Raw genomic sequence first — 144179 nt, 5'->3', positions numbered from 1 at the left:
TTACAGGGGGCTGCGACGCATTTGCTGCAACTGAATACAAGGAACGGCATGACGCAGTGGGAAAAATCCTTCATCAGGAGATAGCTATCAAGCTGGGACTTCTCCAAACGGACCATCTCCCGTATTATCAATACGTTCCTGAGAGTATGCTTAAGGATGGCAACTACAAGCTATACTGGGACCGCACTGTGTTCACAGACCAAACAGTGGCACATAATAGATCAGATCTCGTACTAGTTAATAAATTAACAAAACAAACAACACTAATTGATGTGGCGATACCTAACAACAATAATCTACGTAGTAAATGTACTGAAAAGATCACCAAGTACAGAGATCTGGAAATTCAAATACGAAGGCAATGGAGAATGCAAAGTACCCAGACCATACCGATTATCATGTCTACTACTGGAGTCATTCCGAAGACCTTCATCGAAAGCATAAAAAAGCTGGGTCTGAATGAACATCTTTATAAGACCATGCAGAAAGCTGTACTACTCGCGACGGCCAGAAGTGTACAAAAATTTTTGGGAGATACACCTGCATTCCAAGTCACCTAGGGCTCGATAACACGGAAAGAGTCCCACCAGAGCTCAATCCTTTTGATACCGTAGGTATCTGGAATGAGTCAATTTTCCCCTTAGAGGGAGTGTGAGCCGTATGGCTAAATCTGGATAATTTGTTAGAAATAATATTTCTAACATTACAAGTAAATGAAAATACTATAACAAAGATTTGTTGTAAATTCGCGTCTAAATTCGTATTATTAGACAAAATATAACGCCCGACCGATTACGTGACAGAATAGAGCGCGACTGTTCCCGGGTTAATACTTTTGAAAGACAGATACTAAGGAGGATACTGGAACCCATTTGCGACAATGGTATATGGAGAATAAGGTTCAAACACGAGTTATACCAATATTACAGAGAACCCTCTATAGCAAATTATGCAAAAATACAAAGATTGCGCTTGGCAGGTCACCTTATAAGAATGGATACCAACAGTACACCTAGTAGAACGCTTATTGGAACTATGGTGGGACGCCGGCCAGTTGGAAGACCATTTTAGAGGTGGATAGACGAATTGAGAACCGATGCTAAAGAGATAATGGGGATGGGCAACTGTAGGAGAGCAGCCAGAGACAGAGATACTTGGAGGCGGATGCTGGGGAAGGGCAGGGCCCGCCATAGGAGAAAGAGAGATATAAAAATTGTGAATATAATCGAGAATTTTTCAAAAACATATATAAGCTTAACCTATACTCAAATTACAGCTACGAGTCTGAACGCCCAAAGTCGTTTGTAGTGTGATGCGGTGCTTACAGTAAAAAAATATTGATCATTTATTAAAACTACATAAGTATGCAGGTAAGAAGGTGCACTTCAGGTGAACTGAACTCAGAGTAATCGTAGATGCTTGCACTGGAAGCTATTCAATCAATACACTGGTAACCAACATGTTAGCATTGAGATGAAGTCAAGAATTTATAAATCAAGTGTAAGACCACTAATGAATAGTGCCACAATACAAAGACTACTGGAAATGGCACAGATGAAAAAAATTGCAGGAAATACGTTAAGAGATCGTGGGGAGCGAGGACGTTAGAAGAAAATGTAACGCGCAATGTATCAACAAAGGATTAGAGACCAAATACAAAAAAGAATGGAAGAACTACATAAGTAGAATAGGGAGACCCTTTTGGTCAAAGAAGCAAGCAAGAGATAAATCACCAGCCGGTAGAAAAAGTATCGGACGTCGGACCACCGCGCAAATGATGGAGTGACAGTTATTCCATACAGGTATCAATCTCATGAACCCAAGGCCCATGAACAATCAGAATTGCTTATAAAGAGGAAAAAGATGGAGACAAATAATAATCTACATATAGGACATCGAAACCGCCAATTTAACCCTACGAGTATACCCTACTCAGAAAGCAGAATTGAGAAGATCTCTTGACAAAATTATCCATGTATCACCATGTACCTATCAGTGTAAGCAAATCAATTTCTACTATTCATAGGATTTTATTCTGACTATAATATGTCAATGATTGCTAAAAATTGTTAAACACGCTATACATAAGAAATTAGAATAAAAGTAAGAATGGAAAGAAAAATAATTACCCGACGATTTGGTTCGATTTAATCTCCAATTAACGTGGTATATAAAGACGAGATCAAAAGAGATATTATGCCCCACATATTTCAATATAAAAAATATTAAAGAAATAGACTTACCAAAAATATTTCCTCAAGAATCTACCACTAAAAACGTAAACTATCTACCGATTATTATCTAGTCTGTTAATTTGCCGGTACCACGGTACACTTCTGGTGTCACTGCAATTACTGTACTTTAAAATTTGAATTTAAAAATATATTTCTACACTATTCTACAATAAAAAACAAATAATCATTCTGTCACATGTTAATACAGTCTACAGTCATTATTTAAGAAAAATAGCCTAGTAAAATAGATTCTCAACACGTTGGAAATATGCTTTTCTCGTTGATTGTGTTTGATAAAGTTGCTCGCTATAAAGTTAATTAGTTTAAGTTACTATTAAATGCTTTTAAGAAAAAGCAAAAGCGTTAGTAATAGCTCAGAGAAATAAACTTTTTCCAAGCTCTCACCTTACGCGAGCAGCGGCTCACCCCCAAAAAGATGCATAAAAAACCAAATAGCCCCCCGATGAAGAACTACTGATACGAACTAAGTGTAATCAATTTTTTATATCATTTGAAACAAAAAAACCTTAATGTTGTTCTGAAGCTATTTTCTTGTGACATTTTGTAATTAACTATTTTTAATGGGAAATAAGCCACAATTTTACCAATAAAATGATTTTATTAACGTTTCGACGTCCAAATCGGATGCCGTTGTCAAGATACAAAAAATATTAATAAAGTAAACAAAAATGTTGTTGCTTATTAAAAAATTCTTCTAATAATTTATTAAGGGCCGGTTGTTCGAACGCTAATCAAGAAGATAAATAAAAACGACGAAAATGAGAAGGAAGAATTTTACAAGCGACTACAAACAACGTTTAATAGGATTAATAATAAATATAGAAGAGATATAAAAATAGTAATCGGAGACATGATAATACAGGAACATGAACATGTGATGGAAAAGGAGGGAATCGGAGAGAGAAACGACAATGGAAATCGATAAATCGAATTTTGTGAGAAAAATAGGAGGAAAAAACTTTTAATAGGAGGAAGTATCTTTAAACATAAGCGGATACATAAAAAAACATGGAAATCACCAGGAAGGAGATACAATAACCAAATAGACCACATAATAATTGAATATAAATGGAGAAGCTGGCTGCAAGAACTCAGGAGCTTAAAAGGTGCTGATGTAGGGTCAGACCACGTGCTAATCAAAGCGAGACTAAAAATAAAATTAGCCAGAGATAAAAACCAAAAAATCAGCAGAAGGAACAAGTACAACGTTGATGCCCTAAAACAAGAATGTATAAGAAATAAATTCAGTGAGAAACTGGCTATTAACCGAACAGTATCACAACAAACTGGAGAGTCAGTCGTGCTTTAAGTTAAGTACATGCAAAAGAGTGTGTATATTTCAAAAAAGTGTAAATTCATTTGCAAAAAAGTGTATATTTCAAAAATCTGACGATTTGGGCGGTGCGTAAGGAAACGGGTGAGTCACAAAGTTTCACAAGAAAAAAGCGAATATTTTGCGAAATAAACGATAGATCTAAAAACTAAAAAATACGTGCTCAATATTTGTCAAAAATCTATCGAATGATATCAAACGCGACTGCCCACGGAGAGGGGTGGGGCATAAATTTAAAATTTTAAATATGAATCCCGTGATATTTCGCGAAATGAACATCATATCGAAAAACTGAAAAATACACTTATTCGATATGTTTGAAAATCTATCGAATGGAACCAAACACGAGCCCCACGGATGTGGGGTGGGGGGTTACTTTTAAATTTTAAATAGGAGTCACCATTTTTTATTGCAAATTCGAATTCTTTACGTAAAAATAAGTAACTTTTATTTGAAACGTTTTTTTCGAATTATGGATAGATAGAGCTATAATCGGAAAAAACGATTGTTTGAAATGGAAAATTAAATTAAAAATGGAAAGTCCCCACTAAAATGGAAAACTTTACTTAACTTTTTTTGGTTTTAAAACTTACTCTTCACAACTCTATAGGTCCCCAAAGCGCTCGAGTGACTGCACATTTAGCATACTACACAAAACATTAAAAAGAACCAAAGTGATAACAAATAAACGGAATAGAATTAACACTAGCAGAAGAACAACAAGATTTTAGATCGGGAAGATCATGCACCCACGTTATAAATATAATGAGGCAAGTACAGGGGAAATCACCAGAATATAACAAAAGGCCATATTTCGTGGACTTAAAAGCCTTTGACAGGGTCGAATGAAAAACGTTATCCACTTATTGTGCATAAGAGAGATACCTCTAGGAATAATCAAAACCATTGAAAATATATACTAGAACAACACAATAAAAGTAAAGTAGAAGAAGAACTAACCGATCCGATGGATTAAATAATAAAAACGTAAGAACAAAAAAAAATTCCCAAATGGGAGTAACATAACACATAACTAATACAATCTACTACGCAGATGGCACGATACTAACCTCTCAAAGTGAAGATAATTTACAACTAGTCCAGGGTAATAAGGATTTTCTCGGGACACTCAAAGATCCAGGTAGCTGATTACTTTCTTAGTTATTGTAGACCTACAGGAAGAAAACCTACCTGTTTCCTGCCTAGAGTTCGCGTCCGTTTTTTAATTATTAACAATTTAGTGCAAAAATTGCGATTTTTTTTCGATTTTTTGCACTCCATTCAGAAACTAAATAGTTGACATTAAATTACAAAATTACGTGTTTTAGAACATTGAAAAACCTTCAAAATGCCGATTTTTGAAAGTTAAAAAGTTAATTTGTTGCTACGCAAACTGCAAAATAAGTGAAAATCGTTGAAATTTGTTAATAACTTTTACTAAAACTACCTTAGAACTTTAGTGTTTCACCATAAGTTGGACATTAAGGTACTTAACAAACCCTAAAAATTTGAGACCGATCCATTAATTAGATTAAGTGTTATTCTATTTGTTTATCCCAGAGACCTTTAGTTTGCAATAAGATAAGACAGAAAATAATGAAGATAGTGCAATTCTGAGTATGCCAAATAAAAGTAGAAGAGTAATAGTATCGAAATGTATTAAATAAAGATAATAAAATAATTAACATATTCAAAAATCCCAATGCCAAATTTTTAAAATGTTATAGTTTATAAACATTTAGAATAACTTTAAAAATGTTGTCCGTAGAAACAATCTTTTTATATATTCGAAAAGATAGTATTTTAACACGAATTTTCAAATAAAAAAATTTAGCCTGGGCTCATTTGGGACAAAGTTAGCCATATGTTTTTTTTTATTTCACAGCTAATTTAATGTAGTGGAAACTATTACTAGGGGGAATCTACAAATCCAGCGAGTTAAAATACCGAAAAAGCAATTTCAAACGAATATAATTTGCTGTATCTCCGGATTAACTCAATGGATTTTGATCTTTATTTTTTTAATTGGTATGTAATTTTTACGTAAATTACACATATGCAATTTGTTTATAAATTTATTAATTAATAAACTGTCTAATTTGTTTAAATAATTCTTGAAAAAATATTTTTTTACAAAAATCTATTTTTTTAATCATAGTATCATTAATGATCACAGAAAAAGTTAAAGTACACTTTAATAAATAAATGATTTTTATTAGATAATTATTTATTGAAGATAATGTATTTATTAAAGTATACCTTAACTTTTTCTATGATTAATAGGGATAGTATGATTAAAATCATGGATTTTTGGGAAAAAATTATTTTTTTAAAAATTGTTTAAACAAATTAGAGTGTTTATTAATTAATAAATGTCTAGACAAATTGCATATTTATAATGTACAGAAATATTACATACAAATTAAAAAAAGAACGATAAAAATATATTCAGTAGATCACGAGATATAGAAAATGATAGTAGTTTTAAGTTGCTTTTTATAGTTTTTGAACTCGTGCAATTGTCGGCTCCCAGATCTCCCTTCACTTACCACGACTAGTCACCAATTAAACTACATTTTTAAAAATTCGTGTAAAATACCAGCTTTTCTAATATGTAAAATGACTTTTTCTACAGACAATATTTTTAAAGTTATTCTAAATGTTTTTAAACTACAAAATTTCACAAATTTGGCATTAGGATTTTTGACTATATTAGATAATCTTTTTATCGTTTTTTAGTACATTTTGATAGTATCAGTTTTCTACTTTCATTTGGCATACTCAGAATTGCTCCATGTTGTTTTCTGTCTTATGTTATTGCAAAATAAAGGTCTCTGGGATAAACAATTAGAATACCTCTTAAACTAATTAATGGATCGGTCTCAAATTTTGAGGGTTTGTTAAGTACCCCAAATACCTACCCAACTTTGAATGAAACACTAAAGTTCTAAGGGAGTTTTAGTAAAAGTTATTAACAAATAACGATTTTCACTTATTTTGCAGTTTGCGTAACAACAAATTAACTTTTTAACTTTCAAAAATCGGCATTTTGAAGGTTTTTTAATGTTTTAAAAAATTAAATTTTGTAATTTTATGTCAACTATTTAGCTTTTGAAAGGGGTGCAAAAATCTAAAAAATCGCGATTTTTGCACTAAATTGTTAATAATTAAAAAACGGACGCGAACTCTAGGCAGGAAACAGGTAGGTTTTCATCCTATAGGTATACAATAACTAAAAAAGTAGTCAGCTACCTGGATCTTTGAGTGTCCCGAATATGGTCTATTTTTAGCTTAGTACCCTGGTCTAAACGTAAGTTTCACCAATTTAATATAACCACCAGAAAAGTTCACATTTACTAAATATGAAAAACTGGAGCTGGAAGAACAGGGGACGGAGTTTAAATATCTTTTTATGTTTTTGTTTTACAGAAATAGTAGCATCAACTTCTAAGGTAAGTAGCGACATGTGGGTAGGTACAATACATACATCAAATAACTTACGTAATATATTAGTATGTAATACTTGGATACTAAATATTAAATTCTATTAAGTATATTGATGTCTTTAAGGACTTTTACCTCAATTTTACAATCTTCTCCAAAGATTTCACTTGTTGATCCGATGATGTGGTTGGTCTGTCTCTGTAACTGGTACCTTGGACTCTCTACAAGTACATGCCTAACACTGAGTGGAATATCGAGTGGAACAGTCGTCACATAAACTGGGACTAGTGTAACTAATTATATGTCTGTGGATAAGTCGAGTACGTCCTAGACGAAGTCGAGTAACAACGACTTGATGAACTCTGTTGGGAATTTGATATTTCCACGGTTTTACAAATGTTTTCACTTCGGGAAATTTTGAAGTTGAACTGTCCCACTGGTTTTGCCACAAATGTTCGACCTTCACTTTAATAAATGATTTTATATCAGTAATTACTACATTTCTCACGACAATCGCGGTTTCACTGTTTCTTGCTTGTTGGGCTATGGGATCTGCTTCTTCATTTCTTTGAAGGCCAATGTGTGAAAGAACCCATAGAAATTGTATGTTGTTGTTGTTTTGTGTGGTAACTAGTTCTCTTTTAATTAGGAGAGCAATTGGATGTGTTGTGTAAAGTTGGCTAATAGTATTGATGGAACTCAGGGAATAAATAATAATTATTGAGGGGATTAGATGCTAAGGGGTACAAGTGATAAAATAGTTTAGTTGAGAAAAACGAAGCCAAAGTTAAATTTACATAGTAAATTCTACAGCGAATTAATCACTTATGGACTTATTTTGAATTAATTTTATACATTTTATTTATCTAATTCTAAAAGCTTTTGCAAAGTTAGCATTTATTTTCATTCAAAATATTAGAAATTTTGAAAAAAACTTTCGCACTTGTGCCCCTTTGCTTCAAATTTTTCACTTGTTTCTCTTTGCTACTTAATAATTTGTCTCTTTTTAATATCCAATACCTTACAGACAAAGGGATATAAGTATAGTTATACCTGTTTGCCGCAAACTCTTTTTAAATATTGCGTAAGTAGTCAAACTAGAACCTGCGATATGTCGCCCAGGGCCGTAACTACCATTGGGGCAACCGGGGCAGTGCCCCGGGGCCCCCGACCAAGGGGGGCCCCGCAGGTGCCCATTTTTTGACCTAGAACATAAAGGGGCATCCTAGAACTGAACATAAAGTTTTAATTTTTCACTGGATAAATTAGTATTTTCGACTAAAATGCAATTGGAACAGAACCCTTATAGAAGGGGCCCTGAGGCCTGAGCTGGGTTGTGGCTCCCGAGACCTTAACATAAGAATTTAAATTAATACTTAGGAAATTAGTTATTTCGTCGTAATAAAACCTAAATTGTCATTGGAAGAGGGGCCCGGGCTAAGCTGGGGCCCCCGAGACCTTTCGTAAAGATATAAATTGTTACTGAGGAAATTAGTTATTTTGGTGAAATAAAAACTAAAATGCAACCGGAATAGCGACCCCCGGTCCCAGATACTTTGTCTTAACCAATTTACCCATACCACATCTTGGTACGTGAACGGAACCACATGGTAGCTATTGAAAAGAAAGGTGAGGATAAGATGGAATGAGCACATGGGAATCAGCCCTACCAGTAGCATAGCATAATAAATCTAACAGCAGTGACGGTATTCGTCTTCGAGGGTGTCACTGCTGAAGGTACCGGATATCGTTTTCTAACACTCTCGTCAAATAGGATTCTGGTCTCATTAGAGCTGTATACAATTACTTCCCGACGGTCTCCTCCTTTTTGACATTTTCCTATCTCCGTCAATTTTTCTTCCACTTTTTCCATATCTAATTTTACCGCATTCTTGAATTTTTCTTCCACCTTTTCAATTTTATGTATCTCCTCAGCAATCTGATTTATCTCTTCCTGCATTTTCTCTAAATAAACCTTCATATCTTCATATTTTTCCATTCGGTTTTGAAGTTTCAAAAAATTTTCTTTTTATTGTTTCATTATATTATCTCGTTTTGTTTTACTATCTGTTCATTTTGTTTTCTTTTAAATTTTTTAAAGCGAATAAAAAATAAGGTGATCTCAATTTTTTTGTGTTGGTCAATTAAAATAGCAATATGTAGGTTCAAGAAAGTTCAGTCATAGAATCCATTAAAATGCGTTTTCAAGGGGTTAAATATCAAACATCCCCCCAAACATCAAACAGACCCCCCGACGGGGGCCCCCAGATCGCCTTTGCCCCGGGGCCCCTAACATCGTAGTTACGGCCCTGATGTCGCCACCAGTAGTTTAATTCACCTGTATCTCTTTGCCACTAAGTTTTTAGTACTATCTAATATTATTTCGTGCACTTAACTCAGTTTACAATATTTTGTCACTTGTATCCCTTAGCATCTAATCCCCTCAATTATAACAGCATTGGATATATTACTGGTGTTAATATGAGCGAGAGCTTGATAGATGGCATATAGCTCGCCAATATGTATAGGACAGCTTAAGGATGGTAGTGTATACTCAAGTGTAATATTTGGAGTAATGACAGTTGACCCAACTCCAGTAGTTGTTTTAGAGACGTCTGTGTATACGTGATGGAAGTTAGAAAATTTTGTAAGTTTGTTGATTAACGTTTTTTTATTAAGGAATGAGGAGTATCTTTCTTTATAAAGATATTAAGGATGTGTCGGATTAAGGAATGCTTATTGATGAAGGAGGAGGAATTCCTATGAAGTAGAAATACCTATCTGACCATAACACAAAGGCGAACCTTTGGTACAACAAGACAACTTATTGATGTTGACATTAGGAGTGATGTAGCCTTTACACAAGAGGCTATATAAAAGGTATATCAGGGCCATCTAAAAGGTCCATCGGGTGTTGGTCGATTGCCGATAGCTAATATAGCGTATCTCTCAAAATTCAGAGGACTTGTATAATAGCTTATGGAAGATGTACCTACACTAAGCTAGTTGACTACAGTACGACCAGTGTAAAACTGCTGGCTTCCAGCGAAGAAAAAGAAAGAAAACAACATAAAAAAATGTCTATCATTATTAAGTAGGTATGTATGTTCAACATTCTATACGCAAAAATAGGGATGGCGGTTTTTGACAAAACACCGGTTTTCGGTTATACCGTTTTTTTTTTGCTTACGGTTTAACCTGGCGGTTATAACCGGCCAAAAAAAACCGGTTTTTCCAAAAACCGGTTTTCGGTTTTTTTAATCCAATAGATTACAATGTTAAATTTACAATGCATTTTAGTTTGCGATACTCCACTCGACTCGATACTCGATATCAACATGATCAAAATTAGTACTATCGAAAGAACATCAATATCAATATAAATAAAACACAATAATTTAATAAAACCATTTTATTCTATTAATTATTATATTCATTTATTATTTTATTATTATTATATATTAATTATTGATTATTATTAAATATCATATAGCGTAAGATTAATATATACATATTGCAATAATATACAATTTAACCCAACCATTTCAACTTATAAAAAATTTCCCAGACTCTTTCAAATGGGATTTAAAAAAAATAATATCAACATAAATATTTTACTTAAAAATAAATTGGATAATGCAATTTATCTTTTATTTTTACTACCATCAAAAAAATGTATCATGTATTTCTTTTTTAACACGTTTGTATATTTGTATAATAGGTACATTTTAACTCATTTAATACTTCCTGTAAGGGTGTATCGTTTTGAAAACGTAGGGAAATCCTTGGAGCTTCGTATTCGTAATCGGTAATTCGATATTCATAGTCAGAACATTATTTTTGGTAATCAGAAAAAGTCATTCACCCACTTTCAATGTCAAGAGTCAAGTGTGAAAAATGGATGATGTTTGCGTCTACTTCAACCAGATCACTTCTTATGTAAATATTATGATTACAAATACCTTTTCAACGAAATATTATAATAAAACTTAATTGTTTCTTGCTGATGTGAGTTTGCACTTTGAGTTTGCTTCTGTATTTATAAAATAAAATTTGAATTATGGTTTTGTTTAGAATAAATACTTGAGAATAATAATTATGTTTGGGATCGAAAATAATACCTAACCTAATCCTAATCACCGTAAAAACCTAATAACCGGTTTTTAATTTAAAAAGAAAAAACCGGTTATAACCGGGACAAAAAAACAACCGGTACAACCGGTTATTGCGAAGTAAAAAAACCGGTTTTAGGTTAAAACCGGTAGGTTTTTCCCATCCCTACGCAAAAATTCGTTACAAAGGTTTAATATGCAATCTTTTGGTACAAAAGATGAAAACGGTATAACAAGTGCAATACAGTGGAACCTCGATTATCCGTCTCTCCATTAACCGTCACCTCTGTTAACCTTCAGGGTCCGTATATAAGTAGTATTGAGTACATAAGAAAAAATTTGAGTCACCAATTAATTTTTTTAGCACTTCGATAAGTCAAGCGAAATTCGCTGAAATGTACAGTGCGGTAAAACTATAAAATGAAGTTATGGCTGAATTAACTGTTTGGTTTTCGTTGCCTAAAGATAACATAAACGAATGGTTAATTTGTGATGAGGACGCAAACGGCTGTCGATTGCTGACAGTTGATGAAATCGTTGAAATGGCAAAACAGAGGCTGACGAAACAGGTTCAGAAGCTGACAAAAACTTGGAATTTGACGGTGGCGATGTCGATGATGCTTTTGCAACTACTGACAAAGATTTGATTAAAGACGCTAGAGAAGCTGCATCGCACATGCAACCATTCATCGAGTGGTATTCTCGGCAAGAAGAATCCAATAAAGTAGATTGCATGATCTTACGCCGATTAAGAAATTCAGCCCTTGTAAAATGTGAATCATCAGTAAAGCAAACAAAGATTTCAGAATATTTTAAACCAAATTCAACAATATTAACACGAACACAAATTCCTCTTATATTATCAAACAAAACATACAAATTAAATTTGAGAGTTGTATTATCAATTTTTAACTTTTTTTTAATGTTCTGTTAACCGTCTTTTCGATTATCCGTCATACCCTTGGTCCGGTGCCCTGACGGATAATCGAGGTTCTACTGTATATAACGATTTATTCAGAAGATAAATCTCCAAATGGTAATACATTCAAATGTTACGAAAATTAATAATGATGACTATATTTACCAGGCTATAATACTGATGGGTAATATGAGACAATCGGCCAACGTTAAAATTTATACCGGGAATATGTCGTATGCCTATAATGATCCAGAAGAGGATAGAGCTATTCCACTCTATCTGGAATATGAACGGCATCTGGTGAAGATTCTAACATGTGTTTTAGTGTTTCGGAAAAAAATAATAAACCATGTTAGATTTCTCGGGAGGAAGAATGTATTTGTGCCGGGGAACTTTTTTTCCATAAACTGACTCATATGTGTGGATATATACTGACTGTTAGATTATATTTATTATAATACGTGTAACTAAAAGATAACAACATGTTTTAAAAGAAAATTATATTAAATTGACAAAAGGTAAATATACATAGGTATACTTTTTTGTATCATTAGACAGTGTTTGAAATTTAGATGTCCAAGGTATACAACAGTATACAGTGTGTCGCATGTTGCATTTAAAATGAAGACAGCCCTATATTTCGGTTATCAAACTAAATAAACACAGATTTTAAGTTTCACGCAGGCATACAGGATAAAGGTTCCCATTTTTGATACCTACTCAACTGAAATTTAAATTTTGAAGGCGGTTTACTGCGAATCCACAAAAAGGTAAATTTTCGATATTTTCAGAAATATCGGAAAAAGTTATTTGGAAAAGTTTTTCTACATATTAAGTATTCTACTCCTACATATCAAATTTCATGACACAATTCGCACTTTTAGGCACTAGTTTTTTCATTATTTTGGTCGATATTCGATAAACTAGTGTAGCATGGAAAGGAAAATCTATAATATACAGGGCGTAACAAAAATACAGGTCATAAATTAAATCACATATTCTGGGATCAAAAATAGGTCGATTGAACCTAAGGATGCGTTCACTACGGTGACCAAAGGATGGTATCCTAGCCTAGAGCATGGTATCGTACTCTTCATATTCGTGAATTCTCGCATTTAAAATAATGCATTTATTTTACATAGCGATCGATAAATAAATACATTACTTTAAATGCGAGAATTCACGAATATGAAGAGTACGATATCATACTCTAGGCTAGGATACCATCCTTTGGTCTCCGTAGTGAACGCACCCTAACTTACCTCAGTACAAAAATTCACATAAAAAAGTTACAGCTCTTCGAAATTACAAAATGAAAATCGATTTTTTCCAATATATCGAAAACTATTAGAGATTTTTTATTGAAAATGGGAATGTGGCATTATTATGGTAGAAAGATTTAAAAAAAATTATAGTGATACACTAAGCATCAAAATTAACGCACCACCTTAAAAATGGGACATTTTTGATGTCTCGTATTTCCTATACCTGTTGTCCGATTTGAGTGATTTTTTTAGTATTTTATAGCTTTATTCTAAACAGGTAAGTGTCATTGTATACCGGGTGTAACAATGATAGTGTGTTTTTTCCTCAAAGTTTGGAACACCCTGTGGAATATTCTGGCGTATATGAAATATTGTAATTAAAATTTAACTGTAGCCTTAGGCTTTCTTAACATTTTGCTTTTTGATTCATTCGCTTATATTGGATAATAAGAAAATTAGGTACTTTAACAACTAGCCATGTTCTGCATCAATACAGGGTGTTTCTAAATAACTACGACAAATTTTAAGGGGCAATTCTGCATGAAAAAGTAATGCCCGTTTGCTTCATAAACATATGTCCGCAAATTCGTCGTTTACGAGATACGGGATGTTGAAATTTTTCTTACAAACTGACGATTTAAGTATTGCTGAAACTGGTTGAGATATGCAAATAAAATTTGGTAGGTTTTAAGATGTAGTTATTGTGTATTTTTGGACATACAATTAAGAATTTTATATTCACCATTGGCGTGCGTAAGGGATGTATCTAAAATGTTTATACCCGTATGCACGCCAATGGTGAATATAAAATTCTTAATAATTATATGTCAAACAATGCGCAATAACTACGTCTTAAAACCTACCAAATTTTATTTGCATATCTCAACCAGTTTCAGAGCAATACATAAATCGTCAGTTTGTAAGAAAAATTTCAACATCCCGTATCTCTTAAACGAAGAATTTGCGGACGTATGTTTATGAAGCAAACTGGCATTATTCTTTCATGCAGAATTGCCCCTTAAAGTTTGTCGCAGTTATTTAGAAACACCCTGTATTGATGAAGAACATGGCTAGTTGTTAAAGTACCTAATTTTTTTATTATCCAACATAAGCGAATTAATCAAAAACCTAATAAGAAAGCCTAATAATAATAGGCTCATTAATAATAATAAGAAAGCCTAAGACTACAGTTGAGTAAAAAACACACTATCATTGTTACACCCGGCATACAATTATACTTATGTAACTGTTTAGCAACAAAATTATTACATCGACATTCTTGAAGAATAAAGCTATAATATACTAAAAAAATCACTCAAATCGGACAACAGGTTTAGGAAATACGAGGTTAGTGTATTTTTGTACTCCATAAAAATTTTATGGGGGTTTTGTTCCCTTAAACCCCCTAAACTTTTGTGTACGTTCCAATTAAATTATTATTGTGACACCATTAGTTAAACACAATGTTTTTAAAACTTTTTTGCCTCTTAGTACTTTTTCGAAAAGCCAGTTTTTATCGAGATATTTTGAATATTTGTCAAATCCACCAGCCACCACATATTTGTATATGCGCTTATAGGTCTGGATCCCGCGTATGAAAAAAAAGTTGATTAATAGCAAGCTGAAAATTTGTTAATAGCTTAAGGGTGTCTAGTAGGATAAACTTTGATATATGGGAACACTGTAACAGGGGCAGTTTTAATTGTGGAACAGGTTAAAAATTTGGAACGGTCAGACCACGAAAACGGCACATTTATTTTGTCCGACAGAACAGACTTAAACTCTCCGAACAGAGATTAAACTCTCATGCAAAAATCAGACTGCTATTTATCACCTGTCATAATTCCTGTCATTTGACATATTCTACATATTCTACTCATTAAAACGCCCATTTGGTGATAAATAGCGGTCTGATTTTTTCATGAGAGTTTAATCTCTGTTCGGAGAGTTTAAGTCTGTTCTGTCGGACAAAATACATGTGCCGTTTTCGTGGTCTGACCGTTCCAAATTTGTATCCTGTTCCACAATTAAAACTTCCCCTGTCCCAGTGTTCCCATATATCAAAGTTTGTCCGACTAGACACCCTTAAGCTATTAACAAATTTTCAACTTGCTATTAATCAACTTTTTTTTCATACGCGGGATCCAGACCTATTAAGTACGATTATAGATAATCGTACTGGTAATAATATGAAAATTTATTTATAATTTACATATTTAGGTATATTTTGAACCATATTAAAAAAAAAGGCACATCCCGATAAAAGGTGCCTTAGCCAAAAAATACTAAAAGGCAAAAAAGTTTTAAAGACACTGTGTTTAATTAATGGTACCTAATCGTAATAAGTTTAATTGGAAGGTACACATACATTTGCGGATTTAAAGGAACAAAACCCCCATAAAATTTTTATATTAAACATATTAACATATTAAAATAGAAGCCGCAACTCGATAAAAACTTCCTTATCGAAAAAATACTAAGAGGCAAAAAAGTTTTAAAAACGTTGTGTTTAACTAATGGTATCACAATATTAATTTAATTCTAACGTACACAAAAGTTGGGGGGGAGGTTAAGGGAACAAAACCCCCATAAAACTTTTATGAGGTGCACAAATTTCACTATAATTTTTTTAATAAGATGATCCTGCCGTAAGGAAAGAATGCCACATGTCCATTTTAAATAAAAATCTCTAATAATTTGCGACATATGGAAAAAAATCGATTTTCATTTTGTAACTTCGAAGGGCTGTAACTTTTTTTGTGTGCACATTTGTATTTAAGGTAATTTGGTCCTGGAATATGTGATTTAATTTATGACCTGCATTTTTGTTACACCCTGTACAATATGGTCAATTTAACACACTCCTGGTAAAAAAAAATCAGTACACTTGCATTTTGTATGTTGTTTTTAATAATTTATGTCAGTGTATTCGCTCGGAGCTTCGCTGGTATCGCTAACTAGCTCATTACTTATGCAACTTTCCCCGGATATTTTTAAATTTATTATTTAATTTTTATCGCGTAATATTTACAACGCAAAAAAGTACCGAATTAAATTGTAATCGATTTTTTTAAGATTTTGCTTATCATTTTGACGTTCTATTGATGAAATATTAGGGCCGGTTGTTCGAACGCTAATCAACATTGATCACTATCAAATATTTAATTACTGTCACAACTGTCAATGTCAACTTTGGTTGGGTTGCTGAAAACATAGTTAATTATAATTATGAGATTAGTTAGTCAATTAACATAACAATTATTAACATAATTGTTTAACTAATTTCATAATTGTCATCAATAATTATGTTTTCGGCAACCCAACCAAAGTTGAGATTGACAGTTGTGACAGTAATTAAGTATTTGATAGTGATCAATGTTGATTAGCGTTCGAACAACCGGCCCTTAGTGTCTTACTTCGGATGCTTTCACAATTATCGTGTAGATGGCGCTTAGATTAATAAATTCATTTATAATTACATATTACGACATATTAAAAAAAACTTAAATTCAGTAGTACATTTAAGGTAAAATATTTGAAGTAAAAGTAAAAGTATATTTAAGGTAAAAATATATACCACAGCTTTGAGCAACTAATATTTTATCCTATTAATGTTTTTAATTTCAATGTTTTAAATTAATCACTTTGATATTGATGTCAAATTTCCAGAAAAAGTTCACTGACTTGTCACTACTGGCGCTCACGAACTTTTAAACATCCCCTCTACGTATGAGCTCACAGCGTATAGTGGCATTAATGGGAGGAAGTAAATATTATTAATAAATAACTTTAATTTATATCGGTTCTTTTAATGTTTGTTAAATGATCACGCCATCATAGAAACAAAATTTTGAATGTGGCAAAAAATGATAACTTATCTTGTTTACTAGCAACCGATTTTTTGTATTTTCTATTGCATTTATGATAAGTTTCACGTTTATTCTGATATTGTATAGTCTAGTCGCAACATAGGGGTCCCGTGGGAAATTATACCTCACTGTGATTTGATGGTGGTATTAGGTATAGGTATTTTGGGTCGCTGAATCCAATGGAAGTGGTATATTAGGTATTTTTCAGGTATTATTAGAAGTCCTGTAAAGAAATTGAGAGTGTTAAGGTCTTTTCTGATGTATTTTTGGTCGCTGAATCGAATGCGATTATAGTTTATTTTTTAACCAGGAGGAGTAAACTAAAAAGACAAATTCACACCCAAGAAAGTCACTAGAATAATACCCAAATACATCTTCTTTTTTGGTTGATATAGTCGGTCCTCAACGGTAATCCATAAATATTATATTAAATGAATACGTCGCTAAAGAGTTCCAAAAACAACTGCTTTTTATATAAAAGTAGACCAACAATCTAAAAATTAAAGGAATAACACAGAAAATACAAAAATCGCCTATATAACTTAATTAACCTATGAAATATCACTAGTATCAAAATTTGATAAATGTCATTAGTGTCTAAATTTTATAATAGTGGAAGCAAATACTATTTACTGTAATACATACAACTCTTGACATTTCCCATTACATTTGAGGAAGCAAATAAATAGCGCCATCTAGCGGTCTTGCGGTGATAACCAGAGCAATCTAACCTTATATTTATAAAATTGCTTTATTATTGTTTTTGTATAAGTGTTTGAACTATGTTTATTTTAATTTAATTTAGCAAAATTAGCTCGTTATTCAAAAATTAATAAAATTAATTTGAATGTTTACTTAAAATTTTACGTTGTCAAAACGTAGTTTCACCGCAAACCGACAGTGGCGCTAGTGGCAACGTGCTTCGCGTGCTTCCAGATTTTTATGGGAGTTGGATGTATTACAGTCAATAGTATTTGGTGGAAGTAAACTTGCCTGCGGTTGGACCAATTACAAACAAGCAATACAGCGCGGTAAATTTGAATCACTCCTCTTGGTTAAAAATAAGCCATAGTCCCATATAGCACACAACGTCCGATGTACGTCCATATAACGTACATTTAAAGTCCAAACGTCCATGGACCAAAACTGGACGTACTATGTACGTACATTACGGGACGTCCATTGGACGTTTGATTTCAACGTACATTGGACATCCATTTGTGGTCCATGGATATTTTACACAAAACGCGACTATTATATTAAGTCCCAATACAAACTAAATGAGAATCTTCTTGACAACGTTGTCGCTCTTTGCGCTATCGGTCGTGAAAGGTAGTATTAGGCAGGTACTTTTAGGGGATTATCGCTGTTAATTGTTGTGGAATACTGAAGGAGGGTTTATTTATGATAATTCACAGAATGGCAAACCTGCTTGTAATATACAACAACGGTACTGACTCTAAAAATAGTTTGGAACAGAAACAGAACAGAGATTAAACCTCTTTTAATGTGCATGCTTCCTAAGGCGTCATTATCTGAATCTCGTCTTTATGAAAATACATCCTGTGATATATTTGTGTTTTCTGTTTATCGTGCAAGTGCAGTCGTGCATTAATGAAGTTCCTAGTTCCTATAATAAAGTATATATTATAATGAAGTTATAGTAAAGAGAAATAAAAAAGGTCTTTTGTGTAATATCTTTAAGTATAAGTTTAGTATTATAAGGAACTATTTCCTATAAAGGCTTTTTGCTATGTATTCACAAAATTATGGATACTAGATTGCTTTCTGAAAAGTGCCCTACAAATGTCCATAAGACGTACATTGAATGTACATAAGGTGTACACTGAAAGCTCCAATACAACGTACAATGTACGTTTGTAGCGGACGTTCTATGGACGTCCAATTTTGTGAACTCTGGACATTCGTTGGACGTCCATCGGATGTCCATTGTACCTTAGCGGGACGTCCATTGGACGTTCCAATGTACACAGATGTACGTCCATTGGATGTCCATAAAACGTACTTGTGCTATCTGGGGTCGCGATTACTCAAAATATTACTAACAAAATAATTGTTTATTCGCCGAAAAGCTCGAAATAATGTTCTATCTACAGCAAGTTTGTAGTCTTTGTCATAGTATTTTTATACGCTAAATCGATTGCCACTAGTCGTGAAAGCTTAAACCATGTTCCGACTTTGTTAATAATAAATTATTTCAAAAATAATAGTTTATAGTACATTTATTACTTTTTGAGTTATTTGCGAAAAACCGTCTAAAAACGTGGGTTTTTTGTTGAAAAATGAACATATTTACTCGCAAATAACTCGAAAAGTATTGACTTATTGAAAAAACTGTATAGAACAAAAGTTGCTTAGAATTAATTAGTTTATCGACTTCCGGACTTATTTTAAAGGTTTCTTGTTTCACCCCCGAAAAAGGTAAAAGTCACACCCAGGGTAAAATCACACATCGGCACAATATCTCTTGTTTTGTTTGACATGTTAGCTACGTGTATGCCAAATTTAATGTCAATCCAAGTCGTTTTTTAAAATGTAGAGCAAAAACCGTGAGTAATACTATAAACCGTTATTTTTGCAGTAATTTATTAATATCAAGGTCGGAATAGTCCTGTCGCCAGGGGGGGTACAACGGCCTCCTTTATTCAGATGGACTTACCCAAGTTTTTTTCATGTATTTTGACCCGTAGAATACGAATTTTTTGGGTAACAGTTGATCCGGATGTCGATAAGATTGTTATTGACCAAGAACTTGAGGAATTACATAACAGAGGTTTCTCACAAAACAAAACATTTTTTTGTATTTCTTGGGTAATTCTAAGCAAAAACTGTTCTTACAAGTTTTTTCGTAGGTTGCATAGTTTTCGAGATAAACGCGGTGGAACTTTCAAAAAATCGAAAAACTGCAATTTTTAAACCCGAATAACTTTTGATTAAAAAATAAAATAGCAATTCTGCTTAGCGCCTTTGAAAGTTCAAGTCAAATTATATCGGTTTTGATTATTTGCATTGCTAAAATTTATTGTGTTATTGTTAAACAAAGCTACAAACACCTAGTGCGTGAGTGATGTTTTCTATGATTTCTCATTTAAAATCTAACGAGTAGGTAGAATAGGTACTAGTGCAATCGAGGCTATTTCTACGTAGCATGCGTTAAAATGCATGTAAAGGCACGGGAAACACTATGTGTTTATAGCTTTGTTAAACAATAAAAAAAATAAATTTTTAGCGATGCAAATAAATAAAACCGATATAATTTGACTTAAACTTTCAAATGCGGTAAGCAGACTGGCTATTTTATTTTTTAATCAAAAGTTATTCGGGTTCAAAAATTGCAATTTTTCGATTTTTTGAAAGTTCAACCGCGGTTATCTCGAAAACTAGCCATCCTACGAAAAAAATTGTAGAAACATGTTTTGCTTAGAATGACCCAAAAAATACCAAAAAATGTTTTGTTTTGCGAGAGATCGCGGTTATGTAATTCCTCAAGTTCTTGGTCAATAACAATCTTATCGACATCCGGATCAACTGTTACCCGAAAAATTCATATTCTACGGGTCAAAATACATGAAAAAAACTTGGGTAAGTCCATCTGAATAAAGGAGACCGTTGTACCCCCCCTGGCGACAGGACTAGAACGTGGCTTAAGCTATCACGACTAGTGTCAATCGATTTAGCGTATAAAAATACTATAAATAAGACTACAAACTTGCTGTAGATAGCGCATTATTTCGAGCTTTTCGGCGAATAAACAATTAGTTTGTTATTAACAAAATAAGAACATATTTTGAGTAATCGCGACTAGTCGCATTTGATTCAGCGACCAAAAATACACCAGAGAAGACCTTAACACTATCAATTTATTTACAAGGCTTCTAATAATTCCTGAAAAATACCTAATTTTACCATAATTTGTTAATAACAATTAAACGCACCATATTTGGGCCTCCAGACCACTTCCATTGGATTCAGCGACCCAAGAAACCTATAATACCACCATCAAATCACGGTGAGCTAGAATTTCACACACCTAAGGGAGGCTTACATCCGACGATGGATGGAATAGCTGTTGATGATGATGATGATATACCTTCAAGAATCTTCTTCTTCTTTTGCCCTTTAATTCGTCCAATTTTGAACATAGGCTTCCCCCAGTTTCCTCCATTCGCTTCTGTTTAGTGCTCTATCTTTTTAATGTCGTCTCCCCATCTCATCTGGGGTCGTCCTCTTGCTCTCTTTCCTGTCCATGGTCTCCATTGTTGTATCGTGCTATTCCACCTATTGTCCGTTTGTCTAGCGTTATGACCTGCGAAGCTCCATTTTAGCCTGGCTATATGTTGGCCTGCGTGTTTGACTTTTGTTCTATTTCTGACCCAGTTGTTTTGCTTTTTGTCTGTCAATTTTACTCCTAACATTGCTCTCTCCATGGCTCTTTGTGTCTTCATTATTTTATCCATGTTTGCCTTTGTCAAGGTCCATGTTTGGCATGCGTATGTGAGAATTGGGAGTATGCACTGGTCAAACACTCTTGTTTTTAAGTATTGTTTTATTTTTTTATTCTTTAGGATCCATTTTAATTTTCCAAATCCTGCCCAGGCCAATCTGACCCTTCTTTTTACCTCCGCTGTTTGGTTTTCCTTATTTATTTTTATCATCTGTCCCAAATATATATAATCATTAACCGCCTCTATTGTGGTGTCGTTTAGTATTACGTTTCTATTGTCTTGTGTGTTTGTCATTGTTTTTGTTTTGGCAAAATTCATTTTTAGACCTATTTGTTCGGATTCATTTGCTAGTTCGGTTAGCATGGTTTGTAGTTCTTCAAAACTTGATGCTATGACTACTACATCGTCTGCATATCTTAGGTGGTTTAGTTTCTTTCCATTTATGTTTATTCCCATGTTTGTCCATTCCATTGTTTTGAAAACATCTTCCAGTGCTAATGTAAATAGTTTAGGAGAAATAACATCTCCCTGTCGCACTCATCTGTTAATTGGTATGGGTTTTGTGGTTTCTTCCAATTGTACTGTCATTGTTGCTTTCTTATATATATTATGTATTAGCATTCTGTACCTGGAATCTATTCTACAGTTGTTTATAGCTTTTTCTATTGCCCACATTTCCACAGTGTCAAATGCTTTTTCGTAGTCAACGAACGCTAAGTGCAGATCTATATGGTATTCGTTAGCTTTTTATATTAGTGTCCTAATTGTTAGAAGATGGTCAGTGGTGCTATATCCCTTTCGGAATCCTGCCTGCTCTGCTGGTTGATACGAGTCCAATTTGTGTGTTAGCCTGTTGTTGATAATCCTGATGAATAGTTTATACGTTTGCGACAGCAGTGAGATGGGTCTGTAATTTTTTATGTCCTTTCTGTCGCCTTTCTTAAATAGCAGGATTGTAAGACTTTCGTTCCATTCGTCGGGTATTTCTCCTTTATGTAGACACTGATTAAACAGATTTCTTAATGTTTGTAAGATTTCTTCTTTCCCTTCTTTCAACATTTCAGCATGGATTCCATATGGTCCTGGTGCTTTGTTGTTCTTTAATTGTGATAGTGCTGCTTCTATTTCATAATTTTCTATTTTTGGTAATGTTTCTGAGTTTACATTCGAGATTGTTTTCTTGATATATTCCTGAGTGTTGAAGTTTGCGTCTTTCTTTGAGGTGTATAGTTCTTTATAAAACCTTTCTAATTCTTCTGATATCTTATCTTTTCTCCTCTCTTCCCGTCCTGTTTCATCCTTTATTGAAATGAGTAGTGGTTTCCCTAAATTTGGTCGTAAGCATTTTAGGCCCTTATTTCTCTCAATTACTTTCGCGATTTCATTTTCAGTGTGTTTTTTAGATCCTCTCTGGTTTTTCTCCTAATAAGTTTGTTCAGTTCTACGTATTCTACTGTGTTTCTTTTGTTTTCGCTTATTAGTTTTCGTCTACTTTCCATTAATTTAACTGTCCCGCTACTCTCTCAAGAATACTCTCTGAAATTTCAGAGTGATCGGAGCAAAATTACCGGAAACACAGCATGTTGAAAATCTCTACGTTCGATTCGCCTTGCAGCAGCTCTTGGGCGCAGTGGCGTAACCAGGGGGATTTAGGGGTTATAACCCCCTTCCTCATTGGGATGTACTTTGAGCATAAATTGGCAGTAACTCACAGAAACCCTCCAGTAGTTGTGACCCCCTCCCTTAAGATCATCCTAGTTACGTCGTTGCTTGAGCGCAGTGAGAAACGTTCAACAGCTAGTCACCTCTTTTATAAATTACTCCCCGATTCAAAAGCATATTCCTTTTTATTCCGGTGTGCATCACTTTATGATTTGACAGACAAAAAATAAATTAAAAATAAAATTTGTCAAAAGTTTAAACGCTTATTTCTCAAAACTGCTCTTTTCAAAGACATTGTAACTCAAAAACTAGTTTACCGATCCACCTGAAACTTCATAGATTTCACTGGTAAACACACAGTTGGCTGCCGGAAATTTTTTTACTATTTCTAGGTAATTTGGGTCTGCGGAATCCAAAAATGCCACCAGATTTTCTCCATCAGATCGTTTTCAGAAAATACGACAACAGATCACATTTCTAACATATAGGGTAATTTAACGCAGCACTACCTACATATATATAGTGCTGCTACCCATTAAATAAACCAAATACGAATAAAAAGTAAGATATTTATTGTACAATAAGTACTTACAAAAATCATCACACATATCTGCCAAAAAAACTTAACTTTTCATCTAACCTAACCGGCAGCATCGCAATAAAAAGGTGTTATTCGGCGTCACATAAAAATTTCCTTTTATATGATTTTCTTGCAAAGGCTTTAAAAGGACGGTCCCTTTGACGACTCCAGCAGTAATCCTCCATCATGAGATAGCCACATCTCCCTGATACCCACCCCTCTTCCATCGTTTTGATATCTTGGTGAAGATTTTCTGGGAAACGGTCTAAGTGGCTGTGGAGGTAATGAATTTTAATACTCATATGACAACCGTGTTTGTTGAAATTGTTGAGCGTTTATTCCACTGTAATGCCCAATTGGTATACTTCCATATTTGTTGCCATTATGTAGAAGGACACACTTTAAACTTCGTTTGGAACTGCCGATAAAAAGACGCCAGTGATCTGGTGTATACTTCGATACACCCATTTTTTCTAACAGTCCTTTCATATTGTTATAAAAAACCATACCATCTTGCTGAGAAAAAAGACAAAAGATCTTTTATCTCTATTACGGTAGTACGTAATTTTGGTGTCTGGGTGAAGCACATTCTTTTCTTTTAGTCTGGAGGTAAGCAACTCGGAATATTCCTTTGGAAGGTTCAAATTTCTGATAAGTTCGCTTAGCTTTTCCTGAGTAAAGCGCTCAGGACGTGTTGAATCCCCTTCAAAATCACTGTCGTCTTCCTCAAATCTATTAGTCTGCAGTTCGTCAAATACCGTTTCGGTATTATCCTCTGGTAACATAGGTAGACTGCTAAATATTGGAATGGGTATCTGCTCAAGTTGATGTGGAATTGGTCTTATTGCTGAATCCAGGTTAGGATATATTCGTACGTGGATTGTTACGATTAATGCCCTATATAATCACAAGACAGAAATAGCAATCGTCAAAATGATTTTTTGGTTTCCTCCATACCATTGGAAAACCACATTTAAACATGTTCGTTGTCCTTTCGTCCACTGTCGTAAGATTTCAATACAAGTTTTGCACAGTATATGTGGAGCTCAGGATTTATCTTGATCTCCTAAATGAACACCAAAATAGGTCCTTTTGTTCATTTGCCCATTTGTCTTAGATTTTGTTAAGTTTGTTTATTATTATACTGCAATTATAGTGGTGGAATATACAGAACTGTAAGACTATTTAAGTATTTGATAAGTATGTTATATCTCAAAAACTAGAGCTGATACAAAGAAAAGGTTTGTATTTTTGGAATCAGCACAGATGCATTAACTAAAATCAGTTGATTTTTTTTCGGCAGCAAGACAAAAAAATTTTTTTGTTGGGTTGTGTTTTCTTTAAATAATAATATGTCGTAAGGTAATTCTGTCGATATATTTTCTGACTTATGCTTATTTTTTGTTTGGCAATAATAAATATGTTAATTTTCACTCTATTTTTGCAATAAATTTCGTCATTTGACTTCTGAGTGATACCAAAAATTCAAAAATCGTTGTTAAAACTAAAAAAGTAGACATCGTTACCTCAAGAAACTCATAAGCTAATAAAACATTTTTGAATTTTTTGCCTCTCATCATCCAATCATGAGTTCTGATGTCCACCGCAAAATCTATTTCTTTGAAGGTGTCTGTAAAAATTTGCCACCGTTGGCTTTTTCTTCAATATTTTGAGTTGCAATTATTTTTCAACAGTACAATTCTTTGAATTGTACTGAACATGTCTGTTTAATTTAAAAATAAAATAATTCTACCATGGTTTAAAAAAAATTCACAAAAATTTGCTTGAAATGTGGATTTTAAACCCCCTGAACGTCCACGCTTCCATTTCGTACAAGAGTACAGGCAAACGTAACACTTTATCATCTTGTATCGGAGGTTGAAATCCAACTTGTGATCAGTCAAAAATTTACGTAGTCTCAAAAAAGCATTTCTGTCTTGTTCTACTCTGCTCCTTATTTCATTCTCAGGGTCCCAACCCTCGTTCAGCAAACAACTCAAGTATTTAAATTACCTGACTTATTCGATTTCTTCTCCAGAGACATATTTTCTTTGCGTTGAGATAATTATTTCTACTTATAATCATTGTTTTTGTCTTCGTGATATTAATTTTCAAACCCCGAGCTTCACTTGCAAAAGTTATTATTATTATTATCCCGGTTATTTATAGCTTTCTTCGCCTTCAGGTTCCCAGTTTCCACCTTCATCGGTTGTTCCATTCGTCAGGGTGAAGATTCCTTTCCGGCATTGCTTTCTGAATGCCGCCTAGCCAGGATTGTTTCGGCCTTCCTCTCTTCCTTCTTTCCATTGGCGTCCATTTTAGAATTTGTTTTGGCAGTCTGTCGTCGTCCATTCTTTCTACAAGGCCATACCAGATCAGTTGTCTCCTTTGAATTTCGTCTGACTTGACTCCCATTATATTTCTGATTTGGTCATTTTGTATTCTTTCAAGCCTTGATTTTCTAGCCGATCTTCTCCAGAATGCAAGTAAGCGTCGCTCCAGGGATTTAGTAAGTTGCCATGTTTCGCATCCAAAGAGCACTATACTCTTAAAGATGGGGTTAAAGATAAGATGTTTTCTTTGATTAGATAGTTCTTTTGACCATAGCATCGGGTTTAGGCATCCAATCACCCTTTTTGTATATATATTCTTTCAAATAGTTCTTAGATAGTACTGGGGAGAAGCAGCATCCTTGTCGTAATCCTTTTGTTACTGGAAATTCTTCTGATAAGGTGTTGTTTAGTTTGATTTTTGATGTGGCTTTATTGTATAGTTGTTTTACCGCGGCGATGATCGTGTTATTTAAGGAAGATCGTTCAAGAGACTGCCACAGCTTTCTCACAGGAATCGTGTCATATGCTTTTGTGAGATCCACAAATAAAAGATGTATTTCCTGACTTCTTGCAACTTTCTTTTCATTAAGTTTTGTTAGGGTAAATATGTGGTCTATGCAAGATCTTCCCGCTCTAAAACCTGCTTGCTGTTCAATTTCATGGGGTCCTATTCTTGCTTAATCATGGTTTTTAAGATTTAACCGCCTGCTAAAGGTACTAGTGACCGAGATACAATTGTAGTTTATGCAGATATCTTTTGGGCTTTTTTTGTGAATTGGAGTAATCCATAACTATTCGGGATTTCTTCCCCATTCAAGTATCTTGTGAATAGCACTTTAAGATACCTTATTAGTTTTGGTGTTCCGTGTTTTAGAAGTTCTGCTGGTATGTTCTCCGGCCCGGATGCTTTGTTGTTATTCACGGATTTAAGTGCTTGTTGTATTTGTTCTTCTTCCACGTTTACATATTCGCCGTGTACTCGTATACGTTGGGGTGAATCAGTGTTATAGATATCTCTGTCTTCATTTAGTTCCCTTGCGTAATGCTCCTTCCATGCATCTATCTGGATGGGCTGTATTTGACTTGTGTTTGATGTGTCGGTTTTCAAGGTTTTTATTAATTTTCAAGCCGCTGATGATCGCGCTCCTCCGATGTAACAGTCAACTTCTTTACATTTTGCATCCCCTGTTTCGTTTTTGTTGTTCCCTGTCATTTCTTTAAATATTCTTTGTTGATCTTTGTATATCACTTTATCTTCAGGGTTCCTAGTGTTCATCCATCTTTTGTGCGCTTCCTGTTTCTTATTTCTTTGCTCTTCCAACTGTGTATTCCAAGTGATTTTTCCCGCTGATCTGTGGACTGTACTGGTCTCTTCGCCTAGAGCTTCTTGGGTTGCGTTGTGAATACTTTCCATTATATGTTCGTATAATTGGTTGGTTTCAACAGTTAGGTATTCCTAGAGTAGTTTCTCGTTTAATCTGTTTTGGATAAGATTTTAGTGCTATATTCTTGAAGGCTTCTGACTTTATATCTCTTCAGATTTATATCCTTTTCTTTTGGAGTGTTGATGTTTTTAACATGCCGGTTAAATGGAATCAGAGTCTTAGCCGCAACCAAATAATGCCCAAATTCACATTTCTTACCCGTGTAAGCCCTAGTGTACTGGATGTTTAATTTAGTGTTTTGTTTTGTAATGACATAGTCGATAATAGATTTTATGTTTCTAGTGTCTTGGTGCCAAATGTATTTATGTATACCTCTATGTTTGAAATAACCGTTCCATATTCTTAACTGGTGTTGTTGGCATAATTTAAGTAGTCGCCTACCATTATCATTTTCAGTCTCTTCACCATATCTTCCGATTACAGGATCTTTTTCCCTTTTTCCTACTCTAGAGTTAAAGTCCCCCAGAAGTATTATTTCTCGTTGATTTCCCACTTTTATATGGGTATCGTTCAGTTGATCATAGAATTGATCTTTTTCTGCTATATATTCCTATAATTGTTAGTTTGTGTCCTTTTATCGTAATATTTACTGAGGCTAGTCTCTCAGTTATTGTTTCCCTGCTAATAAGTCCTTTCTGATATTTTTTATGTATCAATATTGATACATCTTTTGCAGCCCTGTTATTTTTGGGAACTCCACTGTGTAAATATTTTGATTGCTGATCAATCCCGTTTCCTTTCTTTTTGGTTTCTGTGAGCACCGCTACATCAATATTCATTTCTGCAAGGTATCTCATGACATCTTCACTTTTATTTTTCAATCCCTGGACATTCCATATTGCCCAAATCATTTTCGTAGCGGGTATCGTCTTCGTTTGAGTTTCCCTACTCACAAAAACTGTTTCTTCATTAATGTTTGTGAAGTTAAACGGCCCACCTCTTACTCGCTTTGAACCCTCGAAGTTTGGGAATTCGTGGCTGCTTCGGGGACGGCACTCAGCATTGGACACAAACAGCAAAGAAAGAGACAGAGAAGAGACTTACAACAAAAACTTCTTCAAGCTTTGGACAGTTTTATAAACTGTAAGTTATCAAATTTATTACTTTTTCTTGTAAAATCTAGCCATCTAAAAACTTACACTGATTACCTTACCTTCCATTTTTGCAACAAACTGTTATTTGGAAAATTATGCGATAAAACATATAAACTAGGATTTTGTGCGCTTTTTATAATATGCCCTTGAAATCTGTACAATATTGAATTTCTACAGTAGACTAATTACTTAGTAAATACAGTTTTTTCCAGTAAAAGCAGACATAACTTTTAAGAATCCACAAGTTTGATAGGACTAAAAAATTTCAAACTGTTTTAGACAAATAATCTTTGTATCAATGGGGTATATTATAATCTTATCAATGATGTAGTCAAGTAAGGATCGTTTTAGATTTTTTATAGTGTTAAGGACAAAGTATAAGCAAATTCCTGAATTTTTTCCTTGTTCTCAAATAAGTAGCTTTAAAACGTCGATTTTGAGGCTAAATTTAAAAAGTTTTCCCGGGAGCGGACCCCCGGAACATTGCGTACCGGAACCTATATGGTTACAAAAACAGCACTGCATGTACCTACAAACTGATGCAAGAATCTTGAAAATCGGAGTACAAATAATAAAGATATAAATTGTCAAATTTAATCAAAAATTTTGGGTGACCAAATTTTGTGCCGGTGAGTGTATTTGATTCCTTATAATGCCCTGATGTCCATCTAAAGGCGACCTCCATGTGTAAAGCCTCCTAGATGATAACTTATACCAAGTATTTCTTATGACTAGATCTTTGTCTTAGCAGTACTGTATCAGTCTGTCCCCTTTGTCGTTTCTCTGATCTCTAGTTCTTCTTCTGGCTTGTCTGCTGTAGGGGCGTAGGCTTATATAATATTTTAATGAACTTTTACAAGCAACTAAATAAGTATGACTCCTTCGGAGATCGGAACAATTTTTTTCACGAAGATGCGCAAATTTTCGTTTATCAGAACTCCCACCCCATGTCTGTGGTGATGATCTGTGCTATCACTGTATGAGTGGTAAAGAGTTTTTTACCACTGTGCATTTCCATGGCAATTCACTTATGCCGAGAATATCTATGTTTATCGTTTATTATGTCCATAATCTGAATTATATTTTGTAGCTTCTGACATTCCATGTAGCAATTTTGTTTACCTTATCAAGTTTATCCAGTTATTTATTTTCGAGGTGACTGTTTAACTTTTTGTTTCTTTTTTAATTTATTTATTAGCGTTCTAGATTTATCTTTATATTAGTAATAGTCGGTATGATGTTCAAGCTGTTTAATGTTTAGTCTTGAGTCCATCAATCTCCTCAATAGTGAAAAAAGATAAAACACTTCAATAAAATACCTTTATAAAATACGTCAACCGAAATAATAGCCATTTCCTAATAATTACATTGAAAGTACGTGCCGACGTACGTTTCATTTATGTTCTGATTTAACTTGTTTGCAAATAAATCATTATGTTTGTGCAAAGATCCGCTGGAATAACTTTACATAAGTTATTTGAAGAAAACAGGTAAACCTCGAAAATCGTTTACTTACGGTATTCGTAAACTTAGTCACAATCAACAACCGTCAGTCAAAATCTGACAAAAAATGTTGCGCACTGGGCGACCTCCCAATGACATTGGAGTGTTCAAAATATAAGGAAAAGTGAGACTGTCATCAGTTAAATATCCCAGAAAAAACTAAAAATACACTCAAATAAAAACATTAAAGGCGTGCTGTTTACCTTTTAGGGGTAAGTATTATAACTTTCATTAAGAAATTTATTTTTCTAAATTCTAACCTTAAAAATGAATTTTTAAATGTAAATGATAATTAAAACATTGAATACATAATCACTGTGATTGCATATTCAAATAGTCGTTGAATTCACGTGTTAACATAATCATTATTATAGATTTATTTTCTATCAATTTTTAGGTTAGAAATGGCATTAAGTTCAGTAGATGTGGAAACTACAGCTTTCGAGGGGCAAAAGCCCGGCACAAGCGGTTTAAGGAAGAAAGTCAAAGTGTTTATGGAAAAACATTATACTGAGAACTTTGTACAGTCTATAATTAATGCTTTGGGAGACAAGGCTAAAGGCTCTACACTTATTGTTGGTGGAGATGGAAGATACTTCTCTAAACAGGCCATCAACATTATTATCAGAATCGCTTCCGCTAATGGGGTAAGTTATTAGAACATATTTACTGACTGACTAATGGATGGTTTCACCGACTTCTTCTTTTGGCATCATAACCCTGGATGGGTCTTTGCCGATCTGGCTATGTCTTTTCATTCAGATCTCTCTTGTGTCCTTCTCCTCCATTGTCACCAACAACTAATAGTGGTATATTCGATGAATAAAGTTATTCAACCGATAAATCTGACAAATAATTGTTTTACTAACATCAAATAAGACTTATTTTATTTGTTTCATCATATATCATATAACTCCATAATGGGGCAAAGGGCACATCAGTGTTTCAATAGCAAAATAGTGAAAGCAAAAGGTTTGTAATTTTTTATTGATAAAATTGAAACCCAATATTCCTTTTCTACCAATAAAAATATAATTTCTCTGCAAATTTTGAAAAAAAGAGACATGTAACTTGAAATATATTGCTAATGATCCTCACAGGGTTTACCTGACTAAACATATATTTTTTTTATAAATATATGCTTCATCTTTATATCCTCTTCTTCTTTTGGCATCATAACGAGCCATCCACAATAGGGAACTTGCACATTTTTTTTTGTTACATAATAATGTTCAGTTTTGTTTAAAAATGAGATTTCCAAAATTTCACGCTTCAAAAACTCGCAATAACTTAGAAATACATATTTAAAGTCTTCTGCGGTATAAAATAGTTCATACGACCCGTGACGTCACATAGTTTTACATTAGTTGTTATTATGGTTATATTTCGCTGTGTCTAGGTACACGCTAACATGTACGCAAATAAAAAAGTTAGGTACACGCGAATTAAACTTGATCAAGCCAGTGACTTCATTATTTAACGTGCGCAGTGACTGTATATTTTGGTACATGCTATTTTGATATGTTTAGTGTTTGTTTGATAGAAAAATACTTGTTAAGGGAACGGAAGCAGAACTATTCAGATGTTTCAAACTTAATTGTAATAAATCAATGTATACCTGTATAAAAGTATATATTTAGGTTAGACAATAAATATATGTATTTAGTTGACATGACACGTACAAAATATTGCTAAAATAATTTTTATACGTAATTTAATTATTATAATCAACTATTCTAAATGGGAAATGAGCCACAATTTAACTTAAAAAATGATTTTATTAACGTTTCGACGTAAAATCGGATGTCATTGTCAAAATACAAAAATTAGTCAGATTAAATCAATTATTAGAAAAAATTTTTTACTAAGCAAGAACATTTTTGTTTAATTTAATAATATTTTGACAACGACGTCCGATTTAGACGTCGAAACGTTAATAAAATCATTTTTTTAGTTAAATTGTGGCTTAGTTCCCATTTAGAATAGTTGATTATAAAGATGCCACAAGAAAATAGCTTCAGAACAAGTTAATTATTATTGTGAAAGCTGTAGGTCTTCCTTTTATTTTAATTTTGGACAATAATACTATTTTACTTATAACTAAAAAAAATATATTAATTTATAGTCTCTTAACTTTTTCATACTGTTTTAAAATGTTGTTAAACTCATTAAAACAACTAAATAATTGTCCACACTGCATAGTTAATTTAAAAACAAACACTAAACAAATAAAAAATAAGAAATCTTAAAGTGTAAACACAACGCGATTAAACAAATTCCAACACTCTGACACTCTAATTTTTTTATTTGCCCACACGTTAGCGTGTACCTAGACATAGCGTTATATTTAGGTATATTCTTCTTCTCCTTCTTTATTTTATTGGCCTGAACCTACTTGGGTATTTAGCCAGCTCGTCGTCGGGAATAAATGAAAAATATTTATATTCTAATGACATTTATCGTGTGTCGTTGTAATAATAGAAACCAGTTTGTTGAGAGTGGGGTTTGATACAGTTTTTGAAGAAGAGGAAAGAAGGTTTACTATTGAAAATAAAACCATTTTGTAAAAGTACAAATTTTCTATGAATAGTTCATACGATCAAAAACCTTTTAACGTCACATAACTGTATTTTTTACTGACGTTTATAATGTCTAATTTAAAATTATATACAATGTTGTTTACTTTTTGGTGTAAAATGTAAATGCACAACCATATGATGTCACGACGCGTTTGAGCCACCTGTTTTAATTTGAATTTTTAATCGTCTTTAGAGGCCAAACGAAAGACAAACTAAACTTTTTTATCTTTGATACATGTTTTAAATTATGTTTTGTTGTGATTTATAACATTTTTTTCCAATTTAAAATTTTATGCAAGTTCCCTATTATTGGATCAAAGTAGCTGTGCAAAAAATTAACTATGTCTCGTTTTAATCTGAATTTATATTGGTTTATCAATTAATTTTGATTAACATTATAAAACATACAAAATTAGTCAATACTTTTAACACAGAACTTTTATCAAAAATAAAAAGAATTAACAAAATTAAACCTAACTAACAATAATAAATAAAATCAAACAAGATGCTGTATAATGTCCACCACCAACATCTCTTAACTTTTCTTGTTAAGTTGACGTACACTGCAAAGTTGATGTAAACTGGACAGTATATCTGAATTAAGAATAGACATGCACTGTATAGCTATCTCTGTCGTTCAGAGCCACCTATGGTGACAATAATTTTGAATCACATGTTATCCTAACCCTGGATGGGTCTTTGCCTATCTGGCTGTTTCCTTCCATTCAGATCTCTCATGTGCCTTCTTCTCCATTGTCTTATGTTCATGGTTTTCAGGTCGTCTTCCATGTCATGCAACCATCTCATTCTGGGCCTTTCTTTTTTTGACCTTCTTATTGGCTTCCATTGTAATATTTTCTTTATTGTTTTTACATCGTCTTGTCTCTGTACATGTCCCAGCCATGAGAGTGACTTATGACAAATCTTACAATATCACAGTGGCGGCTCTTGGCTTTAGGGACAGGGTCGGCAAGGTTTTGTCTCCAAAGGCTTCAATTTCATAGGAGATCTTTGGTTTTTGTTTTTTTTTATTTTTTTTTTGTTTTTTTTTGCTTTTTTCCTATAAATTTAGAAACTATACCTGTTTATAAATTAACTCTAGTCTATGTTGTTTCGAAGTAGCAAAATGGGTTATAATGTATGTAATTGTAAAATTTATTATCGTTTTGGAGGGATTTTAAAAGTTTTTTTCTATCGACATTTGAGACAAGTTTGACATTTTCTCCTGTTTCATGGTGTTTCGACAATACGTTTTGACTCTTTTGAGACAAGAGAAATCCCGTTCATTTGAGACAGAATTTGCCCACATTTGAGCACAATAATTTATTAATTTCGGGAACAGTTTGTTGTACCTAATGAATTGCAGTATATAAAATTATACATAGTCTGTAACTTATCCCACCTTCCGAAAATATTTGGATCAGAATATAAAACTGTTAATTCATTTTCTTATTTTCTTTGATTAAAAAATGATGGATAATTTTTAATGAACTTGTCTAATAGATATTTTGAAAATTATTTGGCGTAACTTTTAAATTTTGAATAGTCAAAGAGGTCAATGACTTATAACAGTGAGTAAATAATAGTTTTGCCTGGTGCAATTGTTTTAACTTTTGTCCGGAGACCATAGAATTCACTGGACATCAAGACAGCCCCGTCATAAAGGACATCGCACACATCTTATGGAAAATATAATGTCACTCAAATTCAATAAAATTTATACGAATAGATTCGCTTTAAATTAACGGTCAAATCTTATCATTGCGCCAACTCTATATTTTCAATAATAAGAGCAGAAATTGATATAAATAAATCTGAAATCAAATGGGTACGTACATAAGTTAGAGATAGAAAAAATATTTTAAAATACCCAAATTGTCGGTACTCCATAAATCTGCGGATTAGTTTCACTAATCCGCTTAGGCCCAGCGGGGTTTAAGCTCTTTTGAATAGCACCCAGAGCAGTAGTGATTGTAACTGACACTTTTACTGACTCCAAAAATGTGATTTCGATAAACTTTAATTGCAATTTGCTCCGTAATTAATCATAATTAAGAGTTGGCGCAATGATAAGATTTGACCGTTAATTTAAAACGAATATATTCGTATAAGTTTTATTGAATTTGAGTGACATTATATTTTCCATAAGATGTGTGCGATGTCCTTTGCCTTACCAATTTATTTTTGATATCAAAAAATTTAATCTATCCTTTAAATTAAAACACCAAAAATATATTCTGTCTTATGGCTTCTACTCACGTCTGAAAACCTAACAACCTCTCATAAATTTAGACGTAACGCGTATCGAAGAACAATTATTGATACTTGTGAATGACATGTTACCTCTATCAGTAGTTTCGTCTACTTCTACCGAAAAGGATCAAAATTTAACTACTAATTGATTCTTTCATTCTGTGCTGTTTTAGGTACGCCGGTATATTCTTCGAGTCAGAAAATAAATTAGAAAATTCCAGATCGTATTTGTTAAACAATTTTATTTGTTCTCTATAATTAACTTGATTTAACGAATGCTTTGATACATCCTGTCCCCTAAATGGTAATTCCTAACAACTTAAAAGAATTACAATATCAATAATAATATTAATAATTAAACGACATAAAACTACTTACCTATTTCATAATTATCCCGGGCGCGCCAGCAAGGCAATACGTGGCTACGTACGTGAGTTTCTGCAGTTTGCAGATCACCGCTCGGGCTTGGCAGAGGTACCCGCTGCCGTACTTTGCATTCAAATAAGTACGGAGAATGTATAATTGGTTGCCTATCGGCTAATATTCCATAGCTTCTTATTATATAGCAAATCCTCGATCTGGGGACGGCATGCCGTGCCGGGCTTTATAATAAGAATTCACGCAATCGGGTGCGGGTGCATGGCTATAGGATCATTAATTTGAAAAGTCTCTTACGCACAGCGCACAGGGATCACTTAACTAACGTATCGGGATCGAAGTCTTTTAAAAACAATTAATAAAATTTAGTCTGTATTATCTCACAGATATATTTTTTATTTCACAGAAACGAATATCATCAACTCCGATTAAATTAAATATTTAAAAAATCTATAATGTGTCCATAAATGTGTGGGTCGGCACTGCCGACCCTGACGAGCCGCCACTGCAATATCATAACTTTCAATTCATTAACCTGGTCTTTTCTCCTGATTCTCCATGTGCCGTCTTCCTCTTGCACCAGGCCATCTACTTTTCTCAGTATTTTTCTCACGAATATCCTGAGTTGGGCTTCATCTTTTTTCGTCATTACCCAGGTTTCACAACCATAGGTCACTACAGGTCTAATGAATGTTCTGTAGATAGTCATTTTGGTTCTTTTGTGTAATACCTAATTTTGATGTCATTAATCTTTTATTAGCATAGTATGTATGATTTCTGCTGGAAATACATGCATTAGTTTAGCTACGTACAGAATTCCTCTGATTGATATCTGTGCCTAGATATGTGAAGGCATCCACACATTCAATATTCAATAGTATAGTTGTCTATTGTGATATTATTATTTTCATTGTCAGGTGTTCTTTTGACAGACATATACAGTAAAACCTTGATAGAACGGACCTCTATTTAAAGAACTTCGGATATAACGGACAAAAAATTCAATTCAAAAAATATGAAAAGTCGAATTCTGGAGGAAAAATCAGCAAGGACAGGATCTCGGCACTGCTTTATGTTAATGCCGATGGATCACATGAATTGACTGCTATATTGTTGGCAAATCTCGTAAACCTAGAGTTGTCAAAGATATAACGCATCATCTGCTCGTTTCATATTATATATCCTGGTTCACCACAGATTGCACAGATATTGATATTTTCAAAAATTGGTCTTTTAAAGAATTTGTACATTTTAATTTGTAATTTGATTTTAGACAGCGCTTCTGCTTATTCCCCTGAAAATATTCGACATTCAGAAGATGACAACTTTAATAATTGTATGTTTTTGTCAAAAAATACATCGCTTATTCAACCCATGGATCAGTGAATAATTTTGACAACCAAACGAATATATTGCAGAAAGTTTTTAGATGAACTAGAAAAGTAAAAAAGTAGCAAACAAAACTTGATTCCTTTTTTAACTTACATATACTTATAGTATTTTTACTACAAAAGCGATATTACGTAGTTCAAAATTTTTGATGTAAGAGAACTGTCAAAACATTAGAATGTGACTTTTCGTTATTGCCATGTTTATAATAAACATGGCAATAATGAAAAGTCACATTCTAATGTTTTGATAGTTCTCTTCCGTCAAAAATTTTGACCTACGTAATATCGCTTTTGTAATAAAAATACTATATGTGTACAGTGTAGGTAACTAAATAAAGTACACATTTTAAAAAAAAATATTTATTTTAAACCTATTTTTATATAACGGACTTTCGGCTTTAACGGACATCCCGTCCCCCCAACTAGTCCGTTATATCGAGGTTTTACTGTACTTCGTTTTTGCTACATTTATTTTAAGCCCCCTTTTTCTTGCTTTAGGATCAATTTCTTTGACCTCTTCCATTAGTTTCTTGTTCCTACTAATGATAGCTACATCGTCTGCATATGCAGTAATAGGGAACTTGCATAAAATTTAAAATTGGAAAAAAATGTTTTAAATCAGAACATAACATAATTTAAAACATGTATCAATGATAAAAAAGTTTTGTTTGTCTTTCGTTTTTCCCCTAAAGACGATTAAAAATTCAAATTATTCCAGCCAGCAAAAAACGCGTCGTGACGTCATATGGTTTTGCATTTACATTTTACACCAAAAAGTAAACAAAATTAATTAGACATTATAAACGTCAGTAAAAAATACAGTTATGAGACGTTAAAAGTGTTTTTGTTCGTTTGAACTATTCATAGACAATTTTTACTTTTACAAAATGGTTTTATTTTCAATAGTAAACCTTCTTTTCTTTCCTTCAAAAACTGTATCAAACTCCAATCCCAACAAACTGGTATATATTATTACAACGACATACGATAAATGTCATTAGAATATAAATATTTTTCCTTTATTACCCTACGACGAGCTGGCCAAATACCCAAGTAGGTGGAGGCCAATAAACTAAAAAAGGAAAAGAAGAATAGACCTAAATATAACGCTGTGTCTAGGTACACGCTAACGTGTACGCAAATAAAAAAGTTAGTGTCAGAGTGTTGGAATTTGTTTAATTGCGTTGTGTTTATACGTTAATTTAAATGTTGATTAGTAAAGAGATTTCTTATTTTTTATTTGTTTAGTGTTTGTTTTTAAATTAACTATGCAATGTGGACAATTATTTAGTTGTTTTAATGAGTTTAACAACATTTTAAAACAGTATGAAAAAGTTAAGAGACTATAAATTAATATATATTTTTTTAGTTATAAGTGAAATACAGTATTTAGTATTACAATGTAGTACAATATGTTACAATTTAGTATATACAATATTTAGTATTACCGTCCAAAATTAAAATAAAAGCAAGACCTAAAGCTTTCACAATAATAATTAACTTGTTATGAAGCTATTTCCTTGTGGCATTTTTGTAATCAACTATTCTAAATGGGAACTAAGCCACAATTTAACTAAAAAATGATGTTATTAACGTTTCAACGTCTAAATCGGACGTCGTTGTCAAAATACAAAATATTATTAAATTAAACAAAAATGTTCTTGCTTAGTAAAAAATTTTTTCTAATATTTATTTAATCTGACTAATTTTTGTATTTTGACAATGACATCCGATTTGGACATCGAAACGTTAATAAAATATTTTTTTAGTTAAATTGTGGCTCATTTCTCATTTAGAATAGTTGATTATAATAATTAACTTACGTATAAAAATTATTTTAGCAATATTTTGTACGTGTCATGTCAACTAAATACATATATTTATTTTGCTAACCTAAATATATACTTTTATTATATCATCATCAGCCTCTCTCAATCCACTGCTGGACATAGGCCTCCCCTGTTTGTCTCCAAAGTATTCTATCTTGTGCTTGCTGTACCCAGTTTTTTGTTGTCATTGTGTTGGTGGTCTTCCTCTGCTACGTTTATCGGCTCTTGGTCTCCATTCAACTAGTTTACGAGTCCATCTTCCGTCCTTCATTCTGGCAACTTGTCCAGCCCATTTCCATTTGTTTGAATTTAGTTCCATTTTTATTATATACATTGATTTATTACAATTAAGATTGAAACATCTGAATAGTTCTGCTTCCCTTCCATTAACAAATATTTTTCTATCAAACAAACACTAAACATATCAAAATAGCATGTATTTACCAAAATATACAGTCACTGCGTACGTTAAATAATGACGTCACTGGCTTTATGAAGTTTAATTCACGTGTATGTACCTAACTTTTTTATTTGCGTACACGTTAGCGTTTACCTAGACACAGCGAAATATAACCATAATAATAACTAATGTAAAACTAGGTGACGTCACGGGCCGTTCGAACTACTTTAAAATACCGAAGACTTTAAATTTGTACTTCTAAGTTATTATGAGGTTTTGAAGCGTGAAATTTTGGAAATCTTATTTTTATACAAAACTGAACATTATTATGTAATAAAAAAAATGTGCAAGTTCCCTATTTGTACTGTTTTGGTGTTTATATGGCTGGTTACATTGGTTTTTCTGATGACTGCTTCAAGAACCAGGTTGAATAGTATATGCTTGATAGAAAATTACCTCTGTAATTCCCCTAAATTTAGTACAGTATGTTTACATCTTACAATTAGCATTTATTTGTACACACACCCAGCTCCAGGGGACATGAGATTCCCTGAATGAGTTAGGAAATTTTAAGGAGGACCCAACACTTGTTCAAAACAAAAGAGGTTATTGCAAATGTTGCAGAAAAAATATATATTTTTATAAATTCTGTAAGTCTTTACTGTGTATTGTAAATATAACAGCATGCTATAGAGAATGTGCTGACTGAATTTGATTACCAATATTTTCTCTATGAACTGTTTTTTAAAACATTGTTGTTTTCCAATTATCACAATATTGTCTTTACTTTAAAATGGAATGTTTATTTATATTATTTTTTCGCTTTAACAAAAAAAGCAAAATGTGAAAAGTTTTAAGAATCTTTATAGCTTGTTTATTACTAACAAATATTGAATATTGCAATCATATTGAATTAATTGAATCAGTAATCGCTAATATTATGTATAGAAATATGCAACGGATAAATAGCTTAAGACAATATTTAATTTTTTTTTTTCGACATTTTTCATTGTGGTCCTCACAGGCATCACCTGTGTGTTCATTTAATTTTATTTTGCATGTCTGCGGGGGGGTTAATGATATATACTTTTTGAAAAACTTAGGCACAAATGGCACATCTTTCTTAAAAAAGTAGTGAATATGATCACATCCACTTGTTTAGATCTTTTAGATGTTTAGGCCATTCATTTGAATGGCCCATTCTTTATAGTTTTGGATGTGTAGTAATCGCTTTTAAACATGTGTAATTGTCATCTGTAGTACTTTAATGGATTTCCAAAAGATTATCTAATCTTAATAGCTCATAAACGTGACTTAGGTAATCAATAGGTTTGTTCTAACAAACAGTCAAACTAGTCAGAAACCGTCAGCAAACAGTTGGTCAGTGAGAGAACATAATACAATCACCAGTGCTATCCCCTCTACTCGCGCTGGTCGACTATTCGCTGATGGTTTCAAACCGTTTGAAACGGATGCTAGAACAAACCTAATATTATACTATTGTATTTCTGATAATTTTGATTGTATTTGTTGCTAAACTTTAAAAGTGTTTTTGTTTTATGTCCCATTTCTGACATAAACAACCCAATGAAAGATATAGTTATTTTTTAGATTGTAGATTCATTATTGTTTCAATTTTAATTTCTTTTATGAATCATATGTTTATTGTTTATATGTAGAGTTACAAGGAAAAGTTAATGTGTGTTTAATGTGTGACACACTTATTTTCCAATTTTATTCTAGATATTTCATTATTTTTCTATTATTATGTAAGATAACATTTTTTAAGAAATAATTATTGATAATATGGAAATTTTAGAAGTAAGAAAAGGTAATATTAAAAGGATAGTGGGTAACTGACAGGACTAAATTTTATGTATTTAAGAAAATAACACTGCAAAGTTTGAAATGATTAATAGATATATTAAATTCAAGGTATTTAAACCATTAAATGCAGGGCTGCTTTATCCATTAGGCAATATAAGCAGTTGCATAGGGAGGTAAATTATGAGAGGGCGGCAAAATACTATACAATAAAAATGGTACATGTTTGAAGGGCGGCTACTAGGGTATTGCCTAGGTCGTCAATTGACCTAAATGCGGTCCTGGTTAGATGGGTTGGATGGCAGTAGTTTGGTAATTCCAATAATAGTTTAGTATTTTACTAGGTGTCCACAGAGGAAATTCCAACTGTATTTAAAATATTATTAATTGCAGATTTTCTGACTATTTGTGGTTTTACCAAATATTAGTTCAGTTTGTCATGCATAGCATTGAATTATAAAAATAGCCAAGAAATTAACACATAAATGGTAAATTCATTGATAGAGTGGATAAGTGAATTTTCAATGACATTTATAATATTTTTATGATACAGATATAAAAGTATAAAGAAGGCATAATATACATTTTATACATGAATGTGTCTATGAAAACTAAGTCGATGATAAAAATGAACTGTGATTAAAAAAAGGCTTTGGCAATAGAGAGGCAATATTTACTATACAAGCACTCATAGAACGGTGCCGAGATGTCACCTATGACGTATTCAAATGTCCAGTTAACTTTGATAAAGTCTTCAACAAAATACAACACAGGAAGCTTTCAAACATATTACGGAACACAGAAATAGATGATCAGGATGTGAGAATTATTACATAGCGATACCCCTCTACTTTTTAATATGTGCTCAGAAAAGTGCAGTCATTGAAGCGTAAAATAGGTTTTTACCTCCGAAATGTTTTACTACATACCGATTTACATGAGATTTTGGAATTAGGCTTATCTTACCCTGAACTTTAAAAGTGATATTGACCCGAACTTCGTTTTTTATTTTTAAGGGGTGAAAACAATCCCTTAATGGAAAAATTGACATTGAGCCATTTTATCGTCAGAAAACGTGTTTAATAATAAAGAGTGGCATTGTAAAGTGTTTTCTAACACAATAACCTCATGTTAAACTCATTTTCATCCCCTTGAAAACCGTACGACCCTTGTAAACAACCCCTAAATCAAAAAAATTTACAAAAAATTAATTTAGTATGACATAAAAAGATTTAAATATAGATAGAGTAAATGATGTTTTACGTTCTCTATCTTAATTATCATATTGTTAACTCCCTTTCAACCCTTAAAAACAACCCCTAAATAGAAAAAATTTACAAAAAATTTATTTGGTTTGACACGAAGACTTAAATATAGAGTAAATAATATTTAACGTTCTCTATCTTAATTATTGAATTGATAACCCCTTTCAACCCTTAAAATCAACCCCTCGATTTAAAATTGTATAAAAAATTTCTTTTCATAAACTAAAAAGGATTCACGTTCGAAAAAGCTATGCTGGAAAATCATATTTTCAAGTTCTTTAACCCTTAAAACTGCCCCTAAATTAAAACATTGAATATGTATGATTTAGTTTTTGGGCTATAACTACTTCATTTTGAAGCTATCACAAAAAAAAACCATTTTGAAGGTAATAGGGAACTTGCATAAAATTTTAAATTCGAAAAAAATGTTATAAATCACAACAGAACATAATTTAGAACCTGTATCAAAGATAAATAAGTTTTGTTTTTCTTTCGTTTGGCCCCTAAAGACGACTAAAAATTCAACTTATACCAGCAACCCCAAAACGCGTCGTGACGTTACAGGGTTGTATGTTTACATTCTACACCAATTGTATATATAATTTTAAATTAGACATTATAAACGTCAGTAAAAAATACAGTGTGACGTTATGTATGTGACGTTAAAAGTGTTTTTGATCGTTTGAACTATTCATAGAAAATTTGAACTTTTACAAAATGGTTTTATTTTCAATTGTAAACCTTCTTTCCTTTCCTTCAAAAACTGTATCAAACTCGAATCTCAACAAACTGGTATATATTATTACAACGACATACGATAAATGTCATTAGAATATAAATATTTTTCCTTTATTCTCCGACGACGAGCTGGCCAAATACCCAAGTAGGTGGAGGCCAATAAACTAAAGAAGGAGAAGAAGAATATACCTAAATTTAACGCTGTGTCTAGGTACACGCTTACGTGTACGGAAATTAAAAAATTAGAGTGTTGGAATTTGTTTAATCGCGTTGTGTTTACACTTTAATTTTAATATTGATTAGTAAAGAGATTTCTTATTTTTTATTTGTTTAGTGTTTGTTTTTAAATTAACTATGCAGTGTGTACAATTATTTAGTTGTTTTAATGAGTTTAACAACATTTTAAAACAGTTTGAAAAAGTTAAGAGACTATAAATTAATAAATATATTTTTTTAGTTATAAGTGAAATAGTATTACCGTCCAAAATTAAAATAAAAGGAAGACCTAAAGCTTTCACAATAATAATTAACTTGTTCTGAAGCTATTTCCTTGTGGCATTTTTGTAATCAACTATTCTAAATGGGAACTAAGCCACAATTTAACTAAAAAAATTATTTTATTAACGTTTCGACGTCTAAATCGGACGTCGTTGTCAAAATACAAAATATTATTAAATTAAACAAAAATGTTGTTGCTTAGTAAAAAAATTTTCTAATAATTTATTTAATCTGACTAATTTTTGTATTTTGACAATGACATCCGATTTGGACGTCGAAACGTTAATAAAATCAATTTTTTAGTTAAATTGTGGCTTATTTCCCATTTAGAATAGTTGATTATAATAATTAACTTAAGTATAAAAATTATTTTAACAATATTTTGTACGTGTTATGACAACTAAATACATATATTTATTTTGCTAACCTAAATATATACTTTTATATATACATTGATTTATTACAATTAAGTCTGAAACATCTGAATAGTTCTGCTTCCCTTCCCTTAACAAACAGTTTTCTATCAAACAAAGACTAAGCATATCAAAATAGCTTGTAGCAAAATATACAGTCACTGCGCACGCTAAATAATGACGTCACTGGCTTGATGAAGTTTAATTCGCGTGTACCTAACTTTTTTATTTGCGTACACGTTAGCGTGTACCTAGACACAGCGAAATATAACCATAATAATAACTAATGTAAAACTATGTGACTTCACGGGTCGTTTGAACTATTTTATACCGCAGAAGACTTTAAATATGTATTTCTAAGTTATTACGAGTTTTTGAAGCGTGAAATTTTGGAAATCTCATTTTTAAACAAAACTGAACATTATTATGTAATAAAAAAAATGTGCAAGTTCCCTATTAAAAGAGCTACAACTTTTTTCATTATAATGTAGAATTGTAAATAGTTTACCTTATATTTTAAATTCCCCTGTATATCATTTTTCTTAATTATTAGTACGAGAACGGGATAAGGGTCTCACACATATGGACGTTGGCCCAGATGAGCGGAACGAATTGGGATTACTACGGTAGCCGATGCGAAATACTTCTAACTTTGAATCTTTAATACATAATTAGTTTAAGACAAACATTAGCCTCCTTGACTAATTTTATTGGTTTTCGTTTATTGGAAAAAGTCGGTGTATACTTTGAACCAATTTTAACAGCTTGGTTCTCAAAGGGAAAACGGAAGAAGAAGATTAGCAGTAAGTAAGACAATTTGGGTTATGTGGGGATAAAGTCAGTCGATTCTGAGATTCGAACTTAAGAGGTTGTATTTGGGATAATCATAAGGACGTAATATTGACAAGCCGGTCATATATTAAGTAGATAAACGCGAATATTTCAAAGACATTTTCTTTTGTGAGAACTAGTAAAATTTTAGTCGCAATTACACAAACACTTTTACATTTCGTCAATTTAATAGTATCTATAATTTAGTTATCTATTTTATTAATTAAAACTGTTAAACATCAAACGGACTTTTATTACGATTGTCTTTAAGGAATCCCTACAATAATATGTAGTGAAAAATCTTTTATTTTGAAACGGTGAAGGGTCAAAGGGTTCGAGAGAGACTGTGGTTGCGCTACCGCGCGCTCTTTAATCATTCATATCTTCGTCAATTTTTGTATGATAGGAAAAACAAACAAACCAAAATTTTTGTCAAAAAAACCTATTTTTTTATTATTACACTTTTTTACGTATCTTTCATTATTTTTGAGATATTATGAAAATAAGGTGGTTTTTTTAAAAATTCGAAATTTTTTTTTCTTAATATCGTGATTTTTTCAAAAAATATGTGTTCTAAAGCAGCGAAACTGTTAGAATCCATTAAACTCTTTATACTTAAGTTGATTCTAGACGGAATACGAACAATTTTAATTTTGGTGGAAATGCCACTTATGAAATACATTGATTTAAAAAAAAATCCATTAGATGTTCCTCTTTTTTTCATTACAGCCCATTCATTTTACGTACAAAAGACTTTTAGCAGTGCTCATTTTAAAGTTTATTTTAAGCACTATAAAATCCTTTCTCATTAGCATGCATAAAATTTATTCGCTCCCCGCTAGATGGCATTAAATACATCGATTAAATTTCACACAAAATAAAAAAAACGGCTTTGATCTTCAATAGCTCGCTTAATATTGCAGATAGAACACTCTTTAAAAAACCAGTTTGTTCATTTTTTTACCTGCTACAATTTTGTTCAGTATAATATTTGCAAAAAACTGTTGAAAATCGAGAGAAAATTCCGAATTTGATAACTTGAAAAGTATTGGGTTTTTGAAAAAACTTTATACAACAATTTTTGCTCAAAATTAGGTCTTCTATCGATATCTGGGGTTATCTTGAAAAAAAAAAATCCACCACCGAAAAGGGGTGACAACCACCCCCATGGTAAAAACGGAGTTCGGGTCAAAATCACTTTTGAAGTTAAGGGTAGGATAAGCCTAATTCCAAAATTTCATGTAAATCGGTTCATAGTAAAAAATTTCTGAGCTAAAAAGCTTCAATGACTGAACTAGAAGAGATGTTGAAAGAGGCACTAGAAGAAATCAATGAAGGCATATTAATTAATGGAACATTAGTGAATAATCTGATATTCACTAATGTTCCATTAATTAAATGTGTAAACCAGAAACCTCTGGTTGAATGCACCATGCAGTATTGCGAGAGGTATGGAATGGCTCCGAATACAAAAAAAAATCAAAAATTATTATTGTCAGTAATAGGTCTGGATCCCGCGTATGAAAAAAAAGTTGATTAATAGCAAGCTGAAAATTTGTTATTAGCTTAAGGGTGTCTAGTCGGACAAACATTAATATATGGGAACACTGGAACAGGGGAAGTTTTAACTGTGGAACAGGTTAAAAATTTGGAACGGTCAGTCCACGAAAACGGCACATGTATTTTGTCCGACAGAACAGACTTAAACTCTCCGAACAGAGATTAAACTCTCATGCAAAAATCAGACTGCAATTTATCACCAAATTGGCGTTTTAATGAGTGGAACATGTAGAATATGTCAAATGACAGGAATTATGACAGGTGATAAATAGCAGTCTGATTTTTGCATGAGAGTTTAATCTCTGTTCGGAGAGTTTATGTCTGTTCTGTCGGACAAAATAAATGTGCCATTTTCGTATTCTGACCGTTCCAAATTTTTAACCTGTTCCACAATTAAAACTGCCCCTGTTACAGTGTTCCCATATATCAAAGTTTATCCGACTAGACACACTTAAGCTATTAACAAATTTTCAGCTTGCTATTAATCAACTTTTTTTTCATACGCGGGATCCAGACCTATAAGAACAAGGTTGAAGACGAAACAAAAAATTTATTATAATAATTACTTACTATAAAGGAAAGGCTTTACAGAAAGTAATGAGATACAATTACTTGTGAATGTGAGCTAAATGAACAATGGGACCGCAGCCTTAAAATAAAATTATGCATTGAGATTGCCAGAAGCGCTTTAAATAATATGAAAACAGTATCATGCAATGTAGACCAGGGCGCATCTGGAAAAATATTAGTATGTACATTTGGACGTTGAGAGGTGACTCAAATTTTTTTGCAGAAATTGTTTGAAAATAACTCCAAATAATAATATTTGAGTTATACTCCCACTCAAAATGGTCCGGAACATTGTTTAAATAATCAAAATGTCAAAATATGAAGGAAAAATTCAATTTTTTATTGGTTTTTTGATTATAACTTTAAAACTATTCATTTCTGAGAAAAGTTGTACTGACATAAAAGTTGCGTAATTAAATTTCCTACAATACAGATTTGGTTAAAAATTTAAAAAATGGTCACCTTTGTTGCAAATAGCAATAATTTCGAAAAAAAACCATACAAAAACAAGTATTCGTATTTTACGTTTTTCAACCATTTATGCTACACTTTGAACCTTCATATTTCACCCAGAAAAACTTTATGACACAGTAAAATAATACTGTAAATTTCATTAAGATCGGTTCAATAGATTTTGCAATCCAGCTTTCGCAAAAAAAATTCATTTTTTCAAAATGTTACAGGACTGAAAATAAAGCAGATAGCAAGTTGAATTTTTTTTGCGTATAGAAGTGTACTGTAACTTTCATTTGCAATTTGCAAAATTAAAATCGATTAATTACCACGCCGCGGCGTCAGTAATTTTTTCAAATAAACATTAATTATTGGTGCTAGCGCAGGACATTGGTGCGCAGGACAGCGGATAGTTTGCTCTGATTGGGCATTCCAATGACCTTTGATAATGATTGATACATTTTAATTTTTATTACATTTCGATATAAATAAATAAATTTGTTTATTGCAAAATAAAAACACATACTCAATCTTTTGAAATAACACTTTTTTTAGCAAAAACTTTCTTTGTTCATATATTTTAACTTAGAGAATAAAAGCTTATTATTTTTAAACATATGCAATTGTTTAAACAATATTTCACAAACAATAATAAAATTAGTTTGATTTTTGTGGAATTAAAATATTAAAATACAACAAAATATAGAGTAAGAAAATAATATATTAGATAAAGATTGGAAGAAATTTTGGTGGAAATCAACTTGTGTGAATCGAACACCGCTATCCTGCGCGTAGCACCAAAAATTAATGTTTATTTAAAAATTTCCTGACGCCGTGGTAATTAATCGATTTTAATTTTGCAAATTGCAAATGAAAGGTACAATACACTTCTATAAGCAAAAAAATTCAACTTGCTATCTGTTTTATTTTCAGTCCTGCAACATTAAAAAAAATTAATTTTTTTTGCGAAAGCTGGATTGCAAAATTTATTTTGCAAAATCTATTAAACCGATCTTAATGAAATTTACAGTGTTGTTTTACTATATCATAAAGTTGTTCTGGGTAAAATATGAAAGTCCTAAGTGTAGCGTAAATGGTTGAAAAACGTAAAATGCGAATACTTGTTTTTGTATGGTTTTTTCGCAATTATTGCTATTTTGCAACAAGGGTGACTATTTTTTTAAATTTTTAACCAATTCTGTATTGTAGGAAATTTAATTACGCAACTTTTATGTCAGTACAACTTTTCTCAGAAATGAATAGTTTTAAAGTTATAATCAAAAAACCAATAAAAAATCGAATTTTTCCTTCATATTTTGACATTTTGATTATTTAAACAATGTTCCGGACCATTTTGAGTGGTAGTATAACTCAAATATTATTATTTGAGTTATTTTCAAGCAATTTCTACAAAAAAATTTGAGTCACCTCTCAACGTCCATCTCAAAACAGATGCGCCCTGGACTAATGGGAATAGAAATTATAACTAGAGTATTGATTTGCTACATATTCTCTACCCTTTTATATGGAATTAAAGCCTGGACAATACAGAGGCAATTGAAAAAAAGACTTGCCAGCTTTGAGATGAATGTGGACAATATCATGGATACAACACGTAACAAACAAGGAAACAATAAGAAAGATAAAAAGGAAAAGAAACGGTATGAAGGAAAGAAAATGAGCAACTTTGGTCACATACTAAGAAATGACAAATATGAGTTGACGTGATTGGTTAAACAAGGAAGAGAAAGTGGAAGAAGGAAAAAACAACCAGAAAGACGATGCACATCCCGGTTTTGAAGCAGTGGAGTCGAAAAATAACAATAAATCTCTAGAACTTTTCCATCCAGAAATTATTGGTATTTTTCTTTCATCTGCATGGATTACTCTTCAGTCTCCTTCTTGGAAGAGTTGCAGGCATATGTTCCTTAGTGTCACCAGTCTGTGTAGGTCTCTTTCTATCCAAGTTCATAAAACTAGCATGATGTTAAGGATGTGCACCAGCTAGTTAAATCCGTACTCAGACTTCTTGTCGTTCTATAAACTCACGTCTAGTTATCCACCAGTGGAATCCACCATGTCTTGGAGGTTGCCCAGCGCTCCAGCCTGTTTTTTTTTTGTTTATCAAGAAGGACTATCACTGCTTTCTTGATCATTGTTAGAAAAGTTTTGTAACTTCTACCACCATAAGCCTTTGGGGAAGAGGTTGCTGGCTTGCTTTTTGTTGTCATTTTCTAGTTGGAAGTACTTCTGTTGTATAAAAAGTCAAAAATGACTTATTTGAAATGTCACATATAAGTATTTAAATTGTAGAAATTATTGTAAAAATGGATAAAAACATTCAAAAAGTAATGATAATTCTCTTAGAAAAGGAAATGCCACCAGAAGTGTCCCATAGGAAATGTTTTACCATACTTTCCTGAATTTTATGAGATATTTTCGTAGGTCCGATAAACAACATCTAAAAGTAACTAAATTAGTAAGAAGAAGAGCCCAAATTTGGAGACCAATGAACGAAAAAGACTATTTATTTGATTCCATTTTGTCAATTTTAAAATTAATTAGTGTTTAATACAATCAAAATTTAACTCTCACGCACAAGTTGTATCTACAACTTCAGTGAGAAACTGAGTTTATTTTGTTATGTACAATTTATTTGCTACGAATAAACTCCATCCAGTAAACTCAATTATTATTATAAACTCCATATATTATTATATTACTCCATAAACTCCATTATTATTATATTATTATATTATGGGGTCCATTTAGATTATAACTAAATTATTTCTAAAATGAATAACCATTTTCAATTTCGTTGCAAAACGAAAATACAGCCGAACCATATTCTAGTCCAATCAGAGAGTGCAGCAAGCACCTCTACCGGTTTTGAAACTTATTAGTCTCTCATCAGGAGGCACATATGCTGCTCTCTCTGATCCAACCAAAAAAACCCCAGCGTGCAGTCCCGGATTGCAACGAACGAAATGGCATAGATGCCCTAGCGGCAACTGCTAGCAAAAAGACTGTTTTCACTGTAATGGCATATAAAACAACATAATGCTATTCTACATCCCACCAGAATTAAAACAATGGGAACCTTCTCTGGTTATACCTCCGAGGCTTCTACAATTTGCAAGCCATACGGATGCTGATAAATGCAACGAGAATGGAACCATTCTCGTTGGAACTTTACCGCGCTGAGCAGATGGGACGTGAACTGTAAATTGTAGAATTCCCTCATCTTCCTTAGTCTCAGCACCCGTATGGCTTGCAAATTGTAGAGCCTCGGAGGTGCAACCAGAGAAGGTTCCCATTGTTTTCATTCTGGTGGGATGTAGAATAGCATTATGTTGTTTTATATGCCATTAGAGTGAAAACTTAGTCTTTTTGCTAGCAGTTGCCGCTAGGGCATCTATGCCATTTCGTTCGTTGCAATCCGGGACTGCACGCTGGGGTTTGTTTTGGTTGGATCAGAGAGAGTAGCATATGTGCCTCCTGATGAGAGACCAATAAGTTTCGAAACCGGTAGAGGTGCTTGCTGCACTCTCTGATTGGACTAGAATATGGTTCGGCTGTATTTTCGATTTGCAACGAAATTGAGAATGGTTATTCATTTTTGATTTACATTTACTCTGATTGGAGTACGAAGGGAACCATTCTCGTTGGAATTGTAAATTGTAGAATTCCCTCATCTTCCTTAGTCTCAGCATCCGTATGGCTTGCAAATTGTAGAAGCCTCGGAGGTGTAACCAGAGAATGTTCTCATTGTTTTCATTCTGGTGGGATGTAGAATAGCATTATGTTGTTTAATATGCCATTAGAGTGAAAACTTAGTCTTTTTTAAAATTATTTCTGTTTACTGTTTTCTTGTATGATCTTGTACTAATAGTATAGTATAGGTGATCCAAAAGATGGCATAACCCAGACATCCAAAGTGAAAGTTATCCTTCAACACCAAATTGTTCTATATGGTCCACACAATGTCCAGAAAAAAGTCACACCATTTTGAGCGTCGGGTTTGGGGGGAGAGGGGGGAGAAATCGGTAAATTCGTAGTTTTTTAAGTTTTTCGCCAATATTTCTAAAACTATGCGGTTTAGCATGAACAACCTTCTATACAAAATTGTTCTACATTAAATTTTAAATAAAAAAGGCCCTATGCATAATCTTTCTAAAATGAATGGTTCCAAAGTTACGGAGGTAGTATAGTATAACTGGTCCAAAAAAAGGCCTAACCCAAACATCCAAAGTAAAAGTTTTCCTCCAACACCAAAATGTTCTATATGGTCCACATATAGTTCAGTAAAAAGTTACACCATTTTGAGCGTCCGGTTTGGGAGGGAGATGGGAGAGAAGCCGGTAAATTAGTAGTTTTTTTACGTTTTTCGTTAATATTTCTAAAACTATGCTTTAGCGTAAACAATGTTATATATAAAAATGTTCTACATGAAATTTAAAACAAAAAATTTTCTATACATAACTGTTATAAAATCAACGGTTCCAGAGTTACGGAGGGTGAAATGTCGAGGTTTTCGATACTTTTTATATTTGTGGGCAATATTTATGATATAACTATACCAAAAACCCAGACATCCAAAGTGAAAGTTATCCTCCAACACCAAATTGTTCTATATGGTCCACATAATGTTCAGAAAAAAGTCACACCATTTTGAGCGTCGGGTTTGGTGGGGAGAGGGGGGATAAGTCGGTAAATATAAAAAGTATCGAAAACCTCCACGTTTCACCCTCCGTAATTCAGGAACCGTTGATTTTATAACAATTATGTATAGAACCTTTTTTGTTTTAAATTTTATGTAGAACATTTTTCTACTTCTTACGCTAAAGCATAGTTTTAGAAATATTGACGAAAAACTTAAAAAAACTACTAATTTACCGACTTCTCCCCCATCTCCCCCCCAAACCGGACGCTCAAAATGGTGTAACTTTTTACTGAACAATATGTGGACCATATAGAACAATTTGGTGTTGAAGGAAAACTTTTACTTTGGATGTCTGGGTTAAGCCTTTTTTTGGACCAATTATACTATACTACCTCCGTAACTTTGGAACCGTTCATTTTAGAAGGGTTATGCATAGGGCCTTTTTTATTTCAAATTTAATGTAGAACAATTTTGTGTAGAAGGTTGTTCATGCTAAACCGCTTAGTTTTAGAAATATTGACGGAAACCGTAAAAGACTACGAATTTGCAGATTTCTCCCCCTTCTTCCCCCCAAACCCGACGCTCAAAATGGTGTGACTTTTTTCTGAACATTATGTGGACCATATAGAACAATTTGGTGTTGGAGGATAACTTTCACTTTGGATGTCTGGGTTTGGGTCTAACTATACCATACTATAAGTTCGTTGTAGACATTTTCAGATTTTTCCAGTAAAAAATTTTCTTAATAGTTAATCGTGGCCTTAGAAGTTAATTGATTATGATTAAAGGATTTTTTAAGTGATACTCGAATTTTTATAGAACATAAGTAAATAAATAACTATAAAACATATTATCTTTAAGTAGCTAATAAAGTTTATCATTAATTCAATTACTATAATTCACTTACTTGTGTAAGTGACATCACTTAAGAGATTAAGCATTAGATGTTCAAGTAAGGTAGATAGTAACTACTTTTGTCAGTTTTGTCTTACTATGACAGGACAATATTTCAAGTATAAGAAATGATTTTTCCATATTTTGAAATGCTCCTTGAAAACTTATATACATAGATTATAAATCTGCAGTATATATTATGATTGGCAAAATTACAAAATTATATGGAATAAATTCATTTTTCAAAAATAGGTGGCTTTGGAAATAAATCCCGAAATAGGAAAATTTTTAAAGTACATATGATTTTTTTGGCATAATATATTATATCATACTAGTGACGTGATCCAAAGGTTGAAGTGAGAACTTGCAAAAGAGTGGCGTGGGACCGAATGTTGGAGGTATATGACAACGATGGTATCCTAGGCACGTGGTGCCCATAACAGGTACAGTTTTGTAGAAATTCTATATAAAATCTGTGCAGACTCGTTACTCGGAGGCTTTTGAGATGGTTGTCATGATCTCGGAGATACCTGGTGCCCAGGTGTCTCGCATCAATTGGTCCTGCTCATCAGGCCTCGGAGACCATCGCCGTCATGCTATTCTTGTTAAGCGATCCCAAAAACCCCCGTGTAACGAGTGAATGATTTTGTATCTAATTTTCACAAAACTCTTGAAGACGAGGTCCAGATCCCTTAGGGTATGAACATGCCGAAGATATGTGTAGGTCGAAGATACGTGTAGGTCGCGATCGCGGTCGGGGTTTACATCGATTACGGGCAGAACATAACGAAGATACCTTCCTTTCAGTGTTCTTTGCGGTTTCCATATAACCAAAACTTGTCGCAACCTAATTACAACAAGAAATGAATAAATACACCGTCCGTATTTCCGGCGAATGTCACGTGGTCTTAGGCACCAGGTGCTCCGTGGGTCGGATCTGATGGCGTATTCACGTTCAGCAGCCCCGTAATCAGTTTACATTAATTTAGTACCGAAAACTCTCGAATCTCCAAAGCATGGGTGTCTTAGGCACCAGGTACTCCAATATCTGTTCTGATGGGGTATTCGTGATCAGCAACTCCAAAAACCTATGAGTAATCCATTTGCATCAATGTAGTACCGAAGACCCTCGAAACTCCAGGAGCCCCTTTTACTGATCTTGGAAAGCAGGTGCTGCGGGAGTCGGTTCTGGTGGCATATTCTTGTTAGCGCCCTCAAAAACCCTCCAGTAATTTATTTGCATCAATTAAATGCCGAAAACCACCGAAACTCTAGAAGATGACATTCCTTGCAGTGGCCCTGGCCACCACGTCCTTCGGAGGTCAATTCTGATGGCATATTCGTGTTTAGCGATCCCATTAACCCATGAGTAATCTGTTTATATTAATTGAATGCCGAAAACCCTCGAAACTCTAGAAGATGACGTCCGTTTAAGGTCAAGGTCAAAGTAAAGTCACCATTGGATAGCCAGGAAAAAATCCTAGACCACTAGTACTTTTATTTAGTCCAAACTTCTACATGTTGCCAGATAACCAGTAACTCAGGGAATTGGAATACCCAGTAAATCCTATAATTTTCTGAGTTTGTGCCTCTATATCTTGAAAATCCTCCATGCGATCGAGTTGTGACCATGAGAACTTTTTATCAGGATGCTTCAAAGAGTATTTTCCCCAAAGTATAAACTAAATCCACTGGGACCTAATTTCCATAAGGTTTGTGCGGGGTACTTTGCGAAATAGGCGTTGCATTTAATTTTTAAAGGGGTCTTAAAGTTTCAATAAATTACCCTTTTTCGCAAAAAATTGACTTATAAAGAATTATAAATTTATATATATAAAAGACTTGTAAATTGACTGATAAGAAAAGAAAAATCTGTGCTATTATTGTATGCGGTCTCTCTGTCCAAATCTGTGGAGTCTCGCGATCGCAATCTGAAAATTCCTGAAGAATTTGCGAAATATAATAAAATGTAAGAAAACTCTTGTGGAAAAAATATTTATTCACAAGTAATACAAATTTAGCCTATAAATGGTTTGTTACCTTTCATTAATGTGTGCAATTCTATTGTATGTGTTTTATTTACTTTGTGAGAATCTTTTGCCGGCACTGTAATATAATACAGTAAATAAAATACAATACTGTAAATAAAAACTAAAGACGGGATTCAACGCAACGTGAATTAGCGAAATTTCTCTCAAAATTTGTTATTTATGATCATTAATCTAATACCGAACCCAAATTTACGGCATCTGTACTCTATTTTTATTGTCCTGTAGAGCGTCGCGCTTTATCTCGTGAATTGTCGGTAAAATGACACGGTTCAAAGAAATTTAACATACAAGTACTAAACTTTTTACTATACTTTCTTCGGAGATAGGGCGCTGATACGATCAGTGTCGTGGTAATTTTACTATGTAGTGGTCTGACGACGTTGTGTTAAGATTTTTTTCATTGTGTAAGCTAACCAACTTGATATAAAATTTTCCCCCACATTGGCGGTGTATCTTGATATTCTTGGGGACATGATGGTTCGACTAATTTTATCATGAAAGTAAATGTTTATTAATTTTACAGTACTGTGGGCTGCCAACTGTATACTCTTTCCTTTGCACTATTATATATTTTCTATCTCTCTTTGACGACGCCGACGTTTAAATTGGTAAACCAGTGAAGCGCGCTTCAGCGCGTCGTTTGTCCGAACCTTAATGGTGGACCTCACATGGTACCTACATTATATTCATGATTCATAATTATGGGATTGTGAAACATAAGGAGAGGGCGGGCTGTTTTCAGTACCTCGGGCGGATCTACGTGGGACGGGAGATAAGGGAAGTCCCCCCAAAAAATTAAAGGTTCAAAATTAAAGAGAAAATTGAATCATAAATAATTACACTTTTATAAAAAAGAACTTTTTATAATAAAAAGTTTTTTATCATTTATAGGACTCAATATAAAATTATTTTGTTGTTTCAATTTCAATGTCATAAAAGAATTTTGTAATCGACTTTAAACTCATATAAATCAAAGACAACACCGATCCACGACCTTATAAAATTAAAGCTCAGAGCACGCATATTTAACGTAAAAAAGGTCACAGCATAAAATCCACAGAATATAACACTGGGCTAATATCTAAAACTGCTAGAGCTAATTACATGAAAATCTTAGACGAAGTGTTACCCAATATCTATGAAAATTTAAGTATTGGGACCGTGCAAGTTCGGAAAAGCGACACCTGGTTTCACAGCTCAGCAACTTTTTTTGCACTTTTAATTGTATCGGCCAATTGCATTAGTCCTGGCCACAGCCCAAAAAAGTTATAAGAAGAAAAATTAAGACTGAGGTTATATTATTAAAGGGTAAACAATTGTATGTATCTAGTAAATAAAATTAATTATTAATGCAGTACTGCAAGCAAAATACAATTAATTAAATTTAATTTTATACATTTAATTGTATAATATTTGCATATCATATCAATATTGTGGAGCAACATATAATTTTTTTTCTTCAATGACAGTAGTTTAAAAATAAAAATGTATACCATTTTTATTCATTCAGTTGCGGTGCGAAACCAAAACTGTCTTAACTTTTACTCAGATCAAAGAGTGCAGCCAGCACTCTTATCGACGATTTCACCTCTTGTTAGAGGTTCATCAGAGACTGCATAGGCTGCTTTTCTCTGGCCCAGGTAAAAATCTTCGACATATCCAGCTCCCACCGCAACTGACGAGATGGTAGTAGGTGCCTAGCGGCATCTGCTAAATAAAAGACTAAGACAGTAGTTTATTTTACGAAGTCGGTCTTTTTTATGTATAGCAGCGCGCTTTTCTTCCGACATTTGATCCCGCTTTTCTTGACGCTTCTTTGCTTCCTTTTTTAATCGTCGATTTCGTTGTAGTGTCGTCTCTTTCGCCATTTTAATGCACACTTGCTGAAATTAAAGAAGAAATGCAATAAATTAAATATTATTGCAAATCAGTAAACGTATGTGTTGAAGAAATGTCAAGCTAAAAATACGAGCATCATCATAACGAAAACATCATAGACTCCCAAAAATTGCCCTAGAAAACAACCCGCCTGGTTCAAGTCCCCCCGGAAGACCACCTAAAAGATGGAGGGATAGTTGGCAATCTACCTCCCAGGAAATTAACCAGAGGCAGCTTCAGAATTAAAGAGTTCGAAAGATCTCCAAGACGTCAAAGAAGAAGAAGAAATTTGTAATTGGCGCGGCAACTGTTGCTCGACATAGTTATGTTAATATCTGTGTTTTGCAACAATCGCCTAAACCAAATGTTCAAACCACGACATATTGCATTTGAAATCTAAAATTGTTTCACTTATCATATATCTAACTATGAGTTAATTAATCACGGTTCCAAAATGTTAATAAAACAATTTTTTGCGCTTACAATGCTTTCCTGTCGCCATATTCAAATATTGTGAATATACAGGGTGTAACGAAAATACAGGTCATAAATTTAATCACATATTCTGGGACCAAAAATAGTTCGATTGAACCTAACTTACCTTAGTACAAATTGGCACAAAAAAAAGTTAGAGCCCTTTGAAGTTATAAAATGAAAATCGATTTTTTCGAATATATCGAAAAATATTAGAGATTTTTTATTGAAAATGGACATGTGGCATTTTTATGGAATTAGTATCTTAAAAAAAATTATAGTGAAATTTAGACACCCCATAAAAATTTTATGGGGGTTTTGTTCCTTTAAACTCCCCCAAACTTTTGTGTACGTTCCAATTTAATTATTATTGTAGTACCATTAGTTAAACACACTGTTTTAAAAACTTTTTTGCCTCTTAGTACTTTTTCGAAAAGCCAGTTTTTATCGAGATATTTTGAATATTTGTCAAATCCACCACATATTTGTATATGGGAAGTACGATTATGGAGACTTGATAATAATAGGAAAATTTATTTATGATTTATATTTTTAGGTATATTTTGAACCATATTAAAAAAGAAGCCACATCTCGATAAAAGGTGCCTTGTAGAAAAAATACAAAGAAGCAAAAAAGTTTTAAAAACACTGTGTTTAACTAGTGGTATCGCAGTAATAGTTTAATTGGAACGGACACAACCATTTGGGGGGTTTAAAGGAACAACGCCCCCATAAAATCTTTATGTAAACATATTAAAAAAGTAACCGCAACTCGATAAAAACTGTCTTATCGAAAAAATACCAAGAGCCAAAAAAGTTTTAAAAATATTGAATTTAACTAATGGTATCACAATAATAATTTAATTGGAACGTACACAAAAGTTTGGGGTGTTTAAGGGAACAAAACCCTCTTAAAATTTTTATGGGGTGCACAAATTTCACTATAATTTTTCTTTAAGATACTCCTGCCATAAGAATGCCGCATGTCTATTTTCAATAAAAAAATAAGAGTTTTTGATATATTCGAAAAAATCGATTTTTATTTTGTAACTTCAAAGGGCTGTAACTTTTTTTATATGCATATTTGTACTAAGGTAAGTTAGGTTCGTTCGAACTATTTTTGGTCCTAGAATATGTGGTTTAATTTATGACCTGTATTTTTGTTACACCCTGTATATTTAAAACAAAATATTTCATAAATTCACGTGCTGAACAATGGATGTCAATTATATTCCTTACCTTCTTTTTTCTGCTCCTAAACAATACAATTTCACTTAACAGTTTTGTAATATTTAAACTACACCTTCTAACACAAGAATTCTATAATTTTTAATCCTAAATTTATTTTTCAGAATTCTTGTTCTACTCTTAAACACTACGCCTTCATTTATCACTTTTATGATATTTAATAAACTGCACAAGAACTGCACCTCTTGTCACAAGATTTTTATAATTTTTAATAATTTCAATAAACTACCTATTTATTTTTCAGAATTTTTATGTAAGCAAACTGGACCTGATAGACATTTAAATATTCAATAGTTTTCACAAATAAAATATGAGATTAATATGACATATAAAGTAACGCCATCTATTAAAAGTAAACATCAACCGAGTAAACTAGTAGTGCCATCTTTTGTATTGGGACCGTGCAAGTTCGGCAAAGCGACCCCTATTTCTACGCTCTGTACTTTTATTCGCACTTTTAATTATATTGGCCAATTATATTAGTCCTGGTTACTGGATAATTGTCAAGGCCATAGGCTAAAAAAATAGTAAGAAGAAAAATAAGATTCAAGTTATGTTATGAAAACGTGTACAATTGTATGTAGTAAATAAAATTAGTTATTAAAATGCAGTACTGCACCCAAATGCAATTAATTAAATTTACCTTTATATAATAATTGCATATCATATCAATATTGTGGAGCAATATATAATTTTTCTGCTTCAATGACAGAATGTATGAAATATACGTCATTTTGACAATTTCAATTGACAATATGAATTATTTAAGATAGTTGCAATATTTATCCGCGACTCGCGCACGGTCGTTTCTCGTTTCCCTTCCAAGTACTTGCATGCACACTGCGAATAAAGCCACGGCGAAATAACAATATATAATACCACGGTTGTTTAAAATGTCATATATAATAATTAACTTATAAAGTATGAATTTTAAGTATATTAACTTTTAATTATGTATTAAAAAAATTAAAAAAAGGTAAGCGCCAGGTAGGTCTCGAACTCAGGAACTCTCGATCTCTTTCCTAAATTTCTACCACTGAGTTATCAGGTCTCGATGTCTTATCTTACGTTAAAATGGAATTTAAATGTCATAGCATTAGTCACATTTTTAAAATAGTGTGAAATTAAAAAAAAAAGTTCATTTATCCATACAATAGCAGGTAATGGTTTTTCAACCAATTATGGGATATATCAGATTTTTATTAACATCCTAAGTGCTCTTTAACTTTGTTGCAAACACACGCTAAACACAGTTACTCGAAGTAACATAGTGTAGTTTACCTCCGATGTCAAGATTATTTTCCAAAAATTACACTAGTATAAAAAAGTACTTTTTATAATACCACGGTTGTTTACAATGGCATATATAATAATTAATGTTGTTCTGAAGCTATTTCCTTGTGGCATTTTTATAATTACGTATTTTTTATGGGAAATAAGCCACAATTTTACTAAAAAATGAATTTATTAACGTTTCGAAGCCCAAATCGGGTTTCGTTGTCAAAATACAAAATACTATTAAAATAAAACAAACATGTTGTTGCTAAGTAAAAAAATTCTTCTAATAATTTATTTAATCTGACTCATTTATATTGGCAATTCAGACGTATATTATACATTTTAAAGTAGAAGACTTTAAAATGATATCGCCAATATTTATGAGTTGCATTCCTGGGACGACTTTACTAAAAGATAGTTCATTCGATTACATGAAATCAATCCCAACTCAAGAATATCCGTCGCAAAAAAATCATAGCATGTGATCTGTCTTTAAAAAGACAACCAAATGCAACGATGACAGTAAAATTCTCGCGTTAGAGATTCCATAGTAAATCACGAGGGAAAACCAGGAAAAAACCTCGTGATACTATCCCGACATCGTAAGTATTTGGTTTTACATTTAATCTACCTTCAACAAACTAATACCAAATTCTGACTTTAATATGTTTAAATTATAAATAATATTAATATTACATAGATATACAATAAGTAATACTAAAATATAAAATTTGTACTAACTCGATATGTTATTGACTTACTAATCGTGGTATTTTCTTTCTATTGACTTCCTCTTTCAGTATGGGTAACCACATCCTACTGCATTCTACCGAGGAATTTGCGACACAATTGGTTTCATTTAGCATAATTAGAGCCGCTTCTTTGATTTTTATCTTTTTACTATCTGATTCTTTCAGGACTATACTTGAATCTCTCCACTGAACTCTATGTTCATTATCCCATGCGTGTTGACATATCTGAGATTAGAAGACCATTAAACGTTAGAATAAGTGAACATCAGTCTTATATTAAAAACAGAGAATTTGATAGATCTCAGATATGTCAACACGCATGGGATAATGAACATAGAGTGTGGAGAGATTCAAGTATAGTCCTGAAAGAATCAGATAGTAAAAAGAGAAAAATCAAAGAAGCGGCTCTAATTATGCTAAATGAAACCAATTGTGTCGCAAATTCCTCGGTAGAATGCAGTAGGATGTGGTTACCCATACTGAAAGAGGAAGTCAATAACATATCGAGTTCGTACAAATTTTATATTTTAGTATTACTTATTGTATATCTATGTAATATTAATATTATTTATAATTTAAACATATTAAAGTCAGAATTTGGTATTAGTTTTTTGAAGGTAGATTAAATGTAAGACCAAATACTTACGATGTCGGGATAGTATCACGAGGTTTTTTCCTGGTTTTCCCTCGTGATTTACTATGGAATCTCTAACGCGAGAATTTTACTATCATCGTTGCATTTGGTTGTTTTTTTAAAGACAGATCACATGCTATGATTTTTTTGCGACGGATATTCTTGAGTTGGGATTGATTTCATGTAATCGAATGAACTATCTTTTAGTAAAGTCATCCCAGGAATGCAACTCATAAATATTGGCGATATCATTTTAAAGTCTTCTACTTTAAAATGTATAATATACGTCTGAATTGCCAATATAAATGAGTCAGGTTAAATAAATTATTAGAAGAATTTTTTTACTTAGCAACAACATGTTTGTTTTATTTTAATAGTATTTTGTATTTTGACAACGAAACCCGATTTGGGCTTCGAAACGTTAATAAATTCATTTTTTAGTAAAATTGTGGCTTATTTCCCATAAAAAATACGTAATTATAATAATTAACTTATAAAATATGAATTTTAAGTTTTAATTATGTACTAAAAAAATTAAAAAAAGGAAAGCGACACGCAGGATTTGAACTCGGGACAACTAGACCTCCGGTCTAACGAGACCTCCGGTCTAACGCTCTACCACTGAGCTATCGGCTCTCGATATCTTGACTTACGTTAAAATGGAATTCAAATGTCATAGTTAATATAAAATGTCATAAAAATCACATTTTTAAAATAGTTTGAAATTAAAAAAATCCATTTATCCATACAATAGCAGTTAAATATTGCTTTCTTAGTCAGCTCTCAGCTATTCTGAAAATTTCAAGTACCTAGTTAGCCTAGAACTATTTTTAAAATGGATTACAAAATTTGCGGAGTCCGTGACACCAACCAAGCCAAGTATAATATAAAAACGTTTTAAAATATATTAGCTGACATGAAACTGAAACCATGTTAGAAATTCAACCCAATAAACCTGCTGGTTAGGAAAATTAAAAGAACTGAATGCATCTAAGTTATATTATAATGTGTCTTCGTGTGTGTTGTAGTTTCATTAGAATTCCCCCCCCCCCCCCCGGCTAATTCCCTTCCCTAATACAAATGTCTATAAATCTTATAGATCCTCCACTGCCTCGGTTATATATGTTTCACATTACAATTGGTAGCATAAAATCCATTTGTTCTTTGTAAATAAAGTAAAGCTGTCTTGAACCTCTTATTATTACCCTCAATAATTGAACATTTCAGAAAGTGATAGAAAGTTCAAAATATTCTTTATATTTCTTCTTCTTCTTATACTTGTAGATCTGTCGATCTGTTAATTCCGACGTTGAAATATTTCTTGAGAGGTAGACTGTCAGCTATCTCTCCATCTTTTTGGTGGTCTCCCCGGTGGACGCTTGCCTGTTGGTTTTCCTTCTAGAGCAATTCTTGGTAGTATGTGCTCCTCCATTCTTTTTACGTGACTGAACCATTCTCTTCGTCTTTATATTTCGATAATTAAAATCCTTGATTATTTACCAGGTACACCATATTTTTTATACTAGTAACTAGTTTAATGTGATCAAATGCGTAAATAACGTTGAATTGTTAAGATCAGTATCTGATATTTAAAAATGTTTCACGACCTTATAGTAATCTATATATATATATATATATATATATATATATATATATATATATATATATATATATATATATATACATCCCGCTATTAAATTGGCATCTTTTCACGTTGCAGTCATTTGGCATCACCTAGAAATGCTATCATTTTCTAGGTATAATACGTGAATGTTCGCTTAGTACACTTCTTTAAGCTTGGCACCGTTGTCGGATTTTCAGTAATCCGATTTATTTATATATTTTATTCCTTACACTATAACGACAATTTGACCCCCGTAGGTCAAAAACATTGCTTAAACATCACTTTGGCAACAACAGGATGTTGCCAAGATATACATTTTTACGGAAAAGACAGTACCTAGTTAGATACATAATATCGATCGCTTCACGTTACAAGTCTTCCACTCGCACTCAGGTAAAAACCAGTTGTAGGCTCTTTTGTCTGAACGGGTCCCTGAATGAGTTTAATAATTCACTTTTATTGTGTATTTTGTTTCGTTTAGTTGAAATATCAGATTTTGTTTGTAACGAATTTCATAATAGATATTTAAATTATTTTTTTGTTAACAAAAACAAATTTTAAAGTTTGACATTTGAAAAATTAATTTTATATTGCCATTTTCATGACATGGTGAATGGTTAATTGCATTTATAATAATTTAATGGGTCATTGCGAAACAATATACAGTGCGTCCATAAAGTAACGCATAAATTCATTATTTCACAAACCGGACACTTTCAGGAAAAATACCGAAACAGGTCGATTTTTATTTTTAAATTACAATTTATTGGCATACATATCATACTAGTGACGTCATCCATCTGGGCGTGATGACGTAATCGTTGATTTTTTTAAATAAGAATAAAGGGCATGTAATAGCTCATTTGAAAGGGTATGTAATTCTCTATTCAATAATATAATTGTTAATATAATTATTTATACAGGGTGTCCAAAAAATGTTATTTAAATTAAATTAATTGGTATAAAAAGATGAATGTATGTAATTTGTTTAATTCTAAATATATTTTATTGGTGCCAGCAAACATAAAAATGTTTTATTTAAAACCTAAATATTGATTTTCGCTTAAGCGTAATCTTAAACTTCCAAGAGGCAGGTGGATGGCAGCTCTAACATTTAATTTTCTGACAAAAGTAAAACGAATTTTGAATTAAATAAGTTACATACATTTTTCTTTTTGTCTCAATTAATTTAATTAAAGAATTCTTTTTGGACACCCTGTATATATAATTATGTTATTGTTTGTATTAGTAAATAGAGAATTAAATACCCTTTCAAATGAGCTATCACATGACCCCTATTCTCATTTAAAAAATTCATCGATTACGTTATCAAGCCCAGATGGATGACATCACTAGTATGATATGTAATATGCCAAAAAATTGTAATTTAAAAATAAAAATCGACCTGTTTCGAAAATTTTCCTTAAAGTCGCCGGTTTACGAAATAATGAAATTATGCGTTACTTTATGGAAGCACTGTATGTTACAATGTGTAAATTTTTCAGGAAACGTAAAAATCTTTCCATTAGTAGTTAGAGATTCTGATAGTAATACTATATTTTATATAAGTATTATGGGTTATAAATGCATCTATTAGGTCTGGATCCCGCGTATGAAAAAAAAGTTGATTAATAGCAAGCTGAAAATTTGTTAATAGCTTAAGGGTGTTTAGTCGGATAAACTTTTATATATGGGAACACTGGAACAGGGGCAGTTTTAATTGTGAAACAGGTTGAAAATTTGGAACGGTCACACCACGAAAACGGCACATTTATTTTGTCCGACATAACAGACTTAAACTCTCCGAATAGAGATTAAACTCTCATGCAAAAATTAGACTGCTATTTATCACCTGTCATAATTCCTGTCATTTGACATATTCTACATGCTCTACTCATTAAAAGGCCCATTTGGTGATAAATAGCAGTCTAATTTTTGCATGAGAGTTTAATCTCTGTTCGAAGAGTTTAAGTCTGTTCTGTCGGACAAAATACATGTGCCGTTTTCGTGGTGTGACCGTTTCAAATTTTTAACCTGTTCCAAAATTAAAACTGCCCCTGTTCCAGTGTTCCCATATATCAAAGTTTATCCGACTAGACACCCTTAAGCTATTAACAAATTTTCAGCTTGCTATTAATCAACTTTTTTTTCATACGCGGGATCCAGACCTATATCTGAAAGACCAAAAAAGTTTAAATGTTGCTTATTTTTTTGATATTATGTTTTAAAGTTTGTGGACTTATGTTGTTTTCGAAATGAAACCATAATTGGTAAAGTTTTTTCTTTATTCTCAACAAGAAACAGTCATAATACGGACAACGCACACATCTTATGGAAAATATAATGTCACTCAAATTCAATAAAATTTATACGAATAGATCCGTTTTAATTTACCGATCAAATCTTATCATTGCGCCAACTCTTAATTATGATTAATTACGGCGCAAATTGCAATTAAAGTTTATCGAAATCACATTTTTGGAGTCCATAAAGTGTTAAAAGTGTTAAAGTTACAATCATTATTGCTCCGAGTGCTATTCATAAGAGCTTAAATCCCGCTGGGCCTAAGCGGATTAGTGAAACTAATCCGCTGATTTATGGAGTACCGAAAATCTGGGTAGTTTAAAATATTTTTTCTCTCTCTAACTTATGTACCTACCCATTTGATTTCAGATTTATTTGTATCAATTTCTGCTCTTATTTTTGAAAATAGAGAGTTGGCGCAATGATAAGATTTGATCGGTAAATTAAAACGGATCTATTCGTATAAATTTTATTGAATTTGAGTGACATTATATTTTCCATAAGATGTGTGCGTTGTTTTCGAAATGAAACCATAATTGGTGAAGTTTTTTCTTTATTCTCAACAAGAAACAGTCATAATACGTAGAAATTTATACTAAATTTAAAATCCAGATTCAGTAGAAATAAACAAACCAAGACACGTTAAATGCTACTAGGAGCACTCCCGAATCATAATTATTTACAATGTATTGTTATATTTCTATTTGATATGAAAATTAAATTTTGATGGTTGTAAACAGGATTCAATTTAATATAAAATATTTTCAATTTTCTCAACCACGGGCATATAAATTTAGAACACCCTGTATACAACAAATTGTTATATTTAATTTTAAGAAGTGATTAGACGGAACTCGGGACAGTGCGCTTAAAATAAACAAAGTGAATGACGCGTACCATTATCGTTCTTCTCGGAAGGTCGATCATTAGCCTATGCTAAATAAAACTCAGTGAAATAGATGATAGTTCATTATCGTTTTTCGCGGAAGGTTTCGATCATTAGCCTATGCTAAATAAGACTCATTTGAAAGAGAGAATAGGTCATGAAAATTTGTAAATAGTAGAAAGTGATTTTAGAATGGGAATTAAATATTTTCTTTTGAAATCCATTAAGCATATTTAGAAAGATTAAAAATTGGTTTTTGAGGAATACTGAGAATGAGAGTTGGTGGTGGAAGGTTGATTTGTGAATCTGGAAGGGATATTGAGAAAGTAGGTGAATGAATGACAAAGTGGGATCAGAATGTTTTGAGCTGTCGAGAAGTGAAGTCGAGTAGTAGACGGTAGTGTTCGAGGAGTGAGAAAGCCGGTAGTTCCGTGAGTGTGGAGTATCTATCGTGGAACGAGAAGTAGGCCAGGTCGAGAGTAAAAGAACCTCCTTGAGCCCAGATAGCAGTTTCGAAAAAGGTAGAACACAGCATCACGACAAAAGCAGGAACGAGAGCTATTCGAGCTAGTTTTTCAAAGGAGAACATCACTGGAAGCCAGGACGAGGTTTGATCGCAGCCAAGGATAGCAGGAAAGGGTTTTGTGTGAGGACATTTTCAGTTCACCAGGAAAAGGTCAGTCTCATTTGTTTGGACATGAATGTATGGGTTTTTCGTATTAAATTCCACATAAAAAATTGAATAACATAATCAATAATATCAGAAAAGCTTCATCAAACTTAAATAGAGTTGTCCCTAATAACTCCTAATAGTTAAATGTTAATAAAAACTTTCAATAGAAAACCAAAAGGAAATAAAATTCCCAGTTGTAAATGTTATGTTTAAGAATAATAAGAAATAGCAAATATTAAGCATTGATTGCCTTTTGAATAAAATAAAAAATATTTTGATTATAATTGTAACCCATATTTGTATTTTTTTTTACTCTTTTCTTTTCTATCCCGATTAGGAACCATTAAGAAATATTCAGAAGCCACGAAAGTAAGTAATTAATTTATAATTCGCCCTGAGATTGAAAACATATTGATATGTGATCTGGTTAATTAATTAGATTAGTATTAATACATTGATTAAATTAAGTGACATATAAGAATATTATCTCATATCAATAATCAAGATCACATCAGTATATACATTGTAAATTCCAAGTCATGATTTCCAAAGTTTACACATTGTAAATTATGATTCGGGAGTGCTCCTAGTATCATTTAACGTGTCTTGGTTTGTTTATTTCTACTGCATCTTTACTGTTTCTGTTAACTAATCTAAACGTAGAGATATTTTTTGAGATTCTTTAACTCTTTCAATGCTGGGGTTTGTCACATCCCACCTGTCTGTTAGTGGCAAAAAAGTTCACCTGTCGGATGCCGGGTTAAAACATGACAAATTAGATGTGGAATGAAAGCTTATAACCCAAAGATGGTACTAAAGGTGAGAAATTTGGCCTCCGACTTCAGGATAAAGAGTTGCAACCCGAAGTATTGTTCTAAATTCGCAGAAATAGTACAAACTATGTATTACTCGACGCGCCTTAGAAAGACGAGAACAAATATTTATGCCTGTCCGGTTTTATGCCTGTCTGTCCGTCCGTCTGTCAGATATAATCACAGAGGTTGAATGAAAGATTATAACCCATAGATGGTACTAGCGATTAGAAATTTGACGCGCATTAGAAAAATGAGAACAAAGAAATACTTTTTTTAGTTTTACACCACTTCCGGTTAAAATGGTGTACCCGGAAGTGACACACATAGTCACAGAAAAATATACTTGATCAATTTACGTGTATTAAGAGGTCGAAACCGAATTTTTTTAATTCTGGTTTTGATGTCATATGCGGTTAAAAAATTGTCTGGAAGTGGAAGAAACCAGTTTAATAGTTGTCCCCTTCGAGTAGCGAAAAATAAACAATACTTTGTAAAAACATTCAACATTGGTTGATATTCCGCTGTTTTCATATTATTTATTGACCTAAGTTTTTGTAAAATGCACTAGTCTTTTTTAAAGATATCATTGGACAATTTACTCACTGTTTTTGGATTTTACAAAATCGCTTGGATTGGCATGAAATTTGACATAAGCATAGCTAACATGTCAAAGAAAAAAGTGATATTGTGCCAGTGTGTGCTTTTTTCTGGGGATGAGTACCACCCCCTTCTCGAGTGTGAAAAAATATAGGTAAAAATATGTCCGTAAGTGGATAAACTAATTAAATTCCTTGTATTTTTTGTTTTTAGATGGTTTTTCGTAAATAAATCAAAAAGTAAGTATTTGATCGAAAAAACTATTCTTAGCAAATATAAAGCTTATAAAACAGTAAAAAAAATTATGTATGTATGAAGTCTGGACACACAATAAAAACAGAGTTGGAGCTGAACAACAGTTGGTTCTTATTCGTCGAATTCCAAATCGACTAGTTCAACGTAAAATATCCAAAAAATAACGCACTTTTCGGGGAAAACTCGCCACAAATTTTTTAAAGTGTTTAAAAAAGTTTTATTTTTGTTATTTAAAAAGTATCTATTCTATCACCATCAGCATCAAAAGTAAGTTACGCTTTAAATAAAATATGTCCCTTTTTTTGCTAAAAGAAATCGTGAAAATCACCACCTAATTAGCATTCCATATGAAATTAATAGTTACCGCCCTAGTTAATTTACTTATATTATACTGTTTATATGATCTATAAGATTTATTGGCAAGAAATGCTTATTAAAAAAAATTGGTTTTAAAATAAAAAAAATTTAATTTTGAAAAAAAATGCCTTGGTTTAAAATAACTTAAACATTAGTGATACTAAATATCTCAAAGAGTAAAAAATGTACATATCACATAAACAATACATAAGTAAATTAGGCGGTGATTTTTACATTTTTTTAACAAAAAAGAGACTTCATTTTGATGCTAACTAACTTTTGATGCTAGAAACGTTTATAAAAATACAAATAAAACTTTTTAGACATTTTATAACAGTTGTAAGTCATGAGTTTTTCCCGAAAAGTGCTTCGTTTTATGGTTATTTCATGTTAAAATATTCGATTTGTATTTTGACGAAGTAGAACCTGCTTTTCATTAAGGTGATACAGTAGCGATCAACAGGTAGCCAAAACGCGTTCCAAGATTGCGGCTGTAATTTTGAATATTTTTTCGAGATATTTGGCACACGTATTCGTAATATAATAAAGAATGGCGGTACAGAGCCGAATTTGAAAAATATATTAATATGTGGAAATTACTCTGTAATTAAATATAATATTAAAAAAACGAGCCTGTACCGCCATTAAGAAGAACAAAAAAATACACTTTCTTCAAATAAACTTTTTATCCGATGCCTAGATTTTGTGTCATTTTGGAACTACTAATGAAATACAAAATTTTAGTAGTTCCAAAATGACACAAAATCTAGGCATCGGATAAAAAAGTTCATTTGAAGAAAGTGTATTTTTTTGTTCTTCTTAATGGCGGTACAGGCTCGTTTTTTAAATATTGTATTTAATTACAGAGTAATTTCCACATATTCATATATTTTTCAAATTGGGCTCTGTACCGCCATTCTTTATTATATTACGAATACGTGTGCCAAATATCTCGAAAAAATATTCAAAATTACAGCCGCAATCTTGGAACGCGTTTTCGCTACCTGTTGATCGCTACTGTTTCCTCTTAACTACAACTCTACTTTTACAGGGTCTACAGACTTCATACATACACCATTGTTTTCACTTTTTTATACGCTATATTTTTGCTAAGAATATTTTTCGTTAAAATACTTTTTGAGTTTTTTTCTAAAACCGTCTAAAAACGTGACTTTTTTGTTGAAAAACGAACATAATATATTCACTTGCAAATAACTCAAACAGTATGTTAAGAAAAAATCTATAGAACAAAAACTAGCTTAGAATTACTCAGTTTATCCACTTTAGGACTTATTTTGAATGTATGTCTTTTCACATTATAAAAGTGGTTGTACTAACTCCCAAGGCAAAAGCACACGTCGGCACAATATCACTTTTTCTTTGACCTGTCAGCTATGTGCATACCCAATTTCATGTCAATCCAAGCGGTTGTTTAAAATTCGGAGGTTTTGCAATATTTACCGTGAGTGGATGGACTACAGATATATGTATATTAGATAAAAATTATAGTCTCAGCGAATCTTTGAAATATCTCCATTCCTTTGAAATGTTACATTTTTTAAGCCTTGAGGGAGTAGGCGCAAAATTATGACCAATGCTATTTAAATGCATTCAGTTTATTCGAATCCTGAGAAAACTAATAAGAATTTTGGAAAAATTTAAACGCAGAATGAAAGATTACATTATAACCGAGGGCGAAACTCTCTAAAAACTTTTATGTTTATATTGATAAGTGAAAGGGTGAAAAAAAAAAAGAAAATTTAGTGTGATTTTTTATTTCAAATATTTAATTCAAAAGAAATTTTTGTTTATTCTATTCTTTTTGACATGAGGCTGTATTTGATTTCTCTATGTCATTGTATGCTATTGGTTAGTTCCTATCATTTCAGCCGACGTACGTCACGATTGGATCAATAGGGCCGAACATACATAACTAAGGCCCTTTTGGCATGATGCTGTATTATTTTGAAGTCGATACAGCCTGAATATTTTTTTTTATTTTTTTACGTTCTATGTGATTAAAAAAATTAAGAATCACCGCAATTTTAGCCCACCACCCCCTTCCCCTTTCCCCACATCAAAAAATGTCAATTTTTCGATTTTATTTTTTTTTAAGTTGGTTTGCAATTAAATTATAAATTACAAAAAATTCACACGCACAGCTGAGGCTTTTACAAAACATATATTTTTATGGACCCGAAGGTCGAGTGTACATAACCTCAATGTTTTTTGTTTTTTTAATAGGTACGTATAACTTTTTTTGGCGATGGCTGCATGTCTAATTTTTTTGCGTTTTGTGAATTTTATCAAAATCTGTATTTCTGACTTTTTTCAGATTTATTCGTAAGGTGCGCCATCTTCAAAAATCCGGAAAACTGGTTTTTTCGGTAGTTTTTTGGGATTTTCTCCATTTTATATACTTCAAAATAGACTAACTCAAGGTTTTTTATAGGTTACGTATATATAATTTGAAATAACTGAGTTTTTAGGGATATTCAAAAATTGTGTAAAACACCTAAACCCCCCAAAAACTATGTTTTTTCAAATTCTTAAAAGTTTCTTAATTCTTTCGTACCCCATGAAGTTAAATTACAAAGCCATTAAAATATAACTAGAGGTGATTCATACCTACTTACCATCTCAATTGAATGCAATCATCGGCAAAGCCATCTTTTAGTGTCATTGTGTCATCCCCAAAAATCTACCTAGGTCTTAAAATGCAGGTATGCATACTTGTTCCGTTATAACTCTTATCTTTTAAAATTTTGTAGTAAAAGCATTTCTATAGCTATAGTGAGTTTATTGCCCTACCTCTTTATGTGGCTTAATGATTTGGATTGTAAACACAGATAAGAAAGGGTGTGATAGACCAGAGAAATTAGCAAATAAATGGCCTCTTTCGTGACATCCGTTGATACAGGTATCTAAGAACTGCTTATGGCATTAGGGTAAATTTAGTTACAACAGTATCCAATATAAAAATTATGCAAAAAATCAAACGTACTTTTTAACTTATAAACAATATATAAACAATTAAAGATCGCTATTTGATTGTAAATATTAAAGGTGGAGACCGGTATGCTGTATGGAAAGGTGATACAATTTTACTGAAGAGCATAGAAAATTCTTTAAAATGAATGTTTGGAAAGTTCTTTTTGTTAATTTGTTGCTTAGTTATTGGGAAAATAGCTTCAAAAGTCGATTTTTTGAAAATAATTAATAACTTTTCTAAAAATACACTAAAAGCTTTATTTTCGCGTAAGTAAAGGAACAATATTAGAAGTATTCAGCCGTTAAAATTTCAAGAAGTTTTACCTAATAGTTATTGCAAAATTGAAATTGTTTATCCCAAAAAGCTTCTATCTACAGCGTTATTATGCATAAACTATTAGGTCAACATAAATTCTAAAGACATCAAACCAAAGAGAAAGGTTCAATTTATCAAATTAGATCAAGTCTTGAATAAAAAGTTTATAATAAATATTATAAATAATTATAAAATAATTTTGAAAAAGTAGTGTTATTTTAAGCTTATTCGCGAACTCAAGCGAGGGTGCTGCCGCTTATTTTGAACTAGAGGAATTGGGATGAAGATTTAAACAAAACATCCGTTAACCTATATATCAATGTCGATTGAATGCTTGTCTGGTGTGTTCATTTAATGAATGATTTATTTATATTAATTAATTACATCAATAAAAATATTAGTTATATCAAAATGCATTATCCCAATTACATCGGCCATTTTCATGCAACTGCACTGCCACCTATAGTCGATTGAGTTCGCGAATAAACAATTAAAATAACAACCGCATTAACATGTGGGAATTAACTAATTTTGATGGGAAATAAGCCACAATTTTACTAAAAAAATGGTTTTATTTTGACAACGACACCCGATTTGAGCGTCGAAACGTTAATAAAATCAGTTTTTTTAGTAAAATTGTGGCTTATTTCCCATCAAAACTAGTTAATTCCAAAAATGCCACAAGAAAATAGCTTCAGAACAACAACACGTAGGAAGTTAATTTTTTTTATTCGACATGTTGGTATTCTTATAGAAACTGAAACAAAAATTTAATGCCCTACAACCCTTAAAACCCGAGTTAGCCACTTTTTTCAAAAATTCACCGGGGCTTTGTTTATAAATATTAGAAAATTTGAAAAGCAACATTTAAACGAATGAAAGAGCATGTTTATACAAAAAAAAATTAAAACGATTCTTTTAAAAACGAGCCGTCCATGATGCGCCAAAAGTGAAGAGTTTAAAAGTAAAGCGATTCTTACCCTCTTGATTTTATTATCAAAAACTTAATTCACAACTACACATTTATAAAAGGCGCAATACCTCCGGTAAGATTTAGGTACAAAATTAACAAAACCCAAAAAAAAATATATAATACAATATTCCAGTTACCCGTCGTTTGTCACCATTAATCCCTTTATCCTAAAGATAAATAACAGTTTGTCGACGAAAATTCCATTCGATCAAATGTTCGTCGATGAATTGTCCATTCGATGAATTGTGCATTCGACCAACTGTTTGTCGACCAACTGTTGTCGACCAATTTTCCGTCGACGAAGTGTTCTCGACCAGCTTTCCGACACCGGATTTGGGTGTCATTGTATTCTGTTGGTTAATTCTTACCATTTTAGCCACCGTACGTCATGATTGGAAAAATAGCAGCGAATATACGTAACTAAGGCCCTTTCAATATTTTACTGTAATTGATTTTTCTGTGTCATTGTATTCTGTTGACTGATTCCTATCATTTGAGCCGCCGTACGACACGCTTGGACCAATGGGAGTGAAGATACGTAACTAATACCTAACAAGAGGTTTACTCAAACTTCTTTTTTGTACTTATACCACTCGGTAAAAGTACAAAAAAAAGTTTGGGTAAACTTTTGCACAACTGTGTAAATACTAACGAAAAATCTAAAATATTAAAAAAAATTAGTGGAATCCGTTAATCTGTTCTCGAAAAAATTAGCTATGAAAATGAGCATAATTTTCTATATCCCTAACTTTTGACGAGCAGTTTAGCTTAAATGGGGAAAAGCGGTAAGCTTAGACCAAACACCAGTAGGAGGCATTCAATTAATTGAGGAAAAAAATTAAATGGATAACAATATTTATTTCAGTTACACAAAAGGCATTGTCCCGCTAGAATGTTTGAAATCACAATTAATAGTCCTACAAAAAAGACAGGCGTTTAAAAGTGATAAGACCATTGAACAATAAGCCTGTGAGCTACCTTTTAAACACATTCTTAAAAATAATCCATAACACAATTAAAAAAAGGTTTGTTAAGAAATTCTTTTATAGACTTCAGAAATTCAACAACTTCTCCTGATTATGTTTAAAAAACGTACGGAATGCACTAAATGAAAAAAAAAAAAAGAAAAAGATTTATCATACCGTTATACTATAATATATCCTTACGTTGAATATTTGATGCTTCCCTGTGGAGTATAAAACGGACAGTTGTGTTTTTCCCGTGATCTGCCTTGTTTAGTCTTCTTTGTCGTTTTATTCGTTAAATCCTATCCTCTTAAGTCACAGCGTCAGAAAGCAGTGGGTATATGCAGTGAACGTTGGGGCCCTTTCGCGTTTATCATATGTAGAGAAGTCACTTGTCAAAAACTGGACGTATGTAATCGTATTCTATTTGTTAAATACTCTCACATAATATGTCATACCATGTGCGTTAATCCATTTTATTTCTACAATTTTAAAGTGTTATTACATGCCGTCATTTTCATTTGTCTACACCATCGTATTCTGCCAGTTAAATCCCATCGTTTCAGGCGCTGTACGTCACGATTGAACCAATAGGACCGAAGATACATAACTAAGGCCCTTTTGACCTGCTGCTTGTTTGATTTTTCTGTGTCATTGTCTTCTATGATGCCTAAGGCATATTTATGACATGTCTTATTTTTAAAGAAAACAAGTAATTGGACTTCGTAAGTCCTAGGTTTTCACCCAAAGTAATCGAAAGTAGAATTGGAAGTCGATATTTGAATTCTTCGTGTAACTTTGCGTGGATTGATATACAAATTTACTAATTTTGAGTCATTTTTACTAAACTGTTTACACAGAAATAACTCTAAAGATTCAAACCTTTCAATACGCTTCGATTTATGTGTTCGTATACTATTTCTGAGTCTATTGGGACCGTGCAAGTTCGGCAAAACGACACCTGGTTTCTACGCTCTGCAACTTTATTCGCACTTTTAATTATATTGGCCAATTATATTAGTCCTGGTTACTGGATAATTGTCAAGGCCATAATCCAAAAAAATAATAAGAAGAAAAAATAAGATTCAGGTTATGTTATTAAAACGTAAACAATTGTATGTAGTAAATAAAATTAGTTATTAAAATGCAGTACTGCAAGCAAAATACAATTAATTTAATTTGCCTTCATATAATAATTGCATATAATATCAATATTGCAGAGCAACATATAATTTTTCTTCTTCAATGACAGTAGGTATGAAATGTACGTCAATTTGACAATTTCAATGGACAATATGAATTATTTAAGAAAGTTGCAATATTTCTCCGCTATTCGCGCACGATCGTTTCTCGTATCCGTTCCAAGTACTTGCACACCGCGAATAATGGCATTTCCGGTTATAACTTTTTAAGCGGAAATTACATAAAAACCAAAATTTTACATTTGTTCTCATCTTGCTAAGCCACGTTGAATAATATATCACTTATTCTCTTTCGGCAACTTTAAAATAGTAAATACTTACGGTTGCAACTCTAAAACCGGAACTCCGACGTCAAATTTCTCATCTTTAATAATACCATCCTTAAGTTAAAAGCTTTCATTCGACACCCGATTTGTCATTCTATCTGTATTAATAACGGAGGAGTTGTATTCGCGGATGGACAGACATACGGACAGACAGCCTAGGTAAAGTTTTTCATCTTTAATACCATGCTTGAACTATAAGCTATCATTTGGCACCTCATTTGCCATTATACCTGGTATAATGACGGAGGATTTATACTCGCGGTCGGAGGGATCGACGGACAGACAGCCTAGGTCAAATTTTTCACCTTTAGTATCATCCTTGGATTATAAGCTTTCATTTGACGCCTCATTTGTCATTCTACCTGGTATATTGACGGAGGAGCTATATTCGCGGTCGGACGGACCGACGGTCAGACAGCGTAAGTCAAATTTCTCACCTTTAGTACCATCCTTGGATTATAAGCTTTCATTTGACACCTCTTTTGTCATTCTACCTGGTATAGTAGAGGAGTTATATTCGCGGTCGGACGGACCGACGGACAGACAGCCCAAGTCAAATTTCTCACCTTTAATACCATCCTTGGATTATAAGCTTTCATTTGACATCTCATTTGTCATTCTACCTGGTATAATGACGGAGGAGCTATATTCGCGGTCGGACGGACAAACGGACAGACAGCCTAAGTCAAATTTCTCACTTTTAGTACCATCCTTGGATTATAAGCTTTCTTTTGACACCTCATTTTTCATTCTACCTGGTATAATGACGGAGGAGTTATATTCGCGGTCGGACGGACCGACGTCTCACCTTTAGTACCATACTTCGATTATAAGCTTTCATTTGACATCTCATTTGTCATTCTACCTGGTATAATGACGGAGGAGCTATATTCGGGGTCGGACTGACCGACGCGACGGACAGACAGCCTAAGTCAAATTTCTCACCTTTAGTACCATCTTTGGATTATAAGCTTTCATTTGACACCTCATTTGTCATTCTACCTGGTATATTGACGGAGGAGCTATATTCGCGGTCGGACGGACCGACGGTCAGACAGCGTAAGTCAAATTTCTCACCTTTAGTACCATCCTTGGATTATAAGCTTTCATTTGACACCTCTTTTGTCATTCTACCTGGTATAGTAGAGGAGTTATATTCGCGGTCGGACGGACCGACGGACAGACAGCCCAAGTTAAATTTCTCACCTTTAATACCATCCTTGGATTATAAGCTTTCATTTGACATCTCATTTGTCATTCTACCTGGTATAATGACGGAGGAGCTATATTCGCGGTCGGACGGACAGACGGACAGACAGCCTAAGTCAAATTTCTCACTTTTAGTACCATCCTTGGATTATAAGCTTTCTTTTGACACCTCATTTTTCATTCTACCTGGTATAATGACGGAGGAGTTATATTCGCGGTCGGACGGACCGACGTCTCACCTTTAGTACCATACTTCGATTATAAGCTTTCATTTGACATCTCATTTGTCATTCTACCTGGTATAATGACGGAGGAGCTATATTCGGGGTCGGACTGACCGACGCGACGGACAGACAGCCTAAGTCAAATTTCTCACCTTTAGTACCATCTTTGGTTATAAGCTTTCATTTGACACCTCATTTGTCATTCTACCTGGTATAATGACGGAGGAGTTATATTCGCGGTCGGACGGACCGACAGCCTAAGTCAAATGTCTCACCTTTAGTACCATCCTTGGATTATAAGCTTCTATTTGACACCTCATTTGTCATTCTACCTGGTATAATGACGGAGGAGCTATATTCGCGGTCGGTCGGACCGACGGACAGACAGCCTAAGTCAAATTTCTCACCTTTAGTACCATCCTTGGATTATAAGCTTTCATTTGACACCTCATTTGTCATTCTACCTGGTATAATGACGGAGGAGTTATATTTGCGGTCGGACAGACCGAAGGACAGAAAGTTTAAGTCAAATATCTCACCTTTAGTACCATCCTTGGATTATACGCTTTCATTTGACACCTCATTTGTCATTCTACCTGGTATAATGACGTAAGAGTTATATTCGCGGTCGGACAGACCGACGGACAGATAGTTTAGGTCAAATTTCTCACCTTTAGTACCATCCTTGGATTATAAGCTTTCACATTTTTTCAAAATTGGGTGAAAACAACTTGATGCCAGAATGATTTGTTGATGAAAATAATATATACATTCTCAAATTGCCTATTTTTCGTTGTGGATAATATTGTATTCAACAGTGATGCCAAATTTCTGATGCCAAAATGATTGATAATGAAAGTGGGATATACGTTTTCATGTATATAGCGGCAGCGACAAAACGGTAAAACACTGAACTAAATGTATATAATATTTTCACTGTGCCATCATTTTGAACTCAAACATTTTATGGAATAAACTTATATAAGTCAGTAAGGAATAAACAAAGAAAGCTGATATATTAAAGTAACATCAAGGAATCAAATCTCTAACTACAGAGTTGATTAGACTTCTGCTAACAAGTACAGGAAAAAAGTTATTAAGGTAGTGTAAAGTGGCATCGATATACAGATGCCACTTTGCAAGACGATGCCAAATTGACGGTAAATGCATAATGTATCGATGCCAAATTGATAGTAGGATTTATATATATATATATATATATATATATATATATATATATATATATAAAAGAAGTACTTTGTTGACTTGTTTGGATAAAACAATTTTGATTTTCGGTGGGTTGGAGTCAATAAAAGGGCTACTAGAAGACTATTTTTTAATTACTCAAGCTTTCGAATGTGTTTACATTCATTTTCAAGAGCTAAAAAGTAACTGATAAAGTGGAACAAAGATCATGTAAAAATACAACTTACCAGATAAATCTAGATTGGTAATTAAACTTGCTTACATAAATAAATACAAATAAGAGAAAAAATGTTAATAATCATCAAATGAATTCTTCCCAGACTGAATATTACAAAATAACTGCCAAAAGATTTAAATTTTTTGAATTTTGAATTTGAAATATAGATATTAAAATGAATTTTCAAAATTTTTAAGTCAATGTCAGCGAAAAAGTATGTCAAACATCGACAAGTAGCTAAAATTGGGATATATTTAACTATATTACTGACATGATAATTTATTAAAAAAAAAGAAGATGTAAATAAGTAGAAAAAAAGAAAAAAAAATTAAAAATTATTTTCGTAGTTTACAGAAGCACAAACGAATGTAACAGGATACGAAAAAAAATTTTTACATGTTATGGTGCTATGAATAAATTATTATAAAGAAATTATGTAGTTATAAATTTTACTTAAATTCTGAATTTGATTGCAGAATAAAAAAACCGTCATGTGCTTTGGCAGAACATGTGATTGAAAAAGACCATGTAATGGACTTTGACAACATTCAAATTTTGTGCAATGAAGATAATAAATTCAAAAGGGCTTTCTTAGAAATGGTATCTATAAGCAGAAGTGATCATAGTTTAAATAAAAGATATCATATAATAGTACGAGTGGTCGTTAAACCAGTACCTGTGGATCTTTTGATCACTGAGTGTGTTTCAAAGATCTACATCTTTTGTTTTTTCATATATATATATATATATATATATATATATATATATATATATATATATATATATATAGCACATATCGAATAAATAAGTTAAATGTTTAGCTTTTACCACTGTATTAATAAATAATAAATTGCTTCAAAGAAGGTAAAAGGTTATCAGTAATTTTTTTATGTTTTAAACGTAAACATAGCCATGAGCCATGAGTGTTATATAAAAGTTATCTTTATTAATATTACGTATAAAAGTTTATTAAATCATATCAAAATATTTATATTAGTATTCTTAGTTTTAAGTATGTTTTGTTTTAATATTTTCTTTAGAATTAACTTAATTTTGTGCTGTCGTGTATGTTACATGCACTTAAATTACTGGCTCTCATTAGGACTGGAATAACATGCCAGTCAGTAATATAAACATTAATATAATTATTCATACAGGGTGTCCAAAAAAATTTTTTTTATTTAATTTTTTGACATTAAAAGAAGAATGTGTGTAATTTATTAATTCAAAATACATTTTACTTCTATCAGAATACAGGAAAAAATGTTTATTTGACAAATAAATATCGTTTTTTGCTTAAATTCAGCAGCCACCCACCTGCCTCTTGACAGTTTGAACATTTAATTTAAACGAAAAGCAATTATTATTTTTCAAATAAACATTTTTCTGTTTTCTAAGAGCAGTAAAATGTATTTTGAATTACAGTAGAACCCCGTAAATCCGAACTTTCGGCAAATCCGAACCAACGGAAAGTGAAAATTTTTTAAAAATTCAAGACAAAAACTTAAAAACATGTTTATTATACAGAGTAAAGCCAGAAAATTAGACAGTGTAGGATTACTATGACTTTGACATTTAAAATCTCTTAAAAATAAATATTATGCTTTAATATATAGGTTTATAAAGTGTTTATAAAAGTTAAACACAAACTTACTTTGGTTCTCTCGTAGTCAACTTGAGTCCAAAAATATTGTCCACACTCTTGCGAGAACGTTTGGCTACTCAAAATCACAATGAAAGCTTTGAACTACTAGTTAAGGCTAACTTTCGGATAATCCGAACTTTTCGGAATCCGAACAGGCTGTCCCCCCAATTAGTTCGGATTTGCGGGGTTCTACTGTATATAAATTACATACATTCTTTTTTTTATATATCAATAATTTTAATTCAAAAAACATTTTTTTGGACACCCTTCATAAATAATTAGGTATGGTATTGTTTAAATTGCTGAATATAGAATTAAATTACCTTTTAAATGAGCTATCAGACGACCCCTATTCTCATTAAAAAAAATCATTGATGACGTCATCACGCCCAGGTGGGTGACGTCACTAGTATGATATATATGCCAAAAAGTCGTAATTTAAAAATAAAAATTGACCTGTTTCGGAATTTCTTTTCCACAATCGTCCATTTTCGAGAAAATGAATTTATTCCAACCTTTACGTGTTCACTGTATAGGGTGAGACAAATAAACGGCCGATTAAAAATAACACGAGAACTAAAGGCAACAGAATCATGAAAATTGGAAGGAAGGGGTTTTGAAGAGTGATCTATTTAATGAAAATATTTTCATCTATTTGCTACTTCCGGTTATCCCGGAAGTTGCGTATAAATTCATTTTTTTAAATGTGAGACCCTGTATATTTTCACAGGGTATAGAGAAGAAGTTTCACAGAGAGAATAGGATAGAAGAAGAGAAAGTTATAAGTAATAGGAATTATGAGAATAATTGACTGTGAATGGGGACAAAATTGCGGTTGAGGGATGTTTGTCTATTCACACAGTTGGGACTTTTCTTCAGGTCCTTGACAATTTCCAAGGACCTGAAGAACTGTCACCGTGACAGTTTTAGTTGGCATACTTCTCTGATACGTCTAAAGGTGGGAAACAATCAATATGATGTAAATTTATTGGTAAATATCGCTAAATTTCCCAGCTCGACTAGTTTCATTTCTTTTTATCTCGCAACTTAATACGTTTTCCATTCTTTGCGCTATTTTGCCGGTTATTAACACGCTCATCACTGTATAAACTGGTATATATTATTACAATAACACACGATAAATGTCATTATAAAATATGATGTGACGTCACAAGTGTTCGCGCGCTTTTTGGGTCGTTTGAAATGGTTTAACTACACAGAAAATTTTAAATTTGCACTTCTAAGTTATTATGAGCTTTTGAGGCGTAAAATTTTGGAAATCTTATTTTTAAACAAAATTGAACATTATTATGTGTAATAAAAAATGTGCAAGTTCCCTATTTGATATACTCACAGGGAACTCTTTACTGTATTAATTTCCAACCAGGCACCACACGCTTTTTCAATATTAATCAATACGAATACCATATGACTGTTTATTTCTATTTTTTCATCAGCAGCCTTATAATCAAAATTTCATCTACTGCTGACCACGTATTCGTCTCAATTATTACTCTTTCCCACAGATGCTTTCTTCTTCTTTTGGTGCCGTATTTTATACACAGTGTAGATATTCATACTGTTTATCCAATGCCCATGGATCCCCTTTCCACTCTTCTGATTTGTGTTATCGGCTATGCCACACTAGTTTCTGCGTATCTGAACTACGAACTCTGCCTACCAGCTACATAGCTTTCTTTATTTTTTTGTAGTGGTTACTCTCATTGTTCACCATTCCTTTTATCGTCTTTATGTGCTTTTCACACTAGCATTGTGTACCCTAGCATTTGGTTTTTAACTGTATTACTGTTCTTAACTGAAATAGTTCTTGTATTAAAGTGTCTAATTAATTTGATTTAAGATTTGTTTTGTCCATATATTGAAAAATTATATCAATTACACGTTTATACTTTTGTTCTTTCATATTTGAATTTTTTTCATTTTTACTTTTCTTTCATACTTCTATTTTTCACAATTCTACTTTTTTTCTTTCATATTTATAGGTTTCAAAGTTGCTCATTGGTCAACTAGGAATACTCTCAACACCTGCTGTTTCCAGCCTTATAAGACACCATAAAGTATTAGGTAAGTGGTTATTTATCGTTAAGTTATAAGGTCTATTCGGTAAGCAAATTTCGATAAATATCAATAATATAAAACACGTGCTCCCCTTAAAGTTTTAGAAAGCAACTGTCGAGTTGCAGGTGCATAGGTGAGGCGTCGGGTGCCGTGTTGTACACAAACGAGTTTTAGCTAGGGTATGTACCGTTATAAATACAGCTATAACTTCGTTTCTATTTCAAGTTTCTTAATAAAAATTTAGGACAGTTTTTTCATGATACTAAAGAATGATTTTTAACAAATTAGAAATCGATTTTTTGAAAATTTAGAGGAAAGTAAAAGTCCCCTTAATTTAGTAATTATTACATTGTGGTATAACCAAACCTGCCATTGTAATTATTCTACCTTAGATAATATGGTTTAGTTATTCTACTAGCGAATAATATTTGTTAATGTTATCTTTCTAATTCAATAGCAAATTTATCAACTATCTATTGTGCTCAAAAACTAAATAAATTTAATACTATTTTAGCACTTCATGGAAATGTTACTATGTTTTAAGATAAGAAATGAGCAAAACTATTTAGAAATGTCTATCTTAATCTCTTTTTTGTCGATTTTTTTGTTTTATGTTATACTGATTGAAATGTAAACATGTGTAATGTCTGATAACACTTCAATAACATTTGAAAGATTTTATTACTGCCACAAAGATTGTGTTCACAAAAAGCCATACCTACGAATATGCTTCGAATTTTCCCTACCTAGGCTCAATAATAAAATGACAACAACTAATGCGGTAATGAGTGTTTTTATTCATAAAAAGCTTAGGTAATGAAAAGTAAGTTACTGAATCTTGAGTCTAAGGTTATGATCTACAAAACAGTAATTAGACCAGTGGTCACATATGAAGGGTCACATATGAAACTTGGACCCTCTCAACCACTGATGAAAATCAACTGAATATTTGAGTGCAAAATATTAAGGAAGATATTTGGACCAACACATTGCAGCGACGGTTCGTGGAAAATTAAAATAAACCACGAGATGGATGAACTAATGCAGAGCGCAGATATTGTCGAGATTTGTAAAGTCACAAAGACTAAACTGGCTTGGTCACTTAGAAAGAATGCCAGATAATCGAGCTGCGAAAGTAATCCAGGGATGGAAGCCCCAAGAAAATAGAAAAAAGAGGAAGGCCCCCTAATACTCCGGTCAACTTACGCATCCGAGGCTACAAAAATTACCATCAAGCTGAAAATTGGCAGGATTGTTCAAAATACCATCATAAATGAAATCTAAAACGTCCTCATAAATCCGACTCATGCTAAAAATTTTACGCGGGGTCAAAATTTTTTCCTGAGAGCCACCGTTTTTGAGATATACCGATTCAAAAAGTGGTAATCGTCATAATATGCGCACACGTTTCCACACCACCTTTGAGGTAGTGTACTTAGCGCGTTTTTTTAACGTGGTTTCCCCAGTAGGCCTATTCCACGGATCTGTTATGATTCTGTTTAATTTAAAGCTATTTAATAATTGATATTGGTAAGGGTTAAAAATGATAAAAGTTATAAAGCGGTATAAATTAAAAAAAAGGGAAATTTATCAAACTGGTTCATAATTTTCTAATACTACTGCTTCCCTTGTTCTTCTTCCTCGTCTTCATCTTCTAGTTATTTTTCTTCTTCTTCTTCTTGTGCTTCTTCTTCTTCTGCTTGTTCATCCTGGGTGCAAGTAAATTGTCCCAATAATGACACATCGCATGGCTCCTCGATATAATCAAATGAATCCTCAATTGTTGGTGATTCCAACATTGAAGCACGACCGGTTTTGACAATTAGTGCATGCTACCGACCAAAACAGTCCAACTTTTTTGCAACCACATTTAGCGCTACATCCCTTTTTACAGTTGCAAAAAATTGTGTTCAGGAGTTTTTCCGGTGCATGTGGGAATAAAGTTTGAATTGGTTCTAATGAACTGTCGACTAATTTCCATCCCCAGTCTTTTGGATCTAGCTGATAACCAAGTCACACTTGAACTTGGTAATATACCCGAAAAACATGTTGATGAGCAGCCGCTGAGGTTGGAGGAAGACTTCAACTGAGTTGAAGATAACTGTACTTGTTTTTGGTTTCGAGTATGTACTTTTAAAAAAACATGCATATCGAAATTTATCTAAGCACGTAGTTTTCATTTTTAGGCGCTCCATACATAGAGAGAAGAAAGCTATTTCCGTTGGAAATAACTTCTTGTGGAGTTGAATTAGTTTTTTTTTAAACTTCAGCACATTCAAGTAAATCTTGTTTTTCAAACATTTTAAAAACAGTCGTTTTACCCCTCCGGAAAAATGCAGATGTCGTATCACAGCCAGTTATTGCGTGTAAAAATAGTATATGATTTTGACATTTTGCAAAAGTAGATAAACTTTTCGATGAATCTATTTCCGATTGGTGTTGAGCTTTTCCAGGTTTAAAAAAAAAGATAGTTTTTTCGATTGGAGTTCTACCAGTGAGTAATATGAGCAAGTCTACATCTTCACCTACAACAATAGTTGTATTTGTTAAATTGAATTGCTCTATGGCTGTTTCAATTATCATTACGTCAGCATCATTATTAGCTTGTTTTACCGATATATTTTCAGCAATAAACTTATCTTTCAGCATTGAAATAAACCGAGATTTTTTGTGAGTATTTGCAAGAAATTTCTGTTGAGTGGTAGATACTGCCATAGATTGACATGATTAAACATTTTGCCTAGAAAGTTGTCTTTCATTATTATGTTCAAACCCTTCTGAGAAAAGAATAGATAGGGTGATTAGATTAGCCGACGAACGTGTTTATTCCGACAAAACCCATCTTTACAAATTGAACTAAGGCGCATAAATAAAAAGAATTATTATAAGTTAATACTTTGTCATATCAATTTACTATTTTTGTTGGGATTAAGCCGTAAAATTCAAATAATTCTTATTATTTTCGCGTTACATTCATTTTGTAAAGATTTTGTTTGTTGGCACTGTAATATAATACAGCTTATACATTGCATCCCTCGGTAGACCGCAAGCTGTATAGTAGAAACATTATCCTATTTATAATCTTACATTATTATGTGTAATATAAGTTAAGTTGACCGATAGAATATTATGTTTACTTGTATTACAGCTTCAGTGATGTATATACCTGGTGTACTAATACATATATTATGACGATTAGAAGTCTTTCAACTCTTTGAATCGTCATATCTCAAAAACAGTGGCTCTAAGGAAAAAACTATTAAGATATTTTTTCTAGATAATTATCTAATCTACATTTTTTGTAAGAGCTAATTTTACGATAAAACTTACCGTTTCGCTGAAAATCGCTAAAAACCATATTTGGTGACCTTTGACCCAGCGTAAAATTTTTAGCACTGGTCGGATTTATGAGGACTTTTTAAATTTCATTTATGATGGTATTTTGAACAATCCTGACAATTTTCAGCTTGATGGTAATTATTGTAGCCTCACTCCTATTTTTGAGTCTAACTAGACCGGTCTATAAAAGATGGATAGACGACATAGAGGGAGATCTTAAAACCATTAAAATCAGGCAGTGGCGAAGGAAAGTAATCGACAGGGCAGAATGGAAGAACATTGTTAAGTAGGCCAATACTCACAAAGGGTTGTAGCGCCATTAGAAGAAGAAGAAGACTTACCATAATTGATCCAAAAAGACAGATACTTTTTCGGCAATTTCATGGTTTTGTGAATTATTTTCAGAAAATCATTATTCCCATTATTTCATATATTTCTCTTTTATTTCAGGTGGTATTGTCCTGACAGCTTCTCACAATCCTGGTGGTATCCGTAACGACTTCGGCATCAAATACAACATCGAAAATGGTGGCCCTGCTCCTGATCAAGTCTCCGATGCTATTTATGAACACACTAAGAAAATAAAATCGTACAAATATACGCCTAAACTAGAAACTGATAGACTTATTGATATATTAGGAACTACCGCAGTCAAAGTAAGTACCATATTGATTTATACAGTGCGCTGGAATAAGTGTTAACCCCTCTTATTAACTTTTTATTTTTAGCACATAAGCAAAACGCTCGGACAGGTCAATTTTTAAAAAAATCAGTATATTATAGCATCAATGTTTCGAATTTTACGCGATCCCTCTTCAGATGACAAGCATAACACTGATTTTTTTAAATGGGAAAGTACATCATGTAAGTACACCTCATTTAAAAGCTTTTGAAATACTGATTACAAAAATGTATAATACTTTCATCCTTTTTGAGAGCGTAGGCGCAAAATTTCGGTCGAATTATTTTTAAATGTATACTTTCAGTCCTCGGTAATAATTTCACCTTTCATACTGCATTTAAAATTTTCAAAAATACTTATTAGTTTTCTCAGGATTCGGAAAAAATAAATGCGTTTAAAAAGAATTCTACCGAAATTTTGCGCGTACGCTTTTAAAAAGGATTAACGTATTATACATTTTTGTAATCAGTATGCCAAAAGCTTTTAAATGAGACGTCGCATGATGTACTTTCCCATTTAAAGAAATCAAAGTTGTGCCTGTCACCTGAAGAGGGATCGTGTAAAGTTCGAAACATTGATGCTGTAATATACTATGATTATTTTAAAAATCGACATTTGTAAAGGGAAAAGGTACAAGGGAACAAATCCTGAACCTGAGACAACTCATTGAAAAGTCTAGGCAATTTCAAGTACAGTGGAACCTCGATAACTCGGATTAATCGGGACCACGACCGATCCGGGTTATCGAAAATCCGAGATAGCCGGAGAATATGGTAAAAATTAATAAAATACGGTATACTTAGGATAAACCTCCGTTAGAATTGAAATAACATGAAATATTTTTATAAATATGCACAGTACATATTACCTACTCATTACAATTCTAAAAAAAACACCAAACCCAAACAATACAAGACACACAATACTAAAGACCATTGTTTATAAAAGAATTTTTTAAATAGTCTTTCCTAAACAATGCTGACAGTTTGAAATAAAAAGGAATAGATACTACAGACAGCTGGCTGTTGTTTCTGCGGCGTGTACTATGAGTAATTTTTAATCTCGTGTTCAAATTACACACATAAGTACACGACACAGAGAGTCTAGACACATTATCTCTCAAATATTATATTACATACACTTTTATTGTTGAAAGGATTGTCTGATAATTAACTATTTTGATTGGAAATAAGCCACAATTAAATTGAAAAATACAAAATATCGAAAATCAAAATGTTTATCTGATGAAAATCGGTCCGGGTTAGCCGGACTTCCGGGTTATCGGGGGCCGACTTATCGGGGTTCCACTGTACCTATGATTATATGCTTCGTTGACTACCAAAAGGCATTTGATTGAGTAAGCTGGATAAATCTGTGGTCAATTTTAATAGAAATGGGCACAACAATGCACCTGGTGACACTTATTAAAAATCTGTACCAGACCAATATAGCGACAGTACGACTAGATCATAAGTTCTCAAACCAATTCAAGACCGAGAGAGGTGTTAGACAAGGATGCGTGTTGACACCTGACTTATTTAACATTTATGGTGAACATATCATGAGGATGGTTTTAGAAGGATGGGCCGGTGGAGTAACAGTAGCTGGTAGGAAAATCTCCAATTTAAGATTTGCTGGTGACACTACACTTATAGCAGCAAATGAGCAAGACATGTTTAATCTCCTACGAAGAGTTGAGTACGAAAGCAATTAAGTTGGTCTGAAAATCAATAAAGCTAAGACAAAAATAATGGTAGTCGACAGATTCGACACTATTCAACTGACTAACATGTTACAGGAATACCAGATAATGAGGAATACCAGAATACCAGAGATTGTCTATCTCGGGTCTAGTATAACTAACGATCGTAACTGTGAAGCAGAAGTTCGGAGACGTATTGGTATGGCAAAAAATGCGATGAGTCGCCTAACTAAAGTTTGGAAAGACAGATCTATCTCTCAAAATATCAAGATGAGACTGGTGAATGCCCTTGTATTCTCAGTATTTCTATACGAAGCAGAGACTTGGACTCTTCGCGCATGCGAGCGCCAAAAAATTTATGCCTTTGAGATGTGGTGCTGAAGAAGAATGCTGCGCATACCTTGGACGGCTCATAGGACAAACGTTTCCATTCTAAACCAACTCAAGATTAAAAAAAGGCTGTCCACAATATGTCTGCAACGAATACTGCATTTCTTTGGTCACGTGGTTCGCAGAGGTGACGACAGTTTGGAGAGATTAATTGTTTCTGGAAACGTTCCGGGGAGAATATCAGGAGGACGATCACCAACTAAATGGTCCGACCAAATAAAGAATTCAGCTGGAAACTCATTCTGCGAAGCTCTTAGAGCAGCTGAAGATAGAGACCGATGGAGAAACATTGTTAGGAATATTGGAAGAAATCACGATCCTCAGTAATGGGGAAACGACAAGAGAGAGAGTTAAAAATAAAGAAGTTAATAAGGGGTGGGGGGTAACACTTATTCCAGCGCACTGTATAGTGATATTTTACCTAGAGTAACATATAAATTTTTATAGGCATTAAGTACGTCGTTTTAAGTCGATTTATTCTAAATTATTCGGTCTTTGCATACAGTTTGGTCTATCCTGCCAATCCCCTTCTATTTCTCTTCTTCGCATGGCATCCATTATACCTTTTTTTCCAAGATTTACGGGATCTGCCTCGTCTGCGTCTAGTTGTTGAAGTATAGTCTAAAATCTTTCTTGGCTATCGTTCATTGTTCATTCGTTTCAGTTGCCGGAATTGAATTCTGTTGTCAATGCTACTCAACCTTTGCTCGTTATTTAACTACTTTGTTTCTTATGTGGTCTAATCGAGAGATTCTGCACGATATTTGTAAAAAATCCATTTCTACTAAGCCCTGATTCTAAATCAAATTTCGACACTAAACAAGTCGCTTTCAATATGGCGACGTCGAAATGCGACTGGCGAGCCTTGTGGATTTTAGTTGAACTAACGAAATGACGTCACGAAATAGCGACTATCGAAATTAATAGCGACTCCAAAAAAGTGGTTGATATTATAATTTCGATGTCGAAATTATTTGACACGGAGATGAATGCATGGCCAAAAGCGAGGTTAGGTTTAGTTTAGATGTGTTTTGTTTGTTTCTTGCAAGGAAAACTAAAGCAAAAGGTATTAATATGGCTGGGTTTAATTGAAATTTGCTTGTTTTGAGGAATTAGATAGAATAGTATTAAATTAGAAATATAATAATTGAGAATGTCCACAACATGAATCATCAACTCAATGAAAGATGTAAGTTAATAATCTGGGAAAATTAGTAAAAAACAAGGAAAATTAATTACCAGCTATTTTATTGCTGGACATGCTGAAATCAAATCTTAAGATTTCCTATATTAGTAATATAGCTGTGCAAAGTCCACAGAAAGTGTGCTATTTTGTTTATAAACAAATTAGCGCTCCGAAATCTTTTTTTTATTATTGCTCTATAACTCCGAAAATTTTAACTTTAAACCAAAACACTCGCATAAAAATTGACAGTAATTTAATTCTGCACATTGATAATTTATTCCAATTTCCTTCGACGGAAATTTTCCTCGGAAAATTCGGGTTTTCCAAACAAAATCTTTAATTTTCAACTAAAATTTGAGAGAAGTAATTATTTATCAATAATTAAATAATTTGGTGACAGTGACATAAATCTTTTTTGTTATGAGTGTCTTGAAGATATGAAAATTTGTATGTACAAAGAGGACCGGAATTAAAAGGTATCTAATGGTTCAAAGATTAAAATTCCTGTTGTTTATAACTCTGTCGCAAATGCCGGTCAAATTTGACCGGTTATACCTGGAATCACTCCTCGCAATTCAATTTTTTTTCTTCGAAAAGGGCACAGAAGCCGTGCCCTTTTCAACAGCGTTAACTTAATTTAATTTAAGCTAATATTTTCTGAGGGGTTCTATTTGTTTATAAGCCAAAAAAAATGTTTCTTTATAACATTCCTGAGACCGCTCAAATGGTCCAATTTCAATCCTGTAATGTACGTTGAATAGGTATAGTGCTTTTTTATACGAAAATCATAGTTATTCTGGTGTATCATAATCTTTCTGGTTATTATTTCGACCGAATTTTTTTAATTAACATTTTAATGATTGCTAAACTATTGGTTAGATTGTCGCCGGTCTCCTGATATACAGAGAGGGGCTAAATTATGGAATAAATTCATTTTCTCTAAAATGGACGATTTTAGAGAAAAAATCCCGAAACAGGTCGATTTTTATTTTTCAATTAAATTTTTTTGGCATATATTTCAAACTAGTGACGTCATCCATCCGAGCTTGATGACGTAATCGATTATTTTTTAAATAGGAATAGGGGTTCGTGTTGTAGCTCATTTACAAAGGCGTTCAATTCTCTATTCAGTATAGAGCTTTTCATTCAGAGTCATTTATTTCGAGCTTCTGTCATATTTCGTATAATCCGTAAATATTAATATTATACACAGATTATTCAACATATGACAGGAGCTCGAAACAAATGACAATCGATGAAAAGCCCTATTATAAACATTAATATCATTATTTATACAGGGAGGCCAAAAAAATTTTTGAATTAAATTAATTGACGCAAGAAGAACAATGCATGTAATTTATTTAACTCAAAATACATTCTATTGCTGTCAGAAAATAGAAAAAATGTTTATTTTGCAAATAAACATTGCTTTTAGCTTAAATTAAATGTTCAAACTGCCAATAGGTAGGAGGGAGGCTGTTTGTGATTTAATTTAAGCGAAAAGAAATGTTTATTTGTGAAATAAACCTTTTATTCTATTTTCTGACAGCAGTACAATGTATTTTGAGTTAAACAAATTACATACATTCTTCTTTTTGCGCCAATTAATTTAATTTAAAAATTATTTTTTGGCAACCCTGTATAAATACCTAATGATATTAATGTTTATATTACTGAATAGAGAATTGAACGTCTTTTCAAATGACCTACCACACGACCCCTATTTCCATTAACAAAATTATCGATTACGTCATCACGCTCAGATGGATGACGTCACTAGTATGAAATATATGCCAAAAAATTGTAATTTAGAAATAAAAATCGACCTCTTTCGGGATTTTGCTCCAAAATCGTCCGTTTTAAAGAAATGAATTTATTCCATAATTTAGCCCCTCTGTATAATCTACTATAATAAATCTTTCATGTCATCAATTATTTAATTATTGATAAATAATTAGGTACTTCCCTAAAATTTTAATTGAAAATTGCAGATTTTTTGGGAAAACTCGGATTTTCTGAGTAAAATTTTTGTTGAAGGAAATCGGAAAAAAAAATAACTTTGTGCAGAACTAAATTACGGTGAATTTTTATTTGAGTGTTTTTGGCTCAAAGGAAAAATTTTTATTAGTTACAGACTTTAGGAGTGCTAATTTGTTTATAAATAAAATAACACACTTTCTGCGGACTTGTCATACCCCATATTACTAACATATGCAATCTTAAGATTCGATTTTAGCAATAAAATAGCTGGTAAATAATTTTTCCCAAAAATGGCATTTTTTCGATAATTTTCCCAGACTATCAACAAATTCCAATAAACTGGAGCGCCAACCCAAATTCTGAGCAGTCTCAACATGATAAGGTTAATATCCCCAGTTGTAACTAATATCGAAATGAATAAGAATCGCTATACTCTGCGGCTGTCATGGCGGTGTCGAAATGAACTTGCGACTGTCGAAATGAATTAGAATCAGGCCCCTGCTTTCAGTTTGTCTCTGTTTCCTTGTGTTATCTGCCAAAATTCTGCGCCATATGTTTTAATTGGTTCTACTACAGTGTGATAGAGGTCCATTTTTGTTGTCATCCTGATGTTTTTGACCATAACATAGAATTTAATTTTTGGATAGCTGTTCGTCCTTGAATTATTCTTTTATGGATATCCTTTTCTGTGCTACCATCTTCGGCAATAACAGTTCCTAAATTTATAATACCGTCTTCAAATGGAATATTTTCTGGTTTTCCTATAACTACAAAATGTTCCGTTTTATTTATCGTCGTCAACGCAATAAAAACCCGTAACTCCATTTTCCTTAATTTTTCAGGAGAGCCTAAAAACAGTAACATGAAGAACATGTTACTCCAACATGGGTTCATAAAATAAAATATCGAAAACCATGTAACTCCAGCGATAGTTTTAAACCAACAAAAATCCCTTTATTTTTAAATCGTACTAAAAACATTTATTACACAAATTAACTTATCTTACTTCCTTACAGATGTAAAATTAGAACTTAAAAACCTCTTAATGTGTTCTGAAGCTATTTTCTTGTGGCATTTTTTATAATCAACTACTTTTAATGGGAAATAAGCCACAATTTTACCAAAAAAAAAATGATTTTATTTTGTATTTTGACAACGAAACCCGATTTGGGCTTCGAAACGTTAATAAAATCATTTTTTTTTTGGTAAAATTGTGGCTTATTTCCCATTAAAAGTAATTGATTTTAAAAACCTCTATTTCACTACAAAAGAAACAAATCAAATCAACGGCAATAATCACTTAACTGACTTAACAGAAAATGCACGGGAGTTGCGTGGTTTACTAACATAATTTTTTGACAAGGGAGATACCTGCTTTTCTAGTATAAATTTTAAAATTGGAAATCTACATTTAAATGACGTATTATTTGTCGGATGGCTAGAATAGGCGATTCGCTAATGGATGGCAGTAAAATCTCATTTTAAGTAAAAAATTGGAGTTACGCGGTTTTCTTGTGTCGACGACGTTATGTTTATTTTTAATCCGCATTTAGTGCATTCTTCGATTATCTTTCTAGTCATGAATGTTATGTTTTCTGCATCATTTACCACTAGTACTTCGTCATCTGCAAATAGCAAAGTATACAGGCAGTCATCTCCAATTTCTATTCCCATTCTTGAGCACTGTCCCTTCTAGTCTTACTCAACATCCACTGTAACATTTTCATTTCAGCTACCTGCATCTTCTTTTCCTAAATCTTCTTTACCTGCCGTACTTCGTTTCCTGTTTCCAATCGGACTATTGCCGATTGGAAACAAGTTTAAGAAAGAAAATTGGAGTATTATTTTCTTATTTATTCTTACTATCGTGTGATATTCGACAGATTATTTTTTAATACTTACATATATAAAATTCAAGTATTTGTATAAAAACATTCAGTGAAATTGATCCCAATTAATGTGACACACATTTTTCAACTTGTCAAAGTGAACAGCACAGTTTAGCAAATATTTAGACGTAGATATTAAGAAAATATTTGTTAAAATTATTTATAAATACAGTTTTATTTATGAAATAGTCTTACCGAAGTAAACTCGAGCGCATAAAATTGCCGATTTGTGTTCTCGTGACAAATTGACATTAGATGCAGAACTAAAAGTTTATTATGAATACAGTGGAACCTCGTTAACTCGGATTAATCGGGACCGCGGCCGATCCGGGTTATCGAAAATCCGGGTTAGCCGGAGAAAATGGTAAAAATTAATAAAATACGGTATACTTACAGATAAACTCCGTTATAATTGAAATGACATGAAATATATATGCACAGTTCACATCTAAATTACGTATCAATTACGCCTTTATCAATTCTACCTAATGCTTCTAGTTTATTTTCCATTGTCACTACAACATTTTTACGTTTTGTTGCCATTAAGTAGACAAAAAAAAACACGCAAACACAAAATCAGAATAGATTTACGAACGATTACAGAACGGAAGCGAACAATATGACTCTTACTACACACAATACGGTCTCAATCGCAACGATGTTATGTTATTTAATAACAGTGAAGACTAAGACCATTGTTTAAAAAAGATTTTTGAAGTTATACTTCTTTAGGCGCGATTGAGATTGAGGGTGAATTTATATTGATCTGCGCGCATGCGCACACCGACAGTTTGGTATTAGTCTTTATACGGGCTCTGATTGGGTGTTGAAATGATCTGTCAATAATTGTTCAATATGGAGGTTATCGGTAAACAAAAATGTTGTATAGTATATTAGTTTTTATTGTTGTGAGGACAGAAATAAAATCAAATTTATAATTATAGTGACTTTTTAAATAGTTTTGAAAAGCCACAGGTACGTAATTCTAAATGTTTCAGTTGTATTCCAATAAAAAATTATCTTCATACCTATTTGGAAAATGTAAAAAAAATTAATGTACTTACCTAGTACTTGCTATGCTATACCCCTAGTAGGCAATGCTTTAATTTACATAATCTGATTACGAACAAACTTTCTACAAATTTTCATCTAATGTATCGTTTTCTTACTCTATATATGGTTGTATTTTAATTCGACAAAAATCAAACTAATAAAAATTCATATAAACAGAATGTCAAAAAGTTGTTCAGTTTGTGTATATTCCCACATGACGTATACGCGAAGGTGGTGCAGTTTGAAATCGCTTCGACTCTCGTACGGCGGGATACACGGGAAGTAGGTTCAAGCCCAATGCAAGTTATATCATTTTTTTATTTTTTTTATAGATTTTATGATTGTAAGTATATTATTATATAATTTTTTTCAGAAAATACGTAATTAATTAAAATTTTTGGCAACAATTATTGTTCAGAAATCATTTGTGGCATTTTTCAATGTGTTTGTGTGTGTTTTATTCTTTTATTTTTTTTAATTTTTGGTATTGTTTTAATAAAAATTTTTGGAAAGTAGTAGAGAAACTGTTTAAAGTATATTGATTTCGTTGAAATCATATAATAGAAGTATAACTTCTTACGTGCGTACAAAGTACACACATTCTATTTTTTTAATAGTCTTTTAGTCTTTTTTAAACAATGCTAGGACAGTTTGAAATAAATTAAGGATACTACAGGTGCTTGTTTCCGATAACACGACAATGGACGTTGTGTGCCATGATGAGTCATTTTTACTATCGTATATGTAGTTCAAATTACACAAATACCCATTATCTCTCAAATATTATATTACATACATTTTTATTGATAAAATGTTTGTCTGATAAAAATCGGTCCGGGTTATAGGGGGCCGACTTATTGGGGTTCCACTGTATTTCCTTAAATATGACAGTTGTCAAAACTAGGAACATGGTTGCAATTAAACAGAAACAATCTACTTAAAATTATTCCCACTGTAATAATGTACAGTAGAATATTCCCGCTGTAATAATAATCTGATTGGACAGAATTAAACACGTGATGAAAAACCTTACTACACGATTGAAAGTTAAATCATTAAAAAATAATCGCTGTAATTTTTATTCTTGTAGGTTGCTATTGGTCAGAATCTCTATGAATGAAATAATCTTACATAGTTTCAAAAATTTTTTAGATAAATGTGAAATTTCTTCGCACTTTGAACAAATTTCATGATTTGTCATTTTTTAGGTGGACGGACGTGATTTTATCGTTGAAGTTATCGATTCCACGGCAAACTATGTAGCATTGATGAAGGACATCTTCGACTTCAAAAAGTTGAGAACTTTGATTCGTGGAACTGAGCAGCGTCCCCCCTTCAATGTACTTATCGATTCCATGAACGGAGGTAAGAATATTTCCTTCTCTATTTATTAAACACAGCAAAATCATTAATATACACCCAACGCCAAGGAATACGTTCTTGACACGCCCTTGGTGTGGTAAGAGTTTTATCACAATATAAATTTTTTATAGTCTAATAGTCTATACATAATACCATTGTTTATATAGGGATAGTTGGTCAGCTCAATAGGAAAATTTGTTTGATTCTAATTGAGGCAGTCACCAGATGTCCCCACAATTTCTGTCAGGATCGCAACGTCACGCGCAACTAAGATACATCCAAAATGCATAGACAGCAAGTTGGATACGATCTTATTCCTAGCACCCCAACTCGCATACATATTAAGAAACATAAGTATATATGGAAGAATATATTTAGAAATTGAATTAATTATGTCATGCTATTATAATATATAATGTATAGTAGCATGACATCATTAATTCAATTTCTAAATTTACTCTTCTATATATTTATTTTTCTTAATATGTATGCGAGTTAGTTATGAATAGGATCGTATCCAAGTTGGTGTCTGTGCATTTTGGATGTATCTTAGTTACGCGTGACGTTGCGACCCCCACAGAAATTGTGGGGACATCTGGTTACTGTCTCAGTTTGAATCAAACATATTTACCTATTGGGCTGACCAACTATCTCCCTATATAAACAATGATAATACTAATTATTACTCCATCAACCACAGTTCTCTAAAAGGCCGTAAGCTTTTTAAGTTATTATTTAAGTTATTATTAATTTATAGAAAAAGACAGCAAATACAAAATAAGTGATTGATGTGATCGTTCATGGGTATTCTTTCATTTTTCCGACTGTATTTGTTATGTACATTATAATAAAAATAACTTAAAAAGGAAAAGATGGAAACAAAAACCAAAAGATAAATAAGGACCCTAGAAGTAAACAGCCTAAAAATCATAATTTTATTGATATTACTGATTTTTGAGCTATTTTTAGGTTCCTAAATAGCACTTGTAGATACCCTTTTACTACTAAGAAGTAGTGTAACATAATAGTTCATTTACTCGCAGTTTTTGCTGTAAATTTTAAAGAACCGCTTGAATTGACATGAATTTTGCCATGCTATGTGCTTTTGCTTTGGGGGTGAGTTCCGTCCTTCTCAGGGGTGAAAAAACGTACGTTCAAAATAAGTCCCGAATTGGATAAAAAAGCTAATTGTAAACAACTTTTGTTCTATAGAGTTTTTTTCACTAAGTCCTTTTCGAGATATTTGCAAGTGAATGTGTTAATTTTTTACAAAAAAAACACGTTTTTATACGGTTTTTCGCACATAATAATTTAAAAAGTAAGTATTTTATCGAAAAAAATATTCTTAGCAAAAATATAGCTTATAAATAATTGAAAAAACTGTGTACATAGGAAGTCTGTAGACCCAGTAGAGCAAAGTTGTAGCTAATAAAAAGTAGGTTCTTATTATTTATCAAATTCCAAATCAAGTATTTCAACGTGAAATACCAAAAAAATGAAGCAATTTTTTGGGAAAACTCGTCACAATTTTTTTAAAGTAACTATTTATAAAAAGTTTTATTTTACTTTAAAAAGGCATTTTTTTAATTGAAAATAAAAATAATTTTAAAACCATTTTTTTAAATAAGCATTTTGCACTGATGAAACTTACAGATCATATAAACAATACGTGAGTAAGTTAACTTGTGGAGCGGTAACGATTAATTTCATTTTGGATGCTAATTAGGGGGCATTTTCACAATTTTTTTTATCAAAAAAAAAGAACAAACTAATTTTTTTATCAAAAAAGAAGAACAAACTTTATTTTGAGCGTAACTTTTGATGCTAGAAACTTTTTTAAAAAAATAAAAATAAATATTTTTTTAAACACTTATAAACATGTTTTCCCCGAAAAATGTTTAGTTTTTTGGTTATTTTTCATTGAAATGTTTGATTTGGAATTTGACGAATAAGAACCTACTTTTCATTAGCTACAACTCTGCTTCTACTGGTTCTACAGACTTCATACTTTTTGAGTTATTTGCGAAAAACCGTCTAAAAACGTGTTTTTTTTTTATTTTAAAATAAACATATTCACTCACAAATGACTAGAATAATATTGACTTATCAGAAAATTGTATACATTTTTATTTTTTATTTTATCAGAAAAACTTTATAGAACAAAAGTGGCTTAGAATTAGCCAGTTTATCCACTTCCGGACTTATTTTGAATGTTTTTCACCCCCAAGAAGGGGTGGTATTCAACCCTGGGAAAAGCACATATCGGCACAATATCACCTTTTCTTCTTTGGCGTGTTAGCTATGTGTATGCCACATTTCATCCAAGCGGTTCTTTAAAATTCGGAGGTTTTGCAATATTTTACCGTGAGTGAAAGGACTATTATTAAGTATACATGCATCTAGCTTTGTCTTTTCATTTTCGACCAATATAAAATTTTGAAATACAACTAGTAAACTTGGTTTTCAATTCATTATCTTAATTACAAGAGTGTTTACGAAATTTTAATGTATCCCAACAATAACGAAAACTACCTTTTGCAGTGACTGGCGTTTATGTACGACGTATTTTTGTTGAGGAACTCGGTGCAAGTCCTGACAATAATGTATGCCGAATCGTTCCATTGGACAACTTCGGCGAAATCCATCCCGATCCTAACCTCACTTACGCTAAAGACCTCGTGGACAAAGTCAAAGCCAACTCCAGCTATGATTTGGGAGCTGCTTTTGATGGAGATGGAGTGAGTTAAAAACAATATAGTTCTTCCACGCTATCTTTTCCCATGCATGAAATTATTCACGAATTACTTTTTATAATACTAGGTCTCTTTCTAACGCACAGAAACAAGTATCGCAAAATTAAGCCGCTTATCCATAGAAATCACAATAAGTTAAACAAAGATAAACAACACGCAATGTCTTTGATAGCTTATGAATTTTGACATTTATAATTAATTTTCACTGACAGTGACAGTTTATTGGTTTATTGCATTTATTGTTTATTTGGTTTTATAGATCAATTTATCAATAAAGTTTATTTGGTTTTATATTTATAAAAAATAAATATAATATCTCAGTTAAGAGGAAAGGAACATTTTGACGCCTGTCAAAATTTTCAATGTATTTTAAATGTAGTTAATCATTTTTTTAAAATCCCGAGAAAACTAATAAGTACTTTTGAAACGTAGAATGAAAGATTAATTTATTACCGAGAGCCGAAAGTCCCTTAGAATGAATAAAATGTTTCTTTTGAATGAGATATTTGAAATTAAAAATCACACTAAATTTTCTCTTAGTTTTTCAACCCTGTATCTTATTAAAATAAACATTATAGAAGTTTTCTGTGACTTTCGGCCCTCGGTAATAACGTAATTTTTCATTCTGCGTTTAAATTTTTCAAAAATACTTATTAGTTTTCTCAGGATTCGAAAAAAATGAATCCCATTTAAATAGCATTGAAGCCGAAAGTTCGTACCCATCCCCTTAAGGGCACCCGAAGTCCCATTTAACGACAATGTAGAATAGAATAGAAATATGCTTTATTGTCACTGAAAATTTTTACAATTTTATGGACAAAGCTTACATACAGTCAAAAGAAAAACATGATATAAATAACAAATAACAACTACAATTTACTAAAATTAAAATTAAAATGTTAACATTATGTCACATAAGCATCTAACCAAAGCACTTAGAGACCTAATTTTTGTTTTATTTTGAAACTAGATGTATTGCTTAGTCCCGCGTAGATTTTTGTAAAGTTAGAGTAAAGGTAACATTTATTTTAAAATTTTTGAAAATACTCGTACAAAAAAACTCAAAAATGTTTAGGTTTTATTTTTTATTTTACTTGTTTTTGTATATTTTGCAATAAAACTTTACGCGGGACTTGATATTATCTACAACTATCTACAACTACTGTAAAAATTTGGACCTTTTATCATCAAATGATCCAGAGATATTTGACATCAAAAGTTAAAAAATCTAGTATTCGGGAAATTGCAAAAATATAAAACACTCTAATAGGCTATAAAGAAAGCTACCGGTACCAGTGGCGTAACCAAGAAGGGTTTTGGGGGTTATAACCTCTCATTGGGATGTACTTTGAGCTTAATCCATACCCCCCAGAGACCCTCCAGTAGTTTTAACTCCCCCTCCCCCTTGGATCATCCTGGTTACTCCATTGACCGGTACACGGTAAGTTGAGTGCGGATGTTCAAAAAACAAATAACTTTGTAGCCATATTTTTGGATATTTTCTACTATAATGTGTTATATATCGTTGGAAAGAGTTTCAGAGAATAATTTTCAGTTATAACCCAAAAAAACTTCTTCTCTTCTTCTTCTTTTTATATAGACATTACTCTGTCTGTTTTTTAATGTGCCTCCAGTAAGTTGTCTTTTTCGTGGTCTTCCCACTGATCGTCTTCCTATTGGGGAACCGTCTCTCGCCGTCCTTACTACTCTATTTGTTGTCATTCGGCTTATGTGGTCGTTCCATTCTACTCTTCTGCTTTTCACCCAGTTATGAATGTTGTCCACCTTGCATCTCCTTCGTATATCTGCACTTCTAGCTCTATCCCACAGCGTCTTACCATCGATTTTTCGCAATGTTTTCATCTCTGCTGTTTCTAGCATTATTTTTGTCCTTTCTGTATCAGGTCGTGTTTCTGCCGCGTATGTCATTATTGGTCTGATGACTGTTTTGTAAATTCTGCCTTTCACTTCTTTTCCGATGTTTTTATTTCTCCATATTGTTTCATTCAGGCACCCTGCGGCTCTGTTTGCTTTATTCACCTGATCTTCCACTTCTGTTTCGAGCTTTCCGTAGCTGCATAGTGTGATGCCTAGATATTTAAACTCCATGACTTGTTCTATTATTTGACCCTCCAGCTCTAATTTACACCTTAGTAGATCTGCTGTTATAACCATGCATTTAGTCTTTTTTGGGGAAATTAACATGTTAAATTTTCTAGCGGTTATATTAAATTCGTGCAGCATACGTTGTAAATCATCTTCACTTTGAGAGATTAGTATTGCGTCTTCTGCATAGCAGATTATTTTAAGTTGTTTTTCTCCCATTTGGTATTCTTTTTTTGTTCTTACTTTTTTTATTATATCGTCCATGATCAGGTTGAACAACAGAGGACTCAGGGAATCTCCCTGTCTTATCCCATTGCCAGCTCCAATTGGGTCAGTTAGTTCTTCATCTACTTTTACTTTTATTGTGTTGTTCTGGTAGATATTTTCAATCGTTTTAATTATTCCTAGAGGTACCTCTCGTGCGTACAATAAATGGATACCGTCCTTTAATTTGACCCTGTCAAATGCCTTCTTAAGGTCCACGAAACATAAGTATGCTGGTTTGTTGTATTCTAACGATTTTTCTTGAATCTGCCTCATTATAAATATAGCGTCGGTGCATGATCTTCCCGACCTAAAACCTTGTTGTTCTTCTGCTAATGTTATAATTTTATTCAGTTTGTTTGTCATCACTTTGGTCGTTAATTTTAGGGCCGGTTGTTCGAACGCTAATCAACAATGATCATTATCAAATATTTAATTACTGTCATGTCAACTTTGTTTGGGTTGCTGAAAACAATTATGATATTAGACGAAGTAGTTTTCAATCCTAATAGTAAATTATTAATATTGAAAATATTAAAAATATTACTAAAAGATTTTTAAATTGAAAACTTATTGGTACACTTTCCTGGTGACACCTCCAAGACTTCTACAATTTGCAAGTCAAATGGATGCTGCAGTGAAGACGAGAGGGAAGGAATTCTACACTATGCAATTCACATCCCCCGTCTGCAGCTGGTAAAGTTCCAACGTAAAAATGCACCTAGTTACTCTACGGAGTAATACGACTATAAAATAAAAATGTATACCATTTTTATTCAGTTGCAATGCGAAGGCAAAACAATCTTACTTTTCAATTAGAATACGGAGTGCAGTCCAGTCCCTTGAACCGCGATTTTCGGCTCTTATTGGAGCCTTCATCGGAAGGAACGTAGGCACTGTTCTCCATATTTTAACTGATTCGTATCTAGAGGTTTTCCCACCCATTGCAACTGAAGTGATGATAGTAGGTGGCTAGCGCCATCTGGCATTGAAAGACGAAGTAGTTTTCAATCCTAATAGTAAATTATTAATATTGAAAATATTAAAAATATTACTAAAAGATTTTTAAATTGAAAACTTATTGGTACACTTTCCTGGTGACACCTCCAAGACTTCTACAATTTGCAAGTCAAATGGATGCTGCAGTGAAGACGAGAGGGAAGGAATTCTACACTATGCAATTCACATCCCCCGTCTGCAGCTGGTAAAGTTCCAACGTAAAAATGCACCTAGTTACTCTACGGAGTAATACGACTATAAAATAAAAATGTATACCATTTTTATTCAGTTGCAATGCGAAGGCAAAACAATCTTACTTTTCAATTAGAATACGGAGTGCAGTCCAGTCCCTTGAACCGCGATTTTCGGCTCTTATTGGAGCCTTCATCGGAAGGAACGTAGGCACTGTTCTCCATATTTTAACTGATTCGTATCGAGAGGTTTTCCCACCCATTGCAACTGAAGTGATGATAGTAGGTGGCTAGCGCCATCTGGCATTGAAAGACGAAGTAGTTTTCAATCCTAATAGTAAATTATTAATATTGAAAATATTAAAAATATTACTAAAAGCTTTTTAAATTGAAAACTTATTGGTACACTTTCCTGGTGACACCTCCAAGACTTCTACAATTTGCAAGTCAAATGGATGCTGCAGTGAAGACGAGAGGGAAGGAATTCTACACTATGCAATTCACATCCCCCGTCTGCAGCTGGTAAAGTTCCAACGTAAAAATGCACCTAGTTACTCTACGGAGTAATACGACTATAAAATAAAAATGTATACCATTTTTACTCAGTTGCAATGCGAAGGCAAAACAATCTTACTTTTCAATTAGAATACGGAGTGCAGTCCAGTCCCTTGAACCGCGATTTTCGGCTCTTATTGGAGCCTTCATCTAGTGTAGAATTCCTTCCCTCTCGTCTTCACTGCAGCATTCATTTGACTTGCAAATTGTAGAAGTCTTGGAGGTGTCACCAGGAAAGTGTACCAATAAGTTTTCAATTTAAAAATCTTTTAGTAATATTTTTAATATTTTCAATATTAATAATTTACTATTAGGATTGAAAACTACTTCGTCTTTCAATGCCAGATGGCGCTAGCCACCTACTATCATCACTTCAGTTGCAATGGGTGGGAAAACCTCTCGATACGAATCAGTTAAAATATGGAGAACAGTGCCTACGTTCCTTCCGATGAAGGCTCCAATAAGAGCCGAAAATCGCGGTTCAAGGGACTGGACTGCACTCCGTATTCTAATTGAAAAGTAAGATTGTTTTGCCTTCGCATTGCAACTGAATAAAAATGGTATACATTTTTATTTTATAGTCGTATTACTCCGTAGAGTAACTAGGTGCATTTTTACGTTGGAACTTTACCAGCTGCAGACGGGGGATGTGAATTGCATAGTGTAGAATTCCTTCCCTCTCGTCTTCACTGCAGCATCCATTTGACTTGCAAATTGTAGAAGTCTTGGAGGTGTCACCAGGAAAGTGTACCAATAAGTTTTCAATTTAAAAATCTTTTAGTAATATTTTTAATATTTTCAATATTAATAATTTACTATTAGGATTGAAAACTACTTCGTCTTTCAATGCCAGATGGCGCTAGCCACCTACTATCATCACTTCAGTTGCAATGGGTGGGAAAACCTCTCGATACGAATCAGTTAAAATATGGAGAACAGTGCCTACGTTCCTTCCGATGAAGGCTCCAATAAGAGCCGAAAATCGCGGTTCAAGGGACTGGACTGCACTCCGTATTCTAATTGAAAAGTAAGATTGTTTTGCCTTCGCATTGCAACTGAATAAAAATGGTATACATTTTTATTTTAAATTATGATATTACTTAATCAATTATGTTAATAATTGTTATGTTAATTGATTAACTAATCTCATAATTATAATCAATTATGTTTTCAGCAACCCAATAAAAGTTGACATTGACAGTTTTGGTGACAGTAATTAAATATTTGATAGTGATCATTGTTGATTAGCGTTCGAACAACCGGCCCTTAGTGTTGTGTTTAATAAATTAATTCCTCTGTAATTCTCCGGGTCCGATTTTTCTCCCTTTTTGAAGAGAGGTATTAGGATGCTTGATCTCCATTCTTGTGGTATTCTGTTTTGTTCTATTATTTTTTGGATTAGTTTTAATAATTGTTTGGTCAGGTCTTGTCCTCCATACTTTAGGAGTTCATTCGATATTCTGCCCTCTCTTGGTGATTTTCTATTTTTTAATTTCCTTAATGTTTCCGTTACCTCTGCGAAGAAAACTTAAAAAATTCCATTTTCGGACTTTGGCTATCCTTAAACAAAGGAAAAGTTGTAATTCTAACTTTTAGTCTGTCTCCAGACAAAGACGAGTATTAGTAATATTGTAGTGTCGATAACTCAATTCGTGAAAAATGTGCAATTGTATCAGTTTCCCCAAAGGTGCGATATATTAAAATATTAATTGTTTTTTTATGCAATTCACTCGATAGTTTTGTATTTATCAACCTTAGATAATTTATCTTCTTAACAATAGTAACTTTCTTGTGACTTTTTTAAATTTATTTATTGCCGTTCTATATTTATCTTTATGTTAGTAATGGTCTGTATGGTGTTCAAGCTGATTAATGTCGAGTCCATCAATCTCCTTAATTGTGAAAAAAGATTAAACACTTCAATAAAATAACTTTATAAAATACGTTCACGGGATAATAGCCATTTCCTAATTATTGCCACTGACACTCTGATAGTACGTATCAATACTACACATCGACGTACGTTTCACTTTATGTTTTTATTTAACTTGTTTGAAAATGAATCGTGACGCATGGGAAAATTTAGATTGGAAGCACTACCAACTTTTTTATTTTAATTTGTAATATTTATTTTCATTCTTTTGCTCTTTAGGATCGTAACATGATCATTGGTAAAAACGCATTTTTCGTGACTCCAAGTGACAGTTTAGCTGTTTTGGCCAACAACTTGGAATGCATTCCATATTTCCAGAAACATGGCGTACAAGGTTTCGCTAGGTCTATGCCTACCGCCGCTGCGGTCGACAGGTAGGTTGAATTTTTTGATAAAACAATTATTTACAATTTAAGAAAACATCAAAAGACAGTTAAGATTTGATTTCAATAAAGAGCACGACCATTCGCTTATACGAATTTCATCTTTATGGAATCATCAGTCTTGTTAGCAAATTATTTAAAAATAATGTGCAAAAGACGTAGTCCTGTCGCTAGGGGGGTACAACCGCCTCCTTAATTCAGATGGACTTACCCAATTTTTTTTTATGTATTTTGATTCGTAGAACATGAATTTTTTGGGTAACAGTTGATCCGGATGTCGATAAGATTGTTATAAACAAAGAACTTGAGGAATCGCATAACAGCGATTTTTCGCAAAACAAAACGTTTTTTTTTTTGTATTTTTTGGGTCATTCTAAAAAAAATGTTTTTACAAGTTATTCGTAGGATGCATAGTTTTCGACATAAACGCGGTTGAACTTTCAAAAAATCGAAAAATTGCAATTTTTGAACCCGAATAACTTTTGATTAAATAAAATAGCAATTCTGCTTACCGCATTTGAAAGTTCAAGTCAAATTTTATCGGTTTTGATTATTTTCATTGCTAAAAATTAATTTTTGTATTGTTAAACAAAGCTATAAATACATAATACTTGAATGATGTTTTCAATGCATTTCTCATTTAAAATCTAAGGCACATCAAAGAAACATGAAACGTAAATCACGTTTCATGGAAATAAAACACTGCTAAACAAATAGACGTCCGGCCATTTATGAAACTTTCCGAAAATAAAAATGTGTTATGAGCATGAATCACACTCGTTTCATTTGTAGGCGGACTTCAAGATTTGTTTAGCCGTGTTTAATTTTCATGAAACGTGTTTTACGTTTCATGTTTTTCGTTTCATGTTTCGTTAGTGTGCGGGTAGGCGCTCATACAGACAATTTCTACGTAGATTACGTACATTAAAACGCATGCATTGGGCACGGGAAAGACTATGTGTTTATAACGAGTGATCCACAATTATTGGGATCAAAGCTAGCCGTGCCAAAAATTACGTATGTCTTTGTTTTAATTTGAATTTATATCATTGGTTTATCAATTAATTTTGATTAACATTATAAAACATAAAAAATCAGTCAAAACCGTTAACACAGAGCTTTAATCAAAAATAAAAAGAATTAACAAAATTATAAGTAACAATAATAAATAAAATCAAACAAGATGCTGTATATATTATCCACCACCATCTCTACATAACCTAACTTTTCTTGTTAAGTTGACGTACACTGCAAAGTTGACGTAAACTGGAAAGTATATCTGAATTAAGAATAGACATGCACTGTAAGTCGTTCAGAGCCACCTATGGTGACAATAATTTTGGATCACACGTTAGCTTTGTTTAACAATAAAAAAATTAATTTTTAGCAATGCAAATAATCAAAACCGATAGAATTTGACTTGAATTTTCCAATGCAGTAAGCAGAATTGCTATTTTATTTTTTAATCAAAAGTTATTTGGGTTCAAAAATTGCAATTTTTCGATTTTTTTAAAGTTTAACCGCGTTTATATCAAAAACTATGCATTTTACCCAATTATTTATTGCACCCAAAAAATACAACTAAATGTTTTGTTTTGCAAAAAATCGCTGTTATTTAATTCCTCAAGTTCTTTGTTTATAGCAATCTTATTGACATTCGGATCAACTGTTACCCAAAAAATTCGTGTTCTACCGATTTAATCTTCGGATTTTTATTGAATTTAAGAAAAGTTACAGGGATATATCTATTTTTCGTATGATATTTTCCGTAGTGCTTTATCAAATATTACATGTCACTATCTTGCAAGGCAGATTCAGACGGCAGACGTCACAATTACGATGTAGACCAGGCTGTATCTTCACCCCCGTTAGGTAAATTATTCTGACTCGATTTTTTTGCACAAACTTATTTAAAAAGAGGTCTTTATAACAAATCCACAGGCTGCCGGGAGGTACCGCGGTCGTAAAATTGTTTAAACAATTTTTTAAACAAATTCAAAAAAAATTTTACACTGCACAATTTTTTTTAGATTCTTTTAGTCATTCTGAGGAGAAAAGGTCTGTTGTGATTTTTCTCTAAAATTGATTGTTGTCGAGTTGATTTAAAAAATTTTTTTTTATTTTTTTATTTAAATTTATGTGTCTCGGCTGCAATGGCCATTGACACAAACAGTATTGGTTATACAATAGTTAATTACAATGAGGACTTAAAATTAATTATTATAACAGTTAATTTCTAAATCTTAAATAACTTTAGGTAAAAATTATGACAGAAATATTGGGAGTACAATTATTAGATACTATAGAGACTTACAACTAATTATTACAATAATTATTAATTATGGATTATAGTGATTAATTATTAATCACTAAATTTTGAATAATAGGTAGAGATTATAAAGACAAAAGATCATATTGTGTTAAATAATCGAATGTCTTTCAAGAAACTAATTAGGTTATGAAGTTGATCGGACGAGTTTAAAATATCTTTAATATTTGGCTTAAGTTTATGTCGATTTCTTTGAGTCACATACTGAGGACACTCAATAAGGATGTGTTTCACGCTCAAAACACTACAGCAAATTTGACAATTAGGCTTCGGTTCAGACTTCATTAAGTATTCGTGTGTGTATCGGGTATGTACAATTCTCAACCTTCGAATGACTGCTTTTTCTTTTCTAGTCATAGTTGGGAGTTCAAATATATTGACAGTCTGCCGGATCTCGTGTAATGTGTTTTTGATTGTGTTCCAGTGGATTTGCCAAGATATATGTTGTTGCTGCTTAAACATCTGCTTCAAGTCACTACAGATTTGAACATGTACTTTTGAGTGCTGACCATTTAGGGTAGAGGCTACTTTGGCGACGTGATCTGCTTTTTCATTACCGGGGATGCCGATATGGGATGGTACCCAGATGATAGTAACAACTACGCCTTGAGAGGCAAGTGTACTATATATGTTATGGATTTCATGAACTAAAGGATGTTGAACATATAAACTTTTTATGGAGAAGAGTGATGATAAGGAATCTGTGCATATTGCTTGGTTTTTACTATCGATTTCTAAGGATTTAAAAGCTTCTAATATCGCGTATAATTCACCAGTATATACGCTGCATACATCTGGTAATAAAAATGATTTTATTGTCTTATCAACTGTGGTAACAGCACATCCAGTTCCTATTTCACTTTTGGAAGCATCTGTGTATAAAATTTTTTGGAATTGGTTCTTTTCTATGATTTCTTCAAAGTATTGTCTTATTAAAATGCTCGGAGTTTCGTGTTTGTTATAGGCCAACAAAGAAGTATTTAAATGTAGGATTGATCTGCTCCAAGGAGGGGTAGTTGGAATTGGATATGGAAGTGTTTTGGTAAGATCGATGGCATTTCTTAAGGTTGATTTCTGGATTTCAATAATTGATTGGATCGTTCTCGGTAAATCCGAGAGGGGCTTTGAATTTATTAGACGATAGACGGGGTTAGATGGATTTGCAGATACTGTAGCAAAGTAAGATTGTAGGAGATACTCTCGTCGAATCCAGAGGGGTGGCTCATTAGCCTCGCAATAAAGGCTCTCTACAGGACTAGATTTGAAGGCGCCTAAACAGAGACGAATGGAAGTATTATGCACAGAGTTGAGTAACTTTAAGTCAGACTTTGACGCAGACATGTAAATGAAACTACCGTAGTCCAGTTTAGAGCGAATTAAGGCTCTATAGATATTAAGTAAAATGCTTTCGTCTGCACCCCAAGTATACTGTGACAGTGCCTTGATTATATTAAGCCTCTTCATTGCATTTCCTTTTAGTTTGTTAATATGCTATTTCCAAGTTAGTCTACTATCAAAAGTTAAACCAAGTATTTTGTAGTGTGTTACAGTTTGCAATGGAATTTCGTTGAGATATACAATAGGATTTTGGTTACAAGGTCTTCTGCTAAATCGAATTAATTTTGATTTGGAAGGTGATAGTATTAATCCTGTGTTTTTAGCCCATTCGTTAAGTTGATTTACGGCGGTTTGCAGTACTTTACATGTGGCGGTTGTATTTTTTCCTTGACAATATAGAATAAGATCATCCGCATACATTACATATTTGACTGGTAGACAAACACTCGAACATATGTCATTTATTGCGAGAATAAGCAAGGTTGTACTGAGTACGGAACCTTGTGGGACTCCATTATTTTGCGGGTATGTTGCAGATATTTCACCGTTTACTTTTACCTTGAAAGTCCTTTTTTTTAAAAAGTTTTGTATGAAGAAATAAATATTGCCTGTAATATTATATTGAAGAAGCTTTTGAAGAATGGCTCGTCGTGAAATGCTATCGAAGGCTCCTTCTATATCAAAAGCACTAGCGATAACATCTTGTTTATTCGAAAAGGCGGTAGCTATTTGTGTTTGCAGTAACACTAAATTATCAAGTGTAGAACGGTGGCGTCTGAAACCAGATTGGGCTTCGTTAATTATAGCATATTTTTCTAGAAGCCAGGTTAATCTTGAGTTTATCATTTTCTCGAGAAGTTTGCATGACGAGCAGGTTAGTGAAATTGGCCTATATGATTTTGGCAGATTGGAAGGTTGATCAGGTTTTTTTATTGGTATGATGATTGATTCGCGCCATATGCGAGGAAATTTCTTAGTAAGCCATATTCTATTGTACAGATTTAGAAGTTTTGCAAGGCTGGAATTAGATAATTTTTTTAAAAATATGTATGGAATATTATCTGGCCCGGCAGTGGAGTTTTTACAAGACGCTAGAGCTACTGTTAATTCTTCTAGTGTAAAAGGAAGGTTGATAGCGGCTATATCATGTCTACTAATTTGAGGAGTGTGAGAAGTTAACGGATTTTGCTCATTTAAACTTTGGTTATGCTCGAGTTCATATCTAAATTTCAGTGCGAAACTTTCAGCCATAATATGCGAAATTGTTTGGTTATCTGTAATTACTTTTCCTTCCCGTGTAATTGCTGGGATTTTTGGTGAAGATTTCTGTCCTTTCATTTGTCTTATTTTTGTCCACACTTGTGTTGGAGAAGTATCACTGATAAGAGTGGAAACAAAATTTTGCCAGGAATCTTTTTTACTTTTTTTAACAACATATTTAGCTTTAGCTTTTAGTCTTTTGAAGCAAATCAGGCTTTCTTGACTTCTCTTTCTTCGATATCTGTTAAGAGCAGATTTACATTCTTGCATTATTTGTTCGCATTCTGGATTCCACCATGGTACAGCCTTTTTAGAGGGGCATATTGTTATTTTCTGAACATGAGTTTCTGCAGCCATGATAATGCAATTATTAAAAAGAGTTATTGTCTCGTCTATATCTTCAGACCCTTGTACTAAGGATAGTAAGTTTTCGGCACTACTTTTGAAATGATTCCAGTCTGCTTTAGCAATATTCCACTTAGTGACGGGGCAATATTTTTTATGACTATTTGTTATGACTATCGGGAAATGATTACTATCGTATAGGCTGTCTAACGTATACCATGAGAGTGAATCAGCTAACTTGGGATCACATATACTTAAGTCAATAGAGGAGTAACTCCCTGATGCGATATTAAAATATGTGTTAGCTCCACTGTTCATCAAACAAGCATTATTGCAACTCAATACGGTTTCTATGATTTTTCCTCTTCCGAAAGTTTTCTTGGAGCCCCACATAGTATTATGGGCGTTAAAGTCTCCGACTAGTATAAATGGGCTAGGTAGTTGGCGGACTAAATCATCTAACTCGGTTTCAGAGAGGTTATAGTTAGGTGGAATATAAATACTGCATATAGTTATTTTATCTGGACACCAGATGGTTACTGCTATAGCCTCCAAATTAGTGGTTAGGATATGATGTAAAGAAAATAAATCGTTAGACACGAAAATAGAGGTTCCTCCACTTGCTCTAGTAAATGTTGTTCGAAGAAAATGGTAACCTTCAAAGTTTTTAAGCTCTCGTTTATGAGAGTGTTTAAAATTAGTTTCTTGAAAGCAAATGATATCGGCTTCTGTATTGTTGATTAACTGTTGTATGCGTTCTAAGCGAGGGTAAAACCCATCGCAATTCCACTGAACTAGCGTGAAAGTAATGGCTTTAGGTAGTTAAGGAAGAGTCTGAGAGATAATCGTTATCATTATTGGTTGATTGAGATGCTGTACTTTCCGTTTCTGTGTTGTCTATATTTAACTGTTTTTTAATATTCTTAGAGACTCTTGTGAATCTATTTTTCGTTGTTCTGTCTTCAAGTGAGGGGTATATTTTTCTCATATCGTCAAGGAGTGCCTGGACATTTTGAGTGAACTCCTGTGCTTCGTGCAATGGGTTATCACTGCCGAATGTATTTTCTAGGAAGGCCAGAAAATTTTCAACAGGAAGGGAAAATGAGTCTGGATTTTCTTGAAAAAGATTTTGGATAGTGTGAATTGTGGAATTAGTTAATTTAGACTTATCGGGAGAGTCTTTCTTAGATCTTTTGGCTTTATGCTTAGTGGGAACAATTACATCTGGTGAGGGCATTTCATTGATTTTAGTGGGTGTATTTTTAGAAGTTTGTGTTTCTAAAGAGCTTGTATCACTGATGTCCGAACGACTTCGTTTCTGACTGGTGGATGGGGGAATAAAATCATTATTTGAGGTTATGGAAGTAATGGGAACATCGACTGTATTTATTTGTTGACTAAGATCTATATTATTTGTTGGGTTTGATAGTGTGTCATTATTTGATATTTGGGAAGTGGGGATGGGTTCAGTAGGAAACGATTGTTCATTTAGGGAAAGATTTCTAGGAGGATTTTGACAATTATTTGCTGTGTGATTTTGTTGTTTGCATAGAAAACATACCATTTTATCCGTAGAGAGGAATATTCTGTGAGAGTTGTTGTCAAAAGGGATTATTATTGAAGTTTGGAGCTCAAAGTTTTCTGTGGATGGAGTGACATATACTTGTCTTCTGAAACTCATAATATGGGTAAATACATCACCGGGGATTCCAGCTTTTAAATATGACACTGGTGACGCGAGTTGTAGACCAAGATCCTTGAGATGTTTCTCTATGATGTCGTGTGGAATTGATGGACAAGCGTTGGAGATTATAAGCCTTTTAGCTGGGGTTACTAATCTCCGTACTGGTAGTTCATCTGTATTTATTTTAATTGTAGGATGTTCAGTAATAATTTGATCAACAAGTTCAGAATTTGTTAGGTAGATACAGATTCTATTATTGGAAATTCTTGAGGCGAAGCAGATGTTTTTCGGATTAACAATATTACCTATGGCTATAGTCTATATGGCTATATATATAGTCTAGTAGTACTAAATTTGGTTCTGCATGGATTAAAATAGCTTCGGTCTTCTTCGGATACCTAGGACGTGCTTTAATCATTGTAGCGGTTGCATATGAACTAGTAAGATTACTTGAAGAATTGGGTATAGACATGGTGTTGCTAACAGTGGGGGAACATTGATTTAAATTGTTACTCATGTAGTCAAAATTAACTCGAATTTGTTTATATTAACGCTTTGGTTGTCTGGAAATAAGCGACAACTTGGAATACATCACTGCAATACTGGTTGCCTAACCGTTTGGGGCCAGAGAGCAACCGTGGAAATCTATTGACAGTTTCACACTGAAAGTGTTTAAGTTGGAAGATTATTACGTAAAAAAGGTCTTACTGACTGAAGCTACAGCTTGTTCTTGATAATCAACACTTAACACAATTGTTATTAGTCACTGTTTGAGCGAAAAATAGTTTTAATAACTAGTATTTACAGTAATAATTACAAATTACGGCACCAATTTACAGATCGATACATACACGTTCTGACGTTAGTTTGACAGTGATTTAAAATTTGAAAAAGGCGAAAATAACCGTTTTCGAGGCTTAATACCCGGTTAAAAGAAATTATTATGAAAGCCAGAAATGTGTGTCATTAATTTATTACTAAACTGTTATTTTTAATTATTATCGATGAGTGCTAAGAGCGTATTGAGGCGGCCGTCAATGTGAGTGCGAGTAAGATGCACCATTGAACTGCCGGCATGGTGCATCTCTTTCGCACTCACCATTGACGGCCGCCTAATACGCGCTTAGCGCTGACTGTTAATAATTAAAAATAACAGCTTAATAATAAAATAATGACAAAAATTTCTTCAGGATCGTGTAGGGGGCTTTAACCTTTGATTTAGTTACTTTCTGACTTTCATAATAATAATTTTTAACCGAGTTATTAACTCTTGAAAATGGCCTTTTTCGCGTTTTCAAATTTTAAATCGCATATAAGTCGAAACTATCAATTTTAGAGAAAAATATTAAGATAACTTGTTTGCTTTTTTGCTAAAAACGACCCAAATAATCTAAAAATATTTGTCCAAAGTGAAAATATTGATTCTCTTTAATTTGTTTAAAAAAATTGTTTAAACAATTTTCCGACCACGGCACATCCCGGCACCCTGTGAATTTGTTATAAGGACCTCTTTTTGAGTAAGTTTGTGCAAAGAAACGAATCGAAATAATTTACCTAACGGGGGCGACGATACAGCCTGGTCTAATGAGGTCCCGATCAATCGGAAGGAATCGTTTCACCATTATTCATTCAGTATCTGCAAGGTGTTAGTATTAGGTGTCAGGTATTAGGTTAATTCATATTTATTCCCACGAGGGAATGCGTTTAAATGCCACAAACCCGACCAGTGTAAACCAACCCTATTCAAAGTGCGTCAAAAATATAAACCTCAACATCGCCACATATAATGCTCGGTCGCTCTCTACCGAAGAAAGGTTCGAAGAAATGGAGGAAGAACTTTCAAAAGTGAATTGGGATATTGTGGGTATCAGCGAAGTTAGAAAAAAAGGAGAGAATCTTATCTCACTCCCATCAGGCCATCTGTGGTACTACAAAGGAGAAGAGGAATCGACAGTCGGAGGAGTCGGCTTCTTTGTTCACAAAAGAATTGCGAACAGAATTGTATCAATAAACCAAATATCAACAAGGGTGGTCTACTTAAACATCAAAATGAGCACCAGATATATCCTAAAGTTCATTCAAGTATACGCACCTACTACAGGCCATTCAGATGAAGAAGTCCAAATATTCTACGACCAAATATCCTGTGCAATCAAGGAAAATCCTGGCCACTTCTTAATAATAGGCGGTGATTTCAACGCCAAAATAGGTACCAAGGAAGACCCCTCTGAAATAATATTGGGAAATTTTGGAAGCGAAGGCAGAAATGATAGAGGCAAACAACTGTTAACTTTTCTTTTGGAAAACAATCTCTATCAAATGAACAGCTTCTTTAAAAAGAAAAATCACAGAAGATGGACCTGGGAAAGTCCAGATGGAAAAACAAGGAACGAAATCGACTATTTCTTAACAAATAAAAAAGAATTATTTAAAGACGTAAATGTGTTAACCAGTTCAGCACAAGCAGTGATCACAGGTTAGTAAGAGGTAAAATAACGATATCGATCGAAAAGGAAAGACTCAAAATGATAAATAAGAAACACACAAAGAAATGGGTAAAACCAACTAATATTCAGGAGTTCGAAAAATATATTAATGATACATTGAAAGATACAACAACAACAGACATTAATATACTGAACAAGCAAATAATCACCACAATACAACAGGCTCAAACTAAATACTGTCCAACAAACCAAAAAGATGAAAAACTAAGTCAACCTACTAAAACCCTTATAGAACTAAGACGACAGATGAAAGGAGATACAAGTTCCAGCAAAGAAGCGCTAAATCAAATAAATAAGACTATCACAAAGTCAATAAGAAAAGACATAAGAAACTACAATGTAGAAAAAACAAAACAAGCAATAGAGCAAAATAAGAACATGAAAGTTTTGAAGAACGTAAGCGTACAAAAAGGAAAAATAGAAATCAACAAACTAAGAAACAGAACTGGAAAAGAAACTACAAACAGAGATGAAATATTAACAATAGTCGAAGAGTTCTACACAGAGTTATACAAATCAAGAAAAAAAGATGACAATGCGCAACCTCCAATTACAGTAAAAACTGGGGTATTAAATCAAGGATCGGATTTAATGCCCGATATAACAAAATCAGAAATCAAAGAGGCTCTGAAGAAAATGAAAAATAATCGAACCCAGGTGAAGATGGAATAGTATCAGAAGCACTAAAAATTGGAGGAAATATACTACTTGAAAAAATTAAACAACTTTTCAATATCTGCCTTCACAACGCCAATATTCCAACAGACTGGAACAACGCTACTATGATTCTATTACACAAAGCAGGAGACAAAGCCAATTTAGAGAATTACAGACCGATTAGCCTCCTCAGCCATTTATATAAGTTATTTACGCGAATAATAGTTAAGAGAATGGATAGAAAGTTAGAGACTTATCAACCAAGAGAACAGGCAGGATTCCGAAAAAATTACGGAACAAATGACCATCTACAAAGTATAAAAACCCTGATAGAGAAAGTAGTGGAATACAATAAACCCCTAGTTCTACTTTTTATCGATTTTCATAAAGCCTTTGACACAGTTGAACTTAGCAAAATATTACAGGCGCTTAAAGAATGCAGGCTAGATTATAGGTATACAAAATTATTACACAAAATATACTTACAGGCAACAACCACTGTCAAATTACATACTAACAGTAATCGCATAAAAATAGAACGGGGGGTTAGACATGGAGACCCAATGTCACCTAAACTTTTTAATACGGTCTTAGAACATGCTTTCAAGAGTTTGGATTGGATGACAAAGGGAATAAAAATAGATGGAGAATACCTAAACAACTTACGTTTCGCCGATGATATAGTCATAGTAGCTGAGGACCTAGGTATGGCAAGGGAGATGGTACAAGAACTCGTTGTAGCTACAGAAAATGTAGGTTTAAATATAAACATCTCGAAAACAAAAATAATGAAAAATTTGGTACCCAACCAGAACATCAGTATTGGTGGGAAGGAAATAGAACTCGTAGATAGATATAAATACCTGGGACATGAAATTACGATTGGCAGGGATAACCAGACTCATGAGCTGAAGAGAAGAATCGGTCTTGGGTGGGCAGCATTTGGAAAACTGAGAGAAACTTTTAAAAGTGAGTTACCCACATGTCTAAAGAGAAAGGTATTCGATCAGTGCGTCCTCCCAGTCTTGACGTACGGATCAGAAACACTTACCTTAACTAAAGCCTCGGCTACCAAACTAAGAGTCACGCAGAGAAGAATGGAGCGGTCAATGTTAGGAATAACTCTGCGAGACAAAATCAGAAACGAAGAAATCAGGAGAAGAACAAAGGTGACTGACGTCATCGAGAGGATAGCCAGGTTGAAGTGGAGATGGGCAGGACACGTAGCCAGAATGACAGATGGGCGATGGACGAAGAGGTTATTGGAATGGAGGCCAAGAGAAGACAAGAGAAGCGTCGGTCGACCGCCTACAAGATGGACTGACGACTTAAGAAAGGTAAATAAAAACTGGATGAGGGCGGCGCAGGATAGATGGGGTTGGAAACGAGGGGAGGAGGCCTATGTTCAGCAGTGGACTTTTGAGGCTGGATGATGATGATGATTAGGTTAATGTTAGTATTAGGTGATATTTAGACAGATCTTTTTTGCGCTTCTCACGATTACTTAGATCATGCCGTCAAAAAAGTTATCATAATTGATGTTTGCTGTATCTTCTTCTCGCATTCAACGTTTCTGTGGAGGTTGCTGACCAACAGGGCTATTGCACTTTCCTAACTACTGCTCGGAATAATTCGACCGATGTCAATCCGAACTATTCACGAAGGTTTCGCAGCCAAGAAATTTTCTACGTCCCTCGCTTTTTCATCCAACTATCTTTGCTTTTATTATGAGCTGTAAAAACTTATATATTTTGCATCTGGACTAAGTCAAGTTTTCTTTCTTTTTTTTTCAAGTTTTTTTCTTTGTAATAAATATTCAGTCTTTTCAGCACTGCCTGATTTGTGACCTTTGTTGAAAATTCTGATATGTATCATTCGTAGGAAAACTTTTAATACATGACTTATTAACCTTATAAGCCGGTAATCACCACAATAGGGAACTTGAATAAAATTTTAAATTCGAAAAAAATGTTATAAATCACAACAGAACATAATTTAAAACATGTATCAAAGATAAAAAAAGTTTTGTTTGTCTTTCGTTTGGCCCCTAAAGACGATTAAAAATTCAAATTATACTAGCCAGCCCAAAACGCGTCGTGACGTCATCCGGGTATGTTTTTACATTCTGAACCAACAAAGTAAACAAAATTGTATATAATTTTAAATTAGACATTATAGACGTCATGCGTCAGTATAAAATACAGTTATGTGACGTTACAATTGTTTTTGATCGTTTGAACTACTCATAGAAAATTTGTACTTTTACAAAATGGTTTTATTTTCCATAGTAAACCTTCTATAAGGTTTCCTTCAATAACTATATCAAACTCCAATCTCAACAAACTGGTATATATTATTACAACGACATACGATAAATGGCATTAGAATATAAATATTTTTCCTTTATTCCGCGACGACGAGCTGGCCAAATACCCAAGTAGATGGAGGCCAGTAAACTAAAGAAGAAGAAGAAGAATAGACCTAAATATAACCATATAGTTAAACTATGTGACGTCACGGGTCGTTTGAACTATTTTAAAATACAGAAGACTTTAAATTTGTACTTCTAAGTTAATATGAGTTTTTGAAGCGTGAAATTTTGGAAATCTCATTTTTATACAAAACTGAACATTATTATGTAGTAAAAAAAAACAATGTGTGTGTACTTTGTACGCACGTAAGAAGATATTCTTCTATTATATAGGTAATTTCAACGAAGTAAATATACTTAACAGGTTATTTGTATTTTATTTAAAAATTAAACAAACTTTCTTATCTACCACTTTCAAAATTTTTTTATTAAAACAACCAAAAATAAAAAAAATATATGAATCGCCCAGGATTTGAACCCGCGTCATTCCAATCACGGAGCTAACGCCCTACCAACTACACCAGCGAGGTCCTTCTAATTGACATGTAACTTTCGGATATAATTACACAACACGGCGACAAGTAGTGTAAAAATGTTATGTAGTGTAATAGCTATTTGTATAACAAGGGAGGAAAGTGCTACTTTTCCTCCCGAGAATGAAGTTTACTGCCCGACGCGTAGCGGAGGGCAGTAATCATTCAAGGGAGGAAAAGGAACTTTACTCCCATGTTATACATATGGTTTTTCCACCTTCCTCAAATAACAAGTCATTTTTTCATTTTACTTAATTTATTTATGTAACTAACCAACAAAATTTATTAGAACTAAAACTAACAAGTAGGTACAATATAACTGTCAACTGTCAAATATGAGTTAAATTATTAATGTAAACATTGTTAAATCAGAATAACGATTTACTGTTTTTTACCATTCTGCAAAATACAGAGTGTTTTTAAATAAACGTTAAAATGTATAGTTACCTACGTAATAGAAAATAGTTATAAAAACATATACGTTAAATACGTTATATTTCATGAATTAAATATCATGACGTCACTTTTACTTTTCCTCCCTAGGGAGGAAAAGTACAACTTTGCTCCCTACAATCAGGTCCGGAAAAGTATACTTTCGGTAGAGGTAGGTGGAAAAATAATTATTTTACTACAGAGAAACACAAATCCAAAGACACAAGAATTATAATAAATAATACATTTACTAAAAACACTAATATATTCTTTTAATGACTTATTTGCACGGATACAGATACATAAATACCTATCCTGAAAGATTAGCAAGGAACTACATACTGTGTGCGCAGGCGCGCAGATTTATGTACAATTTTACCCTCAATCGAATCGCGCCTAAAGAAGAATATCTTCGAAAATGTGTAAGTTTCCTATTGGTAGGACTGGACTTCCTTGGGATGGTGGCAAAGGTAGAAATGAGCTATTCTTTTGGAATTATTTCAGTTCTATATGTACAATTGAACAGGTCCACCAAAACAGATATAGCTGTTTCGTCAAGTATTCTTAACAGTTCAAAATAAATCTCAAAAGATATCACGATCGTCCTAATAGATTTACGAAGTTGTATAACTAGTCCCTGTCAAATCATTACACCATCCATCTAGCATCTTAGCACCATTTATACGAATATGATAACATTACGCTTGAGTTGAAGTTCAGAGAATTATTTTTAATGTACATATCTAAATTGACGGATATTGATGTATTTTTAAGGGTCGCTGAGAAATTGGGTAAGGAAATGTTTGAAGTTCCAACTGGTTGGAAGTACTTTGGCAATTTAATGGATGCTGGAAGGATATCCCTTTGTGGAGAAGAAAGTTTTGGGTAAGTTATTACAAATTTTAACACATTTATATCAATTTAAGTCCAAAAAAACTCAATAACTTACAAGTGTCATAAATTCGAATTGTATTAATAATTATCGCTTATACAGGATTTACACTCAGTCCTATTGGACAGGGAAATGCGCAGCGTAAGTGTGTAAATAGGTCACGCACTCTGCCACTGCTCATGCAGCTGCCATTGCACGGCGCTCCTCAAATTGTCGGTTTTTTGGGACGGAAGTCAAAGGAGAGGCAGCGCGAATGTGAGTGAATATGCAAATTCAGCCACTTTTGCTCACTTGCCGCCAGCATTTGAGTGTTAGAGGAAGTATTGTGTTTCGTCGTTTCTAGGACAACTAAGTACTTACTTGCTTCTATTATTCTGTTGTAATGAAACTACCCTATTAACCCGGGAACAGTCGCGCTCACTTCTGTCACGTAAGCAGTCGCGCGATTGGATTAAATCTAACAATATGAATTTAAATACGAGTTTCATACGTCAAATAAACGTCAATACTTAAATATAATTTTTCAAAGTTCTCTGAAAAATTGTTGGTTTTTAGCATTGATTGGGGATTTGAAAGCTAAATATTTTGCAAGGAAGAATGTAACAACTGAAGATATTGCTAATAGTTGTATTCCTGTCCGTATTGGTGTAATTAAGATAAAACCAGTGAAAATCCGGAGAAGTCAGGTGAGATCTTTTGAGATCCTTTTTTTCCTTTCCAATTTGCGAAAGGGTTTGTGGGTACTCTCACATATTGTGTTGTGGTCTTGGTAACCAGGACTTCACACATTATGAACAACACACAACCAACTACATCTACACAAAACACCCCTAATTCCATCCCAAAATCTTATGTCGCTGCCACACTCTCCAGGCCTCCTCCCCCTTCGTTTCCTAAAATGGAACAAGCTGTTGTCATGCATTCCATTCCAAATACCGTTTTGTTTGAATATATTAAAGCCATTGGTGAAATAGTTCAGCCAAAAAATATTACTTTTGCGTCTCGCATTCCGAACAATCGAATTTGCATTTTTCTCACGTCGACCGACATCGTTGATAAACTATTGAAAAATACACCACATATCACAATTAATTCCACCATCGCCCCTATCCGCAGGCTAATTTCTCCAGCCAAAAGAATCCTTATTTCTAATGTATGTCCTTCCATCCCGCATTCACTGATAGAACAGTCTCTAAAAGACATTGGCTTACAGCTAGCAGCACCTGTTACTTTTGTTAAATGCGGAACATCGGATGATCAATATGCTCATATCATGAGTTTTCGTAGGGTTACATTTGTTTTCCCTGACAAGGAGGACTTCGAGGTGCAAACTTCTCTGCTAATCAATCATGAAAATACTTCCTCAAGAATATTTGTATCCACTGACAGGCTAGAGTGTTTTCATTGTAAAATTACGGGACACACCGCGGATTCTTGCCCTAAAGTCCCCAGTGGACCAGACCACACACTTATTTCGGCTAATGCTTCTCCCTTATCTTCACTTTCAGCTGACTCTTTAACTACATCAAAAGAACTTCCTTCTTCAGAAATTGAATCCATCCCCGTTAACGACACACCTTCCTCGACTGCCATTACGGACCTATTCATCCCTCCTCCAACTAATACAAAACCCATATTGACTCTAGGACAAAAAAGAGGACACTCTAATGATAGTTCTCCTGATACTCCTACCATTCTCTCTCCCTCCATTGCTCTTTCCCAATCAACTTCTTTAACCCCTCCGTTATTCACGATGCCAGCCAAACCAGCCAACAAAAAGTCAAAATCTAATCATCGATCAGATTATTCAATGGGGCCTGATTGTATTTCTTGTATAGAAAAAGTTTACAAAGATAATCCGGCTAATTTTACACTTAATTCAACTCAACTTATTGCTTTTCTTGAGAATTCTTTTGGATGTCCGACGCCACTACAAGAAGCTCAAAAATTTTCCTCTGACATAGATGGCATTCAAAACGACTTATCTCAGCTCTACACAGCTACAAAGGAACGATCACTAAAAAACCGTATCACCAGAATCTTGAAAAAATTAAGACAACATTCTTCCTTCGCTAAATCACAGGACTGTATAAGTGCCTCTTCCGATAATCCTTCTGATGTTGAATCTAATTACAGCACTCATAATGAATAGTTATCCTTTCAAGCTAATTCAATGGAATTGTGATGGGTTCTTCCCTAGGCTGGAGAGAATAAAACACCTAACATCACAATTTAAACCTAACATTATATGTCTGCAAGAAACCAATGCTAAGAATTCCAAACTTCCTCATTTAAAACACTTCGAGGGGTACCACTATATAAGGACTAATTGCATAAGAGCCAGTGGAGGCACCTCTATCTTTATTTCTTCTGATATTTTCTCATCACATCTTCCACTCTCTTCTAAATTAGAAGCCATAGCTGTAACTTGCTGGTGTCCGAATAAACTTACAATATGTAATTTATACATTCCTCCCAACTACCCTCTCAAAGAGGAAGAGCTGGTAAACTTAATCTTTGAACTTCCTAGCCCCTACATACTTGTTGGGGACTTCAATGCTCATAATGTGCTGTGGGGTTCCAACCACACATTTGCTAGAGGTAAAATTTTTGAAAATGTTATTAATTGCTCGGGTACATGTCTGTTAAACACGGGCTCTCATACTCACTTTAATATTTCTACTGGTACCTTCTCCAACATTGATCTAAGCTTTAGTGACCCAAAATTAGCTCCTACATTAACATGGCATACATCTGATGATCTCCACGACAGCAATCATTTCCCAATCTTTATAACCAACTCAGATACATCAAATTCTCAAATATTGACTAAAAGTTTTTGGCGCTTAAATAATTGTAATTGGTCTGATTATATTAGTGAAACTGATTATTGCCTACCTAAACTCACTCTAACTGATAACATTGATATGGACGTCACCCAATACGCAAACACAATTCGCCTTGCTGCTGAAGCACATATTGGAAAATCAGTCATTTCAGCTGAACGAAAAAGTGTCCCATGGTGGAATTCCTCTTGCGAAAACGCTGTGGAGCAGCAAAAATCTGCTCTAAAAATTTACAGCAGAAACAAATGTCAGGAGAACCTTATTGCACTTAAAAAAACAAGAGCGAAATCTAGATACATTATTAAATTAAGTAAGAAAACTTCATGGAGACAATATATCTCCTCCATAAATGAAAATAGTAGCCCAAGCCAAGTTTGGAAAAAAATTGGACAAATACAGGGCAAAAAAACTAATCTTAAGATCTCCAATCTCCTTTTTAATCAAAAGGTTATCATTGATAATAAGGAGATAGCCAAAGTTCTGGCAGAAAACTTTAAAGAAAAGTTTCACAACAAATCTGGGCCTAACCCTGTATCCTCTACTCTTCCTTCACCCTTTCCTTATTCTTCTCCAGTTTCACAAGATATCAATTATCTGAATTCTCCTATAACAAATTCCGAATTAAAATCTGCACTCAAATCCTGTAAAAACACAGCTGCTGGCCCTGATGACCTTCCATACATATTCTTAAAGAAATTGTCATCTTCATGTCTATACAAACTTCTCGAGATATATAATAAAATATGGATTTTCCACAAATTCCCGAATGAATGGCGAACGTCAATAATATTACCAATCAAAAAAAAAGATCTACCTGCCTCTGTCCCTGATTCTTATAGGCCTATATCCCTTACCTGTACCATGTGTAAAATACTTGAAAAAATTATCAATAAACGTCTTATGTGGTATCTCGACAAACACAAAATTATTCCTAAAGAACAATCTGGCTTTAGACGACACAGATCCACTCGTGACAATCTTGTCCTTCTACAAAGTGACATCGCCAACTCAATAAATGAAAAGTATGAAGTAACGGCTGTCGTTTTTGACATAAAAGGAGCATTTGACACGATTAATCGACAAGCTATAATCGCCAAGTTAAAGCAGCATAATATCACCGGAAATATATTTTATTTTATACAAAATTTTTTGTCTCAAACGACGTTCAAAGTTTCTGTAAATGGTGTATTCTCTTCTGTTTATACTCAAACCAATGGCACCCCTCAAGGTTCAGTGTTAAGCCCTACCTTATTTAACCTCGGCATAAGTGATCTTTGTTTTAATTTACCATCTCCTACTAAATATGTAGCTTATGCAGATGATTTAATATTATATTGTCACGGTCGTTCAGCTTCCACTAGTTCTAAAATTTTGCAAGCGGCCATAAACATAGTAATCTCTCGGACCCACTCTTTGGGACTAACTTTATCCCTCACAAAATCCAAAGTTATTAAATTTAGTAGACGGCCTCCAATGCCCCCTACACCTCTATTTATAAATGATTCACTTCTTCCCGTAGTTGATCATTGTAAAATACTGGGATTGACGTTTGACTCTCGCCTCTCTTGGAAGCAACATATTCTCAATTTAAAAAGTGCATGCCACAAAAGATTAAACATTCTTAAAACACTGTCTCACTATCACTGGGGTGCTGATGAAAAGTCGCTCCTTAAAGTATATAAAGCACTAATTCGCTCTAAATTAGATTATGGTAGTATTTATAATTATTTATTATATTATATATTATAATGATTTATTTCGAATGTCACTTATAAATGTTTAAATTGTAAAAATTATAGTAAAAATGGATAAAACACCTTCAAAAAGTCATGATAATTATCATAGAAAACGAAGTCCGCCCGAAAAATCCCATCAGAAATTTTTCGGAATCCTTTCTTGAATTTTATAAGAGTTTCGAAGGTCCCATAAACAAAATTTAACAGTAAATGAATTAGTGAGAAGAGGAGCCCAAATTTGAAGACAGATGAGCGAAAATATTTGATTCCTTTTTGTAAACTTTAAGCTAAATTAATGTAGTTTAATATAATCAAAATTTAACCCTCACGCACAAGTTGAAGTCCTTGTGACAAACAACTTCAGTGAGAAACTGAGTTTATTTATAATGTTATTATTTGCTAAAAATAAACTCTATTATTATTATTATTATTATTATATTATTGCTTATATGTCTGCTTCAAAAAGAGATCTGGATTCCTTAAACTCTATCCATAACACAGCCCTTCGACTATGTCTAGGTGCATTTCGTTCCAGTCCATCTGAAAGTGTCTACTGTGAAGCCGGTGAGCCTCCTCTCTGGATTAGACGGCAATATCTTCTTCTTTCCTATGCTGCATCTGTCTCTTCTAATCCCCTTAATCCTGTATACCGTTTATTCACAACAACCTATACCACCCCTTCACCAATAATAAAACCTATATTTTCTATATTGTCCACAATAACAAGCGACATCAATTTTAGACTGACAAATCCCATCCCCTTTCATCGAATTCCTCCTTGGATTATGCAGACCCCTCAAACTAACACAAATTTAACAAAATTCAATAAATATGAAACTCCTAAAGAACTCATGATAAAAGCTTTTTTTGAAATTATACACAATAACCACTTTGATCAAGTAATATACACCGATGCTTCCAAAAGTGATTTAGGGGTTGGCTGTTCAGTCACCTCTCAAAACAATCTCATTTGTGCTTCTTTTATTCCTCTTCTGTGCAGCGTACATACTGGAGAATTATATAGTAGCTTACAGGCTGTTAAGAATATTAACCTCTCGAATATAAATGTTGCCATTTGTACAGACTCTCTAGCTTCAATTTTATGCATTCAGGAATTATTTACCGATCATCCTCTTGTCCAAAATATCCATCATTGTTACTACCACCTTTCTACCTTAAACACTAAGATTACATTTATATGGATTCCGTCTCACATTGGTATACCTGGCAATGAACTTGCAGATCATCACGCTAAAACGGCTTCAACAGATACCACGTCAACAACCCACATCCAAATTTGTAAAGATTTGAAAACAGAAGCGTACAAATTCACATGGAGATTATGGCAAACCCACTGGAGTTCCTTAAATACATCTTTACGTGCAATCCTGCCCTCAGTATATAAGCCACTTTACACTGGCCCCACAGGACTCTCTAGACAAGACCTTAGAAATATAAGAAGAATCCGTATAGGCCACACCAAACTTACTCACGGCTTCCTGATGTCATCAGATATCCGGCCTATCTGTTTAACATGCCAGTGCCAACTTACCGTGAACCACATTATTACCGAATGTCATCAGTTCAGTGTAGTAAGACAACAGCTCAAACTAAAACCGCAGCTATGTGACATTCTAAGTGATACCAACCAATTAGACAGAGTTCTTCAGTTTTTAAAAAAAATATCATTGTATCATAAACTTTAATTTTTTTTTATGACATAACTTGTTAATGCTCTTTAATTATACCTCTTGTAATCTTGTTTGTAATCGTCCCGTGCGAGTGGCCATAGTTGCCGAGCACGTTAATGTAAATAAAAAAAAATACGAGTTTAAAACAAATTTTTATTTTATATTATTTTTATTTACTTATATTTTAAAAATATCTATTTCTAACTATTTTAAAACTAATTTTTTTCCCACCAAAGCCATAAATTCCACAAAAAAAATAAAAAAAAATACGTACGCATTACTACAATTTTCCTCGAGGCACTTGAGGACATCTCGAGGAAATTTATGTTGCAAAATTTTTCATCAAATTATCACGGAAAAGGATAAAATGTTAGCTTTTTTCTAGCGGCGCGACTGCTCCCGGGTTAAGCTATCCCTATGTTTTTAATAATTAAGCAGATTGCATATAAATAATTGAACTTCGAAAATTGTCCAAGAAAAACGATCAATATTGATTTCACGAGCAAACAATACCTAATCTAATAATTTTTATAATCAATTCCAATTTTGCTTTTGTACACCCTGTATTTTAACATCTTGAAATCGTCGTTCTATTGCGATGAATTTTGTTTATCCACCATCTTCTTTGACGACGGCGTTTTTCATTTCTTTTTAAAACATTAAATAATTATTTCTACTGACAAGGCATAATGCTGTCACCGCGATAACCTCCACATCTTCCATCGTTGTGAGTCGTTCGGTAAATGAGTTGAGGGCATTGGTGAGGACTGATGTGAACACTTTACTCTCGTGGATATCGTATTTCGGGAAATATTTCCGACAGCGGCAGGAGCAGTGGCAAAGGCCGAGTGTAAATCCGGCGTTAAAGCCGCTTCCGCGGTTTGTGTATACAATCAAGTCATTTAAATGGCTGCATTACTTAATATTTAGTTTATGAAACTATGAATTTAGTTTAGTAATAGTATTAATTAACTTTTATTTTAGAACTGGTTCTGACCATATTCGTGAAAAGGATGGCATTTGGGCTGTTTTGGCTTGGTTATCAGTGATTGAACAGAAAAATATGAGCGTAGAAGAAATCCTTAAAGAACACTGGAGTATATACGGAAGAAACTATTTTACTAGGTAACCTTTATTAGATATATTACGTATAAAACTTATCCTATGAATCACAATTGAATGGTTTATCTTAGAAACTAATTAAGCTCCAAAATATTAATTTTTGGAGAGAACAACTGAATTACTACAACAAAGGAATGATTTTAAAATGCTGTTATTTTGTTTTCTTTGCATACTCAATTGGGGTTTAATCCCATATATGTAATATAATATTTATATGTAGTCATGATGAAAAAAATATTGTGTCTTTACTGGTTTAACCAAAGAATATAGACGTGAGTAGAATGGTACTGCCATGTAACGTTTCAGTATAGGATTTTGTGTTCCCACTTAGTGGGTGCATAGACTTGACAACGACTACGGAGCTTACGCGATCTCACCACCGCCCGCACCGCGGCCGCAACATCCCTCGTCAACAAGCCTGCTTTGAAGTGACAAAATAAACGTGACCATCTGTATCATATAAAAGCTTCTCCTAGGAGAGTAATAAATTCTTTGGTTTAACTACAAACGATGTTAACAAAATACAAATTAATGCCACCTAAAGGTATAATTAATAAAAAAAAAACAATAAAATCCTTTATAAAAGGTATATATTTAAAATCCCTAAAAAGGGCTACATCACAGAACTAGTTTTCGATTGGTTGACCAATCATCATCAGTGCTTACGTGAAATTTACATGCTAACCACCAAGATATAGTAATACAAAAATATGTGGGTAAAAACCCTTTACAAGTAATCCGACAAGGAAACATCGGTTAAAAAAGTGAACTTAAGTATGGATGTTTAAAATATTCCATTACTACGCTCCAGGTAACATCTGAGCTATGGTTTGACTTGTTCACATGATGACAGTATGGCAGAAAGTTGCCATACTGTCATCATGTGAACTAGTAAAGTAAATAATATAGATTCATTCTCTCTCAAGGAGTCTGAATTAACCTACAGTGGAGAAAGTTTTCCAAGTGTAAGTAACGTAGACATAGTTAATTATTTAGCATTTTTATCGGACATTTTATAGCATTTAACCATTGTTTTTGTCTCTCAGATGATAACTTATTTAGTTCAGTTTTATGCTCAAAATGTAGCACTGATGGTAGACGATAAAACTAAACTTTATCACGAGTACTTCGCATTTCACACTTCAATACACCACAGAAATGAGGCATAGTATCTTTTTAAATTAATTTTTCCAGTGAAAATGTTAAATAAATCCTTGTACAAAAGAAAATTACAAAGTATCGTAACTAAAATGATCTAAAACACATTAGAACTAACAGAATAACATTTATGTTTGCCTCCCTGCGGCCATATTGACTTAATTTTGAGAGCATGTTGGAATGCCCTATTGTTGTAACCTAAATGATCTACTTTTAATATGAAATCATAGCTTCACATGCAATGTATTTTTAGGTACGATTATGAAGAATGCGAAAGTGACGCAGCGAATGACATGATGAAACATTTAGAAAACTTAATAGCAACAAATGCCTTGGTTGGTAAAGCATTTACAGCTGGCGGTAAATCCTACAAAGTCAGCAAGGCCGACAACTTTTCTTATGTAGATCCTATCGACAACAGCGTAACTAAAAATCAAGTAAGTACAATATTATTTATATCTACTTTATTTTCACATATTTTACTTTTAAACTCTTTTTATTCTCCAAACTCACGTATTGTTGTGAGTGGTTAAATTAAACCTTACCACCCAAATTCAAAAACAATGAAGAGCGGGAAAAGCCCTGGACCTGACATGCTTTCTATCGAAATAATAAAAATTATAGTTGAGCAGCACATCGATGTTTTACTTACACTCTTGAATTTATAGCTCAAGCTAAAAGACTGATGAACTTAGATCTCCATTTGTCTCCCCAAAAGAAAACGCAAGAGAATACGGCGATTACTGCACCATTAGCTTAATGTCCCATGTGCTAAAGTGGATCACTAAAAGTCATCCACAACTTAATATATTAGATATAGACAAGGCGAAAACGGCGGGTTCGTTAAAAAAATATTCCCATAAGATTTTTTTTGCATAATCACATTCGTGAGACATCCCAGAATAAGCTTCAAGAAGTCGCCCACGTGAAAAGTGGTCCAATTTTTTTTAACAATTTTTTTTAATCAAATTGCAAAAATTAATATTTTGGCCCGTACATATTTTTGTTAGGTTTTTTGAACCATTCTGGACAAAAAAGGTCTCTTTTAATTTTTCTCTAAAGTTGATCGTTTTCGAGTTATAAACAATTTAAAATTGAAAAAACGAAAAATTGCGATTTTCAAGGCTTAATAAATGGGTGGGTTGTGATTGCGCGCAGCGGTCAAATACCTCCTGGGGTACTGAAATTTACCTTTAAGAGGGTTGCTGTGATTGCGCGCAACGGAAGGATTAAGGCAGGTAAACAAAACGGTATATTGTGATTGCGCTCAGCGGTCAAATACCTCCTGGGGTACTCTACACTCTAATACCCGAAAGTTAGGTTTGGACCGAAGGGTTAGGTCTTCCTCCTTTGAAAATTGTACTGTATAATATATAATATATTAATTTTTTAATTAATTAATCAATATTATAATAGGGTATCCTCGTCTAATAAAGATTTCATAGATATACCTATGTTATTTTATTCATTCTTTCAAGTACCTAAACCTAATACATTTACATTACATTGGTTATTTTTGTATTACAAATAAAATAAATATCATACGGACAAAATCACGGGCTAGCAGTTCAGAACTCGATTACTGCGAACGCTCTTTTTTAAAGTGCGCATGCGAAGTAATCCTGGACAAGTACGGGATCGTTACCGCGAACGATACTAATGACATTTTGTAAATTCTTATTTGTTGAAGACAGCATAAATACAGATATCACAAATAAATATATAGTATTTCGAAAATGGAGTTTATGTTGAGCGAACGAGTCAGCAAATTAATTGTGATTAATAATTTTACGTTTCGTAAAGATAGGGTGCAATCTACGTGTACAAAATATCGGTGTACGAACAAATTGTGTAAAGCATCTATTAGAGTGGATCACAACGAAACTATTCTCTTAGAAAGTTTGAACGAGCACAACCACGATGGAAATGAAAATCTGAAAATCAAGGTAACATGTTTTAACAAAATTAATATAACAATATTAAATACAATGTTTGCGAAAAAAGTATCGCCATCTGTAGACGACAGAGGAAATACTGTGACTGTAGAGCAGGTTTTGAGATCGAAAGCCAGCTGTCCATAGATGCGAACTCTATAAATTAAATTCAAATCGACTTATTTATTATTTTTAATATTAAATACAGGTTTTATCGTTTGCGGTAGGTAGATATTTCTGATATCTACGAGTTTTTTTCTTATTACTAGTTTGTACTAATTACCATGTAAACACAAAGAAATATCACGGCACTTACCGATCTCGAAGAAAATTACTTCCACCATTTCCCAAAAATTTGGACGATGTTTTCGACGCTTTGGCTACAATTGAAATTAAAACTTCAATAAATGAAGACTTCCTGCTTTCGTTTAATAACGAGTTAGGAATAGTAATATTCAGTTGTGAAAAAAACTTACAATTTTTGTGTAGTGAAACAAAGTTTTTCTGTGATGGGACCTTCAACTACTGCACAAAATTCTTCACGCAGTTATTCACGATTCACGTGGTTCGTAATGGACATTATGTGCCATTAGTTTTTGCACTTATAAAAAATAAAAAGACAGAAGCTTATGAGCAAGTGTTCAGAACTGTAATATCTGCTTGTGATAGCAAGAATCTGACATTAAATCCCAGTGAAATTGTGTGTGATTTCGAAGAAGCTATTCACAAAGCAAGCCCAAACGTTTGGCCCCAGCTAAAGATAACTGGCTGCAGATTCCACATCAGCCAGGCTTGGCTGAGGAAAATACAGAATATTGGACTCAAAAGAGAGTATTTCGACAAGGACAGTGAGTTGGGGAAATGGTTACGCTGGTCTTTCGGCCTCATATATTTAGATAGTACCGATGTTTCGGAATGCTTCGTTGAAGAATTGATTGCTGAAGCCCCCAACGATACCCGTATAACGTCCTTCTGCGATTATTTAACGGAGAATTACATTTCTGAATCTGGAAGATTTCATCCAGAGATGTGGGCTTCATGTAGCCCAAGTCGAGAACGGACTACCAACGCCTGTGAATCTTTTCATAGCCATTTTAACAATAGTACATTGTTTACCGGGTAGGAAAAGCTTAACATTCCTGGACGACTGTGAAGATTGCTAAGTCGAGGCGCAAGCCGAGACTTAGCAACACAGAGTCCAGGAATGTGGCTTTTCCTACGAGGTAAACATACTATTTTTCCGCAAATCGTTTAAAATTCGACAGATATTGATTGATTTAAAAAAAAACGCGATAATTTTATTCCCAAATAAATGGTGCTTTGAAATTCCTAATAAAATTACTTGGGTTACTATGGAAACGTATTGAGGTTGAATTGTCAAACTTGACGCTTATAAATTTAATTGCTGGTGTTCTCGAAAGTAAAATGATAAGTGATGATGAAATTTCCATTCCTGGGACTCCTCCAGAGCTGGTTGAGGCAGTGAATACTGCTTCATTAGAATTATTGCCAAAGAAATCAAGAGAAAAGTACGAAAATGCATACAGACGTTTTATGGATTTATGTAGAACACTAACAACTGTACGGAAATATCATTTCCTTACAGTAAGGAAATGACATTTCCTTACAGTAAGGAAGTCCTGACTTTTTCTTCAAGAAATTTTGACAGGAATGTCAAAATTTCCTGGCGATTTGCGGAAAAATATTTTATTCTCCGCATCCTAATATTTTTGTATTTTTAAATGAATTAAAAAATGTTCAAGTAGGATCTTATGTGCAATTAAATGGCTTACATTTACAAAAAAAAATTAAAAATATTAATTATGAAAGAACATTAAAATATGTAACAAATTTGATAGAGAAATTTAAAAATAAAGAAATATCCAGAATAGAATTTGTTAAAACTATATGTTATAAGGCATGTTCAAATTAAATGTCTACATATGTACATTATTTAATACAATAAATATTAATTATAAAAGAAACACTATTTAGTTTTTTTTATCACAACTATTTCAATGTAGTATTCACTTGTTATTATCTTAATTTTTTAAAATTAGCAAAATTTCCGTTCAAAACGAATAAGAAGTAAATAAAACTTCCGTTTACTATAATTTACGACTTTGCGCGCAATCACAGCATACCTTTTTAAAGACGTGCGCGCAATTGCACCATTGGCTTAGACACCCTGTTGAGAACCCTGACCGCTGCGCGCAATTGCAGTCTGCCCTAATAAATTGGTTAAAAGTTATTATTATGAAAGTCAGAAAGTGACTAAATCAAAGTTTAAAGCCCCCTCTACAATATCCTGAAGAAATTTTTGTCATAATTTTATTACTAAGCTGTTATTTTTAAGTAATAATAATGAGCGCCAGCACGTATTAGGCGGCCGTCTATGGTGAGTGCGAGAGAGATGCCATTCCGGCAGTCCAATGGGGCATCTTACTCGCACTCACATTTACAGCCCCGTCAATACGCTCTTACGGCTTATTGTTAATAATTAAAAATAACAGCTTAGTAATAAATTAATGACACAAATTTCTTCAGGATCATGTAGGGAGGGCTTTAAACTTTGATTTAGTCACTTTCTGGCTTTCATAATAATAATTTTTAACCGAGTTATTAAGTCTTAAAAATGGCCATTTTTGCGTTTTTCAAATTATAAATTGCTTACAACTCAAAAACCATCAACTTCAGAGAAAAATTACAAGAGACCTTTTTTGTCCAGAATGGTCTAAAATTCTAAAAAACCTAAAAAAAATTGTCCAGACCAAAAATAATAATTTTTGCAATTTGATTAAAAAAATTGTTAAAAAAATTTGGACCACTTTTCTCGTGGGCGACTTCTTGAATTTTGGGTTGTATTACAAATGTGATTATGCAAAAAAATCTCATGGGAATATTTTTTCCAACGAACCCGCCGTTTTCGCCTTGTCTAATATAAACTGGGCAAAGACGTTAATAATACAAGAAGTTTCACAGAAGCCTAGGAATGCGTGAAGCTCCTTTTTCACTTAATATACTGAAAGAAAGGTGCCTGGACGTCAATCAAGATGTATATGCGTGTTTTATTCCCTATAATAAACCATTCGATAAAGTACGCCATGAACAATTAATGAATGTCCTGCATTCAAAGAAGATAGACTACAATGACCTCAGGATCATATCTAATTTATACTATAAGCAGCGAGCCAAAACCTATGTGTTAACGAACAGTTGTCAACAGGTGTGAGGAAAGTGACATTAAACGTGGGATCAGATATAGGGCTTTTCATTCACAGTCATTTGTTTCGAGGGTCTGTCATGTGTCACATAATATTAATATAGCTACGTCATACGTTATTGGCATATACCAATGATACAAACCAATGACGTATGATGTAGATATATTAATATTATGTGACATATGACAGAAGTTCGAAACAAATGACAATCGATGAAAAGCCCTATAGGTGCGTATTGTCACCAATCATATGTAATGCTTACTCAGAATAGATCCTAAGATCTTGAGTATGAAACGTTAGATATGTGGATAATACTGTCATCTTAGCCAAAAATATTGAGGATCGTCAGAGACTGGTGACTAGAATAGCGGAGTATGGAAAAGAAACAATGAATGTCAAAAAGACAAAATTTATGAGAATACCAAAAACTCAAAGAAACAATGAGTATCTTCTAATATAAACAGAACCAATGGCGAATGAGTGGACAAATATGTATATATTTGAACAGTGTTTAACTCTACAAATAATTACTTCCAGGAACAACAGAATCAACAAATCGGAATAGAAAAGGCTATAGCAAAGGACCCCGCAGAAAACCTTATGGGAAATGGCTCTCTGGCAAATTTGGGTTATGGTAGTCCTTGACATGTAGAACAAAAGACTCAATGGGCGCGTAGCTCCAAAAAATCATGGTTTTAAGATATAAGCCTCTGAAGTTATAGGTACAGTGAGGACGTTTGAGTTGGAATAAATTCATTTTCTCGAGAATGGGTGACTCTGGAGATAAATTACAAATCAGGTCGATTTTTATGTTTAAATTACAATATTTTGCCATATATATCATACTAGTGACGTCATCCGTCTAGGCGTGATGACGCAATACATGATTTTTTTAAATAAGAATAGGGGTCGTGTGATAGCTCATTTAAAAGGTTATTAAATTATCTATTCAATAATATAAACATTAACAATATTATTTATACAAGGTGGTGCTTTCTTCAAGTCAAACATAGTAATGCTGATCTATTATACTCTGCATCTGTACACCATCTTTCAGTACGAAGCCCATGTTGTTCATCTGCTAAACTTATCCTCTGATTTATTAGCTCTTGTAAAATTTTAGTTGTAAGTTTTAGGGTAGTGTTTATCAGGTTGATACCTTTGTAGTTTTCTGGCTGCTTTTTATCTCCTTTTTTGTATATTAGAATTAGTTCTCTCGTTCTCCATTTTTCCGATATTTTATTGGGTTTTTTTAATTTTGTAATTAATGTTGTTAATAATTGTTCTGTTATTGCTGCTCCAGAATATTTCAGTAATTCGTTTGGTATTCCGTCTTTACCTGCAGCTTTTGAAGTGTTTTTCGAACGTCCTGTGTACTTATATTAGTTTCGTTATTTGTGGTAATTTCTGGCGTTTCCTGTTCTAGCGTCATTTGTTCTTCCTCTGCATAGAGCTAAGATTGTAAAAAAAGTCTTCTACTACTAAACTGAATGGCTTCAGAGATATATTGGGTGCGTTCGGACGACCACAGCGGCTGGACAGCTGAGCCAGCGCACATACGTCGATTTAATGGATTTACTCGGCCAAAATTATTGTACAGCATATTTCTACTAAAACTGGTACAAATCAAAGAAAAATATTGTTTTTTAAAAATTGACTTGTATTTTTCATAGAAAAAATCAAAATTTAATATTAATACAAAATATGCAGGTTTTTACTTATACCTCAGTCGGTACCTGACATATCGGACTCAGTATTTGGGGTCACCCGGTAGGTAACAGCATTTTAATCATTTCAGAACAAAATGACCGTGGTTTGATCCTATTATGTACACGTTTCTTGCTTCTTAAAATTGTTAATAGCTGGTCAGAAGTTAAAAGAAGTTTAATTTCCTGTACGCAACTATGTATTTCCTTGCACTAGCTGGGATCTCTTTTGCATTCCTTTTTTCACGAGCCTGTAATGTCTGTGCTTCACGAACGATAGCTTCACCATCAAGCAAAGAACGTATTTCTTCTATTTTTCTTCTTTTCATCCTTTCACTGGAGTCCTCAAATAATTTAGGAAGCCGAACTGGTTCCATTTATTTGTTTTCTACAAGTTTTAAATGTTCCATTTAAAAAATCTTTATTTGCTTATAGAAATACCGCATCTTTTCGTGAGTCTTTAACCATTTCTCTATCATCGCCGTTTTAAAATATCGAAATCTTTGTTTTAAACTGATTTAATTATCAGATATAACAGTTCAATAAGTTAATTTCCAAATATTTTAATTTGTCCTCTAGATTAGGAAAATCTTGTAGCTCCATTTGGTCTCAGAGATATTTACGGAGTACTATTTTTAGGCCAGAGCAGTCACCAAATGTAGTTAAAACAAAAAAAATCGCAATTATATTTAAAACAAATATGTAGGTACTTTTATTTTTGTGACGTCATCCTATATAGCAAAATTAAAACCCCTGTATTTCTGGCATCCGTAGCTATCCGCACCTAAACTGTATGCCATTAATTAGCCAAATATATGCAATATGCTATGAAATAAATAGTATTGCTCGATCGGAGGCGATAATATAACTAAATGTCTTATAAACATAAAAATTAAACAAAAATGTCACTATAAAACGGCTTGTTTTTGACTCTCTAAAAATAATATAAAGTAACAGTAAACTTTCTAAAAATATTTTAAGAAATATTCATTCTTACCTAAATTATTCGATTCCATCACAATCACTTTGAAAAATAAGGTGAATATTGCAAAATGTCACAATTTTTAAAAAGTTGACTATTAAGCTAAGAGAACACAAATTCACTAACAGCTACATGCGCGCGCATCCGCACGTGCACACGTGCGCGGTGAATAGTTCTGGAGTGGGGATAGTAAGTTTTTGTTAAGACAAACCATCAGGTGTCTCTAGGACGTGTCTTGAATTTTTAACGCCACTTTTGAAATTTGACTTTTGGCCGGCTAATTATTTAAAATCAACCTATGTGCGCTGGAAGTCAGCCGCTGAGAGATTTACTAAGCTTTCCCTATCCGCGCTAGATACAACCACTCAGCCGATTTCTGCTGACAGTCAGCCGCTGTGGTCGTCCGAACGCAACCATTGCCATCTTGGCCTACTGTTCTTTATATTGTATTTAAATGTTTTATATTATTTTCAGGGTATCCGGATACTTTTCGACGATGGTTCAAGATTAATCTTCAGGTTGTCAGGTACAGGAAGCAGCGGCGCCACCATAAGAGTATACATTGATAGCTACGAAAAGAAGAACGTACTATCAGATGCACAAGAAATGCTAAAACCCTTGGTGGACGTCGGTTTGGAAATCTCCCAACTGAAGAAATTCACGGGTCGTGACGCTCCAACCGTCATTACATAATCATGTTACTACTTAAGAGAAAAAGAATAATAAGTTTAGGTGAAATTTTACAAAAATATTGTTTGTACTAGATTTTATTAGTTTTTTGTCACTTTTTTTCAAATATACATTATTATATTTTGTTACAATTTTGATGAAATTATATTGAAATGTTTTTATTCGTTGTTATTTTTTATGTTGAGAGATTTTTCAAAGTGTATCATTCCGGTGTAGCTTGAACATTTTGCATCTTGATACTGCCAATATCTCGCTTAAAGATAGTTTATTACACTTGTTGAAGTTGGCATCCAATAAAACATATTTAAGTAATTGTTATTTACTTTTATTCCTAGAAAATAATTAATATTCAAAATAGAAAATCCAATACATTAAATCGTGGTTAGACTAGTGATTCCCAAAGTGGTATATATCGACCCCCATGGGTCGATGAAAATCTGCAAGGGGTGTACGTGAGCGGAAATAAAAATTGGGGGTCTATGAAATGAAAATAGGGGTCAATGGCAAGAAAATTTAAAAAATGGCAAAAAACAGTAGGTATATTGATATAATTTGGTCATTTAAAAAATTACAAAAAAATATATTAATATAATTAATCGGGTCGGTCTAAAACTGCTTTCACTTGATCTCGGATAGACAAGGCAAGAATACTTGCCTTGAGGAAAAATCAAGACATTTTTTTTTTAAATTTTGTCTTTACATCTTATGTCTTGACTCGAGAAATTTCAAGTTCAAGATCTTGAAATTTCTTGATTACCAGTCCAGTGATTCCCCGGCAATCTTTTTATTGCGTTGCGTGCTAACACGACCTCCACTGCCACTGGCTCCGGACCCCGGGGAGTCCTGGTTCTGCATTTGTTTCCTGACGAATGCAAAATTGATGGATCACCCATGTTTCCCCAACTGTCATCAATACTACTAACTTCACGCGTAACTTTGATACGAGAATTTAAAAAAATATATATGCATTGAAATCCAGATCCCGTAGTTTTTCAAGCGTTAAAGTGAGTACAAAGACATACATGTGAATTTCAATGCATATTGTTTTTATAATTCTCGTATCAAAGTTACGCGTGAAGTTAGTCGTATTGATGACAGTTGGGAAACCTGGCGCTCCCAAAATTGATGTGTAGTTGCATTTTTCAAATAAGCATTTTGTATGCTTCGCACATTTCTAAACTTAACGGTTTAGGATTTCATAAAAGTTGTTGAACCCAATCGAAACATATAAATGATACTGAGTTACATAGGGACTCTCGCTGTGTCTAGGTACACGCTAACGTGTACGCAAATAAAAAAGTTAGGTACACGCGAAACGTCATCAAGTCAGCGACGTCACTATCAAATAAACACTAAACATATTAAAATAGCGTGTACAAAAATATACAGTCACTGCGCACGCTAAATAATGACGTCACTGGCTTGATGAAGTTTAATTCGCGTGTACCTAACTTTTTTATTTGCGTACACGTTAGCGTGTACCTAGACACAGCGTTCAACTCTCCTGTAAGTAAAATTAAATACCTCATCAAAAAAAATCAAAAGCTCAGAGCAATTGCAACTAACTTAACAGTGCTTGTAAGGCCATAAATTGTAAGATGACCACGCCAAAAGTAGATGTGCTTACAAGATGGCATTCGTCATTCGAGATGCTAACATGGGGTTTAAGTGTAAAAAATGATTTAACTATATTTTGCGACAACATAAAAAATCTAAATAATTGCAAAATATTAAATAAAGAATGGGTTCTGATCAATAATTTTTGTCAGTATCTGAGAAGCCTTAAAACACTTTCTTCAATACTCGAAGGGGAAAATAGTACACACTCCCATTTTTGGTAATTGGAATAAACTTACTTTTAGACAAACTGGAAATATGGGCTCATGAACTTGATAATAAAATTGACAAAGGCACTACCATGAGCAATTCATTTACGGCATTCAAGCTGCGAGAGCTATGATACTGGTACTTATATTATATTTTGATCTATTAAATATAATTCGTATCGAGCGCGTATCTTTTCGCTGTGATAACAACGATATCAGAAATTAAGACAAAAGAAAAATTAAGACAAAAGACACCAAAAAGAAAATTGGCAAAGGTATTATCGAAACACGAGAACTGGTAGTAATTACAAACAAATGCAGCCTGAAATTCCCATTAAAAGATGGTTTCATTCTGTATCAAATCGCCATTTCATAAGAGTTATAAATAGATTGAGATGTAATCATGCTCTTACCCCCCTTCATATGTACAGTTTGGGTCTCACAGAGTCACCTAACTGTGAGTGTGGAAAAGAAGGTGATCTACTACATATTCTCCTCGAATGTTCACATCAATCAGTAAATATAAACAAATTTTATGATAATCTTAATATATTAAAAATTCCACTTCCCGTCTAGCTGAACAATTTGATATTTTCTGAAGATATTAATATATTAAAAACAATTTACGAACATATCAAAAACTGTAAATATAGATTGTAGCCATAAAATTTACCCTGTATTTAAGAAATTTTGTTAAAACAAAACAAACATGTTTGTTTGGTTGTTATTTTTTTTTAAACTCTGTAGATTTAAGTAATTATTGTATATTATAGTTGAAAAAAGAAAAGAACAAAAAAAGAGAAAAAGAAAAGCAAAAAAAAACAGAAAAAGCAAAAAAAGAAAAAAAACTAAGAAGATGTAAACCTCCGCGAGGTTGAATCGGGTTTACGTCTTAGCGTAGTAAAAAAAACAATTTATAAAAAATAACAATAAAAAAAAATTAAAAAAAAACAAATGAACAATACAAAAAAATACAAAAAAAAATAAAAATTTACAAAAAAAAAATGAACAACCAAAACAGAGTATTATTTAGATAATAATGTAGATAATAATGTTAGTTTGTTATGTATTTAGAGTTAGAAATACAGAAAAAATTCCTCTGATTGAAAAATCAAATTTGTTTGTTTTTAAAATAACAAAATGTCTGGCTAATTGGCTCAGCCAAGGCCATCAAATTCACACACAAAAAGAAATTAAGACAGACAAAATTGAAAAAAGAAAAGAACAAGAAAAAAAAGAGAAAAAAACTAAGAAGATGTAAACCTCCGAGATGGGTTTATGTCTTAGCGTAGTAAAAAAAAACAATAAAAAAATTTAAAAAAAATAAATATTTACAAAAAAAATATTTACAACCAAGACAGTGTATTATTTAGATAATCATTGTAATAATATGTTAGTTTGTTATGTATTTAGAGTTAGAAATACAGAAATAATTCCTCAGACTAAAAAAAAAATGGTTTGTTTTTAAAATAACAAAATGTCTGGCTAATTGGCTCGACCAAGGCCATCAAATTCACAGAAAAAAATCGTAGGCTTTCAGACATAGAGACATACAGCCTTCATATATAAATTAGAAAATACAGATTAACCGATAGAAATTTTACTAGTTCTTAGTGTATTATTTCCATTAATTTTGTCATTTTTCAAAAACTTTGAAAACGTATTTGGCGATCTCCCAAATTCTTTAAAGACTTTTTTTTACTACTTTATATGTGAGTTTGGAAAGAGCCTAGCTACTGCACAGTACTGGATATTGGATTGTTAGTTGTGGTAGGTATTAAAGGGACAACTATGAGTCATGGTCTATTAATCAGTAATCAGCACTATCAGTAGTCGTGTTGTATAGTACTTACTCCGTGGCGTCACAACCCTTCGTGAGTTTTAGCTGACTCGACAACATGCCTCCACCTCCACTCTACACTGTCTTGAGCAATCTCCATCCAGTTATCCACGCCCATTGCTTTCAGATCTAATGCTATATTATCTCCCCACAGGAGTCGAGAGCGTCCACGTAGTCTTCTTTCAGTTGGGACTTCTTCCCATACAAACCTTACTGTTCTTTCGTCAGTATGTCCCATTTGAGTCTTCCGGACTTTATTTCTTTTATTATGTTGGCGTCTGTGTATAGTTCTTCGATCTCTGTGGTTCCCACCCCTTCTCGGGGTGTAAAATTTTTTGGTTAAAATAACCACGGAAGTGGCTAGAGAACCTAATTCTAAGCAAAAACTGTTCAATAATTTTTTTTTTAAGTCAATACTTTTTGAGTTATTCGTGGTTGAAAATGACACCTTTTCCGGCGGTTTTTTTGCGAATATCTTAAAATATATGCATCTAATGAAAAAAACTATATAAAACATTTTTGTAGCTTATAAAAGAACAAAAAGATTAGTTCCTTCACATGTTTTCTAGTTATAACATAAAAAGAGATATGGTAGGCGAGAAGAGTTTGTTTTTTTTTTGTGCATGCTGAAATCGGTGTATTCAACTTGAAATAAAAGAGAAACGGTCGAATTTAGTTGTATAATGCTACCAATACCTTTTGTAGTGATTGAAAAGACCTTTAGAATGAGCAACATTAAATGTCGATTACATTCAAAGTAAGCGAGATATGCTGCAAAAAAAATTGATGACTAATGGAATTTAAAAAAAAAATGTGAAGTACATTTTAACCCCTCATCCATCAGAATTTAAATGCATCGTTTTCCTTCTACAATACTTTTTATTATAGTGTTATTTTTATGTTCAAAAAGTTGGACGGGTTTAAAATGAATAGTTTTTGAAAAAAATAAGATCAAATTATGGAGCGCATTTTTAAATTTTCTTAAGAATCTTTCTTTTTCTCCATGTAACTCGAAAATGATAAGAGATACGAAAAAAAGGTACGACACAAAAAGTAGGATTTTGTTTTGTGTTTCGTTATTGTACCTCTTATCATTTTCAAGTTACCTGTAGAAAAAGAAGATTTTTAAACAAATCTAAAAACGCGTTCTAAAAATTGATCTTATTTTTTTTCAAAAACCAATTATTTTTAACCCGTCCATAATACTATAATAAAAGGTATTGTAGAAGTAAAATGATGCATTAAAACTCTGGTGGATGAGAGGTTAAATATACTTCTCATTTTTTCTTAAAATACATTAATCGTCAATTTTTTTGCAGCATATCTCGCTTAGTTTGAATGCAATATACCTTTAATATTTCTTATTTTAAAGATCTTTATTTACTCTATGTCATATATTATCGACCGTTTGTCTGTTATTTTAAGTTGAATACAACGATTTGAGCATGCACCAAAAAAACGAACTATTTTCACCTAGCATATCTCTTTTTATATTATAACTAGAAGATTTATGAAAGAACTAGTCTCTTTGTATTTTTATAAGCTACAAAAATGTTTTATATAGTTTTTTTAGTTAGATTCATAGTTTTTAAGATATTTGCAAAAAACCGTTCGAAAAGGTGTTATGTATGTTTCAATGAAAATGGCCAATTTTCAACCACGAATAACTCAAAAAATATTCAGTTTTCAAAAAAAAATAAAGAACAATTTTTCCTTATAATTAAGTTCTCTATAGCCACTTCCGTGGTTATGATAACCAAGAAATTTTCTACCCCCGAAAAGGGGTGGGAACCACCCTTTAAGATAAAAGCACACATCGGCATAGGGTAGACTTTGAATTAGGAGATAAGTAGAGGCTACTCCCAAAATTTCATTAAAATCCATGCAGTAGGATAGAATTCGGAGGTAATATCCTATTTTTACTCCCATTGACTGGCGTATACATATACAGGGTGTCCCAGACTAATTTAGCCACGCTATATCTCTTAAACGAATAGAGATTTTCGAATGGGACAAAAAGTAGTCTATTCTACTTGTAATACACTTTAATACGGCGTAGAAAAAAAATCATCCCCTAAATATTCATCCCTTAGTTACAACCCCTAACTTTAATTTTTTTAATAGCACCCTGTATATTTTTTTACAGTTTTGGATGTGGTCTTCTATCGTCTATTCAACACATTTTTTGAAAATAAAATCAGTTCGTAAATAACCAAGAAAATATCAGCTTAGTTTTGTTAATTATGTGTCCCAGACTAATTTATCCAGGTTATATTTCTTAAACGAATAGAGATTTTCGAATGGGATAAAAACTGTTCTATTACATTTGTAATACACTTTAATATGGCGTAGAAAAAAAATTATCCCCTAAATATTCATCAATTAGTTACAACCCCTAACTTTATTTTTTTAAATAGCACCCTGTAAGTTAGGGATGAATATTTAGGGGATGACTTTTTTCTACGCCATATGAAAGTGTATTACAAATGGAATAGATCAATTTTTGCCTCATTCGAAAATCTCTATTCGTTTAAGAAATATAGCCAGGATAAATTAGTCTGGGACACATAATTAACAAAACTAAGCTGATATTTTCTTGGTTATTTATTAACCGATTTTATTTTCAAAAAATGTGTTGAATAGACGAAAAAGACCACATCCAAAACTATAAAAAAATATACAGGGTGCTATTAAAAAATTTAAAGTTAGGGGTTGTAACTAAGGGATGAATATTTAGGGGATGATTTTTTTCTACGCCTTATTAAAGTGTATTACAAGTAGAATATATCACTTTTTGTCCCATTCGAAAATCTCTATTCGTTTAAGAGATATAGCGTAGCTAAATTAGTCTGGGACACCCTGTATAGTTGATAATTGTATGTACAGTTGTTTTATATAGTTATACGGTTTTGAAGGGTATAAAGACATATATTGCCCGCTTGTATCCCATTGTTTATTTCTTGTGATCCGTTATTTTCTTCAGTTATTCATCGAGGTGTTAGTCATCGATGGTGATGTTTTGACCAATCCTGTCTATGCTTTGGTTATTGCGGCTCATATACCTACATATTTCGTTTTATTTTCTTTGATTAGGACACTCATTTTCTCTGCTTCCCTCTCGAACCTGACGAAAGTCTCCTTCATCCTTAGTCTGGTGTTTCCTATTAGACCGATATCGTCTGCAAATGTCAACAGTAATGTAGTCGTTTTTTCGATTCTTGCACTTCTGAATATGTGTTCCAGAGCTAAGTTGAAGAGTTGTGGTGAAAGTTTATCTACCAGTTTTAGTCCATTGTTTATTTCAAATATCTGCATAGTGTCCAAATACAAACATGCAAGATTTTGAATCACTCAATAGTTGTGTTGAGGTCTTTCTATACCATGCTCTCAGGTTAGAAAGCCAAGATATTCTTGGCATTGGAGTAGCTCGTATCTGCCTTTATTTTTTTATTATATGTCCCAAGTACTGCAGCTCACGGACCTTCATGATGTTGACCAAATCTGCGGTTGTGTTCATCCTCCGTAGCCCTTCTTCATTGGTTGTCTGTCCGTGGTATCTTCAGGATCTTTCTGTACAACCATAGCTAAAAAGCCTCAAGTTTTGATAGAGTTTCCGCCTTCTACGTTTCTACTCCGTATAGAAGTACTGAGTACACGTAACATTTAAGGAGCCTTATTTTTGTTTCTAGGGCGAGGTCATGCGTCTTAAACACAGAACACATAGTCAAGAAAAGAGCACACTTTTTGCCTTTGCGATGCGACTTCTAGTCTATTGGGTATTGTCCCACGACTCATTGATTATAGTTCCCAAGTAGTTGTATTGTGAAACACGTTCAATTCTCATTTGGTTCACATACAGATTTGTTCCGGTTATGTTTTCCTTGCCGATGATCATTAGCTTGGTTTTGCTGGTGTTTATATCGAGTCCATATGTTCTACTTGTTTCCGTTATTTTGTTCAATAAGTTTTGCAGCTCTTCTATGGTATTGGAGACTATTTTTTCATCTGCATACCGCAGGTTACTCAGCTTGACTCAAAAAACCTCTTCAAAAATGTGTTCGGAGTACAGATTGAATATCAGCGGTGAAATTATGCACCCCTGTCTCACTCCCCTTAAGATTTTGAGCCGATTTGTATATTCTCCATATATTCGGAGCACCGCTGATTGATTCCAATACAGGTTAGCTATTATTTTTAGGACTCTTCCGTCAATCCCTGTCCTCTTCAGCACTTCCATCATTTGTTCATACCTGACTATCGAAAGCCTTCTTGTAGTCAATCAGGCATGCAAAAACATCACAATTGCTATCT

At 33.0% G+C, this 144179-nt stretch overlaps 1 protein-coding gene across 1 annotated transcript; it reads left to right on the top strand.

Moving 5' to 3' along the window:
• Positions 1–30191: 30191 nt before the first annotated feature.
• Positions 30192–136514, top strand: LOC126888840 (phosphoglucomutase). Its single transcript, XM_050657265.1, has 11 exons — positions 30192–30492; positions 30678–30927; positions 81923–82004; positions 85788–85993; positions 95428–95584; positions 98123–98319; positions 104602–104756; positions 118996–119106; positions 126371–126511; positions 127920–128103; positions 135987–136514. The coding sequence occupies exons 2-11, from the start codon at positions 30685–30687 to the stop codon at positions 136203–136205; spliced, it is 1695 nt and encodes a 564-aa protein (XP_050513222.1). The 5' UTR covers positions 30192–30492; positions 30678–30684; the 3' UTR covers positions 136206–136514.
• Positions 136515–144179: the final 7665 nt, after the last annotated feature.

Source organism: Diabrotica virgifera, chromosome 7 (assembly GCF_917563875.1).
Source record: "Diabrotica virgifera virgifera chromosome 7, PGI_DIABVI_V3a".
Lineage (NCBI taxonomy): Eukaryota > Metazoa > Arthropoda > Insecta > Coleoptera > Chrysomelidae > Diabrotica > Diabrotica virgifera.
This window is presented reverse-complemented; position numbering and strand designations above follow the sequence as displayed.

What these genes read in the sequence shown, in the direction of transcription:
- LOC126888840 (XM_050657265.1), top strand. Translation starts at nt 30,685, where the DNA reads ATGGCATTAAGTTCAGTAGATGTGGAAACTACAGCTTTCGAGGGGCAA. An exon ending in GAATCGCTTCCGCTAATGGG is followed by an intron (nt 30,928 to 81,922) that starts GTAAGTTATTAG and finishes TCATATTTATAG; the next exon opens with GTTTCAAAGTTGCTCATTGG. An exon ending in CTGCTTTTGATGGAGATGGA is followed by an intron (nt 98,320 to 104,601) that starts GTGAGTTAAAAA and finishes TTTGCTCTTTAG; the next exon opens with GATCGTAACATGATCATTGG.